At 45.8% G+C, this 144,179-nt stretch overlaps 1 pseudogene; it reads left to right on the top strand.

Moving 5' to 3' along the window:
* Positions 1-56,955: 56,955 nt before the first annotated feature.
* LOC141077537 (uncharacterized) lies at positions 56,956-139,795 on the top strand (annotated as a pseudogene).
* The last annotated feature ends 4,384 nt before the right edge of the window (positions 139,796-144,179 follow it).

Here is a 144,179-nt window from a genome sequence, read left to right as displayed (position 1 = left end):
CATGGATACTTCTCCGGGGCTTGTCTATGGACACTTCTCCAGAATCTCCAGTATTTATCTATGGACACTTCTCAAGGACTTGTCTTTGGACACTTCTGCAGGACTTGTCTATGGACACTTCTCCGGGTCTTGTCTATGGACACTTCTCCATGACTTGTCTATGAACAGTTCTCCTGGACTTGTCTATGAACACTTCTCTAGGGCTTGTCTATGGACACTTCTCCACAACTTGTCTATGGACACTTTTATAGGTCTTGTCTATAGACACTTCTCCAGCACTTGTCTATGGACATTTCTACAGGACTTAGGGACACTTCTCTGGGGCTTGTCTATGGAAACCTTGCGCCAGGACATGTCTATGGACACTTCTCTGAGAATTGTCTGTGGACACTTCTCCAGGATTTATCTATGGACAATTCACAAGGACTTGTCTGTGGACACTTCTCCATGTCTTGTCTATGGACACTTCTCCAGGGTTTGTCTATAGACACTTCTCCACGACTTGTCTATGGACACTTTTCCAGAATTTATCAATGCACACTTCTCCAGGACTTGTCTATGGACACTTCTCCAGGACTTGTCTATGGACACTTCTCCAGGACTTGTCTATGGACACTTCTCCGGGGCTTGTCTATGGACACTTCTCCACGACTTGTCTATGGACACTTCTCCTCGATTTGTCTATGGACACATGTCTGGGGTTTGTCTATGGACACATCTCCATGACTTGTCTATGGACACTTCTCCGGGGCTTGACTAGAGATGAGCGACTTTGCCTTTTTTAGGGTCGAGTCGGATTTCATGAAACCCAACTTTCTCAAAAGTCGAGTCGAATGAAATCGGCCGACTATCGGGAAAAGTCGGGAGTCTGACTGAAACACGAAACCCAATGCAAGTCAATGGGGAAGCAAAGTCGTCAGGGAGTGGAGGACAGTGAACACACCTACAGTGCCCATTTCAATGCCAACTACATAAATTCTTATTACTGAAGCTTGTCAACCTTAATTTACTTTATAATAATAGTTACGCATTGAAAACTGGGGATTATTTGGCTAAAGTTGTGGGGGGGTAGGGCTGGCTCCAGGTTTTCATGTGCCCCGGGCGAAAGAGTGTCACTGGGCCCCTTTAACACATACCACAATTCATGATGCTCCGATACGGCAGAGAAATATTGGTATAGTGCAATGACAAATACTTCACTTCTTACATTACATGACTGATATCTATTTTAAATTCTACAATAGCTCAAAAACCGGACAGTATATTCCTCCATACAGTATTATGGCCACCACATAGTGCGCCATACAGAACAATGAGCCCCATATATTGCTCCATACAGACTAATTGGTCCCATATAATGTTCTATACAGTATATGATGAGCTCCACATAATGCTACAGTATATGATGGTCCCCATATAATGTGCCATACACTATAGGACGGTCACCATAGAGTAGAATGAGCCCCACATATTGCTCCATACAGTATAATGAGTCACATATAAAGCGCCATACAGTATTTGATGGGCCCCATATATTGCTCCATACTGAATGGGCTCCATATAATGCACCATACAGAATAGGCCCCATATGTGCTCCATATAATGCTCCATACCCTATATGATGCCCCATAAATAATGAACCCCCTATGATGCTTCAGTATATGATGAGCCCCATGGATGATGCTCCAGTATATGATGGGCCTATACACGGTGTGCAGAATTATAAGGCAAATGAGTATTTTGATCACATCATCCTTTTCATACATGTTGTCCTACTTCAAGCTGTATAGGCTTGAAAGCCAACTGCCAATTATGTAAATCAGGTGATTTGCATCTCTGTAATGAGGAGGGGTGTGGTCTAATGACATCAACACCCTACTGTCACGTCGCCGTCAGACTCAGGACCTGCTGTCCCGGCCTTGGCCACTAGGAGGCACCGGACTGTCACATCACCGGCTGACTCACGGCCTGCTGTTCCTGCCTCGGTCACTGGGAGGCGCTGTGCTTCACCCCCGAGTAATGGCGGCAATAGAGATGAGACTCTTGCACAGGCATCCGCTGGACGCAGGCTCCGCTCCTCGGTCAGCCATAAAGGGGCTGGTGCATCACCATCCGACCTGGTCCTGGGGGCGGTCCGGATGACATCAGCAGTCCGGGAGCCTGTGAGGGATGACCTGATGTGACAGTCCGGTGCCTCCTAGTGGCCAAGGCCGGGACAGCAGGTCCTGAGTCTGACGGCGACATGACACCTATATAAGGTGTGCTTAATTATTAGGCAACTTCCTTTCCTTTGGCAAAATGGGTCAGAAGAGAGATTTGACGGACTCTGAAAAGTCAAAAATTGTGAGATGTCTTGCAGAGGGATGCAGCAGTCTTGAAATTGCCAAACTTTTGAAGCGTGATCACTGAACAATCAAGCGTTTCATGGCAAATAGCGAACAGGGTCGCAAGAAGCATGTTTTAAAAAAAGGCTCAAAATAACTGCCCATGAATTGAGGAAAATGAAGCGTGAAGCTGCCAAGATGCCGTTTGCCACCAGTTTTGCCATATTTCAGAGCTGCAACGTTACTGGAGTATCAAAAAGCACAAGGTGTGCCATACTCAGGGACATGGCCAAGGTAAGGAAGGCTGGAAAACAACCACCTTTCAACAAGAAACATAAGATAAAACGTCAAGACTGGGCCAAGAAATATCTTAAGACTGATTTTTGTAAGGTTTTATGGACTGATGAAATGAGAGTGACTCTTGATGGGCCAGATGGATGGGCCCGAGGCTGGATCAGTAAAGGGCAGAGAGCTCCACTGCGACTCAGACGCCAGCAAGGTGGAGGTGGGGTACTGGTATGGGCTGGTATCATCAAAGATGAACTTGTGGGACCTTTTCGGGTTGAGGATGGAGTGAAGCTCAACTCCCAGACCTAGTACCAGTTTCTGGAAGACACCTTCCTCAAGCAGTGGTACAGGAAGAAGTCGGTATCGTTCAAGAAAAACATGATTTTCATGCAGGACAATGCTCCATCACATGCATCCAAATACTCCACAGCGTGGCTGGCCAGTAAAGGTCTAAAAGAAGAAAAAATAATGACATGGCCCCCCTTGTTCACCTGATGTGAACCCCATAGAGAACCTGTGGTCCCTCATAAAATGTGAGATCTGCAGGGAGGGAAAACAGTACACCTCTGGGGACAGTGTCTGGGAGGCTGTGGTGGCTGCGGCACATTGCAATGTGGATCGTAAACAGATCAAGCAACTGACAGAATCTATGGATGGAAGGAAGGTGAGTGTCATCGTAAAGAAAGGTGGCTATGTTGGTCCCTTTTTTTTTTTTGGTTTTGAATGTCAGAAATGTTTACAGTGGGGCAAAAAATTATTTAGTCAGTCAGCAATAGTGCAAGTTCCACCACTTAAAAAGGTGAGAGGCGTCTGTAATTTACATCATAGGTAGACCTCAACTATGGGAAACAAACTGAGAAAAAAAAATCCAGAAAATCACATTGTCTGTTTTTTTTTCATTTTATTTGCATATTATGGTGGAAAATAAGTATTTGGTCAGAAACAAAATTTCATCTCAATACTTTGTGATATATCCTTTGTTGGCAATGACAAAGGTCAAACGTTTTCTGTAAGTCTTCACAAGGTTGCCACACACTGTTGTTGGTATGTTGGCCCATTCCTCCATGCAGATCTCCTCTAGAGCAGTGATGTTTTTGGCTTTTCGCTTGGCAACACGGACTTTCAACTCCCTCCAAAGGTTTTCTATAGGGTTGAGATCTGGAGACTGGCTAGGCCACTCCAGGACCTTGAAATGCTTCTTACGAAGCCACTCCTTCGTTGCCCTGGCGGTGTGCTTTGGATCATTGTCATGTTGAAAGACCCAGCCACGTTTCATCTGCAATGCCCTTGCTGATGGAAGGAGGTTTGCACTCAAAATCTCACGATACGTGGCCCCATTCATTCTTTCATGTACCCGGATCAGTCGTCCTGGCCCCTTTGCAGAGAAACAGCCCCAAAGCATGATGTTTCCACCACCATGCTTTACAGTAGGTACGGTGTTTGATGGATGCAACTCAGTATTCTTTTTCCTCCAAACACGACAAGTTGTGTTTCTACCAAACAGTTCCAGTTTGGTTTCATCTGACCATAGGACATTCTCCCAAAACTCCTCTGGATCATCCAAATGCTCTCTAGCAGACTTCAGACGGGCCCGGACATGTACCGGCTTAAGCAGTGGGACACGTCTGGCACTGCAGGATCTGAGTCCATGGTGGCGTAGTGTGTTACTTATGGTAGGCCTTGTTACATTGGTCCCAGCTCTCTGGAGTTCATTCACTAGGTCCCCCCGCATGGTTCTGGGATTTTTGCTCACCGTTCTTGTGATCATTCTGACCCCACGGGGTGGGATTTTGCGTGGAGCACCAGATCGAGGGAGACTATCAGTGGTCTTGTATGTCTTCCATTTTCTAATTATTGCTCCCACAGTTGATTTCTTCACTCCAAGCTGGTTGGCTATTGCAGATTCAGTCTTCCCAGCCTGGTGCAGGGCTACAATTTTGTTTCTGGTGTCCTTTTACAGCTCTTTGGTCTTCACCATAGTGGAGTTTGGAGTCAGACTGTTTGAGGGTGTGCACAGGTGTCTTTTTATACTGATAACAAGTTTAAACAGGTGCCATTACTACTGAGAATGAATGGAGGAAAGAGGAGACTCTTAAAGAAGAAGTTACAGGTCTGTGAGAGCCAGAAATCTTGTTTGCTTGTTTCTGACCAAATACTTATTTTCCACCATAATATGCAAATAAAATGAAAAAACAACAGACAATGTGATTTTCTGGATTTTTTTTTCTCAGTTTGTCTCCCATAGTTGAGGTCTACCTATGATGTAAATTACAGACGCCTCTCATCTTTTTAAGTGGTGGAACTTGCACTATTGCTGACTGACTAAATACTTTTTTGCCCCACTAAACCAATATCAAGAAAAAAGAGGGGGAGAAGCCAGCGCTGCTTGTGGTCAGAATGTAATACAAGAAGTGTGAAAACACACATAGGTTTCAATCTGTATTCAAAAATGAGACATTTAGCAAAAAATTGATCAATTGTTTGAGCTACCCCGCCACGTCAAGGCAGTCTCGTATGGGGAGTCCTACTCTACGTTTTTTATATTCGCTGTGCCATTACGGCCTCCTAAATGTATAAAAGCAAGACCTCATTACATGCACACTGTACCTCAAGCATTTCAGAATCGCTCCTATGGCACCAGAGAGGACAAGCGCAGATAAAGGTTAGCCAGGTCCATGCAGACATTTCAGGTCCAACCTCCACACTGCCTGTCCAGCACCACATGATAAAGGACGATCCAGGCCCAGATACAGGTGCGTAATCAAATAAAGCCTAGGGCAGGGCAGGGCTGCCGTTTAATGTGAACAGCAGCCTAGATCAATCACTGAGAAAACAGAAAGAATGGCGTACATGACCCAGCGCGCACGGCTACAGTGGTGGTCAGCCACAAAACCAATATCAAGAAAAAAGAGGGGGAGAAGCCAGCGCTGCTTGTGGTCAGAACGTAATACAAGAAGTGTGAAAACACACATTGGTTTCTATCTGTATTCAAAAATGAGACATTTAGCAAAAAATTGATCAATTGTTTGAGCTACCCCGCCACGTCAAGGCAGTCTCGTATGGGGAGTCCTACTCTACGTTTTTTATGTTCGCTGTGCCATTGCGGCCTCCTAAATGTATAAAAGCAAGACCTCATTACATGCACACTGTACCTCAAGCATTTCAAAATCGTTCCTATGGCACCAGAGAGGACAAGCGCAGATAAAGGTTAGCCAGGTCCATGCAGACATTTCAGGTCCAACCTCCACACTGCCTGACCAGCACCACAGATAAAGGACGATCCAGGCCCAGATACAGGTATTCTTGTATTACGTTCTGACCACAAGCAGCGCTGGCTTCTCCCCCTCTTTTTTCTTGATATTGGTTTTGTGGCTGACCACCACTGTAGCCGTGCGCGCTGGGTCATGTACGCCATTCTTTCTGTTTTCTCAGTGATTGATCTAGGCTGCTGTTCACATTAAACGGCAGCCCTGCCCTGCCCTAGGCTTTATTTGATTACGCACCTGTATCTGGGCCTGGATCGTCCTTTATCTGTGGTGCTGATCAGGCAGTGTGGAGGTTGGACCTGAAATGTCTGCATGGACCTGGCTAACCTTTATCTGCGCTTGTCCTCTGGTGCCATAGGAACGATTTTGAAATGCTTGAGGTACAGTGTGCATGTAATGAGGTCTTGCTTTTATACATTTAGGAGGCCGCAATGGCACAGCGAACATAAAAAACGTAGAGTAGGACTCCCCATACGAGACTGCCTTGACGTGGCGGGGTAGCTCAAACAATTGATCAATTTTTTGCTAAATGTCTCATTTTTGAATACAGATAGAAACCAATGTGTGTTTTCACACTTCTTGTATTACGTTCTGACCACAAGCAGCGCTGGCTTCTCCCCCTCTTTTTTCTTGATATTGGTTTTGTGGCTGACCACCACTGTAGCCGTGCGCGCTGGGTCATGTACGCCATTCTTTCTGTTTTCTTAGTGATTGATCTAGGCTGCTGTTCACATTAACAGCGGCCCTGCCCTGCCCTAGGCTTTATTTGATTACGCACCTGTATCTGGGCCTGGATCGTCCTTTATCTGTGGTGCTGGTCAGGCAGTGTGGAGGTTGGACCTGAAATGTCTGCATGGACCTGGCTAACCTTTATCTGCGCTTGTCCTCTGGTGCCATAGGAACGATTTTGAAATGCTTGAGGTACAGTGTGCATGTAATGAGGTCTTGCTTTTATACATTTAGGAGGCCGCAATGGCACAGCGAACATAAAAAACGTAGAGCAGGACTCCCCATACGAGACTGCCTTGACGTGGCGGGGTAGCTCAAACAATTGATCAATTTTTTGCTAAATGTCTCATTTTTGAATACAGATAGAAACCAATGTGTGTTTTCACACTTTATGTATTACGTTCTGACCACAAGCAGCGCTGGCTTCTCCCCCTCTTTTTTTTTGCCCCACTGTATTTCTACATTTTGTGTTGTTATATTGGTTTACCTGGTGAAAATAAACAAGTGAGATATGTATATATTTGGTTTTTATTAAGTTGCCTAATAATTCTGCACAGTAATAGTTACCTGCACAAGCAGATATCGTTTAGATAGCCAAATCTAAAAAAAAACCCAGTCTTTTGGGTTGATTGAGAACATAGTTGTTGTTCAATAATAAAAAGAATCCTCTCAAATACAACTTGCCTAGTAATAATTATGCAAACAGTGTATAATGCTCCATATATAATGGGCCCCATTAAAAATGCTCCAGTGTATAATGGGCCCTGTATATGATGCTCCAGTGTATGATGGGCCCCGTATATGATGTTCCAGTGTATGATGACCCACATTTATAATGCTCCAGTGTATGATGGGCCCCTTTTATAATGCTCCAGTGTATGATGGGCCCCATTTATAATGTGCAGGTGTATGATGGGCCCCATGGATGATGCTCCAGTATATGATGAGCCCCATTTATAATGCTCAAGTGTATGATGGGCCCATATGATGCTCCAGTTTATAATGGGCCCTATCTATGATACTCAAGTGTATGATGGTCCCCATATATAATTCTCCAGTGTATAATGCTCTCCATATATTGCTCCAAACATTAAAAAAATGAAATACCTCTCCTCGCTGGGCACTGCTCTACTCTAGACTCCTCAGCGTCGTCATCTTCCAGCTCTCTGCGCTTGAACTGTTCAGGCAGAGGGCATACAGACGTGATGTCATCGCGCTCTCTGATATGAATGTCACTGTCAGGAAACGTGGAAGAGGTCACAGTGGTGGAGCAGGGAGAGGTAAGTATTGCAAGTGCTGGTGCCCTGAGCAAGCAGGGGGGCCCACTCGTGGGCGACGGCAGTGGGACAGGGCCCCTCATAGTACGACGGTGTCTGACGGCGAGTGGCCCCCCCCACCATCAGAGACTTTTGCATACTGTGAGGGGCCCTGTGCCAGTGCCATCGCCCACGAGTGAGCCCCCCCACATGCTCAGGGCCCCGGCACTTGCCCGAGTGCGCCAGGTGCTGACGCCGGCCGGGGGGGCAGCCCAGTTAGGGAGGTGGAGAAACTGGCATATGTTGAGGTGTAGGCTGGACATTCAGCAGCTGCATGCAAATGAAGGAATTGCTGAAGTCAGAGGAAGAGGAGGACAAAGCGAGCCATTTTACTGGCAACCTATGTGTCATCAGGGGAAGGTGGTACAAAATCCTTTGAAACCCAGGCATGGTTCATTTTAATGAAGGTGAGATCACCAACATTTTGGGTCAACAGATGGGTCCTTCTTTCTGTCAGGATTGATCCAGCAGCACTGAAGACTCTTTCTGATAGCACGCTACCAGCAGGGCAAGTGAGCTCCTGTAAGGCATATTGTGCCAATTCAGGCCAGGGGTCCAGTTTACAGGCCCAGTAGTCAAAGGGGAATGAACTGTGAGGGAGAACATCGATAGGGGAGGAGAGGTAATTTTGAAACATAGTTGACAACTGCTGTCTCCTGTCTGTTGCAATCGATTCTGTATTAGCAGTTGTGTGAGTGGTCCTCGAGAGATCAATGCACAACATGGTCATGAAACCCCTGTCTCCAATGCCAGTTTGGCTGTGTTTGGCCCAGTACGGCTCGTGGGAGAACCAGCACTGCTGCTGTGTGCTGGGAATGCCTCCAACAAACGGTTTACCAGAGTTGCTTGTTTGTTTGCCAATATTAGCTCTAGGTTCTCCTGTGGCATGATGTTCTGTAATTTGCCTTTATAGCGTGGATCGAGGATGCTGGCCAACCAGTAGTCGTCATCCTTCATCATTTTGAAAATGCGGGGGTCCCTTTTTAGGATCCGCAAGAGATAATCAGACAATTGGGCCAATGTTCCAGGTGTCAATGATGCACTGACAGTGGCGGCTGGAGAAATGCTTTCTGGCAAATCCACATCCCTACAGTCACGCACAAACCCTGTACCTGACCTTGGAAAGCCAACATTTTCTCTTGCCCCCTGAGAAGCATCCTCCTCCCCAAAATAATCATCCCCCTCATCCTCCTCCTCCTTGTCCAGGACAGTTCCCTGAGCAGACAATGGCTGACTGTCATCAAGACTTCCCTCCTCCTCCTCCGCTGCAGACGCCTGATCCTTAATGTGCGTCAAAGTTTGCATGAGAAGACGCATAAGTGGGATGCTCATGCTTATGATGGCGTCGTCTGCGCTTACCAGCTGTGTGCACTCCTCAAAACACTGGAGGTCTTTCAGCTTTGACCACTGCACATCCGACAACTCCATGTCTGCCCTCAAACTGCCTGCCCGTGTATCCTCCCACAAATGCATTACAGCCTGCCTCTGTTCGCACAGCCTCTCAACCATGTGCAGGGTGGAGTTCCACCTTGTTGCAACTGTAAGGGGGCAAGGGCTTTGCCCTGCAAATGTTGATGTTGTGTGCATTATGCATGTTGTGTGTGTGTGTTTGTGTCCACACAACATTAGTTTAGTCAGGTGTAGTATTAGAAAAGAGCCACTAGATGGGGGCACTGAGCTCAACTAGTGAGAAGACTGCTTAGGGGTTAACTTAGAGGAGTGGCTAGACAGGAGGAAAGGAGATAGATTTCCCTCCAAGAGTTACAGTGGGGCAAAAAAGTATTTAGTCAGTCAGCAATAGTGCAAGTTCCACCACTTAAAAAGATGAGAGGCGTCTGTAATTTACATCATAGGTAGACCTCAACTATGGGAGACAAACTGAGAACAAAAAATCCAGAATATCACATTGTCTGTTTTTTTTTCATTTTATTTGCATATTATGGTGGAAAATAAGTATTTGGTCAGAAACAAAATTTCATCTCAATACTTTGTGTTATATCCTTTGTTGGCAATGACAGAGGTCAAACGTTTTCTGTAAGTCTTCACAAGGTTGCCACACACTGTTGTTGGTATGTTGGCCAACCAGCAGTAGCCAGTACGTAGTGGTGCTGGAGGCCTTGCAGTCAGAGACTGGTGACTGTAAGGCTAGCGAGACAGGAGTCTCAGTCAAGTCAGCTAGCAAAGGAAAAGCTGACGTGACAACCCAAGCCAATCCATTTAGTCCATCCCATGTCTGGAGAATTGCAAGCCAGGGAGGTCCGTGGAAGAGTCCCTGTAGGAGTAGCAGCTGGATTACGGGAGCTTTGTGGAGAGTTCAGTGAGCTGTGAAACTAGGATACGAATAGGAGCAACAGTGCCTTTAGGGGGTGAGCTTTAACGGAAAAGTCAGGTACCTTCGTGGGGTGAGGTCGGGCTCTGGAAGAAGGGAAGTGTTCCGTGTTCATCGTGCTCCATGTGACGTGTCAGCTTGCCTGTGTGGTGCATATATGTGAAGTGAAGGAAGAAGTGACGTACTGCTGTAGATGAAGATGTATTGCTGTTACCAAGTAAAGAGTCCTGTTGCTGTATTGAACATGCTGTGCCCTGAAGAGAATAAAGCTGAGTTATTGAAGTTGTTTCCAGCCTCTGTCTGCAGTCAATTGGGTCCCCAAAGTGAACAGCATATGGGTGATGAAACAGCCTCCGGCACAGTGAGTACTGGAGCGGCCGCACAAGCTACCCCCCGGTGGCCATGGTACTATACAACGTCTATGATTATGATTAGGCGGTGCTTGGGGAGGTGGAGTGATCGCTGCAGCTTCTGCATACGACTGGAGTGTACGGGCGAGCGACGCATGTGCGAGCACAGTCTTTGCACCTTATGGAGCAGGGATGTTAACTCCAGATAATTATTAAGGAAGCACTGCACCACCAGGTTCAAAGTGTGAGCCAGGCAAGGTATGTGTCTGAGTTTTGCAAGGGCTATGGCCGCCACAAAATTACGGCCGTTATCACTGACTACCTTGCCTGGCTCAAGATGTAAACGGAAGGGCATCATCTCTAATGAGATCAGTTTGGCAATGTAGGCGTTCAAAGCCTGTGTACGCGGACGATAGAATCAGTACTTTCTTGTCCTACTCAGAGTGTCTGGTAGGGTGAGCTGGACTTGAGAGCTGCATATGGGGAAACTAGCGGTGGACCTGACGGACTGACAGGGGGTTGGTGATGGTGGTGATGGCCTAGACTCAGTCTTTCGTTGCAAAAACATTGTGATTCCCTGACTGCTTTGGCCTTGCGACGACACCTCAACATCTCTTGCTGGTGGTGTGCTTACCGGTGGGCTTACAGTGGGGGATGCGATGGAGCGTTGCTGGCTACCTTTAGTCGGAGCAGGTGCACATGTGCTACCTGAGGATTTGTAGTCCGTCCACGCTTGCAAGTGCATGTTGTTTAAATGTCTAAGCATGCAACTGGTATTCAAATTTTGGAGATTTTTCCCTCGGCTAAAGGTCCTTCCGCACTTCTTACAAATAACCTTTGCCTAATCAATAGGATTTTGGTCAAATAAGTGCCACACTGCACTCTTCCTACTATGGTATAAATTTTCAGAGCTTGCGCGCTGTGGTAATTTGACCGTCTGGCCAAGCTGTCCTGCAACTCTTTTTGTTTTTTTACCATGTTTTGGTACAGCTACGGGCCTGGCAGATAACCGCTGCTGCGATGTCGATGCCTGCTGCGGATCCTTCTCTTCTGACCTATTGCCAGTGGGTCTCCCGCAAGGGCAGTGGGGTACTCGGTACCAGGCCGGTATCTCAGAGGGAAGTGTCACAGTAGCGGTGACCCAGTCCGTGGCCCTGGGCACCCATGTAAAAGGGGTTGAGAGAGGCTGATTAAAGTTTATAAGTGGATAATTCGTGACGCCACCTGTGGTGATCGGCAATGAAAGTGTTAAGCCGACGCTGCGGTGCAGATCCTCTGGGACAGATGGTGTGGGGCAGCAATGATGTTGCAGCCCTCCACAGGTAGGGCTGTAGTCACAGGGCAGAGTAGATGAAGAGGATAAGTGTTGAGGAAGAGGGTGCAGTGTCTGGCACAGAGATGTAGCAATGCTGGAGAGTTTGCAGGAAGGAGGCAAGGACACAATAGAATGCAGTTTCTTTTACCTTTACTTTGCTTGGTAAATGCAGTCCCGAATTCCAGATTACAGCTGGAACAGAGGCTGGCCGGCCTGGAAGCAACTTAGGAATCTCTCTATGCAGATGGGTTGTGTAGTCTCCTTTCTAGCGCTTATTTTAGGTACTTGCAGTACTGTGTTACACTGAAGTTCCACTTGCTTGTTCTCATTTAGAACAGACAGCTGTAGCCTTCTTCTTCTGGCTCACCCGTTGCTGTTATGCCTCCGAGTCTTATGTGGGAACAGAGCATTTACAGCTTCCTATTCCTCCAGTTTCTGCTGCAGGAACATCAGTATCCATGCAACCTTGGAGACCGGGCTTCAGATCATGCGCTATAGCTAGAAGTGAGCTCTGAACTCTGCTCAATATTCCAGCTCCTCTCCTCATGTCCACACACGTTGCCCTCCTCACCCAAACTCCTAATTTTCCCTTCCTGGCCCCCAGAAAGAAGCTCTTCCCCCAGTTTTGGGTTCAGAGCTCCCTCTGCTGGCATGGAGTGGGAGCTGTGTTGTGTGTTGTGCTTAACTGATAGAGAGACCCTTCATTGCTTCCAAGCATGACATCACACTCCCTAGGAGGAAGGTAATGCCATTGTGGCGACCATACACCTGGGGGCGCCACATTCCCCCCTAGTGCAATTCAGTACTCCTGGACTGAAGAAAACATGCAAAACATATTAATAAATTAACAATTGTAAATGTAACAGGATTTCAAAAATGAAAAATTACAAAAACCAAAGCTCCAAAAACAGTCCTTTTGACGATTAGTCCATGCGTCAATGTCCATGGTCCATTTCCTGAGCAGTTGGTAAACTATGTACAAGTAGAGTTTTGACCACACATAGTCCTGTGGCCCAATTGTCCATCAAAACAAGATCTTCAAAAAGGGGTTCTTACAGAGTCTCTGTAGGCACATAAACTTAAAAAGTTGCATATTTACAGGTACAGTTTACATTTTCTATTTGCACTTAATCTCTATATCTAACTGGGATCTCACCTTTTGTACTACGGGTAGATCTGCGTAGCATGGGTACTTCTAATGGCCTATTTAGGTTTAGTGGGCCTGTTACTGCTGTTGGTAAACTGGGTAGTAGCCGTCTACGAACTCTTACACTTACTGTGGGCATGACAGATTCACCACTGGCAGGGCGAGGATTCTCTGGCTCCACTGCTGGTGTGGCATCCGCTGCCTGAACTTCCTGATTTTCAGGGTGGTCTTGAGTCACTTCTTCTTGCACTGCCAGTTGGGGAAAGGTCAAAACTGGCACCACTATGGCTTGATTCACTCTAGTCCAATTTGCAGGGAATTCCCCGAGTACAGTGCTGACTTCTTCTTCCTCTATGGGCTGAAGGTTGTTTTGCTCTTCCATTCTGTCCTTTAGTTGGTCAGGGCACAATTTCAGATGATCCCTCGATACTGCTGATGAGGTTTCTCCTCCATCCTTACTGATAAGCCACACTTTGGTGGTGTCGAAGTTTGATGGTAAGATGGTGTAGGGTTCAGCTTCCCATTGGTCATCCAGTTTATGCATCCTCCTTTTCCTCTTTAGGACTTGTTCTCCTGGTGGCAAGGGAACTGCAGGTGCATGCTGATTGTAGTTCTTTTCCTGTTTTTGTCTCGCCTGAGCTAGACTCTTTTCTACGCACTCTTGTACTCTTCGGTATTGCTGCTGCCTCTCCGTGTCCCAGTCAGCATCTGGTGATGTCACCTCAGGTGTAAGGACTCCCATATCCAAATCAATAGGCAACTTGCCAGGCCTCGCTCTCATTAGGTAGGCTGGAGTGCAGTTGGTGGAATTCACAGGAATGTGATTGTAGAGGTCTACCAGATCTGGCAACTTCTCTAGCCACAGATTCCTCTCTTCCAAAGGCATGGTCTTCAGTAGGTCGATTACCACTTGATTCATCTTTTCACACATGCCATTGGTCTGTGGATGGTACGGTGTTGTCCTGATCTTCTTGCAACCGTACAAGTTACAGAATTCCTGGAACACTTCTGCCTCAAAGGCTGGACCTTGATCTGTAAGCACTCGCTCGGGATATCCGTGTGGTCGACAAAAGTGCTGTTGGAATGCTCTGGCTGCTGTCCTGGCTGTTTGATCCTTGACAGGCACGACTACCAGGAATCTCGAGTAGAGGTCAACGATGGTAAGAGCATAAAAGTAGCCTGAACAACTTGGGACCAGCTTCACATGGTCCAGGTCAACCAACTCAAGTGGTTGTTTGGTTATTATTGGCTGCAAAGGAGCTCTCTGGCTGTTACGGTCCTTCCTGCGCAGGTTGCATTGTCCACACTCCCGGCACCAATTTTCAATGGCCTTCCTCATACCAGCCCAGTAGAATCTCTCCTGGAGCAAGGCTTCCAACTTCTTCCATCCGAAGTGTCCAGCTCCATTGTGGTATGCTTCCAAGACCATTGATGCCTCCCTCTTTGGGACTACCACCTGCCAGACCAGCTCATGAGTGCGGGCATTGATACTCCTCCGGCACAGCTTTCCCTCATAGAGGAACAACCTGCCTCTTTCCTTCCACAACTGCTGGGTTTCTTCAGGAGCATCTGGACCTGGGCGTGAGTCAACTTGTCACAGTAGCTCCTTTACCAGGTGGACTGCGGAGTCGTTATCCTGCGTTTCTGCCCAGTCATCATGAGGCAATGGATTTAGGGTGGCCTCTTTCACGATAGACCATCTGTTTCTCACTCCTTGGGCACGTTGGGCCACAATTGACCGGTGGAAGGCAGGTAACTCTATTTCTTCGAGTGCCTCAGGGTCTTCTCCTGCATCTGGCAGATTACGCATTCTCGACAGCGCATCAGCATTGGCATTCTTGTGCCCCGCTCGGTACTTGATGGTGAATTCATAGTTAGACAGCCGAGCCATCCATCGCTGCTCCAGAGCACCTAGTTTTGCAGTTTCCAAGTGAGTCAATGGGTTGTTGTCCATGAAGATGGTAAATATGGCTGAAGCTAGGTAATGCTTGAATCGTTCAGTCACAGCCCAGGCTATGGCGAGGAACTCCAGTTTGAAGGAACTGTAGTTGTCAGGGTTCCATTCAGTGGGACGAAGCTTCCTGCTGGAGTAGGAGATCACTCTTTCTTTGCCATTCTGTACCTGTGACAGTACTGCTCCCAGTCCCACGTTGCTGGCATCAGAATACAAAACAAATGGTTGGTCATAATCTGGGTAGGCCAGAACTTCATCTCCTGTTAGAGCCATTTTCAGTCGAGTGAAGGACCTCTCCAGTTCCTCATTCCATTCAAATGTAGGACTCTTCTTCCTGGCTTTCTTGGGCTGGCCCACCAGAAGATTTTGCATAGGGGTGGCTATCTCCGTGAAGCCTTTGATGAACCTTCGGTAGTAGCCTACCAACCCGAGGAATTGACGTACTTCATGGAGGCTGCTGGGCTTCTGCCAGTCCCGGATGACTGTGACTTTGTCAGGATCTGGTGCCACACCTTCTGCACTCACTACATGACCGAGGTACTGTACCTTGGCCTTCAGGAGGTGGCATTTGGATAGCTTCACTTTCAGGCCAAAGTTGGACAGGGCTTCAAACACCTCAGCCAGGTGCTCCAGATGGTCTTCATAAGTCCAATGACATCATCAAGGTATAACAGAACTGTATCGAATTTCTTGTGTCCAAGACAGCACTCCATTAGCCGTTCAAATGTCCCTGGGGCGGTGCAGAGCCCGAATGGCATGTAGTTGAACTCGCAGAGACCCATTGGTGTAGTAAACGCTGTTTTCTCCTTGTCTGCCTCTGCCACGGGAACCTGCCAATACCCACTAGTGAGATCTAAGGTGGAAAAATAGTTAGCAGTTTTAAGTGCAGCTAATGACTCCTCAATTCTGGGTAATGGGTAGGCATCCTTATGTGTAATGCTGTTAATTTTTCTGTAATCAACACACATTCTCATGGTACCATCTTTCTTTTTCACAAAGACTATTGGAGCTGCCCAGGGGCTACAACTGTCTCTGATCACCCCAGTCTCCTTCATTTCCCACAACATACTTTTGGCACATTGATATTGTGTTGGGGGGATGATCTCCAGTGGGGATATGGTGTTGAACCCCTTTTGCCTTCCCAAAGTCTAGGGGGTGTTTACTGAATATCCACTCATACTCCTGAGTCACTCGGTAAACCCCACTCTTTTGGTATGAAGTAGTGGAGTCAGTTCCCACCTGCAGCTGCTGACACCACTCCTCCAGCTGCTTTACAGGGCCATTGTCCTCCACCTTGTCGGATGAGACCAAGGGCTCTGCTGCCCGTATTGCATTGTTACTGACAGTAAGCAGCTTAGCAACTGTGGCATACCGAGGTATTGTGGCCTCCTCTTCCCCACAATTCAAGAGGCGTACAGGTACTCTCTCTTTGCGGACATCGACTACCCCTCTGTCAGGACAGTGGGCCTGCTATCAGAGTACACTGGCTCTACCAATGCCTGGTAATCTTTTCCTCTGAGCCCTATGGCTGCCCGACACCAAATTAACATTTCACATTTGGGGGATATCGCAATGGGGAAAGGTTCACTCACTCTGACGCTGCCAATTTCTCCGCCAGACAGTTCTACCTGCTGTTTTTGCATCAGAGCCTTGATCTCGTTCTGCAGGACTCGTTCACTGAAACCAGCAGTCTCGGACACCTGTTGCAACAAAACAATAACCTCAGAAAGACCATTTTCAATCACATTAGTACCTAAGGTCATCATTGGATTACATTCTCGTCGATCAATGTCTACAACTATCAGACCTTGAGATTTTAACTCTACTCGCTCCACTTTAATGCTAATTTCTTTACATCCCACTTGTGGCAAAGATTGACCATTGCTGGCAACTACTGTCAGTTCATCACTTGGGCCACGAGTAAGTTCAGAGTCAGCCCAATACCGCTTGTAAAGGATATATGGCATAGTTGTCACCTGAGAGCCAGTGTCCAGCAAAGCGTTCATGGGGATGCCGTCAATCACCACTGGGAGGACCGGTCGCCCTCCAACATACTTGGCTCGCCAGTTCTTTGGGCGTTGTGGTCCTACTCCTGGGAGTTGACCCTCTGCTCCAGGGGTTGCTGGTTTAAATAACAGAACCTTGCACTGTGGCCTGCCTTGTGGCAGTGACGACAGATGGGACGTCCGTTCTAGTTATGGCGATCGCTGTCTCTCCCTTGACGTGGTGGGATCCTCTTCTTCCGTAGCCACGGGACATCCTCTGGACTGGAGGCCTGCTGGATCTTCTCCTTTGATGACACCTGCATGGACTGCACAGTTTTGGCAAGTGCAGCCATACTTTTGGCCAGCTCTTGGACCTGAAGGCGCAGTTCTGTAGATGGATCATTATCCAGAGTCTGTGCGTCAGCCTCCACAGGGCTGGGAGGGAAAGTTGCTGCTTCTTGGTGGTATGTGATCGCTGAGCGCCTAGGGGGCACTGGACAGCTGACATTTGGTTCATGCAGCACCCGAATAGCCCTGTCTTTGAAGTCTGCAAAGTCTAGGTCAGGGTTTTGTAGGGCTATGATGCGCAGCTGTGCTCTGTGGGTACTGGATAAGAGGCCCTCAATAAATTGCTCCTTTAACAGTCTGTCTCCATCTTTCACACTGTCTGGGTCAATCTGCTTGATGGCTCGCAGCGCCTCCTGCAGGTTAAGAGCATAGTCCCGTATACTGCCCTGCACTCTTTGCTTAAACCCAAAGAATCTCATCTTTATTTCAGCTGCAGTACAGGTGTCAAAGGTGCTTCTTAGCTTAGCCAGAATCTTTTTAACAGTTTCTTTATCAGTGTCCTGCCAGGCTTTTACTTCCCTTTGCGCTGCACCAGTTAGCTGCCCAATAAGGATGTTCACTTTCTGGTTTTCAGACAGAGGATACACCTCAAACAAGCTGCACAGTCTCTCTTTAAATTCACTCAGGGTATGTGACTCCATTGAGTACTGCAGTAGCCAGGCTGCCCCCGGTATATAGGGCATGGACAGCGACATTATGGGGACTGCTGCGGTGGGCGCTGATTCTTGCGGTGCCCTGGAGGCAGCGCTGGCTGCTGGATTCTGCGGTGCCATTGGAGCCGCAGCTGCGCTGGCCCCTGCATCTTGTGGCGCTGTGGGGGGTGTGGTGGCGTCCACCGCTGCATCTGTTCTTGCCTCAGACATTCTCCTCCCCCCCTAGTTAACGTTGGCCAGGCCCCTGCCTTGCGCTGGCTTACCGGTTGCCGCTTTGCAGGCTGGATGATCGGGGGGACGCCGGGACTGCAGGCCTCGGCTTCTCACTTTCCGCGCAGCACTTCACTTTTTCATGCTTTTCGGCTGGCTCTGCCTACGACGGCCCACCCCTTTGGCTTCCCGCGCGCGCCAAGCAGCGGGGTAATGGCAGCAACTGCACAAATAGTCTATGGCACACAACACAGTCTCTGGCACACAGGACCCGGGGGCACCGGGCTCCGTAAATCCTGTTCGTGACGCCAAAATGGGTCGCCCGCCAGGGCAGTGGGGTACTCGGTACCGGGCCGGTATCTCAGAGGGAAGTGTCACAGTAGCGGTGACCCGGTCCGTGGCCCTGGGCGCCCATGTAAAAGGGGTTGAGAGAGGCTGATTAAAGTTTATAAGTGGATAATTCGTGACGCCACCTGTGGTGATCGGCAATGAAAGTGTTAAGCCGACGCTGCGGTGCAGATCCTCTGGGACAGATGGTGTGGGGCAGCAATGATGTAGCCCTCCACAGGTAGGGCTGTAGTCACAGGGCAGAGTAGATGAAGAGGATAGGTGTTGAGGAAGAGGGTGCAGTGTCTGGCACAGAGATGTAGCAATGCTGGAGAGTTTGCAGGAAGGAGGCAAGGACACAATAGAGTGCAGTTTCTTTTACCTTTACTTTGCTTGGTAAATGCAGTCCCGAATTCCAGATTACAGATGGAACAGAGGCTGGCCGGCCTGGAAGCAACTTAGGAATCTCTCTATGCAGATGGGTTGTGTAGTTTCCTTTCTAGCGCTTATTTTAGGTACTTGCAGTACTGTGTTACACTGAAGTTCCACTTGCTTGTTCACATTTAGAACTCCCTCGCATGGCAGACAGCTGTAGCCTTCTTCTTCTGGCTCACCCGTTGCTGTTGTGCCTCCGTGTCTTATGTGGGAACAGAGCATTTACAGCTTCCTATTCCTCCAGTTTCTGCTGCAGGAACATCAGTATCCATACAACCTTGGAGACTGGGCTCCAGATCATGCGCTATAGCTAGAAGTGAGCTCTTAACTCTGCTCAATCTTCCAGCTCCTCTCCTCACACGAACTCCTAATTTTCCCTTCCTGGTCCCCAGAGAGCAGCTCTTCCCCCAGTTTTGGGTTCAGAGCTCCCTCTGCTAGCCTGGAGTGGGAGCTGTGTTGTGTGCTGTGTTTAACTGATAGAGAGACCCTTCATTGCTTCCAAGCATGACATCACACTCCCTAGGAGGAAGGTAATGCCATTGTGGCGACCATACACCTGGGTGCGCCACACCAGCGGCACCCTCTTCCCCCAAAGGATTCCAATCCGGGTCAACAACTTGGTCATCCATCACCTCCGCTTCAATTTCATCTGCACCTTCCTCTGTGTCACCATGTAAGGTGGTATAGTATGCGGGAAGGGGCACCTGAGTTTCATCAGGGTCAGATTCTGGCTCAGTAGACTTTGAGGGCAATGTAGTGCTCTTGGTCAATGAACCAGCAGAATCATCTAGCAGTGGCTGTGCATCAGTGCACTCCATGTCAGATTCATCTTGGACTGGGGAATTCAGGATTTGACTTGATAACCCAGGCATGGTATGTGAAAAGAGCTCCATGGAGTAATCTGAAGTGTGGCCTGCCGCATCCTTCACTTTTGGTGGGGGTGAAGGACACAAGGAAAGGTGTTGTTCCTGACCAGAAGCCTGCACTGATGACTCAGTGCTTGCAGTGTTTGAAACTTCAGAAGAGGAGGCGATAGAGCTGGAGGCTGTTTTGGCAATGTAAGCCAAAACCTGTTCCTGATGCTCCGGCTTTAAAAGAGGTTTACCTACTCCCAGAAAAGGGAATCTTACAGGCCTTCTTGTGCTAGACGATGACACAGGCTCAACATCTCCTGCCTTAGCCGCTATTGTTCTTTTGGCATAACCAGCAGATGCACCACCACCACCATCAGTACCAACTGCGCCCCCCCGCCCACGTACGTGGCCTCTTACACCATACTTCCTCATGTTTGGGAAAATGTACCCAAAATACCAGCAGATATATGGTATTGTATGAGGAGCGTACAGCTGTATAAGATGTAGTGAAAAATTTAAATCTCCGTATTTATTTCCGGACTCACACACAGACGCTCTCCCAGTATGTATTTGATCATAATTCAATCAGCAGATATATGGTACTGTATCAGAAGCGGACAGCTCTATATGGTCTATGTATGGAAAAATGTAAATCTCCGTATATTTATTTCCGGAGTCACACTCAGCATGTATTTGTCCGTGATACCAGCCGGTACACGGTAGTGTGTGAGCAGCGTGCAGCTCTAGATGGTGTGGGAAAAAATGAACGCTCGGTAACTGTGCAGAAAAAAAGAATAAAAGTATGAGTGCTGTGTAAAAAGCAGTCTGCACAGCAGTGTACACACAGCAATGCAGCTATCAGGCAGCCAAATAACCAGCTCTGCTGCACACAAAGAAATCCTCCCCTGTCACTGCACACTATCTGTACAGCACAATTGCTATCAGCAGAAGCACAGAATGTTTTTTCTTTCCTGCCCATCTGTTTTCTTTCCTGCCTAACACTCTGCCTATTGAGAAACAGCGGCAGCAACCTCTCCCCAGGCCCGGATTGGTAATATGCCCAACCGGGCATTTTCCCGCTGGGCCGATGTCATGTGGGCCGCGGGCGGCAGTGCCCGCTCATCTGGCCGCTTGCCAGCTGATGCGGCCACTGGCCTGGCTGTTGTTCCTGCCGCCGGCCCTCTCTGCGGGCACGGCGGTTATAGTTTCCAACCCTCCTGGGATTTTTCTATCCCTCACTGTAGGGAGATAAGCCGCCACGCCCCCCCCGACGCACCCCATTCTTGCCCTAGCATGAGACCCCCCCTGCATTCACTCACAGCGTCGCTTGCCTGCTCTCTTCTCTGTACACAGGACCTGTGATGAGGTCACAGGAGGGGAGGAGTCAGGGGTCACATGATCAGGAGTCTTTGTCCAGACCCCTGACTCTGCCCCTCCTGTGACCTCATCACAGGTCCTGTGCCCACAGCCCTGCCTCTTGGTGTCTGCAGGACTCTGCTGTGCTGGCTGTCATGGTGCTGGATGAGAGAAGTATGTGTGGGGTCAGGAGGGGTTTACAGGGTGGATGTAGCAGAGCTGTGTGTGTACGAGGTGTACGGAGCGGAGCCGTGTGTGTACGAGGTGTACGGAGAGGAGCCCTGTGTGTACGGAGCGGAGCCGTGTGTGTACGAGGTGTACGGAGCGGAGCCGTGTGTGTACGAGGTGTACGGAGAGGAGCCCTGTGTGTACGAGGTGTGCGGAGCGGAGCCGTGTGTGTACGAGGTGTACGGAGCAGAGCCGTGTGTGTACGAGGTGTACGGAGCGGAGCCGCGTGTGTACGAGGTGTACGGAGCGGAGCCGCGTGTGTACGAGGTGTACGGAGAGGAGCGGCGTGTGTACAGGGTGTACGGAGCGGAGCTGTGTGTGTACGAGGTGTACGGAGAGGAGCCGGATGTGTGTGGAGCGGAACCCTGCGTGTACGAGGTGTACGGAGCGGAGCCACGCGTGTACAAGGTGTACGGAGTGGAGCCATATGTGTACGGGATGTACAGAGTGGAGCCAAGTTTGTACGAAGCATAGAAAGCGGGCTTTTCCCACGGACACAGGAGTACATTTTAAAACTCACACATGACGTTCCACCGGAAGTGATATGCTGGAAGCTGACCGGAAATGAGATAATTTCATGAGGAAATTGTGACGGAACTAGGAATGCTTCAGATCCATCACCGTGTCCTCCTCCGGCAGCGCGGACAGCAGGATCGCCTTGGAAACGGGGATGCCGGCCATGTGGGCGGATCATGATATGTCCTGCATCGGGAGTCTCAGGTGGGCACTACAATGGGAGCCGGGCTGCTATAGTATCTTTATAGAATCTTTCTTTATTTCTTTCTCAATCTCTGTTCTGTCTTTCCCTCATTTTCTTTCTCTCTCTCTCTGTTCTTTCTTTCCCCCTTTCTTTTTCTTTCCTCTTTCTTTCTCTCTGTTCTTTCTTTTCTTTACTTCTTTCTGTCTCTCTCTGTTCTTTCTTCTTTCTCTCTCTGTTCTTTCTTTCTCGCTCTCCTTTCTCTCTCTCTCTCTCTGTTTTCTTCTTTGTCTCTCTGTTTTCTCTCCTCCTTAGTACCAGCAAATGTGCCCATAATGCCAGCCACTGTGCCCTCAGTACCAGTCAGTGTGATCAGCCGTGCTAAATGGGTGCGGTTGGGCGTGCACATGGGTGTGACTAGTTGCGAAATGGATGTGGCCGGGACGTGGCCTAAAATTTGCAGCGGCGCGCCGCAGTCTTTGTCCCTCTTTCTCTTCTTCAAAAGTTGGGAGGTATGATAGGGGCGGCTGTGACCAGGGGGTCTGGTTGCCCAGTGGATAGCAGTTCTGCCAGGAATTCTGTCACCGTGCGTACAAAAGGGGAGGAGTACTGCAACTAAAAGCAATAAATGGGACTAAGCTGAAATACTGGGCACAGATCTGACTACATGTTATATAGTCGTGTTAATCTCCTCTCACTTCTTGTAACCTACAAGTGTACAAAGATATTATATAGTCACCATGTGACTAGTGGGCCTGTGTAACTTCAAATGCCAGGGCCGAATTTTAGTCCCAGTCCGGCCCTGCCTCTCCCTATGCTAAGATCGGCAGAAGTAAGATGGCGGTCGGCGTTCAGGGCTTTTATAGCCCCTGTGACGCCGCACAAAGCCAGCCAATCACTGCAATGCCCTTCTCTAAGATGGTGGTGGCAGCTGCCCATGTCATCGCGTTGCCCACAGTGTGCGTCCTTGCTCATTGGCAGAGAAAAGGCGCCTGAAAGCATTATGGGAAACGCGACTTTGGCGCTTGGGTCGGCGACCGCATGGCCGACCTCACGCTATGGTCGGGTTTCGCTCGGCGAAACCCGACTTTGGCAAAAGTCGGCGACTTTTGAATCTGAACGACCCGTTTCGCTCAACTCTACTTGGGACACTGCTCCAGGACTTATCTATGGACACCTCTCCTGGACTTGCCTATGGACTCTTCTAAAGAATTTGTCTATGGGCTCATATACAGGACTTGTCTATGGACACTTCTCCATGACTTGTAACTTCTCCAGAACTTATCTAGGCTCAGACTGTTATCTGCTGGTTAGGATTGTCCTGTAATTCACCATCCTGGCCCTTTAGGGGGGATGTTAGCTGTTGTTGTTGGAGACCATGATGATGACTAAGGGGCCACCACTCAGATCACAAATTACCCTCTCCATGAACATCCCTGAGAAACTCTTGACAGCCTGTGATATAATATGGTGTAACTGGTTGTCAGAGGCTAACAGATTACAGTTTAATATGAGCCCTCAGAGAAAGCAAAGAGAAAGACAGAAAGTGCTGGAAGATATCTAGAAAGATCTGTGACTCAGAGATATTATTAAGTCTAGAATGTCAGAGGGCAAAACACAAACAACTATCTATCTATCTATTATCTATCATCTATCTATTATCTACCCATTATCTATCCATCTATCATCTATTATCTATCTATGTATCATCTATCTATCTATCTATTATCTATCTTCTATTATCTATCTATCTATCTATTATCTAACTATCTATTATCTATCTATTATCTATCTATCTGTCATCTGTTATCCATCTATTATCTATCTATCATCTATCTATCTATTATCTATCTATCTGTCTGTCTATCTATCTCTATTATCTATCTATCTATTATCTATCTATGTATCATCTATCTATCTATCTCTTTATCTATTATCTATCTTTGTATCTATTATCTATCTATCTTTTTATCTATCTCTCTATTATCTATCTATCTATCTATCCATTATCTATCTATCAATCTCGGCGACTTATAAGAATTATCAGCATTACTCTACATTATGATGGGTGTAATAATATATCGCCCCCACGGCTCTTATATTTTCCGCTGACCCGTTCTCTGAGCTTTTTGCTCTTCATCCGATGACACATTTATACATATGAGGCATTAGTGTCAGTGCGGCTGGTAAAAGCTCCATCATTATTAACGTGCTGTAATATCACCTAACAGACATGGATCTCGGCCTTCTTAGTAATATTTATGGCTGGGTATTAATACATTGCAATAAGTGGATCAATAGAAGAATGAAAAGACATAAAAATCCGGTCCGTTGTATCGGGGGAGGGGCACGCGTCTGATATTACATAGAATAAATTGGCCATTAGAGAGGGGCTTTGTCTGCTTGTCATAATCCGCTCGCTCTATTCATGGCCCAAGTGTTTAATCCCCCCGGGACCTGCACTTATTCTCCCTATCAGCAGACGATTGTTCCGCGTGCGGCCGTAGAATATAACTCGCTTCTCGCTAATAAACTGTTTTTCTCCTGCTGTTCTGCTTACTTTCTGCTTCTGAATTTTGATACTTTCCCGTTTCCTCCTCTCGCACCCCACTGGCTGTTTCTTCACCGCATAAATCATTCAGATATTTCAGATTCAATGTTTCCGATTTTCATATTTAATTTTGGGAGCGTGAAATATTTATCAGCCGAACTTCCTGAAGATTTACTGAGACCGAGAACAAACGGCTCATTAGTTATGTCTCAGTGCACACCCAGGCGAAGCAGCCGAGAGTGAGCGGAGCACCTCCAACAGGTCCTAGAGGGAACGCGAACCGAGAGCGGGAGGGAGACTGAGCCACGGGGCCACGAGGAAACCTCGGGGGCTGCAACACAAAATCTACCTACATCTACATGTACCTACCCGTCCATGACATCCAGACGTCCATCTTCCTACTGAATCTTCCCCATCACCTGTGATATTACTGACATGTGGAAGAAACCGCAGCAACTCAGCCGCGAAGTGGAGACCCCGTAATGTTACAGAGTGGGGGGCCGAGTGCTGAGGAACAGAGGGCAGAAAAGTCCCCACCGCTCTGCTGACCCCATAACTGCAGAGTCCAGATCTCCTCTGGAATAACATCAGCACAAACACTTCATGGCTGAGCAGCTGCATGCAGCCGTACATCACCAAGCACAATGCCGAGCGTCGGATGGAGTGGTGTAAAGCCACAACCATTGGACTCTGGAGGAGACGTGTTCTGTGCAGTGATGGATCGCACTTCTCTATCTGCGTCTGATGGAGGAGTCTGGGTTTGGTGATTCCCGGAGGACATTACCCCCTGACTGCATTGTGCCCCCTGTACAGATGGTGGAGGGGGATAATGCTATGGGCTGTTATCAGGGGGCGGCCTCGGACCCTCCGCTCCAGAGAAGGGAAATCTTATTCTTCAGCACAAGACGTTGTGGAAAATTGTAGCTTCATCTTTGTGGGAACATTTCTTTTCTTCCTTCTTTTCTCCTTCCTTCATCCGTTACTTCTTTCCTTACTTCCTTCTTTGTCCTTTCTTCTCTCCTTCCTTTCTTCCTTCTTTGTTTCCTTCCTTATTCCCTACATTCCTTCCTTCTTCCCTCCATTTCTTCAATCCTCTTATCCTTCCTTCCCTCCTTCTTGTGTAATAATTATATGGCCACTACGGAATCTGATTGCGACGGACAATATAAGACAGAGACGAAAGTTGTTGCAAATAAGTATTTATTTTATAGTCCCACGATGTAGTAAATCAGCATGCACACAGCACTACAGTGCAAAAGTCCAGCAAACATAAAGGTGAAATGCACACGGTACTCAAACGAAGAAATCCAGCGTGACACAGGAGAGGCAAAGCAGGAGAAGGTCGCTATATGTACCTATAGGGCTGAAGGTCCCGCACAAGTCCAACAACGCAGCCCCAACAGACACAGACCCTTACAGGCCACAGCAGCTCCAAGGGTGATCAGCTCCACACCAGAAGTCCAGACAGTAGTTGAGCACAGCAGGGCAGTAGGCAGCAGAAAGTAGAGAGGAAGAGCACCGAGTAACGAGCAGCAGCCGCAGCAGGGAGTCCCCTAGCAGATGGGCAGGAACAGGACAGCAACAAAATACTCAGGCACAGGAGGACACATGGACACAGGAGGACTTAAATAATTAGGACACACAGGAAGTTCCGTGATAGGGCGAGATCCAAGTCTCCATCTTGGATCAGGGCGAACAGGCACAAGGAAAGTCCGGAATCCTTACTCCTTGGTTCCTTCCTATCATTATTTTTTCTTCAATCTTTCATTCATTTCTTCATTCCTTTGTTCCTTCTTTCCTTCTTTTATTCCTTTCTTTCTTTCTTTCTTTCTTTCTTTCTTTCTTTCTTTCTTTCTTTCTTTCTGTCTTTTTCTACTTTCCTCCCTCAATTCATTCCTTCCTTTTTTTCATTTAATTCTTCCTTCTTTCTTCCTTCCTGCACTTTCCTTCCTTCTTTCTGTTTTTTCTTCTTTACTCACTCCATTCCTTCCTTACGTTCTTCCTCCTTCATCTTTCCTTCCTTCTAACTTCCCATCCTCTCGTCCTTCTTTCCATCTTCCCTTCCTCTCTTCCTTCTTTCCATCTTCCCTTTCTTTCTTCCTTCTTTCCATCTTCCCTTCCTCTCTTCCTTCCGTCAATTTTTCCTTCCTCCCTTCCGTCGATCTTCCCTTCCTCTCTTCCTTCCTTCAATCTTCCCTTCCTCTCTTCCTTCCTTCGATCTTCCCTTCCTCTCTTCCTTCAGTCTTTCCCTTCCTCTCTTCGTTCCGTCGATCTTTCCCTTCCTCTCTTCCTTCGATCTTCCCTTCCTTTCGTCCTTCTTTCCATCTTCCCTTCCTCTCTTCCTTTCCATCTTCCCTTCCTCTCTTCCTTCTTTCCATCTTCCCTTCCTCTCTTCCTTCTGTCGATCTTCCCTTCCTCTCTTCCTTCCATTGATCTTCCATTCCTCTCTTCCTTCCTTCATTCTTCCCTTCCTCTGTTCCTTCAATCTTTTCCTTCCTCTCTTCCTTTGATCGTTCTTCCTCCCTCCCTTCCTTCGACTTTCTTCCTCCCTTCCTTCCTTCGATCTTTCTTCCTTCCTTCGATCTTTCTTCCTCCCTTCCTTCCTTCGATCTTCCTTCCTCCCTTCCTTCCTTCGATCTTCCTTCCTCCCTTCCTTCCTTCGATCTTTCTTTCTTCCTCCCTTCCTTCGATCTTCCCTTCCTCTTTGTTCCGTCGATCTTTCCCTTCCTCTCTTCCTTCTCTCTTTCCCTTAATTCGATCTTTCTTTCTTCCTCCCTTCCTTTGATCCTTCTTCCTTCCTTCCTTCCTTCCTTCCTTCGATCTTTCCCTTCCTCTCTTCGTTCCGTCAATCTATCCCTTCCTCTCTTCCCTCGATCTTTCCCTTCCTCTATTCCTTTGCTCTTTCCCTTCCTCTCTTCCTTCGCTCTTTCCCTTCCTTTGATCTTTCTTCCTCCCTTCCTTCAATCTTCCCTTCTTCTCTTCCTTCCATCGATCTTTCCTATCCTCTCTTCGTTCCATCGATCTTTTCCTTCCTCTCTTCCTTCCTTCGATCTTTGTTTCTATCTGTAGAAGATTTGGACCCATTAAGTAAACAGAGTGATTGACAGAACATCAGAGTTAGATGATTTTGTGGCCCCCATTGTGTGCTGCCCTCCTAGTGCCAGGGTCCTGGGCATGCCTTGGAGCAGCGACATCTCTGCTAGTGACAATACTGACGTGACTGCTGTATAATTTCTGATTGACACGAGCTGTGTCACCCGTCCTGTGAATGGAGAACAGGTGCAGAATCCGCAGGTGTTGGGCGCTTCATTGTAGTCACTAATCGGTATTTGTCTGCTAATATCGCTACTTGTTGGCAGAGGTACCTGCCGCTATCTGCACTCTTCATTCCGCCACCTCCGTCAGGAGCATTGAGGACAATTAAAGAGACAAGATGCACATTTTCTTTTGTGAATAGAACAAAATACCATCACCGCCAACTAACAAACTGCACAAAGACTTCACAGAAATACTGCCACGTCCTTGAGCTCCAGCAATAAAGCAATGAACATTCTTCGAATTTCTAGTGTTTCCATGATACAAAGCAATCCTTTTTAAATTCTTCCTTACTTACGTTTCATGGCTTGTGTGAACACTGCCCAGCATTCATTCTGCACAGTGCTCAGATGTTGAAGGAAAGGGAGCGCTGCTCAGGTTTAACTTCTTCATCCTCCATATAGAGTACTAAAAATTGGCTCTAAACCTTCTGTTCTTAAGGAGCCATAAAGTGCTGAAAGCTGTGAGATATCTAATGTTCTCAACTGTTCAAAAGTAACCACTAGGAATGACCCTGGTGACCTCTGCTGACTAGAGTTTACTACTATTCGGGAAGTGTGACTACTAGTAATAATCAGTGACAACCATCGGTCGCTATAGTTGAACTCTCCTCCCTACATTTCATTTTGACTACATTAATCTTTATTTTTTTTTTATATAGCGCTAACATATTCAGCAGCGCTTTACAGTTTGCACACATTTTCATCACTGTCCCCGATGGGGCTCACAATCTGAATTCCCTCTCAGTATGTCTTTGGAGTGTGGGAGGAAACCAGAGTACCTGGAGGAAACCCACGCAAACACGGGGAGAACATACAAATTCCTTGCAGATGTTGTCCTTGGTGGGATTCGAACCCAGAACCCCAGCGCTGCAAGGCTGCAGTGCTAACCACTGAGCCACCGTGCTGCCCATTGACTACTAGCGGTTGACTACATTCAACCACTATTTCTCTAGATGCCTCCACTGTTGACCATAGATGAAGTTCACTGGCTCTCACAACTGTTAACCTACGTTGAAGAGGGCTGATCACTGATGACCACAATCAGCCACTATTTAATTGAAAATGCTCACCATTGCCCTTTGTACACTAACATTGAGCTTTAATTATTACATGTGGTGTAAAGAGTTGACCACGGTCATCCACTATTTCACTACACTCCATCACTGTTGACCATTTTTGGCGGGAGTTTTACATCTATTGGGTTGACCACGATCTGAATAAACTGATCACCGGTGATGAGGGTGTTGACCATAGTTAACTAGTATTTCTTTAAAAAAAAATGTCACCAGTAGGTCCTGTTGATTGTTCTCCATATTGTCAGAGACTATTGAAGTTGGTTGACCATTAATCTCAAGAAATTATCACAATAATCCTTTGTGGACTAAGATTGGTCACTATTTATAAAAAGATAAACGCTATTGGTAATCGTTGGCGACAACGGACCATAGTAGACCACACTCAACCACTATTTTCTTAAAAATGAATCACAATTGATTGCTGGACTCCAGCAATGTTAGCTGCTGTTGACCTTAGTTGATCACCATATGACTCGATATCACTTTAGTACCTTAGAAGTTACTGTATTTCTTTACTGTAACTTTGTTGACTTGACCGTATTTATTACAATTAATCACAGTTGACTAGGAATGATCACTGATGGGCAACGTTGATTAGAAACAATTACTATTGAGCATTGTTCATTACTGTTCATTCCCTGTTGACATCAGTTGACCACTAATTATTACATTTCATTACTATTGACCATTGTTGATTTAGCTTTACCAATAACCAGACTGGTCTATTATTTGGAGAAAAACTATCACTCTCCATTGTCCACAACGTTCCTTACCATTAAACACTATTGCACTACAGTCTACCATTGTTGACTACATTTTATAGGTTACTAGCTGAAGAGCCCGGCGCTGCCCGGGCATAGTAACTTACTGTGGTTAGTTATAACAAATTATAATTATCCTCCATCCCATAGTCCAGTGCCCATATACCCATTATACATATCCACGATCCCATAGGCCCGTGCCCATATTCCCATCATACATATCCTCCATCCCATAGTCCCGTGCCCATATACCCGTCATACACATCCTCCATCCCATAGTCCCGTGCCCATATACCCATCACACATCCTCCATCCCATAGGCCCATGCCCATATACCCGTCATACATATCCTCCATCCCATAGTCCAGTGCCCATATACCCATCACACATCCTCCATCCCATAGTCAGCCATTATGACATCATAATGAGCGGCGGGGCTTGCAACCTATGATGACATCAGCGTCGCCATGGCAACCATTATGACATCAAAATGAGGGGCGGGGCTTGATACACACACACTTTTTCCCCATTATGTAGATAGGGGCAAAATTGTTTGGTGAATTGGAATGTGCGGGGTTAAAATTTCGCCTCACAATATAGCCTAGGACACTCTCGGGGTCCAGACGTGTGACTGTGCCAAATTTTGTGGCTGTAGCTGCGACGGTGCGGATGCCAATCCCGGACATACACACATACACACATACACACATACATACACACACACATACATACATACACACACACATACATACATACACACATACACACATACATACATACACACACACATACATACATACACACACACATACATACATACACACACACATACATACATACACACATACACACATACACACACACACTTGAGCTTTATATATTAGATGTTGATGAGGGCTGATTACTGTTGTTGACTAGAGTCAGACAGCATTCATTACAGATAGAGGGGTTTACCACAGTTCACCACTATTGGACTAGGAAGACTCAATGTTTGACCACTGGTCACTAAGATTGAATTTTATTCTTTATAGAGTATATATATATCTATAGAATATACAGTTGTGGCCAAAAGTATTGACACCCCTGCAATTCTGTCAGATAATACTCAGTTTCTTCCTGAAAATGATTGCAAACACAAATTCTTTGGTATTATTATCTTCATTTAATTTGTCTTAAATTAAAAAACACAAAAAGAATTGTCCTAAAGCCAAATTGGATATAATTCCACACCAAACATAAAAAAGAGGGTGGACAAAAGTATTGGCACTGTTCGAAAAATCATGTGATGCTTCTCTAATTTGTGTAATTAACAGCACCTGTAACTTACCTGTGGCACCTAACAGGTGTTGGCAATAACTAAATCACACTTGCAGCCAGTTGACATGGATTAAAGTCGACTCAACCTCTGTCCTGTGTCCTTGTGTGTACCACATTGAGCATGGAGAAAAGAAAGAAGACCAAAGAACTGTCTGAGGACTTGAGAAACCAAATTGTGAGGAAGCATGAGCAATCTCAAGGCTACAAGTTCATCTCCAAAGACCTGAATGTTCCTGTGTCTACCGTGCGCAGTGTCATCAAGAAGTGTAAAGCCCATGGCACTGTGGCTAACCTCCCTAGAGGTGGACAGAAAAGAAAAATTGACAAGAGATTTCAATGCAAGATTGTGCAGATGTTGGATAAAGAACCTCGACTAACAACCAAACAAGTTCAAGCTGCCCTGCAGTCCGAGGGTACAACAGTGTCAACCCGTACTATCCGTCAGCATCTGAATGAAAAGGGACTGTATGGTAGGAGACCCAGGAAGACCCCACTTCTTACCCCGAGACATAAAAAAGCCAGGCTGGAGTTTGCCAAAACTTACCTGAAAAAGTCTAAAATATTTTTTAAAAATGTTCTCTGGTCAGATGAGACAAAAGTAGAGCTTTTTGGGCAAAGGCATCAACATAGAGTTTACAGGAGAAAAAAAGAGGCATTCAAATAAAAGAACACGGTCCCTACAGTCAAACATGGCGGAGGTTCCCTGATGTTTTGGGGTTGCTTTGCTGCCTCTGGCACTGGACTGCTTGACCGTGTGCATGGCATATGAAGTCTGAAGACTACCAACTCATTTTGCAGCATAATGTAGGGCCCAGTGTGAGAAAGCTGGGTCTCCCTCAGAGGTCATGGGTCTTCCAGCAGGACAATGACCCAAAACACACTTCAAAAAGCACTAGAAAATGGTTTGAGAGAAAGCACTGGAGACTTCTAAGGTGGCCAGCAATGAGTCCAGACCAGAATCCCATAGAACACCTGTGGAGAGATCTAAAAATGGCAGTTTGGAGAAGGCACCCTTCTAATATCAGGGACCTGGAGCAGTTTGCCAAAGAAGAATGGTCTAAAATTTAAAATTCCAGCAGAGCATTGTAAGAAACTCATTGATGGTTACCGGAAGCGGTTGGTCGCAGTTATTTTGGCTAAAGGTTGTGCAACCAAGTATTAGGCTGAGGGTGCCAATACTTTTGTCTAGCCCATTTTTGGAGTTGTGTGTGAAATGATCAATGTTTTGCTTTTTGCTTCATTCTCTTTTGTGTTTTTTAATTTAAGACAAATTAAATGAAGATAATAATACCAAAGAATTTGTGTTTGCAATCATTTTCAGGAAGAAACTGAGTATTATCTGACAGAATTGCAGGGGTGTCAATACTTTTGTCCACAACTGTATATCCTCACTGTTGGTAAGAGTTAACTTTCATCAACCACTGTTTCACTAAAAATATCTAGCTGGTGTTGAGTGTGATTCACTCTGTAGACAAGGGTTGACTAGTATTTAACTAGAAACTATAGCAATTAACCTTTATAAACTAAGGTTGATCAGTATTCATTACAGCTAATCAGTGCTGTCAATAATTGGCCACATTTGACCAGTCAACCACGCAAAAAAAATCAATCACTGCGTAAAGATTACTACCATTGGCCAGGGTCATAAAGCGCTCATTAGAGAAAATTGCTGCTGATAAGGGCTGACCGCTTTTAAAACAATTCCTCTTGGCCTCTGCGGATTCAGGATTCCTCGCCAATCATTACTGTTTACCACCAGGGTGGACAACATTTGACTACTCTTGACTAGAAATCCTCACTGTTGACCATTGTTAACATGGGCTGGAGAGTATCCACCATTACCGATGATCACTGTTGACTAGGGTTAGCCAACAACTAGTTTGCTACATTTCACCATTATATTGACCATTGAGGACTAGCCTTCAAAACTGTTAGCTACTGAAGTTTAATCAAATGTGTTTATTAGGTAGTCATATGTCTGGGTACAAACCCTTGAGTCTGTGCTTTGTGGTCGGCTTCTCTGTCCACCAAGCCACAGCAGATACACCTATTCTCCAGGTGTTTAGTTTCTGTTATCCTTGCTTCAGTCTTTTTAGGGTGGCAGGTATTTTCATTTACCCATTTGTCTGCCCTATCACCTTTGCAGCTTTATACACTTTCCCCCTGCTGTTATTTCCTGCTGGTGAGGGCCTCATTTAGATGTTCAGCCATACTGCTGTAGATTAAGCTAGTCAGTGAAAGACCAGCTAGGGTTTATCTCTCTGCTGGTTATGTTCTTTTCCCTGCACCTATCTTCTGTTTCTTTTTAGGAAACAGGTGGCTTATTCTCAAACAGTACTACTTCATTTTTGTATTTTGCCATTTGTTTTACTCACTCTGGGATCTTTTTCTATTTCAGCACACTTTCCCCTGTGTAGGTAATTTGCACTCTGCTCTGCCCTTCATTTCTTCAGGATTAACAAGAAGCGCTCAACAGCCTTTCAGGCAGCTTAGGTCCGAGTCGCCATCATCTAGTCTGATTAGAGCTATCTCAGCTCACGCTGGAACCACTAAGGACTGCGGGGTCAGGATCTCTAGTCTGTACAGGCACAGGCAAGGTCAGTTGCAGTTTTTAGTTTGTTCCCTAATGCCTATTTTCCCGAGTGAGTTGCTACACTATCATACCATAGGTGCTTAGTGAACCCAGATTGTGGCCAAGAGGCTCAGGGCAATATTCTGTCCACTAGCTTTCATTTATGATTACAATGTTGACACTTCCTTACAGGTAACCACATTGATCGTTGTTGACTAATCTTTGAAACTGTTGGACACTGTAGACCCCCATATACAGTACGACAAGGACTGAGTTTAGGAACATCTACCCTTAGTTTCCCACTGACCACTACGCACTAGTCACTTGGTCGCTTATGTGCCTAGTTTTGGCAGAGTAAGGGTCGTATCTTCTCCTAAATTCATGAATATTTGGTTTAATATAAAAGAACACACACTGCGTTATCTTAATAAAAGATGATTTACCGACAAAACATCACCGAGTAAATCTAGTAATTAATTCAGTTTATACATAATGAGCAGCCGGTAAATTCATCTCAATGAGCCGAGTGTCTTATTTCTCAGCGGAATTACACCTGGACTGGAAAACCTTGGCGCGTGCTCGGGTGATACATTACTTAAGGGAGAAGTTTGTCAGAGAATGCTGAGAGTTGTAGTTCCATCGCAGCTGGAGTTCCTCACATTGATACAATGAGGTGTGAATATTTCACTGTTCCATGTAATAAAGAATGTTCCATTTGATGCCATTAATTTATGTAGGAGCCGCTCGTGGAGCCGAGGTCTGTTAATTATGTGTTTAATTTCTTGGAAAGATAAGCAATTCTGTGCAATGTTAAAGCAATCTGCCGACAAACTGCAACGCAAGCAAATCTGACACAAGACAAGCGGCTCCTGCGAGATAATCTGTCCTGGTGCCAGGTTCTTCTGTTCTCCAGGTCTGCAGGAATCACAGTCTACTGCCCTGTGTACAGCTGGATACATAGGCTTGTAGTGATAGGGAGCAGACTTGTATAACCTGGGCATCTCCTGTATCTAATTATATATGTACAGCCGGTATAACCTGGGCATCTCCTGTATATAATTATATATGTACAGCCGGTATAACCTGGGCATCTCCTGTATATAATTATATATGTACAGCCGGTATAACTTGGGCATCTCTTGTATATAATTATATATGTACAGATGGTATAACCTGGGCATCTCCTGTATATAATTATATATGTACAGCCGGTATAACCTGGGCATGTTCTGTATATAATTATATATGTACAGCCGGTATAACCTGGGCATCTCCTGTATATAATTATATATGTACAGCTGGTATATCCTGGGCATCTCCTGCATATAATTATATATGTACAGCTGGTATAACCTGGGAATCTCCTGTATATAATTATATATGTATAGCTGGTATAACCTGGGCATCTCCTGTATATAATTATATATGTATAGCTGGTATAACCTGGGCATCTCCTGTATATAATTATATACACTCACTGGCCACTTTATTAGGTACACCTGTCCAACTGTGTGTTAAGACTTAATTTCTAATCAGCCAATCACATGGCGGCAACTCAGTGCATTTAGGCATGTAGACATGGTCAAGACAATCTCCTGCAGTTCAAACCGAGCATCAGTATGGGGAAGAAAGGTGATTTGAGTGCCTTTGAACGTGGCATGATTGTTGGTGCCAGAAGGGCTGGTCTGAGTATTTCAGAAACTGCTGATCTACTGGGATTTTCACGCACAACCATCTCTAGGGTTTACAGAGAATGGTCCGAAAAAGAAAAAAAATCCAGTGAGCGGCAGTTCTGCGGGCGGAAATGCCTTGTTGATGCCAGAGGTCAGAGGAGAATGGGCATACTGGTTCGAGCTGATAGAAAGGCAACAGTGACTCAAATTGCCACCCGTTACAACCAAGGTAGGCAGAAGAGCATCTCTGAACGCACAGTGCGTCGAACTTTGAGGCAGATGGGCTACAGCAGCAGAAGACCACACTGGGTACCACTCCTCTCAGCTAAGAACAGGAAACTGAGGCTACAATTTGCACAAGCTCATCGAAATTGGACAGTAGAAGATTGGAAAAACGTTGCCTGGTCTGATGAGTCTCGATTTCTGCTGCGACATTCGGATGGTAGGGTCAGAATTTGGCGTAAACAACATGAAAGCATGGATCCATCCAGCCTTGTATCAACGGTTCAGGCTGGTGGTGGTGGTGTCATGGTGTGGGGAATTTTTTCTTGGCACTCTTTGGGCCCCTTGGTACCAATTGAGCATCGTTGCAACGCCACAGCCTACCTGAGTATTGTTGCTGACCATGTCCATCCCTTTATGACCACAATGTACCCAACATCTGATGGCTACTTTCAGCAGGATAATGCGCCATGTCATAAAGCTCGAATCATCTCAGATTGGTTTCTTGACCATGACAATGAGTTCACTGTACTCAAATGGCCTCCTCAGTCACCAGATCTCAATCCAATAGAGCATCTTTGGGATGTGGTGGAACGGGAGATTCGCATCAGGGATGTGCAGCCGACAAATCTGCGCCAACTGTGTGATGCCATCATGTCAATATGGTCCAAAATCTCTGAGGAATGCTTCCAGCACCTTGTTGAATCTCTGCCACGAAGAATTGAGGCAGTTCTGAAGGCAAAAGGGGGTCCAACCCGTTACTAGCATGGTGTACCTAATAAAGTGGCCAGTGAGTGTATGTATAGCTGGTATAACCTGGACATCTCCTGTATATCATCATACATGTACAGCTGGTATAACCTGAGCATCTCCTGTATATCATCATAATTATATATGTACAGCCGGTATAACCTGGGCATCTCCTGTATATAATTATATATGTGCAGCCGGTATAACCTAGGCATCTCCTGTATGTCATTATATATGTACGGCCGGTATAACCTGGGCATCTCCTGTATATAATTATATATGTACAGCCGGTATAACCTGGGCATCTCCTGTATATCATCATATATGTACAGCTGGTGTAACCTGAGCATCTCCTGTATATCATCATAATTATATATGTATAGCTGCTATAACCTGGGCATATCCTGTATATAATATTATATATGTACAGCTGGTATAACCTGGACATCTCCTGTATATAATTATATATTGTGGTGTATTAACCACTGTGTCCGCTAGGGGGCGCTGTGTGGATGTCCCAGGAGAAGGATGGCAGAATACTGAATGGCCATTATGTATCTCAAAGTGGGTGGCTTTGAGATGGAGACTTATGTGTTGATCAGCAGTGATACTGCTGAGGTGCTGCTTTAATGTGACAGGGAGAAGTCTCCAGGTAACTAGAGAGATGGGCGGGCCAGTTACCTACAAACCCACCCAGGGGGTGTGTTTAAAGAACACTGTTGTAAAGAGTGTGTAAGTGCTTGAAGGACCTGTGATGAGGTCAGAGTCATGTGACCCAGTGGGCGTGGCTATGAAACATATAATGTGGCCAGGGTAGGTCACATGTGAATGCTGGGACCCGATTGGTCCAGTGTGGAAGGTCCTGCTGAGATGGAGCTTCCTGGCTAACAGCCTGTGGAGGGGCTGTGGTGAATGGCTGCACGTGTCTGAGAGTTCCCAGGGGAGGGAATGAACGTCTGCAGTAAGCTGAAGCAGCCATGAGGAGACCCAGACGTGGGTGAGATAAATGAGGCTAAGAGAGCCTGTATGCTGGACATTGTACAACCTGTATGAACACAGGGTTTACAGAGTGAAGCTAATATGGACGCTCTGCTGTTTATATGCTGTTGCATATTGCTTTGGTTTATGATAATGAATAAACCTCATGGACTATACTGCTTTATGAAAACCCATGCTGGATCTGGTTTTGTGGCAGCTAAGTGAGAATCCTCTAACTGAATGACAGCGCTACCTCACAATTGGTGGAGAAAGCTATGGGCATTGTTGTAACCTTGTTGCTGGGAGCAACGGAAGAGGACTGCAAAGTCGGTTGCTAAGGGCAACGCTGAGCCAGGAAGGCTGACGGTTGGGGAAGCCACTGCCCGGCTGTGGTTCTGGAACCGTGGGGCGGCCTAGTGAGTAAGGCACTGTCCGGATCGGTGAGCCCAGTGCAGCCGTTTCCCCAGGAGAAAGAGACTTATAGGATACCTCTGCGGTAGAGGGGTCCGAGAACCTGCGCGGACAGCAGGTGACGGTCATGAAAACCATGTTGTACTGGGTCAGTGAGAAAGAGACTGGTGATTGATAGGGTGCTGCCTCTGTGGAGAAGAGGTATCCGAGGACCTGTGGGGCCGACACAGGTAACGGACAGGTGTTCGTGTTGTACTGACTTGGGTCAGTGAGAGAGACTGTGTACCTGGAGGGTTCAGTGAGCAAGGTCCTGGAGGGTCAGTGTTGGGAGATTCTAGGAGAAGAATCGGATCCCTGGAACACGTGGTGTTGTGAGTTCATTTTTCCCTTCACCATTGAGGTCTGATGAACTCACTCCTCTGGTGAAGGAAGGTAGTGAGGCTGATTACCAAACACATGGGCAGCTAGATGATGACTGGGTGGCTGGAATTGAGGACTGGATATAAGGCTGCCGACGCCCTTCTTCCTGGCTGGTGAGTTTCCTGCTGTATTCTAGGAGACCAGTCTGATTCCTGCATCTCAAAGCTAAGTTTTCTGCTCTTCTTTGTACTCTTCAGTTATGTTTTTGTTTTGCCTTGTTTTTTGGGAGTTCTGCCATTCCCGGCCGGGGGGTGAGCTGAACTCCATTCTTGTCTCTGGTCTGTTGATATTTTGCTCTGTCTTCAGAATATACCTGAGTGCTGATATAGTCTTTTGAAGCCTAGCGACTTCAGGGCCTGTTTTTCCTATCAGTCGGTTGGCTCATTTTGATAGGGTTTTTGCGGATGGCAGACAGCAGCTTTCCTATCCTGTCCTATGTAGTTAGCTTGGGCCCCATCATTTGCTCAACCTATCTTTCTATCTGTGTTAGTGTTTTCATCTTGCTTCACCGTCATTATATGTTGGGGGCTGCCTATTGCTTTGGGACCTGCTCTGGGGCAGTTTAGTTTTTCCCCTTTCTGTCTTTAGGCTATATAGTTCTCCGGCTGTGATCGAGGGGTCTAGGGCACCGTAGGAACCCCCCACGGCTACTGCTAGTTGTTGTGGATAGGTTCAGGGGTCTGCAATCCGATAACTGCCAACCTCTCTGGTTTTTCTGGACTTAGCTGGTATTTTGTTTTTTCCTCCTCGGTGACTCATCATAACAACGTGGTATGACCTTGGACCTGGTGAGGCGTGAGTGTTGGGCAGTCTCAGGAGGAGATGGATGTCCTGAAGAGCACCCGCTAAGCCCCTGGACCTGGTGAGGCCGGTGTGTTGGGAAACCTTGGGAGGAGGGCCGCTCCCTGAATAGCACCCGGTGCCCCCTGTGTGTTGGACGGTCTCAGGTGGAGACGGAACGTCCTGAATAGCACACAGACAGGACACGTGAGTTCTGTGTGGTGTGTTGGTGTGGCCGGTGTGTTGGGAAACCCTGGGAGGAGGGTCGCTCCCTGAATAGCACCCGGTGCGCCCTGTGTGTTGGACGGTCTCAGGAGAGGAGACGGAACGTCCTGAAGAGCACACAGAAAAGACACATGAGTTTTTTGTGTGGTGTTTTTTTTCTTTTCTCAACTTAGCCTGCGGTGGCTCAGTGGGAGTCAAGAAGGTGACAAGCGGCTTCCTGTAACTCGGCGGGGTTACGAATGGGACAAGTGGCTTTCGGTAACTCAGCGGGGTTACGAAGAGGACACCAGTTGCTGTGTGTGAACAGCAACCGGTGGTACCGGTGATTTGTGACAGCAGGAGCTGTGGCAGCGCCAGAAGGAACTGGTGTGGTGTCGTGCTTAAAGGGCCAGTACCAGCCCAAAAAGACATAAACTGTACTGTGTGAACTGTGGCATAAGAAGTTCTGCAGAACGGACATGGGGAAATCCCGAAAGGGGGCGGTGGCCCAAATCGGGGTGGTAGCCCAAAAGGGGTGGAGTCCCAAAAGGGGGCGGTGACCCAAATTGGAGTGGTAACCAAAAAATGGGTGGGGTCCCAAAAGGGGGCGGTGACCCAAATTGGGGTGGTAGCCCAAAAGGGGGTGGAGTCTCAAAAGGGGGCGGTGACCCAAATTGGGGTGGTAACCCAAAAAGGGGTGGAGTCCCAGGAGGGGGCGGCGGTGACCCAAATTGGGGTGGTAGCCCAAAAGGGGGTGGAGTCCCAAAAGGGGGCGGTGACCCAAATTGGGGTGGTAACCCAAAAAGGGGTGGAGTCCCAGGAGGGGGCGGCGACCCAAATTGGAGTGGTTCAGGAAATGGCAGCTCTGGTTGCCTCAGTGGGTATGTCTGGGGAACCGCAGTCTGTCTATGAGTTTTGAGGAGTGCAGCATGTATTTTCTGGATAATGACGGACCACAGGTGTGTACCGTGATGCTGCACCGGGAAGGAGTCTCTGGTAGACTGGACTCAGAGAGTCAGGTGACTCTGACAGGAACTTCTCTCGTTTTGTCTCTGACCAAGAAAAACGCCAGGGCTCGCTGTAAACATGGGGTCACGGTGAACTATGCAGTAGACCGAGTAATGTTCGAGGGATCCAAAGATGGTGCGTGCCAAGGGGACGGGATACCACGTGACTTAGTCTATGCCTTGGAGAGGGGCCGGGACTTTGTGTTGTTTGATGATGTATGGTCGAATGAGGGAGACGTTTATACTGTTGGATTAACAGACGTTGAGACGGTGACGCCTCCTAAAGTGGACAGGTCTGATGTAGAAGTGACTGGAAGAAGAAGTACATCTGCCCAACTGACGGACCTGACGTCTCGTGACAAGACAGATGGTGGGCTGGGAGATGAGGTGACTGGAGTGGACACACGGTCAGAGGGTAACTGGTGGATTGACTCGGATGATCGGCGTGACTCAGACTCTAGGGGTGACTGTGGCTCTGAGAGAGAAAGGGAGCACAGACTAGATGAGCTAGAGAAAGAAGTCTTCGAGCTCAAAGGTCACCTGGCATCGTGGCAAGGTCTGAATAAGTCCCTCAGAGAAGAGGTAGGAGTACTAACAGAAACTGTAAGAGGTCTTCTGCGGGAGAAGAAGTGGGACAAAGACTTACAGCAGCCAGGCCTGAATGAGGAACAGTGTGAAGACAAAAAGAAACTGAAAAGTATGGAAGCCGAGGTGATTCGTTTGCAGACGGAGCTTGCTGCTGCAGAGTGTGCTAAAAGACAAGCACAGCAGGAAAGAGATGAACTGGCTGTTGTGATTGCCAACAACAGAGGTGAAGGTGCTCTGGCTTTGGAAGAAAAGAGGCTGTTAGAGTCTCGCATTGTTCAGCTTGAAGAAGAAGTGGAGGAAGAACACGGCAACGTTGAATTCGCCAATGACAAGCTGAGAAAGGCCACACTTCAGGTTGACCAGATGGATGCTGATCTGAAGACAGAGCGTAGTAATGCTCAGAAGAATGAGAGTGCCCGTCAGCAATTAGTTCGCCAGAATAAGGACTTAGAAGCAAAGGTTGCACTACTGGAGGAACAGCTTGATGCAGAAATTAAAGTGCGACAATCTGCAAGCAAACAAGTACGTCGTACAGAGAAAAAACTGAAGGTTGTACTAAGGCAAATGGATGATGAAAGGTGGCTTTGAGATGGAGACTTATGTGTTGATCAGCAGTGATGCTGCTGAGGTGCTGCTTTAATGTGACAGGGAGAAGTCTCCAGGTAACTAGGGAGATGGGCGGGCCAGATACCTACAAACCCACCCAGGGGGTGTGTTTAAAGAACACTGTTGTAAAGAGTGTGTAAGTGCTTGAAGGACCTGTGATGAGGTCAGTCATGTGACCCGGTGGGCGTGGCTATGAACCATATAATGTGGCCAGGGTAGGTCACATGTGAATGCTGGGACCCAATTGGTCCAGTGTGGAAGGTCCCGCTGAGATGGAGCTTCCTGGCTAGCAGCCTGTGAAGTGGCTGTGGTGAATGGCTGCACGTGTCTGAGAGTTCCCAGGGGAAGGAATGAATGCCTGCAGAAAGCTGAAGCAGCCATGAGGAAACCCGGACGTGGGTGAGATAAGTGAGGCTAAGAGAGCCTGTATGCTGGACATTGTACAACCTGTGTGAACACAGGATTTACAGAGTGAAGCTAATATGGACGCTCTGCTGTTTATATGCTGTTGCATATTGCTTTGGTTTATGATGATGAATAAACCTCATGGACTATACTGCTTTATGAAAACCCGTGCTGGATCTGGTTTTGTGGCGGCTAAGCGAGAATCCCCTAACTGAATGACAGCGCTACCTCACAATATGTACAGCTGGTATAACCTGAGCATCTCCTGTATATAATTATATGTGTACAGCTGGTATAACCTGAGCATCTCCTGTATATAATTATATATGTACAGCCGGTATAACCTGGGCATCTCCTGTATATAATTATATATGTACACCTGGTGTAACCTGGGCATCTCCTGTATATAATTATATATGTACAGCTGGTATAACCTGGGCATCTCCTGTATATAATGATATATGTACAGCTGGTATAACCTGGGCATCTCCTGTATATAATTATATATGTACAGCCGGTATAACCTGGGCATCCCCTGTATATAATTATATATGTACACCTGGTATAACCTGGACATCTCCTGTATATAATTAGATATGTACAGCTGGTATAACCTGGGCATCTCCTGTATATAATTAGATATGTACAGCTGGTATAACCTGGGCATCTCCTGCATATAGTTATATATGTACAGCCAGTATAACCTGGGTATCTCCTGTATATAATTATATATGTACAGTTGGTATAACCTGGGCATCTCCTGTATATAATATATATGTACAGCTGGTATAACCTGGGCATCTCCTGTATATAATTATATATGTACAGCCGGTATAACCTGGGCATCCCCTGTATATAATTATATATGTACAGCCGGTATAACCTGGGCATCTCCTGTATATAATTATATATGTACAGCTGGTATAACCTGGGCATCTCCTGTATATAATTATATATGTACAGCTGGTATAACCTGGGCATCTCCTGTATATAATTATATATGTACAGCCGGTATAACCTGGGCATCCCCTGTATATAATTATATATGTACAGCTGGTTTAACCTGGGCATCTCCTGTATATAATTGTATATGTACAGCTGGTATAACCTGGGCATCTCCTGTATATAATTATATATGTACAGCCGGTATAACCTGGGCATCTCCTGTATATAATTATATATGTACAGCCGGTATAACCTGGGCATCTCATGTATATAATTATATATGTACAGCCGGTACAACCTGGGCACCTCCTCTGTATAGTGCTGTGGAGCCTGCTGGTATAACCTGGGCATCTCCTGTATATAATTATATATGTACAGCTGGTATAACCTGGGCATCTCCTCTGTATAATGCTATGGAGTCTGCTGGTATAACCTGGGCATATAACAGATGCAGCAGTGGCTGCTGGGTAACGGTCCTGTCCTCGGCGTGTTATTAGGATGCATGGCGCCGTCGTGGAGTGGCGGCTCGGCTGCTGTTCTCTTGGCCCCTGGCTCCTCAGTAATGGACGGTTGTCTTCATCCTTCTCGCTCTACAGATGTGAATGTCTCTTCGTTATCTCGCCGGTGGAGCGCCGGCGCGGCTCTGACTGCTGCCGTTATTTCATGCCCCCGTTTGGCTCGTTGTGGAGAGAAATAATCTATTCTATTCTTCGGATGAATTTCGCTGCTGGAGCCGAGCAATTTTATTTAAAGACCTGTCAAAAATGTTGTCCAATCCGAAGCGCGAGCGAGAGGAGAAATTGGCTGTGTGATTTGTCTATCAGCAATCTGTTCAGCTGCTGCTTTCTGGCGACACTTGATTAATCATCATGGGAATGTAAGATGTAATATTGATCTCCAGAATTAACTGCATTTAGCCGGCTCTTTATCAGCTCGCTGAACACTTCACTGTCCAGATGGGTGGCCGTGCTGGGAACGCCAACCTGTAATCCCTGCCGAGCTGTAATGGATGGCCGCGGCGCGCTGCTCGGGTAGCGGACGCTCCTCGGCCGGAGAGCAAGAATAATCATCATCATCATCATCATCATCATCATCATCAAAGTGGAAAACATGAAGAGCCACAAAAAATCACAGAAAACAGAGACATAAATAACACAAGCTTCATTATTTGCTGAAACCGCACACACCGCACCTTCTATACAACTGTAGGCATATATAAGGATTTCACAGGAATGAGCAGCAGAGAGGATTTCAGTATTGGAGCCATAAGCTTATCACTGACGTAACAGTATTACTGCACATGATGGAGCACAATCAGGGCTGCATAGGATTGCTCAGCAGCACAGAGGATTTCAGGAGCAAAGCTCAGCGCTGCTGTATTAGAGGCTGTACACCTTATATACACTTTATGTCTGCCCAACCCCAATATCAAAAGATTCCATTATATTATGTAGATATCATAGTGGGTCTTAAGACAACACCCCTGAGGCCGCATATCAGCTGCATGAAGGGTTTCTCAGAGCAGGTCTGCACATTCTGGGTCTTGTAACAGAAGAAAAAAAGAATACAGCGCCCAGAAATAATGCTGCAATACAGTGCCTACATATATCGTGCCATGCAGTGCCCAGTTACATCTAGTGGTGTCATACAGCTCCCAGAAACATACTGCTATATAGTTTCCAGATACATGTAGTGTCATACAGTCTGCTGACACATAGTGATATACAGTGGATGGATACATAGTACCATACAGTGCTCACAAATATACTGACATACAATGCTCAGACACACAACGCCACAAAGTGTCTAGATACTCACTGCCATACAGCATTCAGAAACATAATTATATACATGGCTCAGATAAGCATCGCCGTACTGTAGATACACGGTGATAGACATCAAAGTGCTAACATACATGGTGTCATACAGTGCTTAGTAATATGCAGCCATGCAACGTACTGAGAAACTGAAATATACTGCTTACATATAGAATACAGTATGCACAGTCATAGAGTCCAGATATGTAGTGAGTGTGACATATCAGCGAGATACACCGTCCTATACAGTGTCAAGAGAAAGAGCAAAATATAGTTCCCAGTATATAGTGTCATACAGTGCTCAGAAATAAAGTGCTATAAAGTGCTGGGGAGAAATAGTCACAATCAGTGGCCAGATACCTTGTGAGAGACAGTGTCGGCTAAGGGAATAATATACAGCCCAGATAAATAGTGACGTCTAGTGTTCTGATATACAATGATATACAATAACATGACCTGTGATCGGCATGATAATAAGCGGTAGTAAGGATTTGTCATGGTTAGGACATGGTTAATGTCCTGTTCTCACAGGGATAACTTTTGCCGGCCTCTCTTTGGATCTGGGAGGGGTATTTATACTCGCTCCAAACTAGCATTCTCTGTCAGTTATACTGCTGTTCTGGTGTGTCTGACCCCTGGTGTGCGTGTACTCTGCATTGTTTGATTGCTTCCTGGGTATGACCCGGCTTGTTCCTTCACTCTGTACTCCATCTCTCGTTTTGGTGCCATTGTCTTCTCTGGTTCTGACCTCCTGGCTTGGCTATCGTTACTCCGTTACAGTTTACCCCTATTGTACCGTCTAATGCCCGTTCTGGTTTTCTGATCTATTGCTACGTCCTGACTATCCATTCTGTCTAATCCTTTGGTACTGTATTGCTATCTCGTGCTTTGACCTCAGCTTGATCTGGTTTCTGTCTCTGTCTATGCCCCTTGGTAACATTGTCCTGTAGTTACCTTTCCAGGAGTGTCCCTGCAGCTCCTAGCTCTGTGGAGCTTAGGCCACGCCCCCAGCAGTCACATGATTCAGGTCCTGGAGCATGCATTGTCACCACTGCTGCCCGCTCCGAAGGTATCTTTGTGCACAGTCTTTGTACTCAGGACACGCGCTCTGGCTCAGTGAGCAAGTGCAGTGCGGTGTTCCTGACAGGATTATTACGATGTATCTCATGGAGGTGGTAGAACAATAAATAACAAACATTCATAAGAGTGACCACTTGTGGTTGCCACCTTGTTTAGAGGGTCCTCCATGCACAAAACTAAATAAATAAAAACCAACTGTCTGTGCCTGTAACGAGCCACAACACCCACTGTTAGCTTTATTATTTTTTTATCTCCCCAGCAGACATCCTTGTGGTTTATTTGTTTAAATCCTAACGTTCCTGCCAGCTCTCGCTCTGTGTCTCTAGCCTTCACCCTCAAGAGGCAAGACTGTGTCTCTCTCACTCACTCCCACCCTATGCGCCAGCCCACTCCACCTACAAAGCACCATCCTGAGACTCCTATACAGTCTCAAGAAGGATAAATCATTACGCATACAGATTGACTTTTCTAACCTTCCTCCCGCTTCACCTTGTATCCTGAGACTCTCCGGCTGTCTATAATGTTATAGGTGCGGACACTGACACGACACAGGCTCAGTGCGCTGTACGGGAGCAGAGAGTCAGATAGAGCACTCATCTATTATAATGCCATCTAGCACTCTGGAATCCTTGACTTCATCCCCTCTGGACAAAGACACAAGTTGATCAGACCACTTATTCTATGGGGACCCTACGATGTACTTATCTTTCTCTCCTTCCCTGTGAACAACCCCAGTCACAGTAAGCTTGCAGAGAATCACAGCATCACCATTGTGAGCGCACAGCAGAGCTGCTGAGCCAAGCACAGACTGGAAATCTCTGCCCTCTGTGCTCTGAAGGGACGGGTCAGAAAATAATGAGCTACCATATGTGACAGCTCCGGAACACAGCAGAATTTTTTTACAGCATTTTTGACAGCCTTTACAATGTTTTAGCAATCTGTGTATCCAGAAAACCTCTTTAAACACGAGGTCAGTTTCTCTGTAATAAATCAGATTATCAGATTTGAGTCCAATTTTCTGTAACTTGTGGGTTAAAATCCTTAGGCCACGTGGCATCAAGAATTTGGAAATCTTTGCCCTGGGCTGTCCGAGAAGCTTCATCTCTGGAGAAACACGCAGGATTAAAACCCATCTGTTTGAACAAGGCATCTGACAGCTCTCACTAACCGTGTGAATGATTTATCCTCATCCTCCTGCAGATTTCCTAAAGGCCTGTAATTACAAAACTTTCAATAATAAGGAATATGAAGATGCCGCCTTAATTCTATAGGCGAGCAGTTTGGATTACATCTAATCAAGTAGCGTCTGGAAAGAAGACAGACTGAGGGTTTAAAAACACATGAGACATGCACAAGAATGAACAGATCAGTAAGAAACTGTTCACACCACCTAAAGACTGAAACACAAAGAAAAAACGCAGTATGACAAACGTGCAAAAATACAGTAGACAGCCAGTGCTAGTAAAAAATGATAACAAGAACAGGGTATTTAGTTGATATGTCTTTTGCAAAAAATATATACAAAGCCACTCCACCACGTCACGGTAACCCTTCTCGGAGCAGTCCTATCTAATGTATTTAAAACCTGATCATGTGAACAATACCTACATGAGCAGGATTCAGAAAGGAACTGCACGGTATGGGCACGCTCGGCAAAGTGGCTCTTGTGCATGTCCCACCTGAGAGAGGCGGGAATCTCCCAAAGCTTGCATAAGCAAGAAATTAGTGGATTAAAAACACTTGAGACATGCACAAGAATGAACAGGTCAGTAAGAAACTGTTCACACCACCTAAAGACTGAAACACAAAGAAAAAACACAGTATGCCAAACGTGCAAAAATACTCTGTTGTAAAAAATACGTAACATTAGACAGCCAGTGCTAGTAAAAAATGATAACAAGAACAGGGTATTTAGTTGATACGTTTTTTGCAAAAAATGCATACGAAGCCACTCCACCATGTCACGGTAACCCTTCTCGGAGCAGTCCTATCTAATGACGTGGTGGAGTGGCTTCGTATACATTTTTTGCAAAAAACGTATCAACTAAAAACCCTGTTCTTGTTATCATTTTTTACTAGCACTGGCTGTCTAATGTTACGTATTTTTTACAACAGAGTATTTTTGCACGTTTGGCATACTGCGTTATTTCTTTGTGTTTCAGACTGAGGGTTTAAGTCTGTTTTAGAAATGTGAAGTTACTATTAATTAGGGTCACCTTTAATAAATTTGCTTGAAGAATAGTTCTCAATAAAATATCACTATGTCTAACTATAATATATAGCATCAGCAGAGTCTCTGTGTACATGCATCATCTATCACCATCCTGTATTATACTCCGGAGCTGCACTCACTATTCTGCTGGTGCAGTCACTGTGTACATACATTACATTACTTATCCTGAGTTACATCCTGTATTATACCCCAGAGCTGCACTCACTATTCTGCTGGTGCAGTCACTTTGTACTTACATTACTGGTCCTGAGTTACATCCTGTATTATACTCCACAGCTGCTCTCACTATTCTGCTGGTGCAGTCACTGTGTACATACATTACATTACTGATCCTGAGTTACCTCCTGTATTATACTCCAGAGCTGCACTCACTATTCTGCTGGTGCAGTCACTGTGTACATACATTACATTACTGATCCTGAGTTACATCCTGTATTATACTCCAGAGCTGCAATCACTATTCTGCTGGTGCAGTCACTTTGTACTTACATTACTGATCCTGAGTTACATCCTGTATTATACCTCAGAGCTGCACTCACTATTCTGCTGGTGCAGTCACTGTGTATATACATTACTGATCCTGAGTTACATCCTGTATTATACTCCAGAGCTGCACTCACTAGTCTGCTGGTGCATTCACTGTGTACATACATTACATTACTGATCCTGAGTTACATCCTGTATTATACCCCAGAGCTGCACTCACTATTCTGCTGGTGCAGTCACTGTGTACATACATTACATTACTGATCCTGAGTTATATCCTGTATTATACCCCAGAGCTGTGCTCACTATTCTGCTGGTGCAGTCACTGTGTACATACATTACCGATCCTGAGTTACATCCTGTATTATACCCCAGAGCTGCACTCACTATTCTGCTGGTGCTGTCACTTTGTACTTACATTACTGGTCCTGAGTTACATCCTGTATTATACTCCACAGCTGCTCTCACTATTCTGCTGGTGCAGTCACTGTGTACATACATTACATTACTGATCCTGAGTTACCTCCTGTATTATACTCCAGAGCTGCACTCACTATTCTGCTGGTGCAGTCACTGTGTACATACATTACATTACTGATCCTGAGTTACATCCTGTATTATACTCCAGAGCTGCAATCACTATTCTGCTGGTGCAGTCACTTTGTACTTACATTACTGATCCTGAGTTACATCCTGTATTATACCTCAGAGCTGCACTCACTATTCTGCTGGTGCAGTCACTGTGTACATACATTACTGATCCTGAGTTACATCCTGTATTATACTCCAGAGCTGCACTCACTATTCTGCTGGTGCAGTCACTGTGTACATACATTACATTACTGATCCTGAGTTACCTCCTGTATTATACTCCAGAGCTGCACTCACTATTCTGCTGGTGCAGTCACTGTGTACATACATTACATTACTGATCCTGAGTTACATCCTGTATTATACTCCAGAGCTGCAATCACTATTCTGCTGGTGCAGTCACTTTGTACTTACATTACTGATCCTGAGTTACATCCTGTATTATACCTCAGAGCTGCACTCACTATTCTGCTGGTGCAGTCACTTTGTACTTACATTACTGATCCTGAGTTACATCCTGTATTATACTCCAGAGCTGCACTCACTATTCTGCTGGTGCAGTCACTGTGTACATACATTACATTACTGATCCTGAGTTACCTCCTGTATTATACTCCAGAGCTGCACTCACTATTCTGCTGGTGCAGTCACTGTGTACATACATTACATTACTGATCCTGAGTTACATCCTGTATTATACTCCAGAGCTGCAATCACTATTCTGCTGGTGCAGTCACTTTGTACTTACATTACTGATCCTGAGTTACATCCTGTATTATACCTCAGAGCTGCACTCACTATTCTGCTGGTGCAGTCACTGTGTATATACATTACTGATCCTGAGTTACATCCTGTATTATACTCCAGAGCTGCACTCACTAGTCTGCTGGTGCATTCACTGTGTACATACATTACATTACTGATCCTGAGTTACATCCTGTATTATACCCCAGAGCTGCACTCACTATTCTGCTGGTGCAGTCACTGTGTACATACATTACATTACTGATCCTGAGTTATATCCTGTATTATACCCCAGAGCTGTGCTCACTATTCTGCTGGTGCAGTCACTGTGTACATACATTACCGATCCTGAGTTACATCCTGTATTATACCCCAGAGCTGCACTCACTATTCTGCTGGTGCAGTCACTTTGTACTTACATTACTGGTCCTGAGTTACATCCTGTATTATACTCCACAGCTGCTCTCACTATTCTGCTGGTGCAGTCACTGTGTACATACATTACATTACTGATCCTGAGTTACCTCCTGTATTATACTCCAGAGCTGCACTCACTATTCTGCTGGTGCAGTCACTGTGTACATACATTACATTACTGATCCTGAGTTACATCCTGTATTATACTCCAGAGCTGCAATCACTATTCTGCTGGTGCAGTCACTTTGTACTTACATTACTGATCCTGAGTTACATCCTGTATTATACCTCAGAGCTGCACTCACTATTCTGCTGGTGCAGTCACTGTGTATATACATTACTGATCCTGAGTTACATCCTGTATTATACTCCAGAGCTGCACTCACTAGTCTGCTGGTGCATTCACTGTGTACATACATTACATTACTGATCCTGAGTTACATCCTGTATTATACCCCAGAGCTGCACTCACTATTCTGCTGGTGCAGTCACTGTGTACATACATTACATTACTGATCCTGAGTTATATCCTGTATTATACCCCAGAGCTGTGCTCACTATTCTGCTGGTGCAGTCACTGTGTACATACATTACCGATCCTGAGTTACATCCTGTATTATACCCCAGAGCTGCACTCACTATTCTGCTGGTGCAGTCACTTTGTACTTACATTACTGGTCCTGAGTTACATCCTGTATTATACTCCACAGCTGCTCTCACTATTCTGCTGGTGCAGTCACTGTGTTCATACATTACATTACTGATCCTGAGTTACCTCCTGTATTATACTCCAGAGCTGCACTCACTATTCTGCTGGTGCAGTCACTGTGTACATACATTACATTACTGATCCTGAGTTACATCCTGTATTATACTCCAGAGCTGCAATCACTATTCTGCTGGTGCAGTCACTTTGTACTTACATTACTGATCCTGAGTTACATCCTGTATTATACCTCAGAGCTGCACTCACTATTCTGCTGGTGCAGTCACTGTGTACATACATTACTGATCCTGAGTTACATCCTGTATTATACTCCAGAGCTGCACTCACTATTCTGCTGGTGCAGTCACTGTGTACATACATTACATTACTGATCCTGAGTTACCTCCTGTATTATACTCCAGAGCTGCACTCACTATTCTGCTGGTGCAGTCACTGTGTACATACATTACATTACTGATCCTGAGTTACATCCTGTATTATACTCCAGAGCTGCAATCACTATTCTGCTGGTGCAGTCACTTTGTACTTACATTACTGATCCTGAGTTACATCCTGTATTATACCTCAGAGCTGCACTCACTATTCTGCTGGTGCAGTCACTTTGTACTTACATTACTGATCCTGAGTTACATCCTGTATTATACTCCAGAGCTGCACTCACTATTCTGCTGGTGCAGTCACTGTGTACATACATTACATTACTGATCCTGAGTTACATCCTGTATTATACTCCAGAGCTGCAATCACTATTCTGCTGGTGCAGTCACTTTGTACTTACATTACTGGTCCTGAGTTACATCCTGTATTATACTCCAGAGCTGCTCTCACTATTCTGCTGGTGCAGTCACTGTGTACATAAATTACATTACTGATCCTGAGTTACATCCTGTATTATAATCCAGAGCTGCACTCACTATTCTGCTGGTGCAGTCACTTTGTACTTACATTACATTACTGGTCCTGAGTTACATCCTGTATTATACTGCAGAGCTGCTCTCACTATTCTGCTGGTGCAGTCACTGTGTACATACATTACATTACTGTTCCTGAGTTACCTCCTGTATTATACCCTAGAGCTGCACTCACTATTCTGCTGGTGCAGTCACTGTGTACATAAATTACATTACTGATCCTGAGTTACATCCTGTATTATACTCCAGAGCTGCACTCACTATTCTGCTGGTGCAGTCACTGTGTACATACATTACATTACTGATCCTGAGTTACATCCTGCATTATACCCCAGAGCTGCACTCACTATTCTGCTGGTGCAGTCACTGTGTACATACATTACATTACTGATCCTGAGTTACCTCCTGTATTATACTCCAGAGCTGCACTCACTATTCTGCTGATGCAGTCACTGTACATACATTACATTACTGATCCTGAGTTACATCCTGTATTATACTCCAGAGCTGCACTCACTATTCTACTGGTGCAGTCACTCTGTACATACATTACATTACTAATCCTGAGTTACATCCTGTATTATACCCCAGAGCTGCACTCACTATTCTGCTAGTGCAGTCACTGTGTACATACATTACATTACTGATCCTGAGTTACCTCCTGTATTATACTCCAGAGCTGCACTCACTATTCTGCTGATGCAGTCACTGTGTACATACATTACATTACTGATCCTGAGTTACATCCTGTATTATACTCCAGAGCTGCACTCACTATTCTACTGGTGCAGTCACTCTGTACATACATTACATTACTAATCCTGAGTTACATCCTGTATTATACCCCAGAGCTGCACTCACTATTCTGCTAGTGCAGTCACTGTGTACATACATTACATTACTGATCCTGAGTTACCTCCTGTATTATACTCCAGAGCTGCACTCACTATTCTGCTGATGCAGTCACTGTGTACATACATTACATTACTGATCCTGAGTTACATCCTGTATTATACTCCAGAGCTGCACTCACTATTCTACTGGTGCAGTCACTCTGTACATACATTACATTACTAATCCTGAGTTACATCCTGTATTATACTCCAGAGCTGCACTCATTATTCTGCTGTTTGTTGTTACCAGTGAGAGGATCATCTTTGTGTGCTGCATGTATCTCTTCTGCCATCATACACTCATCCTTTAACAGTAATAGGACATTCCTCATCATCAGAGGCTGATTTGTCATTACACTTTCATTCCCCGGCAATTATTCGTCCTTGATTCTCCTTGTGATTCAGATTCCTAATGACCGGAGTAATTTTATTGGCAGCTCGAAGGCAATAACATTAAACTGACAGGATTAAATGCTGGAAAGGCAGCACAAGGATACACTGATCCGACAATTCTCTGCTTTTTATTTATTTTTTCTTTGTTACAATCTTTCACTTTTATTTTTTGTCTTTCTTTATAACATTTGTATATTTAATTTGCATTTTTCTTTATTTTATTACATGGAGGCGGATTTACTAATCCTTTCTAATATAAAAAACCATCCTCTCTGGCTTATGCTTTTACTAGTGGTTCAGCCACTCGATCCTTGTTCACATTCACGTCACTTGGCAAGTGAACAGGTTTTAAATACTAGAGTAGGGACTGTCCCACAAGGGTTGCCTTGACGTGGCGGGATGGCTTGTACATTATTTTGATCAAAATTATGTTTACTAAATACCCTTATTATTATTATTACCTTTATACATTATTTGCAGTTTATTTTTTACTTTTTAGTTCAGGATATTTGTGCTTTTTTGCTTTCTGTTTTCTCCTTTCTAATATATAAGCTGACATTAGACAGTATGATAATGCGCCAATCAATGGCTCTTTCTGAATACCAATTCCTCACTAGTTTTTCCTAACTTTACACAAACTTTTGTTTGGTTTGATTTTTGACCTATTATTGGCATCAACATTTGTTGCAAGTGAATGCCTTTTAAGCCTCGCCCCATATTAGCTTAACCACACCCTTTCTGCTAAGACACACCCATATTCCCGCAGAATGCAAATACGGGTGACACAGGACATCAAATCTGCCCAATATTCTTAGCTTCTTATTTTATATTTAGTTATATTATTATTTATATGATTTTCATATTTTGATAATCTTGTTTGTTCTTTTGTGCTTCACCCTGGTATTTGATAGACCTTGTTTTTATGTCTTTTTTATTTGCAATTTACTTCTATCCTGTGTATTTTATCATTATTTTAATGGTTTTTTTTTTGTTCTTTTCTTTATGTATACATTTAATCAATATGCAACCCAGCAAAATAAAATCAAATAGGAAAGACGTAATATATATACATATATATATATATATCCTGAAAACTATATAAATAATTACCCCAAAATTCAATATAATAATCATATATATATATATATATATATATGTATATGTGTATATATATATATATATATGAGTTAAAATTATACGTCCAATCAAAAGAAAAAAGGAGTGGATACCACTCAGAAATCAGTAAACCTAAAACCAGGAGACAGTATAAGAACACCAGGAACATCACCTGTCTTAGGTAATGTTTAATTCTGCACATGTTTAAATCATGACTATTCCTAGTTTTATGCCTTACAGGCAAAAATCACTTGGTTCAGCTTTTGGGATAGAGCAAGACAGGTGATGTTCCCGGAAAGGTGCGGATGCACGCCCCGACGCGCGTTTCGGTAGATTGCTATTGAAGGTTATAATTTATATTTTAATCTCTTTTTTGTATATTTTTTGTCATTTGTGTGGTGCACCTTTTTATAGCACTTGTTTTGTTGCCAACATCTCCAGTAAAGGCATTATTTTATATTAATTAAATTCTCCCTGTCTTGATAGTTATATATTTATTTATTTATTTATTTATAAACAGATATATATAATTTTTCCTGGTGTTCTTATACTGTCTCCTGGTTTTTAGGCTTACTAACCCTACAAAATAGAAGGGAGTGTGCAGCAAAGAACTCGATGCTCAGCTTCTCTACAGATAAGTTTGTCGGTTGGATACGTTTGGATTAAAATAAGCCGATCCCGCAGAATGAATCCGGCCCCAGAGCTGGATGGGCTCTCGGTATTATCTGCAGTCAATCATCAGCAGCTAATGTGTGCAATTAGATCCCAGAGAGAGGAAACCTATCTATCGCCTGAATCAAAGGATTATTCCCTTCCTGAAATCACTTTGTAATAAAAGCAGCAGGAGAAAGGCAGAAGCTTCTCTTCTTAGGAGGAACATCAGGACATTAATTCTGCTTTGTTCTCAGGTTGCAGGGAGATGCTGTTACTCTCAGATGGCCAAACTTTTTGAAATCACCTTCACGGCTCTTTGTAGACACCTGCAGTCACATTGTGCCGGCTGTGCTTTATTCTGCCCTAAACCTACAAACAAGGGAACATGTTGAGATGCAGAGAATGAGATGCAAAGTAGCGATCATACTCACAATGGTGAGATGCAATGGATACATTGTGACACCTTTATCTATGGGACACACAATTCATTTACGGTGAGAGCCATGCAATGTTTATCGGGTGAACGATTTTCTTGTGTTTCTTGAATTTCAGATATTTTTGGTTCTATATTGTCAACATGGAGTAATATAACCCTGGCGACAGATTAGGCCGCCATTCTTCATAAGTCGAGATATCTCTATTATTCTCCACAAGACAGTTGGGTCATCATGTCTAATTCCACCTCACAATTCATCCACCAAACCTTAGCATTAGTGAAACCTTGAATTATTAAACTGAGAGGATACCAATAACCAGAGATGAAAAAAATTAATTTTGGGCAGATTTGATCTAATTGGACAGAAAATCGAGTTTGGTCCAAAAAAAATTTGCCCCATCGAAATTGTCATGAAAAGAGGAGTAACATGCTCCAAACCGGACAGAATAATAAACGGAAGACCAGGAAGAGGTTAAATTGTAATGAAAACTCAACAATCCTCAGTCTGCCCCTTGCGTGTGTGGCAGCTGCAGCTCCCAATGGGGTCTTCCACTTGTTCCCTCCAGTCACTTTTCAGCTGCTCTTCAGAAATCTCCCAGCCCTTGACCTTCTGGGGTCAAATTGGACGCGTCTCATGTCACTAATGTCAGAGACAACAGGACACGTGAGGGGTGCAACGAGGAAAGGGGAATATAAGTTTTTATTATTTTTAATAACTTCCAAGCCATATAAAGGATCCAGGAAAATGGCATTGTCTTTGGATTTGTCAAAAAAGAATCATGAAAAATTCAGATTCCTGCAAATCCAAACTGTTTTATGAAATTTGTGACGAATGCGATTGATCAAGAGTTGATTTGTTCATCTCTACTGATGACATGATAGACTTTGATCCTGACTTTTTTTTTAAAAGCGGTTCTAGTAGCTCCACCATTCTTTGTCTACCAAGGCAGTTGGGTCATGTCCTGTGCCACCTTGTGATTTACCCACTTGGTGCACCACATGCCTTTTAGTTTTGGGATTCCTGGTGAAAGAATACACTTTGACCTTGCCTCCGCTGTTGCCACCTTCCTACTTCGTTGACCGAGGCAGTTGGGTTGTTTCCTGTGACACCTCGTGGTTCATCAACTGTGTCCATCATACAACCTCAAAAAATGAGATTTAGGGAGACCGAAAACACAACGACCCTCCTAATTATGACCAGTTGACTTCATCCATGAGAAGCAACAATCACTTGTTGCTGCTCTTACAGAACTTCCTTCCCCAACAGCTCCACTCATTGTTGGAGAAGGACTGCTCTACCTTACCCTTTCCTTACTGCCATGGACATTTTCTGTACCAACCTGTCACAGTCCAATTCTTGGATCTGTGTCAGATTCAGGATTTCCTCATTTAAACCTTTTTTTTCCCTTTCAGGCCTTTGAGGACTTAAGGCTGGTTTCACATTTGCGTTTTTTTGCGCTGGAAAAAAACGCTTACGTGCGCATGCGTTTTTTCCCCTATATTTAACATGGGTGCGCATACCTGCGTGCTGGCATGCGCACGTATGCGATTTTCATGCGCTGCGTTTTTTTGGGGTGTGCGTTTGTATTTTCCAGACGCAGCATGTTGCATTTTTTGGCCCTGCAAAAAAGCGCATGCGCATGTATGCGCACGTTTTGCGCTAAAAATGGCCATTATAGCCTATGGATGCACATACGTGCGCACTGGCATGCGCATGTAAGCGTTTTTTTAGCGCTGCGTTTTTTTGGTGGTGTTCACTTGTTGTACTAGTTATAATCTTCTAAAGTCAAAAAAAAAAAAGTCTATATAAAGGAGGTGCCTGCCAAAACTCTGCCACTACTACACTGACAGATTGGAGAGCAGACAGTCAACAAGGAACCCATCTTCTATCAGCGAAGAATGTGAGTATATTACATTATATGCCTGTCCTTTTAAATTATGTATGTACTAATGATTTTTATTATTTTTATATGCAGTATGTCTTCAGAATCCGAGTATTCCCCATCGCGGCAGGAATTGGCGCAAGCAGACCGTGAGGTGATTATTTTCGTGCATCTGGTAAGTATATCTGCAGCTTCTCCAAATCTCTTACATTTTTTTCAACTTTTTTAAGACATCGTCATCATCATCTTCTGCGGACGGGACTAGTGAGGGCGAAGAGCAGGAGCAGCGAAGCCAAGTCCCGGTGGTGATACGGAATGTATGTATCAAATGATTTGTAATGTTCTTTATTTTTTATCTTCTATTTTTACTCTTTTTTATGTTTCTTTTTTTGTAACTTTTTATTCAATTTAAATTTGATTATTCTAATGAATGTGTTTTGTCTAGGTTCCACAACGGGATGAAGACGTCTACCTGGATAATGAGCAGCTCATCAGCCTGGTCCAGGAGCGTGTGCCGTTGTGGGACAGCCGTGACCGGCTGCACAAGGACATTGTGGTGACCCGGCGGCTATGGAATGAGGTGGCCGCAGCGTTGATGGATGGCTGGGACAGCGCCACAGCATCCTCCAAAAAGGCGTTTAGTGAGTATTTCTCTGCTCTGTATTGTGCCGCAGTGACTGTTGTCCTTGACGGCACTGTTGGGTTTCGTGCTAGGCATATTCTAGCAGGAAACCCAACAGTGTCATCGGGGTCTACAGTGACTGCTTTGAGTATTGTATTGCTACATTGTGCCGCAGTGACTGTTGTCCTTGACGGCACTGTTGGGTTTCGTGCTAGGCATATTCTAGCAGGAAACCCAACAGTGTCATCGGGGTCTACAGTGACTGCTTTGAGTATTGTATTGCTACATTGTGCCGCAGTGACTGTTGTCCTTGATGGCACTGTTGGGTTTCGTGCTAGGTGTATTCTAGCAGGAAACCCAACAGTGTCATCGGGGTCTACAGTGACTGCTTTGAGTATTGTATTGCTACATTGTGCCGCAGTGACTGTTGTCCTTGACGGCACTGTTGGGTTTCGTGCTAGGCATATTCTAGCAGGAAACCCAACAGTGTCATCGGGGTCTACAGTGACTGCTTTGAGTATTGTATTGCTACATTGTGCCGCAGTGACTGTTGTCCTTGACGGCACTGTTGGGTTTCGTGCTAGGTGTATTCTAGCAGGAAACCCAACAGTGTCATCGGGGTCTACAGTGACTGCTTTGAGTATTGTATTGCTACATTGTGCCGCAGTGACTGTTGTCCTTGACGGCACTGTTGGGTTTCGTGCTAGGTGTATTCTAGCATGAAACCCAACAGTGTCATCGGGGTCTACAGTGACTGCTTTGAGTATTGTATTGCTATATTGTGCCGCAGTGACTGTTGTCCTTGACGGCACTGTTGGGTTTCGTGCTAGGTGTATTCTAGCAGGAAACCCAACAGTGTCATCGGGGTCTACAGTGACTGCTTTGAGTATTGTATTGCTACATTGTGCCGCAGTGACTGTTGTCCTTGACGGCACTGTTGGGTTTCGTGCTAGGTGTATTCTAGCAGGAAACCCAACAGTGTCATCGGGGTCTACAGTGACTGCTTTGAGTATTGTATTGCTACATTGTGCCGCAGTGACTGTTGTCCTTGACGGCACTGTTGGGTTTCGTGCTAGGTGTATTCTAGCATGAAACCCAACAGTGTCATCGGGGTCTACAGTGACTGCTTTGAGTATTGTATTGCTATATTGTGCCGCATTGACTGTTGTCCTTGACGGCACTGTTTTTTTTTTAACAACAGTGGACAAAGTCCGAACACGTTGGCGTTCGATCAAGGACCGCTTCAACAGTGATGTTCGTGCTGAGGGCCAGGTTCGCAGTGGATCTGCGTCAAGGACCAGAACTAGATACCGTCACTATCACGCGTTGCAGTTCCTAAGACCGGTCCTTGCCACGAGATCGTAAGTATTATAAATTTTGGGTTTTTATTTTTATTAATCTGTGTTTTTCTAATCCACAGCTGATGCTTCTTGTAAAGGCATGGTAGTAATGATTTTCCTTTCTTCCACAGCACCTGGAGCAGCACCCTGCAACCTGGCCCTGGAGCGGTCCTTCCTCGGACGTCCTCTGACCCGTCCCAGCCATCCGACAGCCAGGAAGCACCTTGCAGGTCAACCACACACACAGCTGGTGACCAGGAAGCTGGGCCATCAGGTGTTCCCCTGTCCCAGGTCTCTGCCACTGGTTATGCGGGCACTACCCGCCAGCGGCAGAGGGCCTTGGACCGGAATGTCTTGCCCGAGTTTATGCATTTGAGCGAGGCCTTTAATTCCAGCCTCAAGTCACTGTCCGACAGAGTTGAAAGCGGTTTTGCACTCATGGAACGTGGTTTTAACCACTTTGAACACCGCTTCAATTCTGTAGAACAGCGCCTTGACCGTCTGGAGGCCGACCTCAACAGACCAGCACACCATTTTTTTAGTAAGATTGAAAAGGGCATGGCGGAACACCTTAGTCCTGAGCAACAGCTGAATGTGCTGCAGGCCTGCAACAATGCTTTCTTGCAGGCTATGCAGCATAATCGGTACGGTCAGCAGTCAGTGGTGTCATTTCCACCTGTGCCACCATTGACTCGCTTCACCTCACTACCGACTTGTGCTGCATACCACTGCACGGACACCTCTATTCAAAGCCAGAACACCCACCGTTACACCACCACAAGTCTGAGTGCAGCTGGTCACTTCACCGACACCACCATGGCAAGCGCTGCTCCTGTCTGGAGCACCACCGCCACTCCCATGCATGCGTGGAGCTCAGCCACCACTAGGCAAACATGGAACAGCCCTGCCGCTACAACAACATGTAGTAGCCCTGCCACCACCACTCTGCAAACCTGGACCATCACTGCCGCCACCAGTCCTCCTGCAAGGACGAGCACTGCCAACGAAGAGCAGCAGCAGCAGCCACCTCAGCAGCAGCCACCTCAGCAGCAGCCACCTCAGCAGCAGCAGCAGCCACCTCAGCAGCAGTAACAGCCACCTCAGCAGCAGCAGCAACCACCTCAGCAGCAGCAGCCACCTCAGCAGCAGCAGCAGCCACCTCAGCAGCAGCCGCCACCTCAGCAGCAGCAGCAGCCACCTCAGCAGCAGCAGCAGCAGCCACACCAGCAGACGGGGGACCTACATTCAATATTTGCCCCTAGTTCAAGGCGAAATCTATCAAGGCGGGCATTGGGCCAAAGTCGGTCCAGGCACACAAGCCTACGGCGACATGCCATTACAACTAATGTACCTGAACAGATTTCCTCTCCTCCAAGTGTTCCTAGTTTAATTCCCTTAACTGGACTACCTTCCCCCACAAGTTTTGTTGCCCCTTCCCCTCAAACACCGTCTTCAACTGCAAGTGTTGCATATTCCCTGCACACCCCCAAATTGAAACCATCTGCCCCCAAACGCCGGAAAAAATAATTTTTTGGTTTATTTTTGTGACTAAAAATAAATTTACATTTGTGGTTCACCATTACTAAGTTTCATTAATGTTGTTTGCGCCGCTCACACACACTGATGGGTAAATACATGTTAAAAACCAACCCAAGGCCTAGTATAGTCATATGTGAAATAACACGGACTAGTATAGTAATACCAAGGCCTAGTGTAATAACTCGAGTTTTACCAACTTGGATCTGGTTTCATGAAAAACAAACTGTTGAAACTTGTCTTAAAAATAAGTTTCTTTCTAGTTTCACCAGTTTGTTTTTTGTGAAACAAGATGCTAGTTGTTAAAAATCGAGTTATTACAGTAGGCCTTGGTATGACTATACTAGGCCGTGGTATTTCACATATGACTATACTACTAGCCCCAAGGCCTACTATACTCATATTTGAAATACCACGGCCTAGTATAGTCATTCCAAGGCCTAGTGTAATAACTCTAGTTTTACCAACTAGAATCTGGTTTCATGAAAAACAAACTGTTGAAACTTGTCAAGTTTCACCAGTTTGTTTTTCGTGAAACAAGATCCTAGTTGGCAAAAATCGAGTAGGCCTTGGTATGACTATACTAGGCCGTGGTATTTCACATATGACTATACTAGTAGGCCCAAGGCCTACTATACTCATATTTGAAATACCACGGCCTAGTATAGTCATTCCAAGGCCTAGTGTAATAACTTGTAAGTTGGAATGGAGCAGATTACATTCATCCACTCAATGCTGACTTGTATTCCCCATGGACTTTCATTGGGGTTGGGTTTTGAGGGTTGTGTTTTGAGAAAATCACATACTTTTTTTTCAACTAGTTGCACAATTTTCTCTTGAAAAAAATTGGTTTCCTGATTCATGGCCTGCAGCTTTGCTCGTTCCAATATATTTTTATTTAATTGGAGTTTAAAAAATATAGTGCACTCAGTAATGGTATCAAATAAGATTTTTTATTACCATAAACAAACAAAAACATTACACCATTTCATCTTGCCAGTGCACCCGTCCTACATCAGAAATAAAGTAGGCCGCAAATTGGTCCCTCATTTGGCCAACTTCAACGGATGACCTGAGAGTGTGCTGAGTGAATTCAGGCAATGGGTTAGGAGCATCATCGTCCAGTTCAAAGGTCGGGTGCTCTTTAGCCATCACAAAGTTATGTAGAACCACACAGGCCTTCACCACCTCATCGACTTTCAAGTTTAAGATTAATGGCCGTGCCCAGAATTCGCCATCTGGAGACAAGAATCCCAAAAGCACACTCGACAGTTCTTCTGGCCCTGGTCAGCCTGTAATTAAATATTTTTTTGGTGTGGTCCAAGTCCCGGCTGGAGTAGGGTTTCAGTAAGTTTCCGCACATTTGAAAAGCCTCATCGCCAACCATTACAAAGGGCAGTGGCGGAGCTTCGGTGTGAGGAAGAGGCCGTGGCATAGGGAAATTAAATTGGTTGCCATACAACCTCCGGCCCATGTCTGAGTTTTTAAAAGCCTGTGAGTCATTACCACGGCCAAATGCTCCAATGTCCACTGCTACAAACATACATCCGGCATCCGCAATCGCCATGAGTACTATTGAAAAGTACTTTTTGTAATTATAGTACTCAGATCCCGTTCTTTGGGGTTTGATGATCCGTATGTGTTTCCCATCAACAGCTCCCAAACAGTTGGGAAAATTGCATACTGTCCAGAATTTGTCAGCAATTTCCATCCACTTTTCAGCGGTGGGCAGGGGCATAAATTCTGGACAAAGAACATTCCAGAGAGCCCGGCAGGTGTCAGCAACAATTCCAGACAAGGTAGAGATTCCAATACGGTACTGGAAGTGTAGTGAAGATAGGGTTTCTCCAGTCGCCAGGAATCTGTGAACAGACAAAGAAGTAAAATTAATATTTATGTATATTATTTTAAAAAACTATAAAATAAAATATTAGTACATTCACGAAAACTAATTACCCAAGGTTTTGAATACTAAATTTAAAAAAAAAACATCAGACCGCACCCCTTGGTTTTTAAAACATACCGTAATGTCACCAGTAGCCGTTCCTCAGGAGGAATCGCACGACGGAGCTGTGTGTCCTGTCTCCGGATGGATTGTTGGACACGAGCAAGCAAATCCATGAAACTTTCGTGGGACATCCGGATATAATCTGTAAATTTCTCCGGGTTTGACTGGAGCTCGCTGTAGAGGGTGTGGTATGCCCCACGGCTCTCCCGGAGTTCAACAATCGGATGTATCCACATACGCCGCCGTCTTCGCTGCCTCTCTCTCTTCCTTTGTTCATGGCAAGCAACTGCATACGCCTGAGCCATCGCGATGTCCAAATCCAAGTTGAAGTGAAAACTCTTCCAGCGCAGGCAGATCCATGGTCACGAGAAGAATCAAGCAAATGTGAAGAATACTGTAGACAGGGTCTATATATTAACATACCACACCCACAATGAAGTCCCATTGGTCTTGTGTGTTGTTGAATGGTTGTTTTTTCTTTTTTTGGGGGTTTTTCCAAAGTCTGTAAAAAAACGCAAACGCACAAAAAACGCATACAAACGCACAAAAACGCTGCGTTTTTTTCCTGCATGCGCATAAAAATGCTTGAAAAAAACGCAGCGTTTGTATGCATTTGTATGCGTTTTTTTAATGCGTTTTTTTTGCGGGAAAAACGCGCTGCAAAAAAAAGCAAGTGTGAAACTAGCCTTATATGGGTTTTTGCCCCCAGTGGCCAAAGGTGTTATTACATGTCTGTTGTTTTCCCTGCTGATGTGACCACTCCTCCTTTGCTATATAAGGTCACCTGGTCTATCAGCAGGTGTTGGTTATAGCAGGTCCTTTGTGTATTCCAACCACGGTGAAGTTAGCAGCTGGCTCTCAGGTGTTGAGCCACTGCTGAAAGCTAATCCGGTGATGAACTCTGCTGCCTGGTGACTGCAGCAGAGAAAGATAAGTCTTTTGGTGTTTTCCCCATTTGGTTTATTTTCCTTTGTGTGTATTAGTGCAGCGGAGGCACCAGTGTCCGCCCTATCCAGTTCCCTAGTAAGGGATAGGTGCAGGACTAGTGACAGACTCAGGTATCCTGCTCGGCGACAGGTGAAGAGCCTGTATAGGGAATGTTAGGATTGTTCAGGGCCACTGCCTCAGGGGAGTGCAGGAGGTCTCCACATCCTCGTTCCCTATGGCAGGGCCCACCGTTGTAACTGTTTCCCTGGTGTTTCCCCTTTGTCTTGTTGTTTCAGTTACCGACCTGCAGGTCATTTCACACAAGACTGGTACACGTGACACTTTTGTTTTGTTGTTTTAGTTACCGACCTGCGGGTCGTGGCACACGGGACAGGTATACGTGACACCACCAAGTCTGATCCTTACAAAAAAAATGAGATCTCCAAAAAGTCAAGGGACTCAGTCCTCAAGGAGAAAACGGTCTTAAATCCAAACTAATTCTCATTGATCTTCCCGTAAAAGTAAGAAGCCGATGTCCAAATTGTAATTAACAACCACAATATGCTCAGAGCTGGTTCTCATTTACTCCGTAACCAGAACTGCACATTTCAAAAACACTTCAGTCAGATTTTGACGTCTGCTGATGCCAGGCAAGTGTCCAGTCATCTCTGGATGGTATTTCGCATCCACTTGGCACTGGATGGCGGCGTCACCCACTCGCTCTAATATATGTAAATATGCAGAGAAGCCTTCTCCGAACACAGAATACATTTCACTAAACATTTATAGAAACACAATGTCAACGTTTCTGAATTTTTAATCGTCGTCATCGGGGCTCGTAACATGTCTTGTGTGGGATCGGGGAGTAAAGAGACATGGAAATCTTGTTATTTTTACTGAAAAACGTGTTTTTGCCAAAAAGAATAGAAAACGAGATGCGCCTGCGGTGATAATGTATAAAACATGTGTGATGTGTTTATTATTATTTGTAACCAGATGAATTCTACATAATTCCGTATAAATCAGGAGCATTTAGTTACAAAAAATTTTAAATGTAACTTTTAGGGAATCATTTGCTTTTTTCACATGTTGTGTAATCTGAAACTCTTTTATATTTTATTTTTTTGGTTAGATCAAAGTGGTGGAAAGTCAATGTAGATGATGCCACTAATAACGACCATGAATGGCCGAGACGGGGCCACCGTGTCCTACGACAAGCTGCAAAACAAGAGCTTTGCCCCTCACTGCTGCCCACCAGAATCCATGGCCTTTCACCAGCTGTGATCTATGGGGCACTTTTATGGGCATTTTTTCCTGTCGCTGTCAGTGCACAATATGCAATTCTGCCGGCATCAGAGCTGAAATCTCCAGACATTCCCTGATTGTTCAATGTCTGCACGAAGTGTGCTCTGGTTACATTCTGGAAACTGACGTCTATACAATCATCACATGAAATGAACGAATAACCCCCAACTCCTCAGATTATAGGAGCCCAGCTAAGCCGGAGGCCACGTTCACACGTTCAGTGTTTGGTCAATATTTCACATTGTTTTTTGTAAGTAAAAGCCACTAAATGATAGAAACACGTCACCACTTCTGTATTTATCACCCACTCCTGGTTTTGGCTACAGATAACAGAAACTGATGTAAAATACTGACCAAACACTGAGCATGTGAACATGGCTTTATGGAAAGTCTGACCACAAGCTTACTGTTTACAAGAAAAACCAGAAGAGGAAAGAGCGCAGCTCTGGAGTATAATACAGGATGTAACTCAGGATCAGTAATGTGATGTATGTACACAGTGACTGCACCAGCAGAATAGTGAGTGCAGCTCTGGAGTATAATACAGGAGGTAACTCAGGATCAGTAATGTATGTACACAGTGACTGCACCAGCAGAATAGTGAGTGCAGCTCTGGAGTATAATACAGGATGTAACACAGGATCAGTAATGTATGTACACAGTGACTGCACCAGCAGGATAGTGAGTGCAGCTCTGGACACACCCAGGAAGAGGAGGAGCGTTGCAGCTGAGCTCTGCAGGCTAGGGTTTTGCTAAGCTCCTGGGAAGGGAGTTTTTTCCTGCAAGGACTTTCCATCTGCCCCCTTCCCAGGAAAGAGGACTCTCCCTGGGACTGAGCGCCGGGTCTGTGCCCCTGGCTCCCACCCCCCGGCAAGCCAGCTGGGGGTGGGGGTGCGTCATCCACCATCAGGAGTCCCAAGGCACAGCCAGCCAGTCCCAGGGATGGGGAAAAAGCGGACCCCAGGGAGCCGCCTGGCTCCAGGGTCCAGGACCCCTGAAGTGAAGGCTGTGGCGGGCCCTTCCCCCGGAGGTGCAGCAGCCGGCAGAGATGAGGCGGGGCCCCCCTTAACATCTGGGGCTCCAAGGTTGCGGGAGAGCCGGCTACCACCTACGCCTCCCGCATCCATGCCCACCTCTCCGAGTACGAGGAGGCCGGGAAGCAGCTCAGGAGACTCCGGGGGGAGTTGGAGGGAGCCCAGGTCATCAGTAAAAACAGGCTCCCTGCCTCAAAGAGAGCAGAGGTCGCCGCCACAGTCAAGCAGCTGAAAGGGGAGATTCGGACCCTGGAGGACCGGCGAAGTACCATCATGGCTGGCAGCGGCCCCTTCCAGGAGAAGCTGCAGAACGAGGACCGGTTCAGGGCCATGGCCGGTGGGTCTCCTGGGGGGTCAGGAGTCCCCATCCAGGTGGAGGAAAGCGAGGAGGAGGAAGAGCAAGATGGCGCCCACACCACACCCGGGCCACCTCCACCTGAAGACCTGGCGGACACCAGCGCGAGCCAGGTAACATAGAGTGGGATAGCCCCCGAGCAGGTGGCCCTCCCGTTGGACCAGTAACGTGGAGGAAAGCGGGAACGAGGGGGAGGAAGGAGGGAGCGGGAGTAGTTCTGAGGGGGGCTGCCTCATCCTTAAACAAGTGCGGCAGACGGAATCCCCAGCACGGTTTGGCACGCTGTTGCTTGGGTATGAAGTCTGCCCAAAGGATGAGGCAACCGGGAAGAGGAGAAACAGGAGGCGCAGGTGTAAGGCCTCTGAAGGCGTGGAGGAACAACTGTTTTTTGCTCCTCTTCCTGGGGCCCCTCTGTCCTGCTGTGTGGAACCCGCTACCCACCCCGGCTCGGGCCCTGTGGTGGGTCCGCAGCGAGGGAGCGGGGAGAGCGATGACTGTTGTAACCTGACTGTCGCATCTGGTGACAGTTCAGACCAGGGCAGCGACATGGAGGTCGGTGCTGGTTGTGTTGGTGGTGTCCAGGCTCAGCCCTCAGTGGCAGGGGTGGCTGGCCTGGCACCAGGTAAAGTTGGTACAGCCAGGGCCGCACCTCCGGCGGCGAGTGCTGGGGCTTCTGGACCCCCCACATACGGATCCGCTAAGTCTGGATCGCTAGTGGGGGTCCAGAAGCCTAGGAAGGGCGAACAGAACATCAAGCAGCAGCTGAGGCGGTGCAAAGTGCTGGTCGCTCCCATGTCGGCGCCCGTGGTGAGAGCGGGGTCTCTGGCACGTCGACCCAAAAAGGGGTCCGTGCAGGGGGCTCTGCCGCCGCTGGGTGACGAACGGGAGTGGCCGGCCTTGCCTGTCTCAAGTGGTGGGCATAGGGTGGCGGCAGTGGTCCGTGAGGGGGGCGTGGCCTCCCTGAGTGTTGCCCGGCCTGCAAAGGCTGCGGTATGCCGGGGGGCGTGTCCTCCTCGGCCGTCATCCCGCCCGCTGCGTCCACATCACCCTGGGGGGCGTGGCCTCGCAAGGGGTCACTGCTCTGCCCGTGGTGGCCGTGACTGGCGGGGGCGTGGCCTCGGCGGTCGCGGCTCCGCCCGCTGTGCTCACATCACCCGGGGTGGCCGTGGCCTCGCAAGGGGCCGCGGCTCTGTCTGGGGTGGCTGCGACTGGCGGGGGGACGTGGCCATGGCGGGCCCGCTGCCCTCTGTCCCACCCACCCTTCCAAGTAATGCTGTGCTGCCCCCAAAAGCTGGCGGGGAGTTGTCGGGGTCCCCGGCCCACCTACCTTCACCTGAGGGTGCGGGGACTCTGGCGCTCCCTGGCAAGCCGGCAGCGGGGGTGAAGAAAAGTGCAGGGCAGGGAGCGGTGCCAGTGGCTGTCCCTGCCCAGAGCAAGGAAAACTCAGGAAAAGGAAAAAAAATGGAGCTGAAACCAGGAGCTGCTGCTGCTCCTAGGCCCAGCCAGGGCAGTGTGCATGATGTCATCAGCACTGAGGCATTTAAAGGGGCAGCGGCGCTCCTGGACAGGAGCTGGAGTAGCTCCCAGCAAGAGAGCTCAGGGCCCCCAGCAGGCAAAGAGAGGAACTGCACTGGTTCAGTAATTGTAAAAAATGTAAATAATGTAAATAATGTTGCTATGTACACCAATTGTGCGAGTGAGAGTAAGTACGAAAGTGGAGTGGACATATTTGAGGAGATGTTTGCTGAAGTGAATGGTGATATGAGTGACATGGATGAGGGAGTGAGTGCTAGTGTGAATGTGGGTGAAAGTGCTGGAGTGAATGCTGGGGTGAATGCAAATAATAAAAGAGTGAATGGGAGAGTGACTGGGAGGACGAATGAGGGTGCTGGCACAAGTGGTGGTAGTGGTGGGAGGGCTGGCCCGTCTGCCCCTCCGGCTGCGACATCCCAACGCAATTATGCGGGGGCCATGGCTGGGGGTCGGGGTGGTCCTGGGGGGGTTTCCTCACCTCCGGGCTCCAGGGACGGCGTTTCGCACCGCCGTTTCCTGAAGGCTCTCAAAAGGGGAGATAGATCAATAGTGGTAGAGGGGAGGACAGTGGACTTGTCTTTCTGGATAGAGAGACACGGCCTTGCTGCCTTCCAAAGTCAAAGGGAGGGAGGGACGGTTTGGTCTCCCCCACAGCTGGGCGGGGGCCAACAAGAAGGAATGTGGTCCGTCTTAGGTGGAGCTCCTCCTTAAGATGGGCTTCGGGCGAATGACATCTTTGCCCTGATATATCCTTCGGCGTCCCGCTTCTTCGACGTCAGCTTCGTGCGGCCAGAGGGGCTTGAGCTCTTCTGGTCGAATTACGAGCTGGTGCGAGAAGAGCCCGGATGGCGAGACTTCATGGCTCAAGCGGTGTCTCGCCAAAATTCCGTCAAGCGAGTGACCGTGGTTACATGTAACGAGTCACTCGCAGGCGTGGACATCATGACGTGGCTTTCCCGTTACGGAGAGGTCACCGAGGTCCCAAAAAAGAACAGGGACGAGTTCGGCATCTGGTCGGGGGGCTTGACCTTCATGGTCAAATTGAAGGTTTCCGGCGGCACGGTCACCCACATCCCTTCCTTGGCGTTCCTGGGAAGGGACAGGATCTTGGTCTTCTACCAGGGGCAACCGAAGGTCTGCCACAAGTGCGGCGACCCCACCCACTTCAGCGCCAACTGCAAGGTGCAGAAGTGTGCATTGTGTGGTGGGGTAGGTCACCTGGCCGCCTTGTGTAAGGATATTCTGTGCCACCTGCGTGGTGACCTGGGTCACCCTCTCAGCCGCTGCCCTCGCTCTTTCTCTAATGCCCCCGCAGGCCCGGTGGGGGGAGACCGTGGGGGGGCAACCCCCGGAGGCGCTTCTGCTGTGACAGGTGGTGGCGGAGGGGGAAGGGCTGAGGGGCCAGTGAGGAAGGGCAATGCTGCAAGGGGCCCCATGTACCAGCGGAGGCAGGAAAAGCGCCAGGGAGGTAAGGGACAGGTGGAGCCTTGGGCAACCGGGGTGATGCCTGCTCCTCCCTCCAGGCCCGTGGCCAAAGCCTCTGAGGCCCTGGGGGAGAGTGCGGTGAGTGAGGAGATCAGGAGGATGGAGAGAGAGGAGAAAGCGGCTGACTCAGACGACTCCTTTCATTATGAAAGTGTCGACGAGGATGTCAGAGAGCAGCCTACAGCATCAGGTGGCAAAACCAGGCGTGCCAAGCGCAAAACGGGGGGGAAGAAGGCTGACAAGCCTTCAAAGTCTCCCCCGCCCCTGACCTCCAGGGTGCACATGGAAGGGCCCGCTGACCCCCCTCTGATTAGACTCTCCAACCGGTTCAGCGCCCTCGGAGGTTCAGATGATGAGCCGCAAGACGAGGGTGCTGGGCCGGGGGCAACACCGGAGGGTCCTTCAGGGGATGGCGGAGTCCGTCCCTCGGGGGCACTGTTCCTCCTGGGGGGGACAGACCTGGAACCCGGGGGCGAGGACACTGGGGGAGAGGGATGGACATGTCAGGGGCTTCCCTACAAAGGAAGGTGTCTGACCCCTCCCCAGGAGGAGGTGATAGCGGGGCAGGGAAGAAACTGGCCATCCAACTCGATCACCCATGATGGCTGAACTCGCCCCGTTGACGCTGGCGTCCATTAATGTCGCCAGCATTAAATCAGATGCGGCTCGCTTCACGGCCTTTGATTTTTTCTCCCGGAATGAGCCAGACTAACAGACATGGGGGCCATCTATAAAGCACGGAGGGAGTGTAGGTGCGGGCCCTCATACTGGTCTCTTGCGGCCAAGCCGTATAGCGGGGTGGCAGTCCTTTTTAAGACTGCAGCTGTTGAATGCCGACGGCTTACTGAGTTCGAAATGGGGAGGTGCCTGATCCTAGATGTCTTCATAAGGGGACAAGAGCTCCGGCTCATCAACAACTACGGCCCGCAGTCCAAGTGGGACCGCAAATGTCTCTTCCTGAGGATCAAGCCCTTTCTTTTTACGAGCCGGCAGGTGGTCTTCGGTGGGGACTTCAACACCATTACGAGGTCCCGTGACCGGGGGGGTCCCGGAGATCGCCTGGCTTATGATAGTGTCGCGTTGAATAGCATAGCCAGTAAAGCTCGCCTGGTGGATGTCCACATCCGGCACACCCCAGGTCACAGGGGTTTCACCTACCATAGGGGTAGCAGTAGGTCTAGAATAGACAGGTTTTTTTTGAAGGAGGATGCCATCTTTTCTGCTGTGTCCGCCGTTGAGGTGGAGTTCTCCGATCACTGTCTAATTTTCTTTTCTCTGAATGTTGCAGAGACTCCTCGGATGGGAAGAGGGCTGTGGAAGCTCAATTCGTCCCTGCTGGAAGAAGCGGAGGTGAGACAATCCTTCGAGGATTTTCTTCAGAGCCAGGTACCACTGTTGGATCTCTGTAGTAGTAAGTCAGAGTGGTGGGAGATCTTCAAAAAGCGGGTGGTGGGGTTCTTCCTTCAGCTCTCGAGCCTCAGGAGTCTGAACAGGCACCGCTTGTATCAGGCTCTGGGGAGGAAACTCGAGCAGCTTCTCTCGACTGGAGGTGACCGTGAGGAAATCTCCAGAGTGAAATCTTTGCTCAAGAGGTGCCAGTATGATAGACACACATTTTTAGTTTTTGAGAGGGACTTCGGGAAGTACCGCTCGCCCGACCCTTACAGAAACAGTAAGATGTCAGTGAATTGTAAGATGGTGACAGGACTGTACGACAGTACGGGGTCCCTGAACAGATCTTGGAAAAGAAGGATCTGGATCGGGATAGGATGTCGGCTTTCCTGGCTGAAACCGTTCCTGAGCCAGGGGGTGATCCCTCTCTTGGTGTTTTGGCAGAAGAAATTAGGGAGGAGGAAGTGAGACTGGCCATTGATGGGCTTCGGCCCAAGAAATCACCAGGTCCAGATGGCTTAACATCCGAGTTTTATAAGACTTTTAGGGACTCCTTAGTCCCCCTCTTGACAGGGGTCTTTAATGAGTGTCTATCCTCAGGCACTCTTCCCGACTCAATGAGGAAGTCAGCCCTAATTATTCTGTCAAAGGGTAAAGATCCGTCCCGTATCGAGAATTGGCGTCCCATAGCGCTTCTCGATACGGACAGGAAGGTTCTGGCTAAAGTGCTGTTTAATCGGCTGGTGAAGTTTGCACCCCGGCTCCTTTCAGGGGCCCAGCATTGCTCTGTTCCAGGCCGCAGTACTTTTAGTGCTGTGCTCGGTGTCCGGGAGGCAGTGGAGCAGGGTAGGGCAGGCCACTGGAAGGGGTACTTGCTGTCGTTAGACCAAGCGAAAGCCTTTGACCGGGTCAACCATGAGTACCTCTGGTCCGTCCTGTTGAGGTATGGTCTGCCTGGGAGGTTTGTAAAATGGTTAGAGATCTTGTACCAAGGGGCTGAGACTTTTCCGCTGGTGAACAGTTTGTCGGGTCGCCCTTTTGAGGTGGGTTCTGGGGTCCGTCAGGGCTGTCCGCTGAGCCCGCTTTTATACGTGTTCGCGATCGATCCCTTCCTAAGGAGGGTAGATCGTGGACCGTTGGCGGAAGTCGGGATGGACCAGGCGGGCTCTGGGTCCTCTCTGAGGGTGGTGGCGTACGCCGATAATGTTTCCCTTTTCGTGTCCTCGAGAGGGGAGGCGGATTGGGTCATGTCAGAGGTAGTGCGCTACTCGGAGGCCTCCGGGTCCATGATCAACCGGGATAAGTGTGAAGGTCTCTGGCCGGGAGGGGAAGATCCTAGTTTTGATCTCCCGGACACCCTTCCAGGGCCCCAGGCCACCGCCAAAATTCTAGGCATCGAATTTGGCCCTGGGGACTACCCCCAGCAAAATTGGGAGGGCAGACTTAAGATCGCCGCCCAAAAGGTGGACCAATGGGAGGGTTAGTCTTTGACCCTAAGGGAAAGGGTTGCCCTGGCTAAAGGCTTTCTGCTTCCCTTGTAAATTTACCTGAGCAGCGTGTGCATCTTGCCAGAACCTCTCTGGACACGGGTCTACAGCCTGTTCTTCCAGCTGTTATGGGGGAATAGGCTCAACCTAATCAAGAGAGAGGTCACATTCCGCACGAGGAGACTAGGTGGGTTGGGTATGGTCAACCCAGTAGTGTTCTTAGTGAACACCTTTCTTAAAGCCAACATTTCCAACCTCTGGCTAGAGAAGGCTCCTCCGTGGGTAGTCTCCTGCAAGGGTTGGCTTCGGCCCTTCTTCCAGGAATGGGAGACAGGAGGGCAAGTGAAGGACCTCCGCACACCTCATGGGCATCTCCCGGCTTATGCTACCCCGGTTCTGAAGGTGATCCGCCGGTGGGGTCTGGGAATGTGGGAAATCAGGACCATGTCGCGGCAATGCCTTGACAGGAGGGTTCTGTTGACCCATTTCCAGAAGCCCCTGGCCCTTAAGGATTGCCCAGGCCGGGATCTGGAGGTGGGGCTCGGGCTTTTAAATTCTAAGCGGATCCCCACGAAGTTTTGGGACTTGACCTGGCGCTGCTTCCACGGGAGGCTGTATGTAAAGGATGACTTGAAGTGCAGGAAATCCGATGATCGGGGTTGTCCCCGTGAGGAGTGTGGCGACATGCTGGAAAGCATGGAGCACTTCCTGCTTCAGTGTCCCTTTAATGCAGAGGTTTACAACAGGGTGGGGGCTTCCATACGTTGGCCGCGGCTGGCGTCACTCTCCTATGCCGAGTGGGCCTATGGAGCGTTCAGAACTCTGGGTGGCCGAGATGGGGCACTTTATTCCTAGTCAGTGTAGTGGTTAGGTTCTATATTTGGAATGCACGGTGCTTAGTTTCGACGCGGCAGAAAGCCCTCCCAAGGGAAGAGGTGGTTAGTAACATCTTGGGTGACCTGGTGAAGGTGCGTTCTTTGGAGTTCGAAAGGTTGGGTGTGAGGAGGGCCTCTTGGCTTTGAAGGGGCCTTTCCTTTTAAAAACACACTCTAGGGAGAGCTAGATTTTGTGTGAATGTGGGTAGGGACAGCATAAGGTGGTGTGGGTGGTGAGGGACAGAAGTAGGGGCAGGGAGGGACAGGCACTGAGGGACAGAGAGTTAGTTATGATAAGGTAGGTAGAATAGGGGCAGTTAAGGACAGATAGGGACAGTTTCTTTAGGGACAGAAGTAGGGACAGTCTTAGATGTTGAGGGACAGGGTGAATGTGTTAGTGAGGGATGGGGCCTCTAGAACTCCTTTTTCCTGGTGGTGGGCTACTGCATGGCACACCTAGATTTTTGTTTTGAGATAGAGAAATAATGGATATTGGGCTTGCAGGCACTGAACTTGGGCCTGTAAGTAAAGGTTTGTGGTGTGGTATTATTCGGTAAAGCAAATGATGTAATGACATTGCATTGTAATATTGTATTGTAGTATATGTATTGTAGTATGTGTTGTTCTTTTCCGTTGTCAGAGGTGGATGGGGGGCATAGTGAGGTTGGGAGGGGGTGAATGGGGGGTGGGAGCGGAAAAAAAGTAAAAGGACCCTAAACCAAGGGGAAAGTGGCGAATGGATATACCATATACCACGGACCATGGAAATTATGGAAAATGGACCATTTTTGAGCACATCGGGGGCAAATGGGTGAGGGTTTTGCATAAACTTTCGTGCTCATCAGGCCTAGACGTGATAAGGCCATGGACATTTATGGACCTGTGGTGTGGGTGGGAAAAAAATAATAAAAATACATATATATATATATATTGAGGTGTTAAGCTGGTGTAGGTAATTTTGCCAAAAAAAGAATTGGCTAGGTTTATTTAAGCAGCGTGGGCCAAGAATATTATTTTTGTTTTCCTGTATATAGGTATGGGTGGAAGTGTGAATGGGGAGTAAAAGAGAGTGAATGGGGGTGAAGGATTAAAAACTGTTTTTCATTATTTTATGGGAAAAATTTTCTGTTGGAAAGTTCCTGCTGGGGGTCCCCTAAGCTGGAAAGCTTGGGGACTATAACAAGTTGCGGTTTTGCACAAGTTTTTGTATGTCCTAAGTATATGATTAATGTGTGTATTTTGGTTTATGTGTTTTCTTTTCTGGAATGTTGTGTTGTATTGTTTTTGATATTTTATGATAAAAGAGATACAGGATGTAACTCAGGATCAGTAATGTAATGTATGTACACAGTGACTGCACCAGCAGAATAGTGAGTGCAGCTCTGGGGTATAATACAGGATGTAACTCAGGATCAGTAATGTAATGTATGTACACAGTGACTGCACCAGCAGAATAGTGAGTGCAGCTCTGGGGTATAATACAGGATGTAACTCAGGACCAGTAATGTAATGTATGTACACAGTGACTGCACCAGCAGAATAGTGAGTGCAGCTCTGGGGTATAATACAGGATGTAACTCAGGATCAGTAATGTAATGTATGTACACAGTGACTGGACCAGCAGAATAGTGAGTGCAGCTCTGGAGTATAATACAGGATGTAACTCAGGATCAGTAATGTAATGTATGTACACAGTGACTGCACCAGCAGAATAGTGAGTGCAGCTCTGGAGTATAATACAGGATGTAACTCAGGATCAGTAATGTATGTATACAGTGACTGCACCAGCAGAATAGTGAGAGCAGCTCTGGAGTATAATACAGGATGTAACTCAGGACCAGTAATGTAATGCATGTACACAGTTACTGCACCAGCAGAATAGTGAGTGCAGCTCTAGGGTATAATACAGGAGGTAACTCAGGATCAGTAATGTAATGTATGTAAACAGTGACTGTACCAGCAGAATAGTGAGTGCAGCTCTGGAGTATAATACAGGAGGTAACTCAGGATCAGTAATGTAGTGTATGTACACAGTGACTGCACCAGCAGAATAGTGAGTGCAGCTCTGGGGTATAATACAGGATGTAACTCAGGATCAGTAATGTAATGTATGTACACAGTGACTGCACCAGCAGAATAGTGAGTGCAGCTCTGGAGTGCAGCTCTCATCCACGCACTATCACAACCTTCCGTAACCACTCCAACCTTATACCCATTCACCCAGCCCCCGCTTCCCCAGTCCCACTAACAGGAGCTCTGTGGAACGCTCGCTCTGTCTGCAACAAGCTTTCCTGCATCCATGATCTTTTTGTTACTACCAAACTTTCCTTCCTCGCCATCACCGAAACCTGGCTCACCCCTTCTGACACAGCCTCTCCTGCTGCACTTTCATATGGTGGCTTCCACCTTTCTCACACCCCCCGCCCCAGCAGCAAACATGGCGGAGGAGTTGGTTTTCTCCTGTCAGATACCTGCTCCTTCACCCGAATCCCCCTGCCACCCTCTGTTACCCTCCCTTCCTTTGAGGTGCACTCTGTGCGTATCTACTTCCCCTCCAACCTCCAACTGGCTGTCATCTACCGCCCCCCAGGGCCAGCCACCACCTTCTTTGACCACCACCTGGCTACATAATTTCCTTTCCGCGGACATCCCTACTATCATCATGGGCGACTTCAACATCCCCGTTGACACTTCCCTCTCAGCTTCCACTAAACTTCTATCTCTCACTTCATCCTTCGGCCTCACTCAATGGTCTTCTACAGCCACCCACAAAGATGGCCACACACTGGACCTCATCTTCACCCGCCTCTGCTCCCTATCTAACCTCTCTAACTCACCTCTTCCTCTCTCTGACCACAACCTTCTCACATTCTCTTCCCTCTCCACTCCATGTCTACAATCCCCACCCCACAAACTTTCACACCCTCGCAGAAATCTTAAACACCTTGACCTACACTCACTGTCTGAATCCCTCCTCCCTCTTACAGACATAAGTTCCCTACACAATGCGGATGACGCTGCTGCTCTATATAACACCACAATAGCTGTAGCTTTGGAATCCGCTGCCCCACTTACACATACCAAAGCTCGCAAAATCAGCAGACAGCCCTGGCACACCAGCCTGACCAAAGAACTGAGGCGAGCTTCCAGAGCTGCTGAGCGCAGATGGAAAAGATCCCACTCCAATGAGCACTTCATCGCATTCAAACAGTCCCTCACTACTTTCAAGACCACACTCGCCACAGCTAAACAAACCTACTTCTCATCGCTCATATCCTCCCTGTCTCACAACCCCAAACAGTTATTCAACACCTTCAATTCTCTCCTCCGTCCCCCAGCACCTCCTCCCTCCCCACTCATCTCAGCTGAAGACTTTGCCTCATTTTTCAAGCAGAAGATTGATAACATCAGAGACAGTTTTGGTCAACAACCCCCAGAGCCCCTACTCCCAACTTCCCAGCCCTCCATCTCCAAAACCAACTTCTCCACCATTACAGAAGATCGACTCTCCACTCTACTCTCAAGATCACATCTCACTACCTGTGCACTTGACCCGATCCCATCCCACTTCATCCCAAACCTCACCACAGTCTTCATCCCAACCCTAACCCATCTCTTCAACCTATCACTAACAACTGGTGTTTTCCCCTCAAATTTTAAACATGCCTCCATCACACCTATCCTCAAAAAGCCCTCTCTTGACCCATCCTCTGTATCTAGCTATCACCCTATATCACTTCTCCCCTATGCCTCCAAGCTACCGGAACAACAAGACTACCTTGAACTGTCCTCCCATCTCTCTTCTTGCTCCCTCTTCGACCGCTTACAATCTGGCTTCCGGTCATACCACTCCACTGAAACTGCCCTTACTAAGGTCACCAATGACCTCTTATCCGCCAAGAGCAAGCGACACTACTCTGTCCTCCTCCTCCTGGACCTGTCGGCTGCCTTTGACACAGTGGACCATTCCCTATTATTACAGACCCTCTCATCCCTTGGCATCACAGACTTGGCCCTATTCTGGATCTCATCATACCTAACAGACCGGACATTCAGCGTCTCCCACTCGCACACCACCTCCTCACCTCGCCCCCTATCTGTCGGAGTCCCACAAGGTTCAGTCCTAGGACCCCTGCTCTTCTCCATTTACACCTTTGGCCTGGGACAGCTCATAGAATCTCATGGCTTTCAGTATCATCTCTATGCTGATGACACACAGATCTACAGTTGTGGCCAAAAGTATTGACACCCCTGCAATTCTGTCAGATAATACTCAGTTTCTTCCTGAAAATGATTGCAAACACAAATTCTTTGGTATTATTATCTTCATTTATCTTAAATGAAAAAACACAAAAGAGAATGAAGCAAAAAGCAAAACATTGATCATTTCACACAAAACTCCAAAAATGGGCAAGACAAAAGTATTGGCACCCTCAGCCTAATACTTGGTTGCACAACCTTTAGCCAAAATAACTGCGACCAACCGCTTCCGGTAACCATCAATGAGTTTCTTACAATGCTCTGCTGGAATTTTAGACCATTCTTCTTTGGCAAACTGCTCCAGGTCCCTGATATTTGAAGGGTGCCTTCTCCAAACTGCCATTTTTAGATCTCTCCACAGGTGTTCTATGGGATTCAGGTCTGGACTCATTGCTGGCCACCTTAGAAGTCTCCAGTGCTTTCTCTCAAACCATTTTCTAGTGCTTTTTGAAGTGTGTTTTGGGTCATTGTCCTGCTGGAAGACCCATGACCTCTGAGGGAGACCCAGCTTTCTCACACTGGGCCCTACATTATGCTGCAAAATTTGATGGTAGTCTTTAGACTTCATAATGCCATGCACACGGTCAAGCAGTCCAGTGCCAGAGGCAGCAAAGCAACCCCAAAACATCAGGGAACCTCCGGCATGTTTGACTGTAGGGACCGTGTTCTTTTCTTTGAATGCCTCTTTTTTCTCCTGTAAACTCTATGTTGATGCCTTTTCCCAAAAAGCTCTACTTTTGTCTCATCTGACCAGTGAACATTCTTCCAAAACGTTTTAGGCTTTTTCAGGTAAGTTTTGGCAAACTCCAGCCTGGCTTTTTTATGTCTCGGGGTAAGAAGTGGGGTCTTCCTGGGTCTCCTACCAGACAGTCCCTTTTCATTCAGACGACGACGGATAGTACGGATTGACACCGTTGTACCCTCGGACTGCAGGGCATAGAATCATAGAATCGTAGAGTTGGAAGGGACCTCCTGGGCCATCTGGTCCAACCCCCTGCTCAAAGCAGGATTCGCTAAATCATCCCAGTCAGATGTCTGTCCAGCCTCTGTTTGAAGACTTCCATTGAAGGAGAACTCACCACTTCTCGTGGCAGCCTGTTCCACTCATTGATCACTCTAACTGTCAAAAAGTTTTTTCTAATATCTAATCTGTGTCTCTTCCCATTCAGTTTCATCCCATTGCTTCTAGTCTTTCCTTGTGCAAATGAGAATAAAGTTGATCCTTCTACAATGTGACAGCCCTTTAGATATTTGTAGACAGCTATTAAGTCTCCTCTCAGTCTTCTCTTTTGCAAACTAAACATTCCCAAATCCTGCAACCTTTCCTCATAAGACAGGGTTTGCAGACCGGTCACCATTCTGGTCGCTCTTTTCTGAACTTGCTCCAGTTTGTTGATGTCTTTTTTAAAATGTGGTGCCCAAAACTGGACACAATATTCCAGATGAGGTCTGACCAAAGAGGAGTAGAGGGAAATAATGACTTCACGTGATCTAGACTGTATGCTTCTGTTAATACATCCTAGAATTGCATTTGCCTTTTTTGCTGCTGCATCACACTGTTGACTCATATTCAGTCTGTGATCTATTAGTATACCCAAGTCTTTTTCACATGTGCTGTCACTTAGCCCTATTCCTCCCATTCTATATATGTTTTTTCCATTTTTATTGCCCAGATGTAGTACTTTGCATTTCTCCCTGTTAAAAACCATTCTGTTAGTTGCTGCCCACTTCTCCAGTTTATTTAAATCTTTTTGAATCCTCTCTCTCTCTTCTCTAGTATTAGCTATCCCTCCTAGCTTTGTGTCATCAGCAAATTTAATCAGTTTACCCTCAATTCCTTCATCTAAATCATTGATAAAGATGTTGAACAATACAGGGCCCAGGACAGCTCCCTGTGGTACCCCACTTGAGACATTCTTCCAACTGGATGTGCAGCCATTTACGACCACTCTTTGGGTCCGATCACTAAGCCAGTTATGAATCCACCTAACAGTTGCCTTGTCCATTCCATACTTAGTCATTTTTTCAATAAGGATTGTATGAGAGACTTTGTCAAATGCTTTGCTGAAGTCAAGATATACTATATCTACAGCATTTCCTTGATCCACCCAATCAGTGATACCGTCATAGAAGGAAATTAAGTTAGTCTGACATGACTTATTAGTTACAAACCCATGCTGACTCTGTTTAATCACTTCATTCTTATCCAGGTATTGACATACATGTTGTTTAATAATTTGTTCAAAGATCTTTCCTGGTATAGAAGTCAGACTCACCGGCCTATAGTTACCTGGGTCCACCTTCTTCCCCTTTTTGAAGATAGGAACAACATTTGCTCTTCTCCAGTCTTCTGGCACTTCTCCTGTTCTCCAAGAATTTTCAAAGATTATAGAGAGGGGTTCAAAAATTTCTTCTGCTATCTCCTTCAGTACTCTGGGGTGTAATTCATCTGGACCTGGAGACTTGAATTCATTTAGGCTAGCTAAGTGTTTCCTCACTATCTTTCTGTTAGGGCAGCTTGAACTTGTTTGGATGTTAGTCGAGGTTCTTTATCCAACATCCGCACAATCTTGCGTTGAAATTTCTTGTCAATTTTTCTTTTCCGTCCACATCTAGGGAGGTTAGCCACAGTGCCATGGGCTTTACACTTCTTGATGACACTGCGCACGGTAGACACAGGAACATTCAGGTCTTTGGAGATGGACTTGTAGCCTTGAGATTGCTCATGCTTCCTCACAATTTGGTTTCTCAAGTCCTCAGACAGTTCTTTGGTCTTCTTTCTTTTCTCCATGCTCAATGTGGTACACACAAGGACACAGGACAGAGGTTGAGTCAACTTTAATCCATGTCAACTGGCTGCAAGTGTGATTTAGTTATTGCCAACACCTGTTAGGTGCCACAGGTAAGTTACAGGTGCTGTTAATTACACAAATTAGAGAAGCATCACAGGATTTTTCGAACAGTGCCAATACTTTTGTCCACCCTCTTTTTTAAGTTTGGTGTGGAATTATATCCAATTTGGCTTTAGGACAATTCTTTTTGCGTTTTTTCATTTAAGACAAATTAAATGAAGATAATAATACCAAAGAATTTGTGTTGCAGTAATTTTCAGGAAGAAACTGAGTATTATCTGACAGAATTGCAGGGGTGTCAATACTTTTGGCCACAACTGTACATCTCTGGACCAGATATCACCTCCCTACTAACCAGAATCCCTCAATGTCTGTCCACTATTTCATCCTTCTTCTCCGCTAGATTTCTGAAACTTAACATGGACAAAACAGAATTCATCATCTTTCCCCCATCTCACGTGACCCCCCCAACGAACCTATCAATTACAGTAAATGACTGCCCACTCTCCCCAGTCCCACAAGCTCGCTGCCTCGGGGTAATCCTTGACGCTGATCTCTCCTTCAAACCACATATCCAAGCCCTTTGCACTTCCTGCCGACTTCAACTCAAAAATATTTCACGAATCCGTTCATTCCTCAACCAAAAATCTGCAAAAACCCTAGTCCATGCCCTCATCATCTCTCGCCTTGACTACTGCAACCTCCTGCTCAGTGGCCTCCCCTCGAACACTCTCGCACCCCTCCAATCTATTCTAAACTCTGCTGCCTGACTAATCCACCTGTCCCCCGCTATTCCCCAGCTCTCCCCTCTGTCAATCCCTTCACTGGCTCCCCATTGCCCAGAGACTCCAGTACAAAACCCTAACCATGACATACAAAGCCATCCACAACCTGTCTCCTCCATACATCTGTGACCTCGTCTCCCAGTACTTACCTGCACGCAACCTCCGATCCTCACAAGATCTCCTTCTGTACTCCCCGCTTATCTCCTCTTCCCACAATCGCATACAAGATTTCTCTCGCGCATCCCCCTTACTCTGGAACTCTCTACCACAACATATCAGACTCTCACCTACCATCGAAACCTTCAAAAAGAGCCTGAAGACCGACCTCTTCCGACAAGCCTATAACCTGCAGTAACCACCGATCGACCAAACCGCTGCATGACCAGCTCTACCCTCGTCTACTGTATCCTCACCCATCCCTTGTAGATTGTGAGCCTTCGCGGGCAGGGTCCTCTCTCCTCCTGTACCAGTTATGACTTGTATTGTTTAACATTATTGTACTTGTTTTTATGTATACCCCTCCTTACATGTAAAGCGCCATGGAATAAATGGCGCTATAATAATAAATAATAATAATAATACAGGATGTAACTGAGGATCAGTAATGTAATGTATGTACACAGTGACTGCACCAGCAGAATAGTGAGTGCAGCTCTGGAGTATAATACAGGAGGTAACTCAGGATCAGTAATGTAATGTATGTACACAGTGACTGCACCAGCAGAATAGTGAGTGCAGCTCTGGAGTATAATGCAGGATGTAACTCAGGATCAGTAATGTATGTACACAGTGACTGCACCAGCAGAATAGTGAGTGCAGCTCTGGGGTATAATACAGGATGTAACTCAGGATCAGTAATGTAATGTATGTACACAGTGACTGCACCAGCAGAATAGTGAGTGCAGCTCTGGGGTATAATACAGGATGTAACTCAGGATCAGTAATGTAATGTATGTACACAGTGACTGCACCAGCAGAATAGTGAGTGCAGCTCTGGAGTATAATACAGGATGTAACTGAGGATCAGTAATGTAATGTATGTACACAGTGACTGCACCAGCAGAATAGTGAGTGCAGCTCTGGAGTATAATACAGGAGGTAACTCAGGATCAGTAATGTAATGTATGTACACAGTGACTGCACCAGCAGAATAGTGAGTGCAGCTCTGGAGTATAATGCAGGATGTAACTCAGGATCAGTAATGTATGTACACAGTGACTGCACCAGCAGAATAGTGAGTGCAGCTCTGGGGTATAATACAGGATGTAACTCAGGATCAGTAATGCAATGTATGTACACAGTGACTGCACCAGCAGAATAGTGAGTGCAGCTCTGGGGTATAATACAGGATGTAACTCAGGATCAGTAATGTAATGTATGTACACAGTGACTGCACCAGCAGAATAGTGAGTGCAGCTCTGGAGTTTAATGCAGGATGTAACTCAGGATCAGTAATGTATGTACACAGTGACTGCACCAGCAGAATAGTGAGTGCAGCTCTGGGGTATAATACAGGATGTAACTCAGGATCAGTAATGTAATGTATGTACACAGTGACTGCACCAGCAGAATAGTGAGTGCAGCTCTGGGGTATAATACAGGAGGTAACTCAGGATCAGTAATGTAATGTATGTACACAGTGACTGCACCAGCAGAATAGTGAGTGCAGCTCTGGGGTATAATACAGGAGGTAACTCAGGATCAGTAATGTAATGTAAGTACACAGTGACTGCACCAGCAGAATAGTGAGTGCAGCTCTGGGGTATAATACAGGAGGTAACTCAGGATCAGTAATGTAATGTATGTACACAGTGACAGCACCAGCAGAATAGTGAGTGCAGCTCTGGAGTATAATAGAGGATGTAACTCAGGATCAGTAATGAATTGTATGTACACAGTGACTGCAGCAAGACACAAAATCCCGAATACATCATTAGAGGCCAGGCGGGGACGTGAAATCACATCACCAACTCCAGGCTAAATGCACCAACTCCAATAAAACTGAGAAAAACAGGAGAAAAACGGAGCCAAACAATATCCTCAAAATAGAGTAAAAAATGAATTTTATTAATCATTATATAATAGCAAAAATGCATAAATTGTACCTGTGAAAAATGCAAGACAAACTACCTCCATCCGCTCTAATAACTCAAAAAGTAACCCCACATAATAGTAATAAAAGGGGTCTACATAGTAGCACAATGGTAACCCAATATATAGTACTAATGAATATAAATATCAGCAGCCATATTCATATGAGTTCCACAATGGGAACACTATTGCACAGTATCCCAACACTCTGATATCTTAATAAAGAAACAAATAAGAAATGTACCAAGGCTTACCAAGAGGAGGAAAGGAGAGGGAGCAGGAGATGTGGTGCGCCCCGACGTTTCGCAGAAAAACAGGGCCGCTTTCTCAAGGGTGCACTGGCTTACCCTAAACTTATACATCAATATGCAAAACATAATACAATACAATCTGTACGGCATGGTAACACATATAATGTGACAGTACCAATGAAAACAGTGGTAATACACAATAGTGTAGCAATATAGAAGCATAATCATATCTGTACAACATTTACAATATTTTTTATGTTAGCACTCCTTAAAGGGGAGGCGGCATTAAAGGGATATTCTACTTCAATCCCCTACATAATGTATGTACAGTGTGTCTATGTAGGATATAACCGTCCTTCCCATCACCCACACTAACACTGAAATCATGCTCGTTCGAGTCTTATTTTCCTGGAGCCCCCGATCACATAAGAGCATGGTTACCCTTGTTAACATTGCAGCAAGGCGCTGAGAACGTCAATTACTAATTCACAAACAACTGGGCACTAAATGGCGGCTCTTCATTAAACGTGTTTTGTGGGCTGCTAATTAACAGCAGCTTTCCAGCAGACTTGGCGTGGACCGACTCTCCTCACTTTGTGGACACATCATGTATTTCTCTCCTATAAATAACTCAGGCCCCTTATGTTTATCGAGGCCGGAGAATGTGCGGCTGACACTAATGAGTGATGAGCGCGGCGGCAAATTACACTCTACACATATTAAGATGCTTATTCCTTCTGCGGCTTCTGCAGAAATCGTTTATTAGTCTGACAATATTACACCAGCTCCAAACCATGAAGAACGTGTACAGGAAACGGAACCGTCAGGGAGAAACACAACGCACTGATCAGCAGATGGACCATGCTGCTATAACCTGAGCATCCCCTGTATATAATTATATATGCAGCTGCTATAACCTGGGCATCTCCTGTATATAATTATATATGTACAGCCGGTATAACCTGGGCATCTCCTGTATATAATTATATATGTACAGCTGGTATAACCTGGGCATCTCCTGTATATAATTATATATGTACAGCCGGTATAACCCGGGCATCTCCTATATATAATTATATATGTACAGCCGGTATAACCTGGGCATCTCCTGTATAAAATTATATATGTACAGCTGGTATAACCTGGACATCTCCTGTATATAATTATATATGTACAGCCGGTATAACCTGGGCATCTCCTGTATATAATTATAAATGTACAGCCGGTATAACCTGGGCATCTCCTGTATATAATTATATATGTACAGCCGGTATAACCTGGGCATCTCCTGTATATAATTATATATGTACAGCTGGTATAACCTGGGCATCTCCTGTATATAATTATATATGTACAGCTGGTATAACCTGGGCATCTCCTGTATATAATTATATATGTACAGCTGGTATAACCTGGACATCTCCTGTATATAATTATATATGTACAGCTGGTATAACCTGGACATCTCCTGTATATAATTATATATGTACAGCCGGTATAACCTGGGCATCTCCTGTATATAATTATATCTGTACAGCTGGTATAACCTGGACATCTCCTGTATATAATTATATATGTACAGCTGGTATAACCTGGGCATCTCCTGTATATAATTATATATGTACAGCTGGTATAACCTGGGCATCTCCTGTATATAATTATATATGTACAGCCGGTATAACCTGGGCATCTCCTGTATATAATTATATATGTACAGCCGGTATAACCTGGGCATCTCCTGTATATAATTATATATGTACAGCCGCTATAACCTGGGCATCTCCTGTATATAATTATATATGTACAGCCGGTATAACCTGGCACCTCCTGTATATAATTATATATGTACAGCTGGTATAACCTGGGCATCTCCTGTATAATTATATATGTACAGCCGGTATAACCTGGGCATCTCCTGTATATAATTATATATGTACAGCTGGTATAACCTGGGCATCTCCTGTATATAATTATATATGTACAGCCGCTATAACCTGGGCATCTCCTGTATATAATTATATATGTACAGCCGGTATAACCTGGCACCTCCTGTATATAATTATATATGTACAGCTGGTATAACCTGGGCATCTCCTGTATAATTATATATGTACAGCCGGTATAACCTGGGCATCTCCTGTATATAATTATATATGTACAGCCGGTATAACCTGGGCATCTCCTGTATATAATTATATATGCACAGCTGGTATAACCTGGGCATCTCCTGTATATAATTATATATGTACAGCCGGTATAACCTGGGCATCTCCTGTATATAATTATATATGTACAGCCGGTATAACCTGGGTATCTCCTGTATATAATTATATATGTACAGCCGGTATAACCTGGGCATCTCCTGTATATAATTATATATGTACAGCTGGTATAACCTGGGCATCTCCTGTATATAATTATATATGTACAGCCGGTATAACCTGGGCATCTCCTGTATATAATTATATATGTACAGCCGGTATAACCTGGGCATCTCCTGTATATAATTATATATGTACAGCCGGTATAACCTGGGCATCTCCTGTATATAATTATATATGTACAGCCGGTATAACCTGGGCATCTCCTGTATATAATTATATATGTACAGCTGGTATAACCTGGGTATCTCCTGTATATAATTATATATATACAGCCGGTATAACCTGGGCATCACCTGTATATAATTATGTATGTACAGCCGGTATAACCTGGGTATCTCCTGTATATAATTATATGTGTACAGCTGGTATAACCTGGGCATCTCCTGTATATAATTATATATGTACAGCCGGTATAACCTGGGCATCTCCTGTATATAATTATATACGTACAGCCGGCATAAATAACCTGGGCATCTCCTGTATATAATTATATATGTACAGCCGGTATAACCTGTGCATCTCCTGTGTATAATTACATATGTACACTTTGTATAATCTGGGCATCTCCTGTATATAATTATATATGTACAGTCGGTATAACCTGGGCGTCTCCTGTATATAATTATATATGTACAGCCGGTATAACCTGGGTATCTCCTGTATATAATTATATATATACAGCCGGTATAACCTGGGCATCACCTGTATATAATTATATATGTACAGCTGGTATAACCTGGGCATCTCCTGTATATAATTATATATGTACAGCCGGTATAACCTGGGCATCTCCTGTATATAATTATATATGTACAGCCGGTATAACCTGGGTATCTCCTGTATATAATTATATATGTACAGCCGGTATAACCTGGGCATCTCCTGTATATAATTATATATGTACAGCTGGTATAACCTGGGCATCTCCTGTATATAATTATATATGTACAGCCGGTATAACCTGGGCATCTCCTGTATATAATTATATATGTACAGCCGGTATAACCTGGGCATCTCCTGTATATAATTATATATGTACAGCCGGTATAACCTGGGCATCTCCTGTATATAATTATATATGTACAGCCGGTATAACCTGGGCATCTCCTGTATATAATTATATATGTACAGCTGGTATAACCTGGGTATCTCCTGTATATAATTATATATATACAGCCGGTATAACCTGGGCATCACCTGTATATAATTATGTATGTACAGCCGGTATAACCTGGGTATCTCCTGTATATAATTATATATGTACAGCTGGTATAACCTGGGCATCTCCTGTATATAATTATATATGTACAGCCGGTATAACCTGGGCATCTCCTGTATATAATTATATACGTACAGCCGGCATAAATAACCTGGGCATCTCCTGTATATAATTATATATGTACAGCCGGTATAACCTGTGCATCTCCTGTGTATAATTACATATGTACACTTTGTATAATCTGGGCATCTCCTGTATATAATTATATATGTACAGTCGGTATAACCTGGGCGTCTCCTGTATATAATTATATATGTACAGCCGGTATAACCTGGGCATCTCCTGTATATAATTATATATGTACAGCTGGTATAACCTGGGCATCTCCTGTATATAACTATATATGTACAGCTGGTATAACCTGGGCATCTCCTGTATATAATTATCTATGCACAGCTGCTATAACCTGGGCATCTCCTGTATATAATTATATATGTACAACTGGTATAACCTGGGCATCTCCTGTGTATAATTATATATGTACAGCCGGTATAACCTGGGCATGTCCTGTATAGAATTATATATGTACAGCCGGTATAACCTGGGCATCTCCTGTATATCATCATACATGTACAGCTGGTATAACCTGAGCATCTCCTGTATATAATTATATATGTACAGCTGGTATAACCTGGGTATCTCCTGTATATAATTATATATGTACAGCCGATATAACCTGGGCATCTCCTGTATATAATTATATATGTACAGCTGGTGTAACCTGGACATCTCCTGTATATAATTATATATGTACAGCCGGTATAACCTGGGCATCTCCTGTATATAATTATATATGTACAGCCGGTATAACCTGGACATCTCCTGTATATAATTATATATGTACAGCCGGTATAACCTGGGCATCTCCTGTTTATAATTATATATGTACAGCCGGTATAACCTGGGCATCTCCTGTATATAATTATATATGTACAGCTGGTATAACCTGGGCATCTCCTGTATATAATTATATATGTACAGCTGGACTAACCTGGGCATCTTCTGTATATAATTATATATGTACAGCCGGTATAACCTGGGCATCTCCTGTATATAATTATATATGTACAGCCGGTATAACCTGGGCATCTCCTGTATATAATTATATATGTACAGCTGGTGTAACCTGGGTATCTCCTGTATATAATTATATATGTACAGCCGGTATAACCTGGGCATCTCCTGTATATAATTATATATGTACAGCCGGTATAACCTGGACATCTCCTGTATATAATTATATATGTACAGCCGGTATAACCTGGGCATCTCCTGTTTATAATTATATATGTACAGCCGGTATAACCTGGGCATCTCCTGTATATAATTATATATGTACAGCTGGTATAACCTGGGCATCTCCTGTATATAATTATATATGTACAGCTGGACTAACCTGGGCATCTTCTGTATATAATTATATATGTACAGCCGGTATAACCTGGGCATCTCCTGTATATAATTATATATGTACAGCTGGTATAACTTGGGCATCTCCTGTATATAATTATATATGTACAGCTGGAATAACCTGGGCATCTCCTGTATATAATTATATATGTACAGCTGGTATAACCTGGGCATCTCCTGTATATAATTATATATGTACAGCTGGACTAACCTGGGCATCTTCTGTATATAATTATATATGTACAGCCGGTATAACCTGGGCATCTCCTGTATATAATTATATATGTACAGCTGGTATAACTTGGGCATCTCCTGTATATAATTATATATGTACAGCTGGAATAACCTGGGCATCTCCTGTATATAATTATATATGTACAGCCGGTATAACCTGGGCATCTCCTTTATATAATTATATATGTACAGCTGGTATAACCTGAGCATCTCCTGCATATAATTATATATGTACAGCCAGTATAACATGAGCATCTCCTGCATATAATTATATATGTACAGCCGGTATAACCCGGGCATCTCCTGTATGTAGGATCTGGTATTAGTATATATACAGCTGGTGTATGTTATCCATCTTCCAGACATAAATCAAAAGTTATAAATTGACTCTGCCCCTTCTTCCTTTATCTCTGGGCCGTTATCTAATCCTCGCTCCCCTGTTTCCTGATGAAGATGCTGATAGGTGTGAACAATCCCCAGTTTCCTACCAGAGGTGAGCGCAGATAATTATGTCGGGATGTGACTGTTCACACTGCGGTGTGGCGGCTCTGAACATCTTTACAATTGTGAAGTATGAGGGAAACAATTAAATCAGGTACTTGAAGAGGAGTGAATAGATCTGAAGTATGAAGGAGCAGACGTGTGCGGCCTCTCACTGCCTGAAATTATCACAAAAAAGTTATTATGAAAAAGTGCCGTCTTCTCTGCCCATCGCAGCATCCACGAACTGTAAGAAACACCAGGAACAGCGGCCGAAAGAGAGAGAAAAATATACATTACAGTTACATGCAAGACACTGACACCAGATACAATACAACCTGCAGACATTATTACACAGCTCTCAGACCTGATGATGCTGGTCTACTTACCGTGATAATCTACTTGCTGTGATAAGCATTTGTGATACTGCCTGCTGAGCCATGTATCTAAAGGGGGTTTTACACATAGCGATATCACTAGCAATATCGCTATGTGTGATACTTACCTCCGACCGGCTCCCCCGCTGTCCATTGCTGATCGCGCGAGAATGTCCGGCTCCATTTCTCATCGTCAGCTTCCTGCTGGCGCCGACGAGCGACGCGTGGAGGCGGGCGGGAGGACGCCAGGATCGCTGTGTGTGAAAGGTGAGTATCGTGCGCTTCGTCGCTGCTGCATCGCTGTGAGATCTGCCTGTTTGGCAGCTCACTAGCGATCATTTAGCGATGCACCAGCGATCCTGACCGGGTCAGATCGCTGGTGCATCGCTAAATATAAAAGGGCCTTAAAGGTACTGTCGCACTTAGCGATGCACCAGCGATCCCGACCTGCGATATGACGCGGTCAGGATCGCTGGTACATCGCCAAGTGGTCGCTAGTGAGCTGCCACACAGGCAGATCTCACCAGCGACATAGCAGGGGTCGGGGGTCGCTACTTACCTGTCAGACGAGGCGATCCTGATGTCCTCCCTCCCGCGTCCACGCATCGCTCGTCGGCGCCACAGGAAGCGCCGCAGGAAGCTGACGACGAGAAACGGTCCAGGACGTTCTCGCGCGATCAGTGATAACCAGCGGGGGAGCCGGTCGGAGGTAAGTACTGTCTGCTGAGCCGTGTATCTAATCCTATCCTGTGTGATACTGACTGCTGAGCCGTGTATCTAATCCTCTCCTGTGTGATACTGTCTGCTGAGCCGTGTATCTAATCCTCTCCTGTGTGATACTGACTGCTGAGCCGTGTATCTAATCCTCTCCTGTGTGATACTGACTGCTGAGCCATGTATCTAATCCTATCCTGTGTGATACTGTCTTCTGAGCCGTGTATCTAATCCTCTCCTGTGTGATACTGACTGCTGAGCCGTGTATCTAATCCTCTCCTGTGTGATACTCACTGCTGAGCTGTGTATCTTATGCTATCCTGTGTGATACTGTCTGCTGAGCCGTGTATCTAATCCTATCCTGTGTGATACTGACTGCTGAGCTGTGTATCTAATCCTCTCTTGTGTGATACTGACTGCTGAGACGTGTATCTAATCCTGTCCTGTGTGATACTGCCTGCTGAGCCGTGTATTTAATCCTATCCTGTGTGATACTGTCTGCTGAGCCGTGTATCTAATCCTCTCCTGTGTGATACTGACTGCTGAGCCATGTATCTAATCCTATCCTGTGAGATACTGACTGCTGAGCCATGTATCTAATCCTATCCTGTGAGATACTGACTGCTGAGCCATGTATCTAATCCTATCCTGTGTGATACTGTCTGCTGAGCCGTGTATCTAATCCTCTCCTGTGTGATACTGACTGCTGAGCCATGTATCTAATCCTCTCCTGTGTGATACTGCTGAGCCATGTACGTAATCCTCTCCCGTGTGATACTGACTGCTGAGCTGTGTATCTAATCTTATCCTGTGTGATACTGACTGCTGAGCTGTGCATCTAATCCTATCCTGTGTGATACTGTCTGCTGAGCTGTGTATCTAATCCTCTCCTGTGTGATACTGCTGAGCCATGCATCTAATCCTATCCTGTGTGATACTGTCTGCTGAGCTGTGTATCTAATCCTCTCCTGTGTGATACTGACTGCTGAGGCGTGCATCTAATCCTATCCTGTGTGATACTGTCTGCTGAGCTGTGTATCTAATCCTATCCTGTGTGATACTGACTGCTGAGCCATGTATCTAATCCTATCCTGTGTGATACTTCCTGCTGAGCTGTGTATCTAATCCTCTCCTGTGTGATACTGACTGCTGAGGCGTGCATCTAATCCTATCCTGTGTGATACTGTCTGCTGAGCTGTGTATCTAATCCTATCCTGTGTGATACTGACTGCTGAGCCATGTATCTAATCCTATCCTGTGTGATACTTCCTGCTGAGCTGTGTATCTAATCCTATCCTGTGTGATACTGACTGCTGAGCTGTGCATCTAATCCTATCCTTTGTGATACTGTCTGCTGAACTGTGTATCTAATCCTCTTCTGTGTGATACTGACTGCTGAGCCGTGTATCTAAGCTCATCCTGTGTGATACTGACTGCTGAGCCGTGTATCTAATCCTCTCCTGTGTGATACTGTCTGCTGAGCTGTGTATCTAATCCTCTTCTATGTGATACTGACTGCTGAGCCGTGTATCTAAGCTCATCCTGTGTGATACTGTGTGCTCACACAGTATGATTCTATGATTCTACCTAAGCCCTCCGTGTATCACGGGGTCACACTCTGTGCTGCTCTCGGTCTTGCGGCTCCTTATGATCTCCGCGGTATTTTGGAGGCGCTCGCTCTCCCCTGTTTCCTTTGTGCTTCGTTCTTCGTGGCTGCGGCCATTGTTTGTCATCTTTCTCTGGTGATCTGCCTCCGTCCTCGGCTCTGTACTCGTGAGCTGTGTGCGGCCATATCTACCACTAATTATAGATCTGGCATCGGCGCTTATGACGGATCGCCCCTTACTACACAGACGATCCAGCATCCAGGAAAGCCGTGGACGGCGAGGATGTGATCACCCAGAATCCGATCTACTTAGACTATTGTTATTACAGGTGTCAGGGCCCTTTAATTCCTTTCCATGAGTCGTTTCTGTCTGGTTACATAGTTTTCACATAAGGAAATAAGAATCATTAAATCGTCATTATTTACTGAGCGCAACAAAGAAAATCACAAAAAGCAGCAAATATCTGAATGGCGCTAATACCGACATCACAATCCATCACTCACTGAGCGCATCAGCGGAATCATCAGCGATCAGTCACAAGACGCTGACAAATAACTAACAAATGTGCATTATAGAACTGATTAGCACCCCAATACTCCACCCACTAAGTATGACATCACTAGTCCTCCCCCAAATATACAGTGGGTACGGAAAGTATTCAGACCACTTTAAAGGAGGATCTCACGGAGGATCACAAGGAAATGGACAGCATGTGACTTAAATATGCATGTCTGAGCAAAGGGTCTGAATACTTATGATCATGTGATATATCAGTTTTTCTTTTTTAATAAATTTGCAAAAATTTCTACATTTCTGTTTTTTTTCAGTAAAGATGGGGTGCAGAGTGTACAAATTAACTTTTTTGAATTTACCAAATGGCTGCAATGAAACAAAGACTGAAAAATTTAATGGGGTCTGAACAATACGTACCCACTGTACCTACTCAGTGTAATGTCACCAGCCGCACCCCAATACTCCACCCACCCAGTGTGACATCACTAGTTCTCCCATACCTCCCAACTTTTGAAGAAGAGAAAGGGAGAGAAAGGCTGTGGCGCACGCAGCACGCTGTGGCAAATTTTAGACCACAATCACACCATACCCATTTCACAACTAGTAACACCTATGTCCACGCCCCAACCAAACCCATTTAGCATTGCTGATCACACTGACTGGTACTGAGGGCACAGTGGCAGGCATTATGGGCACAGTGGCTGGTACTGTGGGCACACTGACTGGTACTGAAGAAAAAAAAAGAAAGAACAGAGAGAGAAAAAAGAAAACAAAGAAAGGAGAGAGAAAGAACAGAGAGAAAGAAAGGGGAAAGAAAGAAAGAACAGAGAGAGAAAGAAAGAGGGGAAAGAAAGAGAATAGAGAGAGAAAAAAGAAAACAGCGAAAGAAAGAGAACAGAGAGAGAGAAAGAATGAACAGAGAGAGAATGAAAGAAAGAACAGAGAGAGTGAAAGAAAGAACAGAGAGAAAGAAAACAGAGAGAAAGAAAGAACAGATAGAAAGCAGATAGAAAGAAAGAGGGGAAAGAAAGAACAGAGAGAGAAAGAGAAGAAAAGAATTAACAGAGAGAAAAAAGGGGACAGACAAAAGAAAGAACAGAGAGAGAAAAAAACAGAAAGAAAGAACAGAGAGAGAGAAAGAGGGGAAAGAAAGAACAGAGAGAGAAAGAGAGGAAAGAAAGAACAGAGAGCGAAAGAAAGAAACAAAGAAAGAAATAACAGACAGAAAAAAGAAATAGGGGAAAGAAAAAAGAAAGAACAGAGAGAAAGAACAGAGAGAGAGAAAAGTAAACAGTGAAAGAAAGAGAGAAAGAATGAACAGAGAGAATGAAAGAAAGAGCAGAGAGAAAGAAAGAACAGAGAGAGTGAAAGAAAGAGGGGAAAGAAAACAACAGAGGGAGAAAGAGAGGAAAGAAAGAACAGAGAGAGAAAGAAACAAAGAAAGAAATAACAGTGAGAGAAAAAGAAAGAGGGAAAAAAAAGAGAAAGAACAGAGAGAGAAATAAATAACACAGCAAGAGAATGAACATAGAGAGAAAGAAAGGAAGAACAGAGAGAGAAAGGAAAAACAGAGAGAGAAAGATGGGAAAGAAAGAACAGGGAGCAAGAGAGAGAAAAAAAGGGGAAAGAAAGAACAGAGAAAGAAAGAAACAAAGAAAGAACAGAGAAATATAGAGGTGAAAGAGAAAGAACAGAGAGAGAGAGAGAAAGAACAGGGTGAAACAAAGAACAGAGAGAGAAAAAAGAGGGGAAAGAAAGAACAGAGAGAGAAAGAAAAGGGAAAGAAAGAAAAGAGAGAAAGAAAGGGGTCAGAAAAAAGAACAGAGAGAAAGAAAGAACACAGAGAGAAAAAGAAAGAATGAACAGAGAGGGAGAGAGAAAGAAAGAGAACAGAGATAGAAAAAGAAAGAAAGAGGAGAAAGAAAGAAAACAGCGAGAAAGAAAGAGGGGGAAAGAAAGAACAGAGAGAGAGAAAGGGGAAAGAAAGAACAGAGAAAAAGAAAGAAAGAGCAGAGAGAGAGAAAGAAAGGGAAAGAAAGAACAGAGAAAGAAAGAATAGAGATAGAGAGAAAGAAAGAGAGGGGAAAGAAAGAACAGAGAGAGACAGAAAGAACAGAGAAAGAAGTGAAGAAGTAAAGAAAGAAAGAACATAGAAAGAAAGAAAGGAAGAGGAGAAAGAAAGAGAACAGAGAGATAAAGAAAAAGAGGAAATAAAGAACAGAGAGAGAAACAGAGAAAGAGAGAACAGAGAAAGAAAGAGACAAAGAAAGATTCTATAAAGATACTATAGCAGCCCGGCTCCCATTGTAGTGCTCACCTGAGCCTCCCGATGCAGGACATATCATGATGCGCTCACATGTCCAGGATCCCCGATACCAAGGCGATCCCGCTGTCCGCGCTGTCAGAGGAGGACACGGTGATGGATCTGAAGCATTCCCTGAAGTGCCTCCATGGTTCTGTCACAATCTCCTCCCAAAATTACCTCATTTCTGGTCAACTTCCAGCACATGACTTCCGGTGGTATGTCACGTGCTAGTTTTAAAACTCCTCGGGGCTCCGCTGTGTACTCCTGTGTCCACCGGAAAAGTAAACTCCCGGCCGGGACAGCGGGGCAGACTCTCAAAATCGGGACTGTCCCGCTGGATCCGGGACTGTTGGGAAGTATGAATGCTACCCACCATACACCTTGTACACGCACGGCATTGCACACCTCATACACACACGGTTCCGCTTTGTATGCCTCGTAGACACATGACTCTACTCCATATACCTCGCACACACACGGCTCCACTCAGTACACACATGGCTCCACTCAGTAAACCTCGTACACACAAGGATCCACTCAGTACACACATGGCTCCACTCCGTAAACCTCAGACATATGGCTCTGCTCCGCTCCGTACACACACGGCTCAGCTCCGTACACTTCATACACACAGGGCTCCGTTTCTTACACCCCATACACACGCAGCTTTGCTCCATAACACCATACACACACACGGCTCCGTATACTTCATACACACAGTGCTCCATTCCGTACACCTCGTACACACGTGTTATGATTGAGTCACCGAGGAGGAAAAAACAAAACACAAGCTCAGCCCAGAAAATCAGAGAGGTTGAAAACTAGCGGATTGCAGACCCCTAATCCTATCACACAACTAGCAGTAGCCGTGGAGTGTTCCTACGGTGATCCTAGACACCTCGTCACAGCCGGAGATCTAAATAAGCCTAAAGAGAGAAAAGGGAAAAACTGACTGCCCCAGAGCAGACCCCAAAGCAATAGGCAGCCCCCAACATATAATGACGGTGAAACAAGATGAAAACACTAACACAGATAGAAAGATAGGTTGAGCAAACGATGGGGCCCAAGCTAACTAAAAAGGACAGGACAGAAAAGCTGCTGTCTGCAATCCGAGAAAACCCTGCTAAGAATATTACCAACACAACTGATAAGAAAAAAGGACCCTGAAGTCACTAGACTTCAAACCCTATATCAGCACTCAGAATATTCTGAAAGCAGAGCAAAGATCAAGGAATAAGAATCCAGCACACCCCCAGCCGGGGATGGCTGAACTAAAAAAAACAAGGTAAACAAAGCCAAAACTAATAAGTTCAATAGCAGAGCAAAAACTTATCTTTGGGAATCAGGAATCAGACTGGACTCCAAGAATCCAGCATAGAAATCACCAGCCACTCAGAAGGGCGTCGGCTGCCTTATATCCAGTCTGAAGTTCCTGTTACCCAGTCACAATCCACCTGATCAGGTGTTTGGTTTCTTTCATCCAAATCAGCCTCACTACCTTCCTTCACCAGAAGAGGGAGATCCTCGGACACAAAAGGTGAATGAACAGATGAGCTCACAACAGTACCACCCCCTTGAGGAGGGGTCACTGAACCCTCATCCAAGCCAACAGGCCGATCAGGATGAGCCCGATGAAAATCACGCACCACTCTTTCGGCATGAATATCAGAGGCAGAGACCCAGGAATTATCCTCCTGACCATAACCCTTCCACTTAACCAAATACTGGAGTCTCCGTCTAGCCAGACGGGAATCCAGTATCTTCTCTACCTCATATTCCATGTTACCTTCAACCAACACAGGGTCAGGAGGTGCCGCCATAGGAACCACTGGTTCAACAAACCTCTTCAACAAGGACTTATGAAACACATTATGAATCTTAAATGTGACAGGAAGAGCCAACCGAAAAGAGACCGGATTAATAATCTCCAAAATCTTGTAAGGACCAATAAATCTAGGTTTAAACTTTGGAGAAGCCACTTTCATAGAGATATTCTTTGATGACAACCAGACCATATCACCCACCTTAAACCGGGGACCAATGGTCCTATGCCGGTTAGAAAACTGCTGGGCCTTTTCCTGGGAAAGAGACAACTTATACACCACTTGGTCCCAAATCTGCTGCATTCTTTCCACCACAGTGTCAACCCCTGGACAGGCAGAAGACTCCACCTGCCCTGAAGAAAATCGAGGATGAAACCCAAAGTTACAGAAAAAGGGTGACATCAAAGTGGCAGAACTAGCTCTATTATTTAAAGCAAATTCGGCCAAGGGTAAAAATGAGACCCAATCATCCTGATCAGCAGATATAAAACATCTCAAATAAGCCTCCAAAGTCTGGTTTGTTCTCTCCATCTGCCCATTGGTCTGAGGGTGAAATGCAGAGAAGAAGGACAACTGAATTCCCACCTTGGAACAAAAGGTCCTCCAGAATCTAGAGACAAACTGAACTCCTCTGTCCGATACAATGCTCTCAGGAATCCCGTGCAAGCGAACCACCTGTTGCAAAAACAAGGGCACCAACTCTGAGGAAGATGGCAACTTAGGGAGTGGTACAAGATGGACCATCTTAGAGAATCTATCACAAATCACCCAGATAACAGTCATCCTCTGAGAGACAGGCAGATCAGAAATAAAATCCATTGAAATATGGGTCCATGGCCTCCTGGGCACCGGCAAAGGCATCAACAACCCACTAGAACGAGAACAAGGCTTAGATCGGGAGCAAGTCCCACAGGACTGCACAAAATTTCTGACATCACGAGAAAAGGCAGGCCACCAAAAAGACTGACTCACCAAATCTCTAGTACCAAAAATACCTGGATGACCAGCCAACGCGGAGCAATGAACCTCAGACATCACTTTCCTCCTCCACTGGTCAGGAACATACAACCTACCACTGGGACAACGCTCAGGCTTATCCTCCTGAAACTTCTCCAGAGCACGTCTCAAATCAGGCGAGATGGCAGAAAGAACCACCCCCTCACCTAAGATGGTAGCAGGCTTGGTCACAATAGGAGAATCAGCCAAAAAACTCCTAGAGAGGGCATCAGCCTTAACGTTCTTAGTGCCCGGAAGAAAGGAGACCACAAAATCAAAACGTGTGAAAAACAAGGCCCACCTGGCCTGTCTCGGATTCAAGCGTGTAGCCGACTCAAGGTAGATCAAATTCTTGTGGTCAGTGAGGACCACAACTTGATGTCTAGCTCCCTCCAACCAATGTCTCCACTCCTCAAATGCCCACTTCATGGCCAACAGTTCTCGATTCCCCACATCATAGTTGCGTTCCGAAGGAGAGAACTGTCGGGAAAAGAAGGCACAAGGGTTCATTTTAGATGTTACAGGATCTTTTTGGGACAAAACAGCTCCTGCACCAGTCTTTGAAGCATCCACCTCCACCTGAAATGGAAGTGAGACATCGGGTTTTCGCAAAACCGGAAAAGAAGTGAACCTCTGCTTCAGTTCCTGAAAAGAAGAAACAGCCTCTGGAGACCAATTCAGCAAATCAGCGCCCTTCTTAGTCAAATCAGTCAATGGTTTAGCAATAACAGAAAAATTGGCTATAAACTTCCGATAAAAATTAGCAAAACCCAAAAACTTCTGGAGAGCCTTCAAAGAAGTGGGCTGCACCCAATCATAAATGGCCTGTACCGTGGCCGGGTCCATTTCAATAGTTGACGGACACAAAATAAATCCCAAAAATGAAATCCTCTGTACACCAAAAAGGCATTTTGATCCCTTAACATACAGGGCGTTTTCCCTCAAAATACGGAACACAGTCCGAACATGTTCCACATGAGAGTCCCAATCCCTGGAAAAGATCAAAATATCATCCAAATAGATGATCAGAAACTTATCCACAAAGTCCCGGAAAATATCATTCATGAAGCACTGGAAGACAGAAGGGGCATTAGTGAGCCCAAAAGGCATCACCAGGTACTCAAAATGTCCCTCCGGAGTATTAAACGCTGTCTTCCATTCATCCCCATGCTTAATGCGAATAAGATTATACGCCCCTCTGAGGTCAAGCTTGGTAAACCAGCAAGCACCTTCAACTCTAGAAAATCGGTCAGAAATCAGGGATAACGGATACTGATATTTAACAGTAATTTTGTTAAGGGAGCAATAGTCAATACAAGGCCTTAATGAACCATCTTTCTTGGCCACAAAAAAAAAAACAGCACCCAAGGGTGAAGAGGATGGTCTAATATGAGCCTTCTCCAATGACTCCTTAATATAAGAACGCATAGCCTCATGTTCGGGTACAGATAAATTAAAAAGTCGACCCTTGGGAAATTTAAACCCCGGACTCAGCTCAATTGCACAGTCATAACTCCTATGAGGAGGCAAAGACGCAGACTTACTCTCACTAAACACATCATAAAAATCAGCCAAATATTCAGGAACCTCATGCGACTGGGGAGAGGTGGAGAAAACAGGAGTGTCACTAAGAGCACACCGACAAACCCAACTAACCACAGACACAGATTTCCAATCCAAAACTGGATTATGGATTTGCAACCAGGGGAACCCCAGCACGATGGTATCATGCAAATTATGCAACACCAAAAATCTGCAATTTTCTTGATGGTCTGGGGCGACCCGCATTACCACCTGGGTCCAAAACTGAGGTTTATTCTTCGCCAAAGGAGTAGCATCAATACCCCTCAAAGGAATAGGCGTCCGCAGAGGTGTCATAGGGAAACCACAACGTTTAGCAAAATCCAAATCCATTAGGTTCAAGGCCGCTCCTGAATCCACAAATGCTTTAGCAGAAAAAGTGGACAGGGAGCAGATCCGAGTAATTGCCAGAAGAAACTTAGGTTGAACACCACCTACAGCAAATGTGTGTGCAAAACGTTTCTCTCATTTAGGGCAGACAGAAATCATATCAGAGGCATCTCCACAGAAAAAACACAGCTTATTACGCCTTCTAAACTCCTGACGTTGCGCCCTAGACAAAACTCTATCACATTGCATAGGTTCAGACATTTGTTCAACAGGTGGCAGCATTTCCCGTGTAATTTTACGTTCACGTAAACGCCGATCAACCTGAATGGCTAATGACATAGAATCGTCAAGACCAGAGGGAACAGGAAATCCCACCATAGTATCTTTTACAGTTTCCGACAAACCCTTCCGAAAGAGAGCTGCCAAGGCACCATCATTCCAAGTGGTGAGGACCGCCCACTTTCGGAATTTTTGACAGTACAGTTCTGCAGAATCTTGACCCTGGCTCAATGCCAACAGGGTCTTTTCAGCTTGATCAATCGCATTAGGTTCATCATACAACAACCCCAAGGCCTGAAAAAATGCGTCCACATTTGTTAGAATAGGATTATCTGGTACTAAAGAAAACGCCCAATCCTGGGGATCGCCGCGCAGCAAGGAGACGACAATTTTTAACTGCTGCGCAGAGCTCCCCGATGAGTTAGGCTTCAAGGCAAGAAATAATTTACAATTATTCTTAAAATTCAAAAACTTAGACCGATCCCCAAAAAACACATCAGGAGTGGGGATTTTTGGTTCAGCAGCGTGTGAATGAGCAAGATAGGCGGAAATTCCTCGCACTTCAGCAGCAAGCTGCTCCACACGATCAGACAATTGCTTAAACTCCATCAGAAAAAAAAAATATTCCTCCTATGGCTTCAGAGAAAAAGAGGAAAAAATATAAAAAATAAATAAATAAATAAAAAATTCTGACACTTTTTTTTTTTTAGCAATTCCTTCCTGCTTTTGAGTACCCTAGAATCTGCGGTTTGGCTGGTGATTCTGTTATGATTGAGTCACCGAGGAGGAAAAAACAAAACACAAGCTCAGCCCAGAAAATCAGAGAGGTTGGAAACTAGCGGATTGCAGACCCCTAATCCTATCACACAACTAGCAGTAGCCGTGGAGTGTTCCTACGGTGATCCTAGACACCTCGTCACAGCCGGAGATCTAAATAAGCCTAAAGAGCGAAAAGAGAAAAACTGACTGCCCCAGAGCAGACCCCAAAGCAATAGGCAGCCCCAACATATAATGATGGTGAAACAAGATGAAAACACTAACACAGATAGAAAGATAGGTTGAGCAAACGATGGGGCCCAAGCTAACTAAAAAGGACAGGACAGAAAAGCTGCTGTCTGCAATCCGAGAAAACCCTGCTAAAAATATTACCAACACAACTGATAAGCAAAAAGGACCCTGAAGTCACTAGACTTCAAACCCTATATCAGCACTCAGAATATTCTGAAAGCAGCGCAAAAGAGAACACTGATCAAGGAATAAGAATCCAGCACACCCCCGGCCGGGGATGGCTGAACTCAAAAAACAAGGTAAACAAAACCAAAACTAATAAGTTCAATAGCAAAGCAAAAACATATCTTTGGGAGGCAGGAATCAGACTGGTCTCCAAGAATCCAGCAGAGAAATCACCAGCCACTCAGAAGGGCATCGGCTGCCTTATATCCAGTCTGAAGTTCCTGTTACCCAGTCACAATCCACCTGATCAGCTGTTTGGTTTCTTTCATCCAAATCAGCCTCACTACCTTCCTTCACCAGAAGAGGGAGATCCTCGGACACAAAAGGTGAATGAACAGATGAGCTCACAACACACACGGCTGCGCTCCGTACACACATGGCTCCGCTCCGTATACCTTGTACACATGCGGCTCCGCACGCTCTCTCGATGTTCCCACCCACTCAGTGTAACCTCACTGGTCCTCTCTGGATATTCCCACCCGCTCAGTGTGACCTCTCTGGTCCTCTCTGCATATTACCACCCACTCAGTGTGACCTCACTGGTCCTCTCCCGATATTCCCACCCACTCAGTGTGACCTCACTGGTCCTTTCCCGATATTCTCACCCACTCAGTGTGACATCACTGGTCCTCTCCCGATATTACCACCCACTCAGTGTGACCTCACTGGTCCTCTCTGCATATTACCACCCACTCAGTGTGACCTCACTGGTCCTCTCCCGATATTCCCTCCCACTCAGTGTGACCTCACTGGTCCTTTCCCGATATTCTCACCCACTCAGTGTGACAGCACTGGTCCTCTCCCGATATTCCCACCCACTCAGTGTAACCTCACTGGTCCTTTCCCGATATTCTCACCCACTCAGTGTGACATCACTGGTCCTCTCCCGATATTACCACCCACTCAGTGTGACCCCACTGGTCCTTTCCGGATACTCCCACCCACTCAGTGTGACCTCTCTGGTCCTCTCTGCATATTACCACCCATTCAGTGTGACCTCACTGGTCCTCTCCCGATATTCCCACCAACTCAGTGTGACATCACTGGTCCTCTCCCCATATTCCCACCCCCTCTGTGTGACATCACTGATTCTCTTCCGATATTCTCACCCTCTCAGTGTAACCTCACTGGTCCTCTCCCGATATTCCCACCCACTCAGTGTGACATCACTGGTCCTCTCCCCATATTCCCACCCCCTCTGTGTGACATCACTGATTCTCTTCCGATATTCTCACCCTCTCAGTGTAACCTCACTGGTCCTCTCCCGATATTCCCACCCACTCAGTGTGACATCACTGGTCCTCTCCCCATATTCCCACCCCCTCTGTGTGACATCACTGATTCTCTTCCGATATTCTCACCCTCTCAGTGTAACCTCACTGGTCCTCTCCCGATATTCCCACCCCCTCAGTGTGACCTCACTGATCCTCTCCCGATATTCAAACCCACTCAGTGTGACCTCACTGGTCCTCTCCGGATATTCCCACCCACTCAGTGTGACATCACTAGGCCTCTCCTGATATTCCCACCCACTCAGTGTGACATCAAAGTCCTTCTGTACATATCTCAGCTAGTTGTACACAACTGTTCGTGCTTTGCACCATGGCGCACCTTTGCGCAGCTTGGCCTCTACAATACTGACGGGAGACCCAACCTTCGCCGTAGCGTCAGCACAATATCACTGATACAGACAATGATGGCAAAATACTGATGTATGTAACAATGGAAGATGATTTATATTCAGGGGGGAGGACGAGCGCGTCCGGCATCGATCAAGGCAGAGCCGGTGGGTGACATGACGACTGAAGACGCCAAGTGGCACGTTAATGTCTCTTGTGATTGGTCCCTGTCTCATTATATGTCTCAGCGGAGTAACTGGAGATCATGGAGTTATTATACTTCACCTATTATATTACGGCTTAAGTGATTCCAGGAGATTCCACCTGGACTCCATCTATTCAATGTCGTCATAAGGATGTCTAAGAAGCCTCAGGTCTGGATCTCCATGGGTGACAAGAGAGGTTATCATTAACCCCTTACTGATGGCTCGGGAGCAATGTGTGCCCCGCTGTCTGAAAAGGAAGAGAGTTCAGTATCTGATAAAATCATTAATGTCATTCTACAGCCCCTTATATCTGTGACTTCATGATTTCACCTATATATGTAGATAACACAGGACCCGCATGCCTGAATGGTGATGTCACAGCTCACTCCTCCTCCCTGCACAATGACCCCTGCACAGTTCATAAAGCATGCCTACAACATTCTCTCATAAATGTCTAAAGCAGAACATACCTCCTCTACCTTTCTGCACAATGACCCCTGAACTGTCCATAAATCATGCCCACAAAACTCTTGCATGGCAGTCTATAGATGTTGGTCGCAGCTCGCCTCCTCTACCTTCCTGCACAATGACCTCTGCACATATCATAGAGCATGCCCACAACACTCTCTCATACATATAACTAAATACTATAAATAACAACTGTAATACATCTGACTCTACGAGACCTGCAGTAGGGATTCTAAACCACACTACTTCTTCTGAAAGCAATGCCCCAACTAGGCATAGATAGTGTCTGATATTGCAACTCCATGAAAGTGACTGAGACCAAAGTGCAATGCCACATACAACCTGGGCACAGGTGGGGCGCTGTTGTAGGTAGAAAGTACCCAAGTCTTGGATAATCCCATTGAACACAGTAGAAGACTGGAGGCTCGTCCCGACCAGCGATGGCTCTGTGGCCGGACCCCTCCTCATGGAGGATAACGTAGCCGCACAGAATCCTGCAGTGCTGGAGATCACGGACAGAGGAACCCAAGAATTGATTCAATTAGAAGAAAAAATACAGCAGCCATTTAAGAAAGACATTGTAAAAAGTATCGGATGTTCCCCCCGGACAGCGTCGTTTAGTATCAGACACAATACATCCATCACTGCGCTCGGCGGGGACAAGGAGATCTGACCGTTACAAACTGGCGCTAAGTGTTTCGTGAAGCGGCCACTTTGGAGCCATTCGGATTTAGATGGCGGCTCGGGTTGCAAACAATTTGCAGCCGCGTCTCTCGTCCTGGACCCGCCGCCTCCTCCTCCGCTCGGATCTTATTCCTCGGTCTTGTTCATCACCGATTCACCACGAGTTTTCACAGTGACTTCCATGATCAGGTTTCTGTTGTGTTTCATGTTATTTTATTCTTTTTGTTTAGAAAATCAATTATTACTAAGGGAAACTCAATGGTTGGATGCGGAGCGGTCAGAACTGTGTGACCCTGCAGATTGCGGGATGTTTCCTTTCCTCTACAGCTTGTGGATCACCCCCAGGGTGAGTGTGGGGTTAATCACTCACTCGGTACCGGGCCGGTGTCTTAAAGGGATGTGTCACGGTGGCGGTGACCCGGTCCATGGCCCTGGGCGTCCATGTAAAATAGGTGGAATTAAGCTGAATAAAGTTTATAGGTAGATAATTCGTCACGCCACCTGTGGTACTCGGCAATGAAGGTGTTAAGCTGACGCTGCGGTGCAGATCCTCTGGGACAGATGGTGTGGTGCCGCAAAGATGGAATAGCTCTCCACAGGTAGAGCTGTGGTCCCAGGGCAGTAGTAATGGATGTTGAGGTAGATGGTGCAGTGTTAGGCACAGAGATGTAACAATGCTGAGTAGAGATGAGCGACTTTGCCTTTTTTAGGGTCGAGTCGGGTTTCATGAAACCCGACTTTCTCAAAAGTCGAGTCGAACGAAATCAGCCGACTATATGGAAAAGTTGGGAAAAGTCGTGAAACACGAAACCCAATGCAAGTCAATGGGGAGAAAAAGTTGGCAGTGAGTGGAGGACTGTAAACACATCTGGCATGAATTTTAACCCTAGAGGCGGCGAAATCTCTCTCTCTCTTCTCTCTCTCTCTCTTTTCTCTCTCTCCCTCTCTCTCTTCTCTCTCTCCCTCTCTCTCTCTCCCACTCCCACTACAGCTATGCTCCGCTTCTCTCATTGGCTGAAAAAAGTAACGTGCAAGCATTCGGCGAAACCCGACTTTGGCGCTTGGGTCGCTGACTGCATGGCCACCTTCACACTGTGGTTGGGTTTCGTTTCATGAAACCCGACTTTGGCGAAAGTCGGCAACTTTTGAATCTGACCGACCTGTTTCGCTCAACTCTAGTGCTGAGTAGGTTGGCACAGGAAGAAGGCAATGACACAGCTGAGTGCAGTTCCAATGCTTTTACTCACGTTTCTGGCACAGAAAGCTCCCTATCCTGGTCATAGTGGCTGGAGCAGCACCTCCCTCCTCCCCCTCTACCCTATCTAACACTTACTGTTTACTGTGCATTACTTGGTCACTGAGGATCAGACCACAAAAGGATTGTTTGTAGTCTGCAACCATGGTGACACATAAGTTTGCATAGGAGCCGTATGCACAAAATAAGAAGAAAGTCAGAAATAAAGTTTTCAACTTTAAAAAAAGTTCTCCCTAAATGTTTGCAGTCATGTAAAATAATAAAAGCAAAAAAAAAAAGTATCCAGCCTGGTCTCAGATCACATTACCACTGCAGCCAATCACTGAGCTCGGCAGCTCGTGAAGTCCACACTGAGCTCAGTGACTGGCTGCATCAGTGATGTGCGCTGTACCATGATGTCACCGCTGCAGCCAAATGACTGAAAACAGCGGTGGAGCATCAGCACCGGACTCAAGGAGGGTGAGAACTATTGTGCTTTATTATTTCACATGACAGCAAACGTTTAGAAACTACTTTGTCGAAAGTGAAAAATCCCTTTAAGACTATTTGCAAAATTTCTAAAATATTTTTTCTGATTTTGGATGAATTGGAGATGTAATGAGTTGTGAAAGTTTTCACACCCAAGAAATTGACATTCACAGCAATAAATTCCTGTGATTTAACGTCTCCTGTAAGATGAATGAAAAAGAAACCTGGAAGAGAGTGAAGATGATTCGTAACATTTTCAAAAGGAAACAGATCAGAATGAGCGGCTCCGTGTGATCTTTTTACTTTTCTCTCATTTCCTTTCATTTGGGTAATGGCAGCTGAGCCGTCGTCTCCATTAATGAGTCCGGATGTGCGGTAAGACTCTGTATGAAGGTGAAGCTTCCAATGGAGGAGATTTAGTAAAATCCGAAATAAATTCAAAGATTTTTATAGAGAAAACAAATATTTGATTAATAGTAAAATTCTCCAGAGAGCGATAAAAATCTGCATCTTCCGATCCTTCAGGCGTCTTCCTGATTCATGAGACTGAGGAAGGAAATTTGGAAAAACGGGGGAAACCTTTCTTGCTGAGTGCGCTACACTGTAATGGCGTCCATCAAATCAATTCTTAAAGGAAACAAAGTTGTAATTTCTCCCTTTCTTGGTGTAAACACTTTCAGGACTTGACAGGAGTTATTTAGTCATCTTATAATTGATGCGAGGCTGCGGAAATGTCGCCATTGGGTGGATACATCTCACACCGTGACAATTCCTCCATCATTGGTTGCGTTGTCTATGGTCCGACCAGCGTCCCTGTCTTCTGTCACAAACCTTCACTAGTTTGCTTTAAAGTTATCATACAACCCGACCAGATCTACCTTGCCTCTAACTGTCCATCAGGTGCCCCATGTCTACATCTGCCACCAAACTGGTAATAGTGGGAGTAGTGGGGCTCTATATGTGATATCAATCAATAGAATATTCTTCCGGCTCTTCTCCCATGTGCTTCTCTACTTGTATCCAGTGCATAGGACATTATTTGCCCCTATGCAGCCTCCATGTGCCACATTGTGTACAGTCATCCTGATTATTGGTGCTGCAGTTCCTCCATCCTGCTTTTCCCAGGTCGCTTCATTCTCTTATCCTTTCAGAATGTCCAGTGGTGATATATGTAAGATCCTGGTGATGTTACAATACAGGGTTAGAAACGAGCAAACATTACAGATGAGTGAATCAATTTGATAGGACATTTTCCAAAAAATTTGTGCAAAATTGCAAAAATGCCAGCCACCATTTCAAACAAAGCAAACGATTGCAGCAGTAAGAGAAAGTGCACTTGGGCTCAGGAGCTGCTGTGCAGGCTTCTCTATAATGTCTAGCAGCTAGCACCTGACAAGTAGTGATGGGCGAATCTCCCCATGTTCGGATCCGACGAGTTCAGCCGAACAGTTGAAAAAAAGTTTGGTTCCGGTGCCAGGACCTGGACCTCATTCAAATGAATGAGGGGCCTGAATATCCATTGTTTTCCATGCTGTCATCTGCATGACAGCGCAGCAAACAAAGCTTCTGATCAACAGTAAGATCATTACTGGAGGTCAGCGAGCTTTGGGTACAAGGCTATCAGATGACAGCTTGAGCGCACAGCTATGACTGGCGGCAAAAAGTTTACTTCCGGTCACAGAGATGTCGCTGATGAGAGCGTACTACTCCAATCAACCTACCCCTTCTGTCGCTAATAACAGCGAGCGCAGACGCAGTTAATGGGGGCATTCATCAGCCAGCGCCTGCGATATACTGTAAATAAATTGGAAAAAAAAATTATGCTGGGTCTTTCTATTTTTGATAACCAGGTCAGACAAAACTAACAGCTGTGGCCTGCAACGCTCAGCTTTCAGCTTTACCATGACTGGTTATCAAAAATAGAGGGGTCCCAAAGCGTTTTCTTTTTTCAAATTATTCAAATAAATAATTTTAAAGAAGTTGTGGGTCCCCCTCCTTTTTGATAACCAGCCAAGCTAAAGGAGGCAACTGGGGGCTCGTATTCTCAGGCTGGTAAGGGGCTATGGATATTGGCCCCCTCCCCCAGCCTAAAAATAGCAGCCCGCAGCCACTCCAGAAGAGGCAAATCTATGAGATGTGTCAATTCTGGCACTTTGTCTGGCTCTTCCCACTTGCCCTTTGATGGTGGCAAGTGAGATTTATATTTGTGGGGTTGATGTCACCTTTGTATTGTCCAGTGACCTCAATCCCAGCAGTTAATAATGGAGAGTACTCTATAAGACACCCATCCATTACTAACCCCATAGTCATATTGTCAGTAATAAACACCCAGAATAAAGTCCTTTATTTGAAGTAAAAATACACACAATTTTACAAATTTATTTAAAAATAACAAACACAGTTATACTCAACTTGCGTCCATTCTATTGAAGCCCTCGTCTCCTGTAATAAAACAAAAATAAAAAACAATAATATCCCTAACCTATCCGACATACTGTCCCACTCTGTAATCCATGCCTGCAATAATTGGTTTTCAACCTTGACAGTGCCAAGATGTGACGATCAAGGCTGAGAACCACTGGTGAATGAGCTGCTGCGAGCGTAGGTTCAGTGACTAGCGGTGAAATCATCGAGGTTACCGCAGGCCACTGAGGCTGCGGTTCCAGCTCCATTCATTGTGGGCTGGGCTGAAGAACTGTGGTGACCTCAGTGAGATCACCGCTAGCATGGTGAGAAAAACTCTCGGTGCAGGGCTGATCTCACTAAGGTCACCACAGTTCACTGTGAGAAATGTTAGCCTGAATAAAAGCAAATGCAAGGAATGTAGCTGCCAGTATTGGGTGACTCTGGATAGTGAGAGTACGGCATAGGTGAGCAATGGCGGTAAGTAGAAAAAAGACATAAAACACTGAATAAACATTACAGACACTGTGTGACATAACACAACGAGAAAAACCAAAAACAACGTCCAGTATTGATTTTAAATATTTATTGAAAAAGAATTTTCAAACAATAAATGCAGGGGGTGGGAAAAATTACCAAAAGAAGGGGAGACACAGGAGGTAGCACAAATAACATGCACTCAAGTATAATATAACTTCATAAAGTATTATACCAATGCAAAAAGAATAAATCATTCCATAAATATGAGAAAGTGCAATTGAATAGTTCATGGATAGGCTCAGGTAGATGCAGGACAATTCATATATAAAGCGCAATGTGCAACATGAATATCATGGGCTTAGGCATACAACCATATAATAAAGAAAGGTTTGTAGGATAGCAGTTATGGTATTTATTGATGCATAGACGAAGACAAAACGACCCTCAGGATCCCTCCGGGTCTCCCTGGCTTCCCATCTAACATCTCTATGCACCAACAGTGAGATCACCCTCGAGTAACTAGTATGGAATGCGTGAACAGACTATTGTACCCAAGGCTTCTGCACGCACCGAGCCGTATCCCTGGTCAGGTGCGTCTCCACCAAGGCCACAATGTGAGGGCGGTAATGTAATCTGCGTGAAGACTTTGATCTTTTTCTGGGGGTTTTTTATACCTCTCGCTTTCCATGTCAAACATATCATCTCAGACCCCATATTTACTCCGCTGGATATGGCCTACATCAGTACCCGGGGAAAATTTAGAGACACCACACATAAACTGAAACTGCTGCTGGCTGCGAATTATACCTAAAAAAACAAATATAACCAAAACCACTATAAAAAAACATCAAAGTGGAGAAACAAACAATACGGGAGCAAAGTCCTGCTCTCCCATCACGAAATAGACACAGGGATACCATCACTAAGCTCAGTGTCCGGTATTGTTGGTAATCCGGGCTTCCGTGGAAAAGGCTCCAATCAAACCATCATTGGAAAGAATTCTGATTAACAGTAGAAACACTAGGATTCCTTCGCAGCAGACCCTTTGCGGGACCACAGCCACTCAGCCACCTCCGCCGGATCCGTAAAAATTAGAGAAGAACCCTCATGGACCACCCGGAGCCTGGCTGGATAGATCATTGAGTACACGATATTCCTCTCCCGTAGCCGCTTTTTGACTTCCATGAATTGTGCTCGTTCTTTCTGAAGTTCCAAGGAAAAGTCTGGAAAAATTGAGATTGTGGCATCATTGAACTTAATGAGACTCTTTTGTCGAGCTAGACGTAGAATCGCATCCCTGTCCCTGCAATTGAGGAGACGCGCCAAAAAAGGTCTAGGTGGGGCTCCAGGAGGAACAGGTCTTGTAGGGACCCTATGGGCCCTTTCCACAGTAAATGTTGGGGAGAATTCGTCTCCCAGAGAGGCTTTGAGCCAATCTTCTAGAAACTGTTCCGGATGTTGACCTTCCGAGCGTTCCGGCAGACCAATAACTCGGACATTATTCCGGCGCATTCTATTCTCCAGGTCATCTGCTTTTTGCCTCCAAGCGTTTACTGAGCCCGCCGCTTTCATAAGCTTGGCTTCCATGGGTGCGATGGTGTCCTCTACCTTGGACACCCTTGTCTCCACCTCCATAATACGCCTTCTCATAGCCTGCATATCTTGTCGGAGACGCCCCACCTCGGTATACACGTCCTCTATTTTCCCCGTCAGCGATGTTCTGGTTACAGAGATGGCCTGAACCAGTTTTTCAGATGCTTGCTTGAGGGTTAATTCCTCCTGCTCACTCTCCTCTCCACCCTCAGAGGGGCGGGTTTTACGCTGAACCTGTGAGGGGTTATTCCTGAGGGACCGTGCGGTGTCAGAATTGTCAGGTCTAGCAAACTCTTTCAATTTTTCGGCTGCCCCTGCCCCCTTGGAGCGGGTCATTTTTAATAGCAATATGACACAGCCGGGTGCAACTGAAATGGTATGTCCAGGAGATTCCCAGGTCCAAATTCTAAGCACAGCAGCGCTATAATATGATAATGACAAGTGTCCCAGGGGCAGCACAGAGCAGAAGGGTCACTCGGGAGGATAAGATTCGACTCTGAGCAGTAAGAGAGGCCTTATGGCCGGGGAGGGACCGCAGTGCCCACAGAGACAGCAGCCAGGGATGAGTCCAGAGGACCCTAAAGTAATAGCATTGACCAGCTGGGTGACTTAACAGAGGGGAGTGCGGGGCCCAATCTTCCAGAGCACTCACCGCTTCTCCCTGTCAGATCCACAGGATAGCTGCTCACCGTCCTGTCAGCGCTGTGAGGAGGGGGCCAGCCAGAGTGCGCGCTTCTGAAGATGGCCGCCCCGCCGGTCGCCTCAGCCTTTACTGCCGTCTGCGCGCCGAGATTCGGCCTCCCACGGGGTTCCAGAGGTGCTCCACGGCCCAGAGAGTCCAGTACCGGCAGGTATGCAGCAGCACCACAGGTCCACTGACAGGATTTGTCAGGATGCGAGGAGCTCTCCCTGAATGCGTCCTCTCACCGCCGCTACATAGCCACGCCCCCATAGGATGGCAGTTATGAATAATCATATCGACAAAAATGGACAAGTGTCCCGACAAGTAAAAATGCACAATGGCAGATATTAAAAAGTCCAATATTGACTAATCCTATATAAAAAATATATATGTGCAGCTCCGCACATCTAATATATAAAGCTCAAGTGTGTGTGTATATGTGTGTATGTATGTGTGTATGCGTGTATGTCCGGGATTGGCATCCGCACCGTCGCAGCTACAGCCACAAAATTTGGCACAGTCACACGTCTGGGCCCCGAGAGAGTCCTAAGCTATGTTGTGAGGCGAAATTTTAACCCCGCGTTTTCCAATTCACCAATTTTGCCCCAATCTACATAATGGGGAAAAAGTGTGTGTGTATCAAGCCCCGCCCCTCTTTATGAGGTCATAATGGTTGCCATGGCGACGCTGATGTCATCATAGGTTGCAAGCCCCGCCGCTCATTATGATGTCATAATGGTTGACTATGGGATGGAGGATATGTGATGGGTATATGGGCACTGGACTATGGGATGGAGGATATGTATGACGGTATATGGGCACGGGACTATGGGATGGCTGATATGTATGATGGGTATATGGGCACGGGACTATGGGATGGAGGATATGTATGAAGGGTTTATGGACATGGGACTATGAGATGAAGGATGTGTGATGGGTATATGGGCACTCGACTATGGGATGGCGAATATGTATGATGGGTATATGGGCACGGGACTATGGGATGGATGATGTGTGATGGGTATATGGGCACGGGACTATGGGATGGAGAATACGTATGATGGGTATATGGGCAAGCGACTATGGGATGGAGGATATGTATGATGGGTATATGGGCATGGGACTATGGGATGGAGGATGTGTGATGGGTATATGGGCACGGGACTATGGGATGGAGAATATGTATGATGGGTATATGGGCACGGGACTATGGGATGGAGGATGTGTGATGGGTATATGGGCACTGGACTATGGGATGGAGAATATGTATGATGGGTATATGGGCACGGGACTATGGGATGGAGGATAATTATAATTTGCTATAACTAACCACAGTTAGTTACTATGCCCGGGCAGCGCCGGGCCCTTCAGCTAGTATATAATATATTTTTTATATAGAATTAGTCAATATTGGACTTTTTAATATCTGCCATTGTAATACTTTATGAAGTTTATGAAGTTATATTATACTTGAGTGCATGTTATTTGTGCAAACTACCTCCTGTGTCGCCCCTTCTTTTGGTAATTTTTCCCACCCCCGCATTTATTGCTTGAAAATTCTTTTTCAATAAATATTTAAAATCAATACTGGACGTTGTTTTCAGTTTTTCTCGTTGTGTTATCGTTTGATACCCGATTTGTCCTTTTCTTCATATTGTCCATTTGTGCTTCAATAAGGTTTTACAAGATTTCTTTCTTGAATATGCACCTGTTGACCTGAGAATTTTGTTGAGACACTGTGTGACAGCATGGCAGTAAAGAACTGTTACCATCCGATTACCCATAACCAGATATGTTAAGGTTAATTGGACATGACTAAGACGGTGATTGCACTAAAAAGCTTAAAAGGCATTCACTACAGTATCAGAAGACCTCAGAGTGTTACACACGCCTTCTCACAGTAGTTTCAGTTTTTGCAATTCACTGGGAATAGAATGTTTTGGAAAAATTCTGTGAAGCTGACAAAAATGAAGGGTGTGAAATCATCCAGTATAGGAGGCAGTGCCCAGCAATTCAGCCTTACAGACCAGAAATCAACCAGTATAGAGGCAGCAGCCAGCAATTCAGCCTTACAAGACCTGAAATCATCCAGTATAGAGGCATCGCCAAGCAATTCAGCCTCACAAGACCTGAAATCATCCAGTATAGAGGCAGCAGCCTGCAATCCAGCCTTACAGACCTGAAATCATCCAGTATAGAGGCAGCAGCCAGCAATTCAGCCTTACAAGACCTGAAATCATCCAGTATAGAGACAGCAGCCAGCAATTCAGCCTTACAGACCTGAAATCATCCAGTATAGAGACAGCAGCCAGCAATTCAGCCTTACAAGACCTGAAATCATCCAGTATAGAGACAGCAGCCAGCAATTCAGCCTTACAGACCTGAATCATACAGTATAGAGGCAGCAGTCAGTAATTCATCCTTACAAGACCTGAAATCATCCAGTATAGAGGCAGCGCCAAGCAATTCAGCCTCACAAGACATGAAATCATCCAGTATAGAGTCAGCAGCCTGCAATCCAGCCTTACAGACCTGAAATCATCCAGTATAGAGGCAGCAGCCAGCAATTCAGCCTTACAAGACCTGAAATCATCCAGTATAGAGACAGCAGCCAGCAATTCAGCCTTACAGACCTGAATCATACAGTATAGAGGCAGCAGCCAGTAATTCAGCCTTACAGACCTGAAATCATCCAGTATAGAGGCAGCAGCCAGCAATTCAGCCTTACAAGACCTGAAATCATCCAGTATAGAGACAGCAGCCAGCAATTCATCCTTACAAGACCTGAAATCACCCAGTATAGAGGCAGCGCCAAGCAATTCAGCCTCACAAGACATGAAATCATCCAGTATAGAGGCAGCAGCCTGCAATCCAGCCTTACAGACCTGAAATCATCCAGTATAGAGGCAGCAGCCAGAAATTCAGCCTTACAGACCTGAAATCATCCAGTATAGAGGCAGCAGCCAGCAATTCAGCCTTACAAGACCTGAAATCATCCAGTATAGAGACAGCAGCCAGCAATTCAGCCTTACAGACCTGAAATCATCCAGTATAGAGACAGCAGCCAGCAATTCATCCTTACAAGACCTGAAATCATCCAGTATAGAGGCAGCACCAAGCAATTCAGCCTCACAAGACATGAAATCATCCAGTATAGAGGCAGCAGCCTGCAATCCAGCCTTACAGACCTGAAATCATCCAGTATAGAGGCAGCAGCCAGCAATTCAGCCTTACAAGACCTGAAATCATCCAGTATAGAGACAGCAGCCAGCAATTCAGCCTTACAGACCTGAATCATACAGTATAGAGGCAGCAGCCAGTAATTCAGCCTTACAGACCTGAAATCATCCAGTATAGAGGCAGCAGCCAGCAATTCAGCCTTACAAGACCTGAAATCATCCAGTATAGAGGCAGCACCCAGCAATTCAGCCTTACAAGAGTTGAAATCATCCAGTATAGAGGCAGCAGCCTGCAATCCAGCCTTACAGACCTGAAATCATCCAGTATAGAGGCAGCAGCCAGCAATTCAGCCTTACAAGACCTGAAACCATCCAGTATAGAGACAGCAGCCAGCAATTCAGCCTTACAGACCTGAATCATACAGTATAGAGGCCGCAGCCAGTAATTCAGCCTTACAGACCTGAAATCATCCAGTATAGAGGCAGCAGCCAGCAATTCAGCCTTACAAGACTTGAAATCATCCAGTATAGAGGCAGCATCCAGCAATTCAGCCTTACAAGACTTGAAATCATCCAGTATAGAGACAGCAGCCAGCAATTCAGCCTTACAAGACCTGAAATCATCCAGTATAGAGACAGCAGCCAGCAATTCAGCCTTACAGACCTGAAATCATCCAGTATAGAGGTAGCAGCCAGCAATTCAGCCTTACAAGACCTGAAATCATCCAGTATAGAGACATGTTATGAATGAGTCACCGTAGGAGGCAAAAGCAGAAATACAAGCTAAGTCCAGAAAACCAGAGAAGTTGGCAACTATCAGATTGCAGACCCCTGAACCTATCAACACAACTAGCAGTAGCCGTGGGGGGTTCCTACGATGCCCTAGACCCCTCGATCACAGCCGGAGAATTACATAGGCCTAAAGAAAGAAAGGGGAAATCTAAACTGCCCCAGAGCAGACCCCAAAGCAATAGGCAGCCCCCAACATATAATGACGGTGAAGCAAGATGAAAATACTAACACAGACAGAAAGATAGACTGAGCAAAGACGGGGCCCAAAACTACCTAGATAGGAAAGGACAGGAAGGCTGCTGTCTGCAATCTGCCAAAACCCTATCAAAGACATAAGCAAACAAGCTGATATGAAAAAGGCCCTGAAGCAGCTAGACTTCAAAAACTAAATCAGCACTCAGGTATTTTCAGAAGACAGAGCTAAATGAATTCAGCACACCCCAGCAGGGAATGGCAGAAATCCAGAAACACAAAGCAAAACAAAGTCAAAGCACCAAAGCAAAAGGCCGAGCAGCAAACTTATCTTTAGAGGAGCAGGAATTCAGACTGGTCTCCAAGGATCCCAGAGAAATCACCCGCAGGGCAGAAGGGCGTCGGCAGCCTTATATCCAGTCAGTAACTCCACTCAGCCAGTCATCATCATCAGCCTCAGGTGTTTGATAATCAGGCTCACTACCTTTCTTTAACAGAATAGGGAGTTCCTCGGGCCTAAGTAATGAAGGGGAAAATGAACTCACAACAGTACCTCCCCCTTGAGGAGGGGTCACCGAACCCTCAACTACGCCACCAGGGCGATCAGGGTGAGCCCGATGAAAGGCACGCACCAATCTTTTGGCATGAATATCAGAGGCAGAGACCCAGGAATTATCCTCCTGACCATAACCCTTCCACTTAACCAAATACTGGAGTCTCCATCTAGCCAGACGGGAATCCAGTACTTTCTCTACCTCATATTCCATGTTACCTTCAACCAATACAGGGTCTGGAGGTGCCACCCCCGGAACAACAGGTTCAACAAACCTCTTCAACAAAGATTTATGGAACACATTATGGATTTTAAATGTGACAGGAAGAGCCAAACGAAAAGAGACCGGATTAATAATCTCCACAATCATGTAAGGTCCAATAAATCTAGGCTTAAACTTAGGAGAAGCCACCTTCATAGCAATATTTTTTGATGATAACCACACCATATCACCAACCTTAAACTGGGGACCAATGGTCCTATGTCGGTTGGAAAACCGCTGGGCCTTTTCCTGGGAGAGAGATAACTTATCCACCACTTGGTCCCAGATCTGGTGCATTCTCTCCACCACAGTGTCAACACCTGGGCAGGCAGAGGGCTCCACCTGCCCTGAAGAAAATCGAGGATGAAACCAAAGTTACAAAAAAAAGGTGACATCAAAGTGGCAGAACTAGCTCTATTATTTAAAGCAAATTCGGCCAAGGGCAAAAATGAAACCCAATCATCCTGATCAGCAGAAATAAAACATCTCAAATATGACTCCAAGGTCTGGTTTGTTCTCTCTGTCTGCCCATTGGTCTGAGGGTGAAAAGCAGAGGAGAAGGACAACTGAATTCCCAGCCTGGAACAGAAGTTCTCCAAAATCTAGACACAAACTGGACTCCTCTGTCAGATACAATGTTCTCAGGAATCCCGTGCAAACGAACCACCTGTTGTAAAAACAGGGGCACCAACTCAGAGGAAGACGGCAACTTAGGGAGTGGTACAAGATGAACCATCTTAGAAAACCTATCACAAATCACCCAAATAACAGTCATCCTCTGAGAGACAGGCATATCAGAGATGAAATCCATTGAAATATGGGTCCATGGCCTTCTGGGGACCGGCAAAGGCATCAACAACCCACTAGAGCGAGAACACGATTTAGACCGGGAGCACGTCCCACAGGACTGCACAAAATTCCTGACATCACGAGACAAGGAGGGCCACCAAAATAACCGACTCACCAGATCTCTAGTACCAAAAATACCTGGATGACCAGCCAAAGCAGAGCAATGAACTTCAGACATCACTCTCTTCTTCCACTGGTCAGGAGCATACAACTTTCCACTGGGACAACGCTCAGGTTTGTCCTCCTGGAACTCTTCCAGAGCACGTCTCAAATCGGGCGAGATTGCAGAAAGAACTACCCCTTCGCCTAAGATGGTAGCAGGCTTGGTCACCACAGGAGAATCAGCAAAGAAGCTCCTAGAGAGGGCGTCTGCCTTGACATTCTTTGTTCCAGGAAGAAAAGAAACCACAAAATCAAAACGTGTAAAAAACAAGGCCCACCTAGCCTGTCTAGGGTTCAAGCGCTTAGCCGACTCTAGGTAAATCAAATTCTTGTGGTCAGTGAGGACCACGACTTGATGCTTAGCTCCCTCCAACCAATGTCTCCACTCCTCAAATGCCCATTTCATGGCTAACAGTTCCCGATTCCCCACATCATAGTTACGTTCAGATGGAGAGAACTTTCGGGAAAAGAAAGCACAGGGATTCATTTTAGATGTTACAGGATCCTTTTGGGACAAAACAGCTCCTGCACCAATCTCAGAAGCATCCACCTCTACCTGGAACGGAAGTGAGACATCAGGTTGCCGCAAAACAGGGGTGGAGGTGAATCTTCGCTTCAGCTCCTGAAAGGAAGAAACAGCCTCCGGAGACCAATTTAACACATCAGCACCCTTCTTAGTCAAATCAGTCAATGGCTTGGCAATACTAGAAAATTTTGCTATAAATTTCCGATAAAAATTAGCAAAACCCAAAAACTTCTGGAGGGCCTTCAAAGAAGTGGGCTGAACCCAATCGTGAATGGCCTGTACCTTGGCCGGGTCCATTTCAATAGTTGACGGGGACAAAATAAATCCCAAAAAAGAAATCCTCTGTACTCCAAAAAGGCATTTAGATCCTTTGACATACAGGGAATTCTCCCTCAAGATCCGGAACACAGTCCGAATATGTTCCACATGAGAATCCCAATCCTTGGAGAAGATCAAAATATCATCCAGATAGATAATCAAAAATGTATCGACAAAATCTCGGAAAATATCGTTCATGAAGCACTGGAAGACAGAAGGGGCATTAGTGAGCCCAAAAGGCATCACCAGGTACTCAAAATGTCCCTCCGGAGTATTAAACGCTGTCTTCCATTCATCCCCATGCTTAATGCGAATAAGATTATACGTCCCCCTGAGGTCAAGCTTGGTAAACCAGCAAGCACCTTTAACTCTGGAGAATAGATCAGAAATCAGGGGTAACGGATACTGATATTTAACAGTAATTTTGTTGAGGGCACGATAATCAATACAAGGTCTTAATGATCCATCCTTTTTGGCTACAAAAAAAAACCGGCACCTAAGGGTGACGAGGATGGTCTAATATGACCCTTCTCCAACGCCTCTTTAATATAGGATCGCATAGCCTCGTGCTCGGGTACAGATAAATTGAAGAGCCGAACCTTGGGAAATTTACACCCCGGGCTCAGTTCAATTGCACAGTCATAACTCCTATGAGGAGGCAGAGACGCAGACTCATTCTCACTAAATACATCATAAAAGTCCGCCAAATAATCAGGAACATCATGCGACTGAGGAGAGGTGGAAAACACCGGAGCCTCACTAAAGGCACACCGACAACCCCAACTCACCACAGACACAGATTTCCAATCCAAAACTGGATTATGAATCTGTAACCAGGGAAACCCCAGAACAATAGTATCATGCAGATTATGCAACACCAAAAATCTGCAATTTTCTTGATGGTCTGGGGCGACCCGCATTACCACCTGGGTCCAAAACTGGGGTTTATTTTTAGCCAAAGGAGTAGCATCAATCCCCCTCAATGGGATAGGCGTCTGCAGAGGTGTCATCGGAAATCCACAACGTTTAGCAAAATCCAAGTCCATTAGGTTTAGGGTTGCTCCCGAATCCACAAAAGCCTTGGTGGAAAATGTGGACAGGGAGCAGATCAGAGTAATAGCCAGAAGAAACTTAGGTTGAACACCCCCAACAGAAAACGTGTGTGCAAAGCGTTTCTCTCGTTTAGGACAGACAGAAATAATATGCGAGGCATCTCCACAGAAAAAACACAACTTATTACGCCTTCTGAACTCCTGACGCTGCTCTCTGGAAAAAACTCTATCACATTGCATAGGTTCAGACATTTGTTCAACAGGTGGCAACACCTCTCGTGCAGTTTTGCGTTCGCGCAAACGCCGATCAACCTGAATGGCTAATGACATAGAATCGTCAAGACCAGAGGGAACAGGAAATCCCACCATAGTATCTTTTATGGCTTCTGACAACCCCCTCCGAAAGAAAGCAGCCAAGGCATTATCATTCCAGGTAGTAAGTACTGCCCACTTTCGGAATTTTTGACCGTACAATTCTGCAGAATCACGACCCTGGCTCAATGCCAGCAGGGTCTTTTCAGCCTGATCAAAGGCATTAGGTTCGTCATACAACAACCCCAAAGCTTGAAAGAATGCGTTCACATTAGTCAGAATAGGATCATCTGGTTTCCAAGAAAACGCCCAATCCTGGGGATCGCCACGCAGCAAAGAGATTACAATTTTAACCTGCTGCGCGGAGCTCCCTGACGAGTTAGGCTTCAAGGCAAAAAATAATTTACAATTATTTTTGAAATTCAAAAATTTAGACCGATCCCCAAAAAATACATCAGGTGTAGGAATCTTTGGTTCAGCAGCATGTGAATGAGCAAGGTAGGCGGAAATTCCCCGCACTTCCGCCGCGAGCTGCTCCACACGATCAGACAATTGCTTTATCTCCATTAAGAGAAAAAAAAAATTCCCCCTACGGCCTCAGAGATATAGAGGAAAAAATATACACACTTTTTTTTTTTTTTTTTTAACAATTCTTTCCTGCTATTGAGTACCCTAGGATCTGCGGTATGGCGGGTGATTCTGTTATGAATGAGTCACCGTAGGAGGCAAAAGCAGAAATACAAGCTAAGTCCAGAAAACCAGAGAAGTTGGCAACTATCAGATTACAGACCCCTGAACCTATCAACACAACTAGCAGTAGCCGTGGGGGGTTCCTACGATGCCCTAGACCCCTTGATCACAGCCGGAGAATTACATAGGCCTAAAGAAAGAAAGGGGAAATCTAAACTGCCCCAGAGCAGACCCCAAAGCAATAGGCAGCCCCCAACATATAATGACGGTGAAGCAAGATGAAAATACTAACACAGACAGAAAGATAGACTGAGCAAAGACGGGGCCCAAAACTACCTAGATAGGAAAGGACAGGAAGGCTGCTGTCTGCAATCTGCCAAAACCCTATCAAAGACATAAGCCAACAAGCTGATATGAAAAAGGCCCTGAAGCAGCTAGGCTTCAAAAACTAAATCAGCACTCAGGTATTTTCAGAACACAGAGCTAAATGAATTCAGCACACCCCAGCAGGGAATGGCAGAAATCCAGAAACACAAAGCAAAACAAAGTCAAAGCACCAAAGCAAAAGGCCGAGCAGCAAACTTAGCTTTAGAGGAGCAGGAATTCAGACTGGTCTCCAAGGATCCCACAGAGAAATCACCCGCAGGGCAGAAGGGCGTCGGCAGCCTTATATCCAGTCAGTAACTCCACTCAGCCAGTCATCATCATCAGCCTCAGGTGTGTGATAATCAGGCTCACTACCTTTCTTTACCAGAAGAGGGAGTTCCTCGAGCCTAAGTAATGAAGGGGAAAATGAAATCCAGCCTTACAGACCTGAAATCATCCAGTATAGAGGCAGCAGCCAGCAATTCAGCCTTACAAGACCTGAAATCATCCAGTATAGAGACAGCAGCCAGCAATTCAGCCTTACAGACCTGAATCATACAGTATAGAGGCAGCAGCCAGTAATTCAGCCTTACAAACCTGAAATCATCCAGTATAGAGGCAGCAGCCAGCAATTCAGCCTTACAAGACCTGAAATCATCCAGTATAGAGGCAGCACCCAGCAATTCAGCCTTACAAGACTTGAAATCATCCAGTATAGAGGCAGCAGCCTGCAATCCAGCCTTACAGACCTGAAATCAACCAGTATAGAGGCAGCAGCCTGCAATTCAGCCTTTCAAGACCTGAAATCATCCAGTATAGAAACAGCAGCCAGCAATTCAGCCTTACAGACCTGAATCATACAGTATAGAGGCAGCAGCCAGTAATTCAGCTTTACAGACCTTAAATCATCCAGTATAGAGGCAGCAGCCAGCAATTCAGCCTTACAAGACCTGAAATCATCCAGTATAGAGGCAGCACCCAGCAATTCAGCCTTACAAGACTTGAAATCATCCAGTATAGAGGCAGCAGCCTGCAATCCAGCCTTACAGACCTGAAATCAACCAGTATAGAGGCAGCAACCAGCAATTCAGCCTTACAAGACCTGAAATCATCCAGTATAGAGACAGCAGCCAGCAATTCAGCCTTACAGACCTGAATTATACAGTATAGAGGCAGCAGCCAGTAATTCAGCTTTACAGACCTTAAATCATCCAGTATAGAGGCAGCAGCCAGCAATTCAGCCTTACAAGACCTGAAATCATCCAGTATAGAGGCAGCACCCAGCAATTCAGCCTTACAAGACTTGAAATCATCCAGTATAGAGACAGCAGCCAGCAATTCAGCCATACAAGACCTGAAATCATCCAGTATAGAGACAGCAGCCAGCAGTTCAGCCTTACAGACCTGAATCATACAGTATAGAGGCAGCAGCCAGTAATTGAGCTTTACAGACCTTAAATCATCCAGTATAGAGGCAGCAGCCAGCAATTCAGCCTTACAAGACCTGAAATCATCCAGTATAGAGGCAGCACCCAGCAATTCAGCCTTACAAGACTTGAAATCATCCAGTATAGAGGCAGCACCCAGCAATTCAGCCTTACAAGACTTGAAATCATCCAGTATAGAGACAGCAGCCAGCAATTCAGCCATACAAGACCTGAAATCATCCAGTATAGAGACAGCAGCCAGCAATTCAGGCTTACAAGACCTGAAATCATCCAGTATAGAGGCATCAGCCAGCAATTCAGCCTTACAAGACCTGAATCATCCAGTATAGAGGCAGCAGCCAGAAATTCAGGCTTACAAACCTGAAATCATCCAGTATAGAGGCAGCAGCCAGCAATTCAGCCTTACAAGACCTGAAATCATCCAGTATAGACGCAGCGCCAAGCAATTCAGCCTTACAAGACTTGAAATCATCCAGTATAGAGGCAGCAGCCAGCAATTCAGCCATACAAGACCTGAAATCATCCAGTATAGAGGCAGCAGCCAGCAATTCAGCCTTACAAGACTTGAAATCATCCAGTATAGAGGCAGCAGCCAGCAATTCAGCCATACAAGACCTGAAATCATCCAGTATAGAGGCAGCAGCCAGCAATTCAGCCTTACAGACCTGAAATCATCCAGTATAGAGGCAGCAGCCAGCAATTCAGCCTTACAGACCTGAAATCATCCAGTATAGAGGCAGCAGCCAGCAATTCAGCCTTACAAGACCTGAAGTCTACACCGAACTTTATAGGGTGTGACCCCTGTATACATTTAGAGAAGAGTAACGAAATATCAAGTAATGAATTCTAGGTCTCATTTTCTGCGGAACACGACCCACAAATGATTGTTCCCCGAGGTTAATGCATTTGGTTACAGGCGATTATATAGTAAAATTAGTGCAGACGAAGAACGAATTACAGACTGCGCGAAAGTGTCGTAGGAAATTTGAGGGACCATCAAGTTTAAGTACAAGGGATAATGAATTAAAGGAATCGCTCAACACATTCCAAAATCTACTAATGGAACGTAAAATATATATTACACTTAGAAATTGGCTAATGGAAGCCGAGCTATTACTGCGCTCGCTCGGTGTCTGAGATTCATCTCACAATGACTGATACATTTACATCTGGGACTTGGTTACATTGTAAAAGCAAAACAGAGCGTGTGTCTGTCAGCTGCACTCTACTAATGGAAGTCTCACTAAGAGACGGCAGATACATCCGGGATTCCTGATCAGGTCCAGGTCTCTGCGGCAAGAAAATAATGCAGCAGTGCAACTAGCAAGGGCAGACAGGAGATCAGGAGCCGCTGGTGACAGGAGCCTAAACTTCCAAATCAAAGATTTATTGCCTCATATAAAATTACAAGGGTTAATAAGATAAAAAAAAACATGGCTCCTTCCTCCTGAAAACAGCGGGACACATGCTATTAGGTTCATTGAGGCATTGATGCTCTCAGCCCCATTCACTTCAATACTGCAGGTTGCAATACCGGACACAACCAGTACACAGGTGTGGCACTGTTTCTGGAAGAATGAAGCCATGTTTTACTAAACCCACAGTGTTTTTGGGATTCTGAGCTGTTGTGTAATCACTGATATGCCCATAATATGGCCAATGGGCAAAAAAAAAACCTCTGAGTCCCAACGCAAGGTCTGAAACAGAATATTTATCTGTCACATAATATCTATAGTTCTGAGATCCCCCTATGGGACTGGAATGTGGCCATGATCATTGCACCCCAGTAAGGCCGTGTTTGCATGTACACCCAGCTGCAATGAGCGTCCTCAGGACGGTGACGGTTATTGCACTTGCTTCATTCTTTAAGCGCACACTGAGGGCTCTTCAGCAGCCTAATAGGCTTGTATGGGCCCCTTGTTCTCCGGAGGGTGGCGACTGATGGGCAGATGGGACCATTATGTGTCAACGAAGATCCCTAAATTGATGTCCACTTAACCCTTCCTACAGACATCCCCTCCTCCAGCATCCAGAGGTCGGCCCCCCGCAGCGCTGCTATATAATGAGGGTATATGTAGGCACATCTCTGCCAAGATCCCGGCAGATAGATCCCGGGGTATCTTCTATTTCTCTCCCAAAAGAAACAAAAAAATCAACAACAAAGAGGAAAAGGATTTGTTTATTCTCCTAAAATAATGTCCGACAGTGAGGAGAAGAAAAAACTTTATAAAAACATTCAGAGATTCAATACAGTCAATCCCTGTCTACAGCCGCAAACATGCAGCCGCAGGGACTCGGATATATGATCCGAGCACAAGAAACTCGAATAACACCCGAGCGTGCTCCAATAGCAAGTCACGTTCGCTCATCATTAATAGGAAGCTAACATTTTGTGGCAAATTGGATGTACTTGAAAGCTATATATTTTTTTCCATAATTTTTTTAGGTGAATTTTCTGGATACCCAACTACAAATCCCCTGCACTGAAATAGAGCTGCAAGATAAAATGCTGTTCCCCTGCAGTCACCACTAGAGGGAGCTCCCTGTATACAGAGACACATGATAAGATCCTGTCTGCAGTCACCACTAGAGGGAGCTTCCTGTATACAGAGATACATGATAAGATCCTGTCTGCAGCCACCACTAGGGGGAGCTCCCTGTATACAGAGATACATGATAAGATCCTGTCTGCAGTCACCACTAGAGGGAGCTTCCTGTATACAGAGATACATGATAAGATCCTGTCTGCAGTCACCACTAGAGGGAGCTTCCTGTATACAGATATACATGATAAGATCCTGTCTGCAGCCACCACTAGGGGGAGCTCCCTGTATACAGAGATACATGATAAGATCCTGTCTGCAGCCACCACTAGGGGGAGCTCCCTGTATACAGAGATACATGATAAGATCCTGTCTGCAGTCACCACTAGGGGGAGCTCCCTGTATACAGAGATACATGATAAGATCCTGTCTGCAGTCACTAGGGGGAGCTCCCTGTATACAGAGATACATAAGATCCTGTCTGCAGCCACAACTAGGGGGAGCTCCCTGTATACAGAGATACATGATAAGATCATGTCTGCAGTCACTAGGGGGAGCTCCCTGTATACAGAGATACATAAGATCCTGTCTGAAGCCACCACTAGGGGGAGCTCCCTGTATACAGAGATACATGATAAGATCCTGTCTGCAGTCACCACTAGGGGGAGCTCCCTGTATACAGAGATACATGATAAGATCCTGTCTGCAGTCACCACTAGGGGGAGCTCCCTGTATACAGAGATACATAAGATCCTGTCTGCAGCCACAACTAGGGGGAGCTCCGTGTATACAGAGATACATGATAAGATTCTGTCTGCAGCCACCACTAGGGGGAGCTCCCTGTATACAGAGATACATGATAAGATTCTGTCTGCAGTCACCACTAGGGGGAGCTCCCTGTATACAGAGATACATGATAAGATCCTGTCTGCAGTCACCACTAGGGGGAGCTCTCTACTTATGGATTTATTAATGAGTGCAATGGGAGCATTATAAATCTGTGATGAGACTCGTCTTCCTCACGGTGGCGCTCTGCTTTGTCTCCACCTATTTTGTACCCGGTGCACTTCTGTGTCCACACAGATATAAAGTTTATTGCTGCTTAGACATATGGGACATAAATACTTTCAATCTCTAAAAAACTAAATAAACAGTTACGTTGGTTTCCGTCTCTCGCTGAATAATCCGCCACGAGCAGAATTACTTTGTGTAATTAAGGGTAACTGACAAATTATTTTGGACAATAAGATGTAATTTGTCTATGCAGATGAGCTGATTAAATAGATCAATATTTCACATCCCCAAATGAAAGACAAAGCGAAACTGTTTCTTTTCAGAAATTTTGCTAATTATAGCTAATGACCCAGATGAGATATGCAAATGAGCTCCGCGAATCGTGGAAGATGCTCCTGCAAATAAATTGTCTTGTGGAAGGAAAACCTCGACTTGAGCGAGACTCTGCCGTCCTAGATGTCACAGCAGGAAAATGCTTCATAATACGCCAGTGGTGGGGGGAGCAGTGCTGGGGTCTCCATTTCTTGTCTCTGCAGAACTACAACTCCCAGCACGTACTGACTGCCACAGAGCTTTTGGGGAATGTGTTATCAAAAAGTGACCTTTTTTAAATAAATAAATGAAGTGTTAATGTTACATGCATTTTTTTAAAAATGCCAATTTTTTTTTTCCATGGGACAAACTTTTAAAAATAAAACTAGTAATCTGTATTTAATATGTTCCTCTAGTGATGGCTGTATAAATCTGTATATTATTATTATTTATTTCTATAGCGCCATTGGTTCCATGGTGCTGTACATGAGAAGGGGTTACATACAAATTACAGCTATCGCTTACAGTAAACTAACAATCACAGACTGATACAGAGGAGAGAGGACCCTGCCCCGGGGGGCTTACATGCTACAGAAATCTCATCTCCCGAGATCTCCATCTGCGCATGCGCCGTCCCAGCGGCCATTTTCCTGGAGTCCACCGCACAGGAAACCACGGAACTGCGGGGGCTCTGGCCTTTCTCAAAGTGTCGGCAGAGCCCCCCCGCAGCACAGGACACCCGCACACCCCCTCATCCCAACCTGCGGCCTGCAGCAATGTTCCACTCCTGGGACCCCGCTTCACCGCAGCCACCACCCCCGGTTAGCAATAAGACGCGTGGATTATAAGAAGCACCACCATTTTATTAAAAAAAAGTTTTTTCCTATTTTCCTCCTCCAAATTTGGGTTGCGTCTTATAATCTGAAAAATACTGTAAAATAGTGAACACACAATATGGAGCTTTTATTTAGATGCAGATGTTGATCCTCTCCCTCTCTCACCATCGGTGCGCGCCGCTCACCCTTGGATCGTCCTTTTTAGGTTAATAATTGTAAAACAATTGTTGGAGGTAGAGATGATTATAGATTGAGATCGGTGACCGTGAGTCTACAATGTCACCAGCACCGTCCGCTCCCGATACTTCTGGCCTCGCTGTGTTCTGATGTGACCAGGGGTCATTGGCCCCTCTCCAACACTCGGGCCCTGGAGCTGCTGCGTCCCCGGGATGGATCCACATCTGATGATTTATCTGCTGTGTGGCCGCGAGCCAAGGCAGGCGCTGACATGTTTTTATGGACAACCACAGGCGATGCGGGGAGTTTTGCCTTGTGATTTGCTGAGCGTGCATTACAAATTAAATGCTTTGATCGGCTCCTTCATCAGCAAAGTGTCCACAGAAACCGCACAGATCGGGCAGAGAACGCTGAGAAAACAGAGCACGTGTTACGGCTGCTAATGGTATCTACTTATCTGGGCATGTGAAGGTTAATGTGTGCCGGAATTTAGTGCATCCCTGCACCCTACAGTCCCAGCTGCCGAGCACATTGTATAGACGAGATGGAGAATAATGAGATTGGACATCGGAGATTAGTGGAGGAGCCGCTCCGGCACCAGACACTGGGAGGCAGCCAATGACTGGGAGGCCGCAGATATTGGGAGGCAGCGCTGCTCCGGCCGTCCTCGCGCCAGAAACAGATATTGTTCCAGTTGTTAAACATGAATTGATCCCAGGGCTTGGAATAAATTCAATGTCTCTATAGAAAATGAACGAGACCTTTCAGATAGTAGACTGGAAGAGAAACGACGGAAAATCTCATCATGGATCGTATAACCAACATGTGTCATACACATATACATCACACATATACATCATGCATATACACATATATACGGTACATCATACATATACATCACACATATACATCATACATATACATCATACATATACATCACAGACATACATCATGCATATACACATATATACGGTGCATCATACATATACATCACACATATACATCATGCATATTCATCATACATATACATCACAGACATACATCATGCATATACACATATATACGGTGCATCATACATATACATCACACATATACATCATACATATACATCATACATATACATCACAGGCATACATCATACATATACAGTATACGGTACATCATACATATACATCATACATATACATCATGCATATACATCATACATATACATCATACATATACAGTATATCATACATATACATCACACATCCCTGGCGGAGTGAAGGAGGTTGTACTTAGGATTTTACAGTACATGGCTCCATTCATTCTCCCACTGATGTGGTGAAGTAGTCCTGTGCCCTTAGCAGAGAAACCCCCCAAAACATAATGTTTCCACCTCCATGCTTGACAGTGGGGATGGTATTCCTTGGATCATAGGCAGCATTTCTCTTCCTCCAAACACGGCAAGTTAAGTTAATGCCAAAATCTTCAATTTTTGTCTCATTTGACCACAGCACCTTCTCCCAATCACTCACAGAATCATCCAGATGTTCATTGGCAAACTCCAGACGGGTCTGCACATGTGCCTTCTTGAGCAGGGGGACCTTGTGGGCACTGTAGGATTGTAAACCTTTACGGCGTAATGTGTTACCAATGGTTTTCTTGGTGACTGTGGTCCCAGCTGCCCTGAGATCATTAACAAGTTACCCCCGTGTAGTTTTAGGCTGATCTCTCACCTTCCTCATGATCAAGGACACCCCACGAGGTGAGATTTTGCATGGTGCCCCAGATCCATGTCGATTGACAGTCATTTTGTATTTCTTCCATTTTCTTACTATTGCACCAACAGTTGTCTCCTTCTCACCCAGCATCTTACTTATGGTTTTGTAGCCCATTCCAGCTTTGTGCAGGTCTATGATCTTGTCTCTGACATCCTTAGAAAGCTCTTTGGTCTTGCCCATGGTGTAGAGGTTAGAGTCTGACTGATTGAGTCTGTGCACAGGAGTCTTTGATAAAGGTGACTATGTAAGAGCTGTCTATAATGCAGGTAACGAGTTGATTCGGAGCGTCTAACTGGCCTGTAGGAGCCAGAACTCTTAATGGTTGGTAGGGGATCAAATACTTATGTCTTACTGCAAAATGCAAATAAATTTATATAATTTATACAATGTGATTTTCTGGATTTTATTTTTGATATCAATGTTAAATGTAACCTACCCTTAAAAATTATAGACTAGACTGTTCATGTATTTGTCAGTGGGCAAACTTACAAAATCAGCAAGGGACCAAACATGAATGATGGTGGATCGGGGAATGGCGGCTGACAAAACTATTACTCAATGATCTGCTTATTGGGAACTGCATAAAAAATGTCATAAGAGCTAAAAAGAAATGTAAACGTATAATAATAATAAGAAGAATTCACTTGGACCATTCATTTTTTGTACATAATTTTACCACCAATTAAAAATGATGGTCACTTTTATCAATAATGGCTTGTGTTGTGACCATCCCACGAGGAGTCATTTGTTTCCCGCGGGCGCTGACCCCATGTCAGTCACTAATAAATCATCATCACTCCCCAAAAATAACAGATAATGGGACAATTGCTCAGGAGACGTCGTCTGCGAGTCACGGAAATGTCAGGACATGTCCTCGTTTTAATTAAACTTATCAAAGAATTCTTGTAGGAACGTTCTACATTTTTGTCACTTCTGTAATATCAGCGGCTCCAGCACCGGATTGAATGAATGGAGGAGTCACAGTCGCCTCTGTTCACACCTCGAGCAACAGGGAGAAGGAGAGAACACAGGAGATTGTGCCGGAGTTTTCACTAATACAATGAATGAGCATTGAGCTGACAACCCCAGTAAGAACCATAGCAGTAGTCATATAGGTTGTCAGCTGCTAGGCCAGGGACACATGTAAGACAGAAGCAGAGGAACTGAAGCCATGATTGATGTGTTATGAGGCTGGATCCAGGAGTCGTGCATTGTGTTCCTCAGTAATAGGAGGAGAATAGGAATGCAGATCAGTATTGATAGATAGAAGCCAAAGCCAAGAGATTCCTGTCACCCTGAGCGTGCTCGGATATCAAATGGCGGGTGATCTATGGAAGGCGATGTGTACAGGGCGACGTGTGTGAATACTGAATAGTTTACAGCTTCTCAGCTCTTCCTGACAATGAAGGGAAAACTGGAAAACAGATACAATGTATCACCGTAAACAAACAGCAAAATTGATACAATGCATCACCAGCTGACCGGAGATGAACTAATAAGCGTGGGAAAGTTTCTGAACTTTTTCCCACGCTGTCTGTTCACCTCCGGGCTGCCGGGGACTCCGCACAGCCTCAGTGACGTCAGCGGTAGTCAGTGAGGCTGCGCGGAGTCCCCAGCTGACCTGAGGTGAACTCAAAAGCGTGGGCAAAAGTTCAGAAGCTTTCCCACGATTATTAGTTCATCTCCGGTCAGGCGGCGAGGCTGTGCAGAGATGAATTCATTCATTCGGCAGTGGTTTACAGTGGAGCCAATGTTTTAGCACCGGTCCCCGTTGTAAACTAGTTAACCCCTTGTGATGGATTGCAGTGGGGGATCTGACTGAACAGCGAAGAGGTATGGATAGTGTTGGTTTTTTATTTTTTATTTTTTTCAGGAGAACAAGGGATTCTGTTGGATTAGCAGAATAATAAATTTGGTCAAAAACTTTGTGATTATTTCATTGAAAGAATTTTTTAATTAGTCAAAGACATATATAAAACTAAATGGAGTGAAATGGTTTACTGTATGTAACCATGTGTCATTTCATGTCGGGTTTTGTATTGATTTTACAGAAGCCGGCAATTGATTTAGTGGCTATTATGCTATGTAGAACTCTATGAAATATATATATATATATGTGTGTGTGTGTGTCTCAATGACACACATATATATATATGTATTCTATGTGTCTATATTTATTCTTTCTATTCTTTATTAAACCTGTCAGTGTGATTTTACTGTATCACACATTGAATTGCCGGCTTTTGGTAAAGGACACCGGTGCGGATTTCTCGCAAGTCACATGTCTGGTTCGAGTGTAATCCGATTTTTTTCTCGCACCCATAGACTTGCATTGGCGAGTCTCGGCCGAGAATCGGTGACAATCACAGCATGTTGCGATTTTCTCAGCCCGTTTAAAACGGGCGAGAAACAAATCGGATGATGGGAGCTGCCCCATAGATTAATATTGGTCCAAGTGCTATTTGATTTTTTTATCGCATAGCACTCGTCTGTTTTTGTCACTAGTGTGACGCCAGCCTATCACTGAGCCTTTCCAGGCGTCTGATCGTCAATCTGCCCAAGGGCCTGTGCACACGTTGCTCTTTTGTGACTTGCAGATTTGGGGCAGATTTAAATCTTCAGTGTCAAATCTTTCAATGTTTGATGAATGGGGAAAACGCATCAAAAACACATGCAAAAAAAAGCGTCAGAACTGCTTCAATAACGCTCCTATTTTTATGCTGCATTTTTCTTTCCAACACATCAGTATTTGCAGCAGACTTTTCTGAAATCCTGACGGTGTGCACATATCCTAGGTATCCAGTAAAATGCATGACGCGGGAGGAGTCAGGAGGCAGCCGTGATGTCAGGTGTCAGCCATGCTTCTCCGATCCATCACAGCCCGGGACTATTCATGTCCTGGTTCTATGATTGGGATTCGAGCCCCCAACTCCGTCTGTGATCATTGATCGCTCCCTGTCTTGGTTAGGACTGATTGATCGTCCTGACCTGTGCGATGATGAAATATTGGAAAGCGCAGGATGACGGGAATGCTGCAGAGACGCCGCTTCCACACCGCGAAACAGACAATTATTACTCGTAATCCGGGTCCCGGCGCAGGACGGATTGTCATTTATTTCAGGTGTAAAATCCATGACAGGAATGTGACTTTGCAATCCACAGGGAAGAAGGTGGAAAAGCGATCAATAATCAAAAACAAAGAGAAGGCAGATGAGATGCTGATCTGTCAGCCGGGAAATCAATAGCGCCCTTCCTTTCCCAAGCAATGATGGATTCCTATAACCTCAGACAAACTGCCCAATTCTGTACAAATTCCATCACATTGTAGATGTTGTAGTCTGATAAGAGATTGAACGTGAATATATTAACAATGTTTCGCAAAGTAAAATCTCACTTGCAGTACCAATCCTGACCACACGGGGTGATGCTTGGAGGACCTATCTTCATGACTGATATAAAGAGCAAAGTGCCTCTATCTGCTCCTGTGCTACAATAGCCTACAGAGCCACCTGTTATGAATGGGTCATCGAGGAGGATGGCAGGAACAGGCTAAGCCACCAGGAAACCAGAGAGGTTGGTAACTGCGCGGATTGCAGACCCCTGAACCTATCAACACAACTAGCAGTGGCCGTGGAGCATACCTACGATGATTCTAGACGCTTCGGCACAGCCAGAGAGCTAACTAAGCCTAAAGCCAGAAAGGTGAAATCTAAACTGCCCCGGAGCAGATCCCCAAAGGAATAGATAGCCCCCAAACATATATTGTCAGTGAGATAAGATGAAGCACAAACGCTGAAAAATAGGCTGAGCAAACGATGGGGCCCAAGCTGTCTAGATAGGACAGGACAGAAAAGATACTGTCTGCAATCACGCAAAAACCCTAAAAATCCAACACCTCTGATATACAAAAAACCTGAGGCCACACGACCTCTCCCCCGCTAGATCAGCATTCTGGTGTGAACTGGAAGCAAAGCAAAAGATACTAATATAACAGGGGACTGAACAAACTGACAAAAGCTGTAACATATGGAGTGGGGCCCAGTGCTGCCCCCAGCAGGGAGTACACTGAACCCTCGCAACAAAGCAGAAAGCAAAAAAAGCACAACCAGATTAGATACACAGGATTAGCAAAAGAATCACTTAACTGAACCATGCAGATGAGGCAGAAGACAAAAGAACTCCAAATGCACAAGGAGGAAATCACCAGCATCCACTAAGGGAAGCCTGCTCACTTATATGCTCCAGTTAGTAATCCCAGATTCCCAGTCATTGTCGTCAGGTGGCAAACTTCCATCAACCTGGCCAGCTCCACTACTCCCAGTAACCACCAGAGGGAGCTCCGGCTCAGAAGTCCGAGCAAGGGAATTCACAACAGCCACTTACTGGTAGAAACTTAGTACAGCAATTTACATTTTTTGCTGTGAAAAATAAAATTTTACCCACAACTGATAAGAATCATCCCAAGTAATGAAATAAAAAGTTTCTGATTTATTTTGTGGGGTTTTATTGTGAATGGTTTGAATTTTATGTATAAATGTCCATATCAATTGCAAATGTTCAATATATACTGTATCTGGTGCTCTGGGAAATCCTTTAAAACTGCAGTAATTCATCTCCCGCACCCGCTATCTGGTAAATACATTTCTTTCCAGATTACACTGAAGCCAATGCAGAAAAAAAAAGCGATGCTTGCCATGATCTGCTCTGACACATCAGAATTACGGATCCATCATCTCCCGCTGACACGTTCTCTCTGAGCACAATGCTGGAGCGGCGTTATCAGGGGGCGTCCTGTCACTCACACGGGATAATTCAGATTCATGTTGTAGAAAATACCAAATATTAAAATAGGTAATTAGCAAGTGACAGTCATATTGATGAGCGTCACATCTTCAGACTTCTCTAGGCTCCACACTCTGCATGGAAACTTGGATTCTCTGAATATTAGGCATGTGGGGCTGATGCAACAACTATTAGACTACCGACAGGTGATGGACCTTGTGATGCCTGCAGCTGCTCACTGTAAAGTCACTTACTTATTATCTTGTCCGTCAATATAACATAATAAGAGAGGATGCACCTGCCATAGATGCACAAAGAAATTTCAGGTTGGGAGAGGTTCCAGTGATTCCAGGAGGGGAAGTGGATTCCACTGATTCCAGATGGGGGAGGGGACTCCACTGATTCCAGATGGGGGAGGGGACTCCACTGATTCCAGATGGAGGAGGTGACTCCACTGATTCCAGATGGGGAAGGGGACTCCACTGATTCCAGATGGGGAAGGGAATTCAGTGATTTCAGGTGAGGGAGGGGATTCCAGTGATTTTTGGAGGATCTCCTGTAATATTTTTGTTCTTTCTCTTTAGATTATTTCACTAACTCTCCGATGTAAAAATAAGAATAATGGCGCTATGTATGTGATAATGACACAATGTCACAAAGCCGCAGTAATGAGACGCACGAGCTCCTCCTTCACCATCTCCTCCATCCGCAGAGAATCCTCCTCCATAAATCATCTCTACAATGATGTAAACCTCTGATGTCTCGCTGACCTTTCTGGAGGAATCAGCATCTGCGCTCTTAATAGAAGCTGCGGATGACAGAGACTGCTGCTTCTAATACAGCTCAGCACACGGTATCATATAGGATTAGATACACAGCTCAGCACACGGTATCACACAGGATAGGATTAGATACACAGCTCAGCACACGGTATCACACAGGATAGGATTAGATACACGGCTCAGCAGTCAGTATCACACAGGAGAGGATTAGATACACGACTCAGCAGTCAGTATCACACAGGAGAGGATTAGATACACAACTCAGCATTCAGTATCACACAGGATAGGATTAGATACACGGCTCAGCAGTCAGTATCACACAGGATAGGATTAGACACACGGCTCAGCAGACAGTATCACACAGGATAGGATTAGATACAAGGCTCAGCAGTCAGTATCACACAGGATAGGATTAGATACACGGCTCAGCAGTCAGTATCACACAGGATAGGATTAGATACACGGCTCAGCAGTCAGTATCACACAGGATAGGATTAGATACACGGCTCAGCAGACAGTATCACACAGGATAGGATTAGATACACAGTTCAGCAGTCAGTATCACACAGGAAAGGATTAGATACACTGCTCAGCAGACAGTATCACACAGGACAGGATAAGATACAGCTCAGCAGTCAGTATCACACAGGATAGGATTAGATACACGGCTCAGCAGTCAGTATCACAAAGGAGAGGATTAGATACACTGCTCAGCAGACAGTATCACACAGGAGAGGATTAGATACACTGCTCAGCAGACAGTATCACACAGGAGAGGATTAGATACATGGCTCAGCAGTCAGTATCACACAGGATAGGATTAGATACACGGCTCAGCAGACAGTATCACACAGAATAGGATTAGATACACTGCTCAGCAGACAGTATCACGCAGGAGAGGATTAGATACACTGCTCAGCAGACAGTATCACACAGGAAAAGATTAGATACACGGCTCAGCAGTTAGTATCACACAGGATAGGATTAGATACACTGCTCAGCAGACAGTATCACACAGGAGAGGATTAGATACACTGCTCAGCAGACAGTATCACACAGGAGAGGATTAGATACACAGCTCAGCAGTCAGTATCACACAGAATAGGATTAGATACATGGCTCAGCAGTCAGTATCACACAGGAGAGGATTAGATACACGGCTCAGCAGTCAGTATCACACAGGATAGGATTAGATGCACGGCTCAGCAGACAGTATCACACATGATAGGATTAGATGCACGGCTCAGCAGACAGTATCACACAGGATAGGATTAGATACACGGCTCAGCACATGGTATCACCCAGAATACCTAGATACAGGGCTCAGAATACAGCATAACATATATGGGATTAGGTACAGTAGCTAGGCAGTCAGTATTGCACATAATGCATTCTATACATCTGAGCCGACATTATCACAGATGATTGGCTTAGATACATCAGATCAGTAAATAGTATCACAACCTATAGGCTGGGATACTATGTATGGTTCTGTATCTCTGGGGTCACAGGTGACACTGCAGGGGCAGATTGTGTGGACACATCACAGTGACCCCTCGGTGCCACGTTCGGGGGTCTCTTGGACGTCACCGTTTTTTTCTTTGGGTGTAGAGATTCTGAGCAGCTGCGGACGGAGCAATGTACAGTAATGGGGGACGAGGCTTCTCATAAGTGGCAGAAATATGAATAATATAAGAAGCAAATCCAGATCCTGGTGAGGGGCGAAATCAGCAACCGCTGGAATGTGCACAATTACAGGAGACGGCGGCGTCTCCAGCAAGACTTGTAAAGGGGCTTCTCTTTTACAAAAATTTCTATTCTTTTCTGGAGGACAATGGCATCTGGAGGAACAAGAAGGAACAGTTAAACCCTTAGGGAAAGAGAAAACAAAGGTAAGATTTAAGGGCCTGCATTCCTAAAAGACCATCTTGGCCTTGCGTTTCCATGGAGATGACACAAACCACAAAGAAAGAATAAATACACTCATCCAAACCGATACAAAATGTTACATTTCAGCTCACAGGATTTTAACTCTTTCTCTACTTCACAAACGCATTTTTTTTTATTCTCCAATGTCTCTAACGACCATTAGGAGCAGCTTTTACCATTATTTTAGGCCAGAATCTTCTCCCCTGTATTTCTTCATTTGCAAAATAAATCTTTTGGGGGGTTTGGACACAAAGTAGCCATATTATTTGACCTCCACCATGACAAGGCTAAGGGGCCAACTAGCCACTAAACAGACCTGAAAGTCCAGTCTCTGCTACTCCAAGAGGAAATCTAGGAAGGGCAATGTTAATTATGTCATTTAGATATCATTGTTAAAGGTAAATTGTGGAAGCTTTGGCAACTGAAGAGTCACCATTATTTAGCATTCCATATAATTTTTGGGAGATTGGTTATTGATCATATGCCTCACCAACCATTACACCGATGCCTCTACCTTGTGCCAGTCATTACACTGGCTACCCATCCACTCCAGAATCCAATACAAACTTATCACCCTCACCCACAAAGCCCTCCATGGCTCAGCACCACCCTACATCTCCTCCCTCGTCTCAGTCTACCACCCTACCCGCACCCTCCATTCTGCTGATGACCTGAGGTTAGCATCCTCAATAATCAGAACCTCCCACTCCCGTCTCCAAGACTTTACATGTGCTGCGCCAATTCTTTGGAATGCACTTCCCAGGTTGATACGATTAATCCCCAATCCCCATTTGTTCAGACTGGCCTACCGCCTCAACGCATTAACCTAATTATCCCTGTGTGACCCATTCAAATTTTTTTTTTACCATATTCATGTTCCTTGCATCATGTTCCCACATGCTTTATGCATTTAATAGCCCTCTATGTCTGTACTGTTATATATTTACAAAGAAACAGAAAAAGAGAACAAGGCAGAGTGAACACCAAGCAACAATATATAGAGTCAAGTGAACCAGGTATTTCAAGTAGCAATTTAGTAAAGAGCCAGAAATAAACACCCAATATCTCAATAACAAAGTGTAGTTTCCGTATGGGTATAGTATAAATATGGGTGGAGAAACTGAGCTACACAACTAGCAGCATTAACCAGAGGTAGAATTTACAAAAATGTGCAGACAAAAAGTGCCATGTGCCTAAGTGCATGTATAAGCAATATAGATATCAATAGAGGCTAGGGAAAGTGCAATATGCCAAAGTGCTTTGCTATAATAACGGCAGGTAACATCATTGTGTGATAACAAAATGTTGCTGGGATGTAATTAATACCTGGTGCTGTGGTTGCAAGGAAAGAGGACCCCGACGCGCGTTTCGCTTCACCGCTTCTTCCAAGAGACCAGACGTGTTTGGGCTTGGCTGCATCCCGAAAAATATAGTGCAAAAAAATACAAAAATAGTGAGGGATTAGCTGATATTTTAGCCAAACACGTCTGGTCTCACATGAGGGGTGTTCACACTGGGATGCATTGAGGGTGTGCTGGCCAGCTCGCCTAATCGAAAAGTAGGGACGTGACTGTTAGGCTGTGAAACAGACACTATGCAGTACCTTTGTGTGAACAGCGCCCTATGCGGGCCTTTATTGTGCATTTGTATACAGGGCAGTCACCCCCTCCAGGAATGGGTAGGTGGAAAGTGGCTGTTAATCCGGTATTTTGCACCTGTGTTGCTAACATCTCGCTATATGGGCTGGTTGCACCCTGTAGTGCACTTGTTCTAAGATCTGGGCAGGTAAGTGTTGCTGCCTTTTTGTCTGCTGTTTAAATTGAATTTTTGGAAACTTGGAGTCTTCTTTAGTGGCTTTGCTAATCAGTTTACTGTTATATACTTAGGCTGATAATCGGTTCATGCAGCATCACAGGAACACCTGATTCTTACTCTATGGCTGGTCCGAACAATAAAAGCAATTGTTACCACCCACCTTTCGTGTCTCCCTCTTTCCTCATAGACTGTAAGCTTGCGAGCAGGGCCCTCATTCCTCTCGGTATCTGTTATAATCTATGTGATTATTGTTATGCTGTAATGTCTATTGTCTGTACAAGTCCCCTCTGAAATGTAAAGTGCTACGGAATATGTCGGCGCTATAGAAATAAAATTATTATTATTGATTCAACACCAACAATTCACAACACACATCCATGATAATTGTCTCAACCAAGCATTGGATCTAATCCTGGCCTACATTGACACTTTCCATTACTGATTGTTTCTAAATATCTGTTCCCTGCCTCAGATTCCCCGCAGACATCGTCCGACTGTGATCTGCAGTCAGTCAATAGCTACAAAGTTTCCACGCAGCCAAAACCTAAATGATTCTTCTAAATGTCACCGATACTTTTCTCGCCAGTTTTTCACCAATTGGATTACACAATAATTTCTCATAGTCGTAATCTCATTTTGCGGCATCGCTAAGAATTTGCGATTTAGGAAGTCGCTTCTTGAAGGGAATTAGACAAGTGGAAAAAAAAGTCGTGGGTGGACAAAGAAGAGGAAAAGGAAGGCAGAGAATCCGAGGATGAAGTGGAAGAAGCAGGAGAAAGCAGGCAGGAGGCAGAAGTGAAGAAAAAGTGAGGAGTAAAATAAGAGGATGGAAAGAAGATGTAGAAGAAAACGAGCAGTGAAAGTGCAGCAAGAAAATGACCACGAGAAAAGGAAGGAGTGGTAGAGGAGCAGAGAAGAAGAGCAGAAAGGGCCTGGGAAGAAGAAAGTGAAATGGATAAAAAATAAATTAGAAAGATGCAGAGATAGAGGAAGAGGATAAGAATAAAATAGGTGCAGAGGAGAGAAAGAGAAGAACGGGAAGAGAAGGAAAAAGATACGTGGAAAGAGGCAAAAAAAAGAAGGGCAAGAGGAAGAAAATATAACAACAAAGGTGCAGGAAAAAGGAGGAACAAGAGAAGGAGAAAGCAAAAAAATAAAAGATAGTGGAACAGGAGGAAAATGGGAAAAGGGAGAAGAAAAAAGATAAAGATAAGGAAAGAGAGAAAGCTAAGGGGAAGTGGATAGGAATAAAAAAGAAAGTGCAGGGAAGCGGAAGAGAAGAACAAGAAGAGAAGAAAAAAGCTAAGCGGAAAGAGGTAGAAAAGAAGGACAGCGGGAAGAAAATATGAAGGAGGTGCAGAGAAGAGGAAGACGTGTAAGTGAAGAAAAAAAGAGAAAAGCAAATGAAAGAAAAGAGGGAAAAAAGGTGCAAGGGAAAGAAAGACATAAAGAAAGAAAGGGAAGAGGAACATAAGATGCAACAGAAGATGCTGAAAAGAAGGGAAAAAGGAAGCGGAGGAAATGGAAGATGCCTTTAAACGGTATGAAAAAATAAGCACAGAAAGAGGAGGAAGCAGATTATGTTTCTAGAGGAGAAGAATATTCTTGAAAGGAAGAAAAGGAAAACTGATTGGAGCGAATTTGTAAATAAAGATGAAGGGACGGAAACGAAACGGAAGTGATCGTTGGTGGCAGGATGTCATCATAGACGGCGCCTTCTTCTCCGTGACGCTTCCTCGCTCCTTCCTCCATTATCCTTTTATAAAATGAGCAGAAATTGGATTTTTTGATGTGGAACAAACGTGGGTTTTCATCTCAGTGAAATATTCCTAAGAGTAATAGATGATTCCTCACTTCACTGGGTCCATACAGCGGGCGCGGGTAATTAAGAGCAGGCCTCCATTACGCACTGTACTGTCATTATATTTCTCCAGTACTTACGATTTTACAGAGTCTGAAGATTTCTGTCCTTCTCCAGAGCAGAAATGAGGATGAATCAGAGCGGAGATTTCCAGGATAAACCCCGTATATCACACATCAGTCACGGAATGCCATGCTGCCGCCAATCCAGCCGAAACTTCTCTCCATAATAATCCTAGATCTGGACAATGGGAACGATTCGATAACGGGATGGCGGCTTCATATTCCCACCCATCGCGAGCAGCAAATGTAAATCATTTTGATTAAAAATCAGATACCATTTTCAGTCCTCAGCTCCCATGCAGAACTATGTGTCTCCGTGGTAACAGACCACAAACAATCTCCCTGTAGTCAGACCGGGCAGTCTCGTGTTACTCCGCTCCTTCTGCCTCATCTTCATAATAACCTGCAGTCTGTGGAAAAGACGGGCGGAGTGGAGGAATCTGACTACACATGGATTATTTGGAGTCTGTTACCATGGAGACACATCAGTCTGCAAAAGAGCTGTATACACCAACCAATAGATTTTTAATAGAGACTGTTTAATAAGCTGCTTCAATGTATTATGTTATATGAATTATGGCTTTATCAATTATAGCAAAAGAATTCACACCCCTTCACTTGTGGGGGTCTGATTGTAGGGCAGAACATGGCATGGGCATTCTCTATTTGGCATTTTTGTGATCTTCTGTCATTCTGCGCCCCAATACTTCACAGACGTCAGACCCCAGATAACTGTACACAGTGGCAGACCCCGGGGGAGATGCAGATCCATATGTCAGACTACAATTAGAGTGACGTCTGCCTTGTGTTTCCAGCCCGAGGTTATTATTATTTATTATTATAGCGCCATTTATTCCATGGAGCTTTACATGTGAGGAGGAGTGTACATAATAAAAACAAGTAAAATATTCTTAAACAATACAAATCACGACTGGTACAGGATGAGAGCGGACCCTGCCCGAGAGGGCTCACAAGCTACAAGGGACGGGTGAGGACCCTGCCCGCGAGGGCTCACAAGCTTCAAGGGATGGGTGAGGAGGACCCTGCCCGAGAGGGCTCACAATCTACAAGGGATGGGTGAGGACCCTGCCCAGCTCACAAGCTACAAGGGATGGGTGAGGATCCTGCCCAAGAGGGCTCACAATCTACAAGGGATGGGTGAGGACCCTGCCCGCGAGGGCTCACAATCTACAAGGGATGGGTGAGGACCCTGCCCACGAGGGCTCACAAGCTACAAGGGATGGGTGAGGATCCTGCCCAAGAGGGCTCACAATCTACAAGGGATGGGTGAGGACCCTGCCCGCGAGGGCTCACAATCTACAAGGGATGGGTGAGGACCCTGCCCACGAGGGCTCACAAGCTACAAGGGATGGGTGAGGATCCTGCCCGCGAGGGCTCACAATCTACAAGGGATGGGTGAGGACCCTGCCCGCGAGGGCTCACAATCTACAAGGGATGGGTGAGGACCCTGCCCACGAGGGCTCACAAGCTACAAGGGATGGGTGAGGATCCTGCCCAAGAGGGCTCACAATCTACAAGGGATGGGTGAGGACCCTGCCCACAAGGGCTCACAAGCTACAAGGGATGGGTGAGGATCCTGCCCAAGAGGGCTCACAATCTACAAGGGATGGGTGAGGATCCAGCCCAAGAGGGCTCACAATCTACAAGGGATGGGAGGGGACCCTGCCCGCAAGGGCTCACAAGCTACAAGGGATGGGTGAGGATCCTGCCCAAGAGGGCTCACAATCTACAAGGGATGGGTGAGGACCCTGCCCGCGAGGGCTCACAATCTACAAGGGATGGGTGAGGACCCTGCCCACGAGGGCTCACAAGCTACAAGGGATGGGTGAGGATCCTGCCCGCGAGGGCTCACAATCTACAAGGGATGGGTGAGGACCCTGCCCGCGAGGGCTCACAATCTACAAGGGATGGGTGAGGACCCTGCCCACGAGGGCTCACAAGCTACAAGGGATGGGTGAGGATCCTGCCCAAGAGGGCTCACAATCTACAAGGGATGGGTGAGGACCCTGCCCACAAGGGCTCACAAGCTACAAGGGATGGGTGAGGATCCTGCCCAAGAGGGCTCACAATCTACAAGGGATGGGTGAGGATCCTGCCCAAGAGGGCTCACAATCTACAAGGGATGGGAGGGGACCCTGCCCGCGAGAGCTCACAAGCTATAAGGGATGGGTGAGGACCCTGCCCGAGAGGGCTCATAATCTACAAGGGATGGGTGAGGACCCTGCCCGCGAGGGCTCACAAGCTACAAGGGATGGGTGAGGACCCTGCCCGAGAGGGCTCACAATCTACAAGGGATAGGTGAAGACCCTGCCCATGAGGGCTCACAAGCTACAAGGGATGGGTGGGGATCCTGACTGAGAGGGCTCACAATCTACAAGGGATGGGTGAGGACCCTGCCCGCGAGGGATCACAAGCTACAAGGGATGGGTGGGGATCCTGCCCGAGAGGGCTCACAATCTACAAGGGATGGGTGAGGACCCTGCCCGCGAGGGTTCACAATCTACAAGGGATGGGTGGGGACCCTGCCCGCGAGGGCTCACAATCTACAAGTTCTGCAGATTTTTCAGACTACAACCCCCAGCATCCTATCACAGCCTTGTTTAGCTGTTCACACCATGTTACTTAGTGATGTTATTATTTCCCAGGGACAGGGAGTCACATTGTGGGGCAGGGGAGAGACACCTGAAGACCTGAAGGATCAGACCAGAGAGCAGCGTGAAGGTTCAGGAGACATCAGCAGGGAGAACATCTCACAGACTGAAGAATCACACCCTGCAGAGCAGCGCTCGCTCTACACAGAATTTGACATACTTTAATGTTCAGGAAACCAATCCTCCTCATATTTCCAGCATCTGTTCAGCTCCGTAGAAGCTTCTGGCAAGAATTCCCCCCAACATGAGATCTTCACACCTTGTTGGGGGGCACATGATAATTTACTGATGATTGATACCAGACAGTGAAATGTTTCTTCATCTTGCTGATGCCAGCTTTCCTCTATATGACACTCAGCAATCTTTTTCTCCTTAACCTTTGTTTCTCCTTCTTTTCTTCCATCTCATTCTCTTTCTTCTCCTCTCTGATTACCTGTCACGGCTCCAGCGCTGGGTTCTGCCTCCCCATTCTCACCCTGCACCTCTGATGCCATCCTCTCAGGCCTTTATAGGCTGGCACAGGTGGCTGCGCACCGCCTGAGTATTCAGGTAGTAGCACAGACGTCTCCAATGAATATTTTCGGTACCTCTTCACTTCACCTATCCAATTCCACTGTATCAATGTCTTTGCTCACCCTGACCTATGGCATAATGGATTCACCTCTCAAGGTGAGTCACTCTTCCTTCTCTTTCTTGTTCCTCTTTGTTAGGAATCGTAGCTCTGTGCTCCCACTGATCGAGTCCGGAGTGATGCTGAATAAGCGCCGCCATTGTCCTGACCCTGGAGGTGGAGATACCACGCGGGTAAGGAAAACATCCCAATCTTATGGAGCATTGTGTTCTGGAGTAGTAGGATGTGTGGGGGCGCGGATTTCACTGCCTGGGGAACATGGGACGCTGTGTTTCCCGGTTGGCCAGTAATGAAGGACACTGCTGTGTCTGGTACTGGACAGTGGTGGGATTATGACCATTCTGCTGTCAGGTCATCAGGGAGTGGTTGTCTGAGGATGATTGGAAGGTAATTATCACCTGATTGTTTCCTCCAGCATCAGGCGGCCATATAACCATGCTCCTGTCTGTGCTGGTTATTGTAGTCCCTATCTCTTGTGGTGGTGAGTGGTGCATGCAGTCTTAATAAATAATTATCTTTATATAGCGCTAACATATTCCGCAGCGCTTTACAGTTTGCACACATTATCATCACTGTCCCCGATGGGGCTCACAATCTACATTCCCTATCAGTATGTCTTTGGAATGTGGGAGGAAACCCACGCAAACACAGGGAGAACATGCAGACTCCTTGCAGATGTTGTCCTTGGTGGGATTTCAACCCAGGACCCCAGCGCTGCAAGGCTGCAGTGCTAACCACTGAGCCACCGTGGTGCCCAAGTCTTGGTCGCTCTCGTTCAGCGTTGGTCTTGGGGTTAATTTCCTTTCCCTTCATGCTACATTCCCGGGGTTTCTTGCAGAAGAATCTACTTGTTCTAAGTTCCGGCCGCATCACCGGTCTCCAGGTGCCCGGCGACAGCGGAAATGGGAAGGGCTCTGCTAAGTCCCTCTTCCATATACTGGAGCTGTGTGAAGAGTATCCCGGCCCTTTAAGGCTCACCTTGGTGGAGCAGCTTCCATCTGTGGTGGCGCCTTGGCCGATTCTGTGCCAGTCTTGTCGGGTCTCTGCGGTTGCCCATAACACTCTTTTCTTCTCCTCCTCCATTTTTCACCTTCTCTTTCTTCTATTTCATCCTCTCCTCCTTCCTTTCACTATTTTCTTGTTCTTTTTCTTCTCTTTCTCCATTTTCTTCTTCCTCTTCTTTTCCTTCTTCATATTTTTATTTTCATATTTTCATTCTTCTTTCTTTGTCTCCTTTTTCTCCTCGCTCTTTCATCTTCTATCTTCTTTCTTCTTCTTCTTCATATTCTTCTTCTCCATTTCATCCTTTTCATTCTTCTTTCTTGTTCTTCTTTTTCTTTGCTTTGTTCTTCATTTCTCCCTCTCCCTCTTTTCTCCCTTCTCCTTCTTGTCTATGGTGGCATGTCCAGATGATGACTCTGTGAAGTTCTTCGCCACCTTCACGACTTCCGCTGAGGAATCTGCAGATCCTGACAATATACATAAATGGTGGCTCTGCGAGACACAATCATCGGCTGCACTGACTTGTTGTCTTCATAAATCTGTATCCTCCTACTGGCCATATCCATCACACCTGAATATTGTCTCCTGGCTTATGGGCCCCACAGCTACCGGGGCCCGTCTCACCTCAGAGCATGATGGGTGTTGTTACTCTTGGTTGATGACCAGTTCTGTATCTGCAGC

Source organism: Dendrobates tinctorius, unplaced genomic scaffold (assembly GCF_039654945.1).
Source record: "Dendrobates tinctorius isolate UK_male_01 unplaced genomic scaffold, ASM3965494v1 ptg000455l, whole genome shotgun sequence".
Lineage (NCBI taxonomy): Eukaryota > Metazoa > Chordata > Amphibia > Anura > Dendrobatidae > Dendrobates > Dendrobates tinctorius.
The sequence above is the reverse complement of the archived record's forward strand: the minus strand, read 5'-3'. Positions and strand labels throughout refer to the sequence as shown.